The following is a 144179-nucleotide window of genomic DNA, read 5'->3' as shown; positions in this document are numbered from 1 at the left end:
TTATAATAACATTAAAAACACAACATCACTTAAGTTACGATGTTTCACGCGTGTTAAACACTTTTCAATGTGAATACATTACTCGTTACTTTGAATTTACGATGCGTATTATTTGAGTCCATTATTATTTACGAATTCTTTTGAATCATGTACCAATGATATGCAATATTATATTTATATATTTACATTGAAAACGAAATCAAAACTAACTTTTCTATCTGTTTTGATCTCGTTCTTTGGATGGGCTTTATGCATTGTGATTTACTTTGTTTTTTAATGATAACAACTCTAACATGAATGCAAAATTTATAGGAAATCCAAGAAGACGTATGCGAGATGTTTTGCAATGACTATCAGTGGAAAGTAGGGGAATGGAGTGAGTGTCGTGTTTTGTACTCCGACAGAAAATGTGGTTCCGGATCTAAAAATAGATCAGTTAGGTAATAAATATTTTAAAAATTATTTATTAAAGATAATCAACGATTCATAGACGAAGTTTTTCATTCAGATTTTATTGCATGAAGTTGTAGGAAGAACAAAGGTGCTGAAGTATCCATTAAAGTAGATGATATATTTTGTCATACTTCCACTCGTCCTCCGGAGACGGTTAAATGTTATCTTCCCTGTCCCGACGATTGCATCGTTTCTGCTTGGTCTCCATGGTCCGAGTGCAGACAGGTAAAATAAATTAATAATTGTAAACGCTCGTATACGAAATTAATGTTTATAAGACATATAAAGTTTATATAAAGTAATATATTTATCAACTTTATAGCCGTGTAACAACAATTACTCCAGATATAGAAACAGAACAGTGCTGAGAATTGCTCTTCCTTCTTCTGGTAGAAAATGTCCTTCTTTGGTACAGGAAGAACCTTGTAACGTAGGATACAATTGTTTCCATTACAAATGGTTTATCGGAGGTTGGGGCTCGTGTATACTTCCCGAAGGAACCATTTGTGGTAAAGGAGTCAGTTCCAGAACAGTAACGTGCATCAAGAGTAAAGGAGAATCAGTTTCTTCCGACTACTGTCAAAAGGTAAGTTTCTTAATTTGATACTTTTTATACAAAGTTACGAAGCTTGTAAATTATTATAAAAGGTATAAACAATCCAAAGGTATCCAAAAATATCCATTAAACTCTTGTATTCTGCTAAGTTAAGGCAAATTTATTTTATTTTTAAAATATTTAACAAACCTTTGTTGAAGATACAATTTAATTTTCATACTTTAAAAATTACAATATTTAGAATTTTATCTGATGAAGTTTGTAATTTCCGATACGAATTATTATATCATTGTTGGGTGAGTGTCTGACATAAATTTACGTTAAAATTTTCCTGTTTAAACAATATCAAAAATAAATTATGAATGTATATAACAATAAAGAAAAACGATAGTGCAACCATCAATATTGAATGAGAAAATTTTATATGAATGTGCGCGCTTTTCTGCTAAATTTATCAAATGTTAAGTAAATTGACGAAGATTGAAAGGAGATAAATTGTCTTATCATATCTATATTGATAAGAATAGAATTATAGAAGAACGTTCAACGTTTCCCGGACACTGAATGACTGAATTTCTCTGATAAATTTAACTGAATTCACAAAGTTATACGATCGATACTAGAAATAATAACTTGTCTAGTCACAGGTACAGTCTTTTTCTTCTTCTTCTTCTTCATTTTCTCTTTTTTTTCGACTTCTAGGTGAGTAAAGAATATATTAAAATAAAGAGAATTAGACTATTAATATGGATAATAATTATGAAATATAGTTGGACAGAGAATCGATATGTGCTTTATTTTTAAAAGCATCATTCAGTGCATAGATTCGTTTCTTTTTATAAATTGATCGATCATTAATCAACGAAGACTAATTTTCTATATTAAAGAGACTTCTCTACCATTGATTGATCAGCATCAATAATATTATTTTTCAGTATGTTTTATTTTAAAAAAGTAATAATTATTATTTATTTATTTCGAAGATTTTCAGAAATTTTCGTTTACTGAAAGATAAGAATCGAAAACGTATTGTTTAGCACGTAATCTAGCATTCCTATGACATGTAAGCGACAAAATTTAATATTGAAACCGAATGTTTAGATGGAAAATAGCTTCAAAATCTTTGAAAAATCGAGATGCTTGAAAGAAGAATTTTCAAAGCATAGTTAATACGGGCCAATCGAAATACATCCTTTCGAGTGTTTTTGATTCGTTCTTCAAAACAACAGAAATAATGAATTGTTGTTAACTATCACTCTCTGTAAAATATATTAAAATAGGCAAAGTTTCTTTATGATTGACACTAGTTTTTCTTTTTCTGTATTATCCGCAAAAGATATATATTTTTTCTGTATTCCCTTCATACATATTCGATTTATTGGGCTGTAATTTGATAAAAACTGTGGACCTATAAATTACCACTGTCATCCGTTGTCTGCCCTTTCTTAATCCGAGAACGAAGATAGATATGGAAAGCTTAGGGGCTGGAGGTCCCAATTAACTGTATACAAACTTCCGACAGAAAAGTATGATGTGATGTTCACTACTACTAAATCACTATTAATTTGAGGTGGAGAGCATATATTTTAAATTAAATAAATTAAAAATATGATTAGACATCATCCTTTTATACATCATCTTATTCTTCTTTCAACTCTTAAATTTACCTGAAGGTCGTATAAAACATTATCCGATTACATAAATCTGTGTTCATAAATTTCATTAAAGCGAACGATTTGTTACATGATTTGTTTCTAATATCAATACATTTAATTTCAAATTTAAGTCTTGAATAAAATTATAAAATTATTGGGCACTAAAGTTAATTAAGGTATGTATTACATCCACTGAGAATCTTGATCATGGATCTATCCTTTTTTTTAGATTTCGAATTGGTGGACCTCCTCAGTGCCTTCAATTGTGTCATTTAGATAGGATCAGCCTATAGCGCATCGACCATCTAAACAGAACGAAACTATTCAAAATCTACGAGAACACATTACGTCGATCAAAACTTGAATCCTATTCCCTAAACAAGCAAGTGAAATTTCGGAAAATTTAATAAAATCGAATAATTAGTGAAATAATTCAATTAAATTTTAAAATACAATCGATCCAAAACGCTGTATTAATTACAGATTGCATTCATTATCAATGTGTTTTGCTTTATTGGCCATAAGTTAGCCCCATAAAAATTGAAAAAAAAATATATATATATATATATATATATATATATAATATTAAAACGTTTCATTCTGAGGCAATCGATCCTATTTACATTTACAAATACAGTAGAGAACCGAAAATCGGAATCAATTGGGGACTGCGGTTGTTCAGATTAGTGATTTGTTCCGATTACCGATTATGTAGGAAACTGTCCGATGTTCAAATTTTTCTCCGTTGCGTGTCGCTTCGTGCTGAATTTTTCTCCGTTGCGTGTCGCTTCGTGCTGAATTTTCGTCGATTTTAAGCCTAACGAAAATTTTTATAATAATAATCGAGGCTATCGTATCGTTAAAAATTATTTCTGCATTTTGTACAAACAAAATAAATATATTGAAGAATATAAAAACTTAAAAATTATACTTTAGAAGTAAATCTAGTATCAAAAACGTTCGATTCAGCACGACACAGTCCGACTGAAAATCGTTCCAATTACCGGGGTTCCGATTAACGAGTCTCTACTGTAATTATTTTTAGAATTCGTTTCTTTCCAAAACTGGTAAAATTACATTTTAGAAACTTGAACAGTACGTAGTTTAGGCAGTACAAAGGTTTAACGAGTTCGATCAATTGTACAATAAACGATAACTAACTAAATGCAAATTATATACATTTCGTGTCTGGTTTATTTAGGATATCAATATTTAACACTAAATATGCCACCTTCTGTAAACTTAACGTGATATTCATGACGTGAGACGATAATTATCACGTAATTATACGCGAAGATAAATTATAATATTGTTACACGATAATATAATTCATCGTGTAACGTTTTAATTCATAGACCTATGTCTTCTCCATAACAATAACAGGCGAAGAAACGTACAAATTTTAATAAATTTTTAAATCTTATAAATTTTAAATTATAAAATATTATTTTAGTATGTAGGATATAGAAGACATTTAAAAGCGAAATGGAATCTTATGTATTTGATAGCTACCAATTATGATGTTTCTCAGTAATTCATTAAATGAAAAAGGGTAAAAATCAATTGCATCATTTCTACTTCTTCCTATTAAGTTATTCTATTAATAATTAAAAAAAATTATAATTTGAAAAAAAAAACTATAATTACAATTCAATTTTCTTTTATTACTCACATTATCTCAAAGAACATTTTGATAGCGACTATGATATTTTCATATATGAATGACCTGATGGCCCAGGCAGTAAAAGCTTCAACTTGCCATTCTGAGGGATTCGGAATCAAATCCGGGTGAGGAACCCCATGAATTTCTCATAAGCCCATTCTTCTCCATCGTGGGATCTGGCCAAACCCTTAATGGATATGTAAAGAACACCCCCCAGAGCCCAAGGAACTGAGTTAAGAATATATATATAGCACGCATTTCAAATCAAATATTTATATACGTACAGTACAGTACAGTTGTATTACCACGATTAAAATTAAATTAATTTAAATTTTCGCTTCACGTACAAATGTATTTTGTTTTATCCTCTTTAAATTTACATCTTAATTACTTTTTATCCAATGTCGTTTTTTTTAATAATTCAATAGATTAAATTAAAATTAAATTACAGTAATTAAATCGATCAGATATTAATAAACGTTCTGTAATAAATATAGTATATTGAGTTATATCATTTAATCAATCGTTAAAAATGTTTTGCTTATATATCGTTTTATTTATTTTCAAGCTTTTGTACATTGGATTTTCAATCATCTCAGTCTACTGCTGATTCAACACTAATGCAATTTATTAACCTATTTACAACATCTCGGAACAGAATCTGCACTTGTTATTTTTATTTATTGACATAATCGTACATTTACAGTGATCTAATTTGGTAGCAAATATCACAAAATGTAATCGCACTTACCGTTTTGCAGAGTCATGATTTTTAGAAGAAAACTACTTCAAAAAGATTAATAGATTTATTTAAAGAAATTTCTAGCAGATTTTCATCTGGATAGTTTATAATTTAGATATACACTGTATATATTTCGCATAATAAAGCTACACTGAGGCTGACCACTCATTTACTGACACGAAGTGAATAGAAGCACCGAAAAAACGAAATAGTACAATTAAAAGAAAAGGCCCAGTACGTTACCAGAAAAGCCCCCAAAAAGCAAAATATTTTAGGCTTTAAAATGTTTATTATTATTAATATCATTTCGTGTGGTTAACATAGACTAACCTTTACATGGAAATGATAATAAAACAAAGCTATTCTTTTTGGAATTTCTAAAATTGCATTTGCAGTACAATATTTGAATTATTTCGGGTAATTATCCCGAATAAAGTAAAAAAAAAAAATGATATGAATAACGATAAGAATCAGTCTAATAGATGTTATAAATAAAATCATTTTTAAAATGTTGAATTTCTTGAATATTAAAAAATGCTGGAAATGTCGGAAAGTAAGAAATATTTATTTTAAAAAATACTTTAATAAATGTAATAATATAGAATTTACTTATTTTAAAAATTTCATTTTTATTTCTTGAAAAAATCACTTTTTATTTTTAACTTTTATTATTATTATTTTTTTTTTTTTTATTAAATAAAAGTTTTAAAAATACTACAATAAACTGATCTAGACTGATGATTTTTCAGTTTTATTCTTTTATTCTAAAGATATAAAGAATAGAAAATATACTTATTAGTCGAGTATACTAGTGAACTTTGAACAAGTTTCCATTACTTTTTCGAAAAATAAGAATCTATATATGTGATTTTATAGAGATTTTTTTATTTCTTAAAAGCCAATTAATTAATTAATTTTTATATGATAAAATAGGAACGAAATTTTCGATACTCGAAACAATTGAATGACACGTATTAATTGTACTGGTACAATTAATATTTGTCATTCGATCGATAGAAACAATTTTTCGTTTCTTAAGTTTATAACTTTGAAATGAACTCGATTAATTCGATATAAATAATGAGACAAACGATATTTATTTTGGAAAGGTGCCCTTACCCCCTCTAAGTGAGTCGTGTAACGTGGAATGCCCCATCGATTGTCAACTGTCCGAATGGTCAGAATGGAATAACGAGCAATGCAAACCATGCAACCATAAAGGTATATTTTCGATTTGTTTTCTCTTATGAAGTCTTTGTTCTTACGATTGTAATTAAATCCAGGAGAGAAGTGGAGAATTCGTAGGATTATTCAGGAATCTAGCGAAACGGGTCGACCCTGCTCCTACGATTTGATTCAGAAAATTCCCTGTTCTTACATTCCCTGTTACCATTGGTTGATAGGAGAGTGGTCCGACTGTTTTCTGCAGGTAATTGTTGTTTATCCTAGATTTTAAGGATATATTTAGCTTGAATTCTAACGAATGATTTCCGATAGGGAGCAGAATGTGGCCAAGGTTATAGGAAAAGACAAGTGGAGTGTTTTAGAACGGATGGTGTTAGAGTAGATAAGAAGAGCTGCCTGAGGATCAACGTGACGGCAGAAGTAGAAGGATGGCTCGATCCTAGATGGTTGGAAATTGTTAAAGATGTCGAAGTAATAAATTTATATATATATATATATATATATTATTTCTAAACGTAGCCATTAAATTATAAAAGAAACAAACCTTGAAAAAATAAAAACATTTTGCCACAAAGAATGAATCGATACGTGGTTGTTTGTTAAAAGATAAAAGATAAATCGTAAATATAATATTTATAAAAATAGCTGTGATTTTTTCTTCGTTTCATATAATAATTTTTTGGCTGAATTATACATTTGGCTATGACTAAACATGACAAATATATAAATTTATTTATAACATGTTTATTACATGACAATTTTCATCAAAAATTGAATGTCGGAAATAAATTACATATAGGTCTATATAAATTTATAAAAATAACACACGAACAGTTATTTATTCTTTGTAAACAATACTCTACTCCTTTATTTATTGTAAATTTTAAAAACATTAGTAATTAAATCTAAACTTGAAATTATCATATGTTTCTATTTAAACAAGCTGGTACATTCTTGTTAAAATGATTAAAGTGATGCTGCTTAGTGGATTTTCTCCGTTTAATTATTAGAGTAATTTCATTATCATCCCAAAATTGAATTCAGAAACCAATTACTTAAAGTTGTTTTAGTTGTTTTTTTTTAAATCTTTTTCCAATAAAAAATTCTTAATATATATATAAGTTATTTTTCCAGTAAAAATAAACTAAGAAATTAACCTTTTTCTTTAATATACAGGAAGTACAAATTTGTGAAAAATCTTGTCCAGGTGATTGTTCTCTCACATCTTGGTCTTCTTGGAGCGATTGTCAAAGGAATTGCATAGAAAATCAAGTCGGTAAGATGTATTTTATTTTATGAATGAGTCATATTTTGTATTATTTGTAATTTAAAATAAACAACGAATAAACTTTCAACAATCAGTCGGATATCAGACAAGATCTAGAGCAGTAATCGAAGGAAAGAAATGTAATGTTACGCTATGGGAAACGAGACCCTGTTTCAGTAAGTTTATATAAAACTTAAAGAATTTTTGCGATAGATTCTATTCTCATAATTTTTAAATATATTTCTAGCTGATGTCTGCCTAATTTATAAATGGAAAGTAATAGGTGATGCGGTGGAGTGTGTGAGATCGGATGGTAGAATCGTTTACGGTGAGTTATGGTTAGTTTTCATCTTTCCAAAATAAATATTTTAAGCTAAAACATTATTTATAACGCTAATTTACAAGCTCTGCATCTAGCTTTCGTTCTATACTTATTACTTAAATTTAAAACACTTTTACAGAGAATTTAATTAGAGTTTATTTGGCGTTAATTTTTACTTTTATCGTAAATATTTATTAAGTTCGTTACATTAATAACTTTCGGGAGATGATAATAAAACGTGAATACCTGTTTAATGAATGCTTGGAAAGTAAAGGGAAAAGGTAATGATAATAATAATAACGAAAATCGAGTTCTCTTTATTCCAATCAGGTGGCTGCGAGAACCAGCAACGTCCTTGCTACCCAGAATGCATCGCTCAGCATGCTCACTGCGATCATGTGCTTGGCCAATGTGTGTGTGATGCAGGCACTTTGCCAGTTCATCGTACGTCGACTGTGGCCAGAAATGACTTACTTTCACTCGTTAAATGCGTCAACGTGAGCATTATGGACGTCGATTACCTCACTAATCACACTACTAAAGAAGAAATTATCCTCCGCTACTCCCCAAGTAAGTTCCTGTATACGTAATTTTCCTTCGAATATTATAATAGCAATCGTCTCTACGACTGTCGAGTGATATTTTGTATAGTATATAACTTATTTAAAAAAAAAAAAATCAAAATAATTAATTAAAATACTCTTCTACTGTATATATACATATATATCTGTAAGCCTCTACAATAGAATAGAATAAATTAATTTTAAATCCTCTCAGAATATTCGAGTGAAATATTTATTACAAATTAATATTTACAGCGTGTAAATTATCATCATTATATTGTAATAATCTATGTTTAAGTATTCATTCTGTAATTATAAGGTAATTAAAAAAATATTATTGAATATTAAATATGTTAGGAAATTATATTTAGCAAAAATAAAATGTCGAGTTTGTTTAACTTTAAACTCAATTAAATATTAGATTCCAATTCTAATGGAAATTTTAATAGAAAGAATTATACATTCCTGTTGAAATAATTAAATAATATATAATATAAAAACCGGAAAAAAAATTAATTAAAAATGATTTTCTAGGCCTATCAAAAATATCGGGGAATCTGCATTAAAATTTACAAAGAAAATCAAAATATCAAAGAGTATAACTAAAATAGAACAATGGAGGAAAAGTTTCTATAGATTTTTCCGTAAAAACTCATTAATTTTCTTTACAATTAAGTATTTATTGATTTTATAATCTGTTGGACCTCTTTCTTTTTCACGCGTGAAACATTAAAAAATAAATAAAAAATTACTTTAAAAAAATAATATAAATTTTCATAATAAATCTTTTAAAAATTTTAAAACACGATAATTCATTTTAATCACTTTAAAACGGAATGTATTTTAAATGATAATAAATATTCATTTTATATCCCAAAGCTTTAAAGATTTTTTTAATCAATTCAACTTTCGTAACTTTACGTAATAAATTAAAAATACTTATATAAAATGTTATTAAATTATTATTTTTTTTAATTTTTTAATACATTTTCTTAATAAAATTAATATTAATAAGATATTAAGAAGACACGAATTTTACAATTGTATCGTTATAAAAATTCAACTTCGTGTAATTATTTTTCCTATAAAATGCTTATTTTTATAGTTAAATGAAGTAAAAAGATACTTAATAATAATAATAATAATAATAATTTTTTCTTAATTTTTCTATTTAATAAGATTTAAGTTATGTTAGATTATAAATAATTAAATGTTAAAGTTAAATTTTAAAAGATTTATTCGAAGTTATAACGCTTTAATGAGAATTGATCTAACGGAAACCTGTTAGAGTACAGATTTAATAGATGTTGACATTACTTTGGCAATGACCACTTCCTCCTCCAGTTAACATTGAATATCCCGGAGCGAAATTTTCCATTTCCGGATGAGCATTTGACCGGAATTTATTGAAAAATTTATTGCAAAATAAATTAACTATAGCATCGTCCGGAAAATAATCTTTTTTGCCACTTTCTAGTTATTTATAACTTTCGTTTCTTTAAAGAAACGTAAATTTTAATTAATAATAATAATAATAATAATGAAAAAAAATCGATAGGCCTTGTGTATATAATGGTTACATCATACATTTTCCGGAATAATGGATTATATTTTATTATTCTATCTAACAACTAATATAATAATTAATGAGATCGGTCGGTTCTATGGATCTTCGTATACAAATATTTTATGATTTTTTTCTTGTTGGTACTTATATTTTTGTAATGAAATGAGTTTTTCTGCAGGTAATTTCGAAGAAGATACTTTTAAATTCGATTATTAACGGTCTGCGGAGTTAAAAATAATTTTCAAATTTAAAAATTTAAAAATGATCGCTATCCAATTACGATATACAAAAACGAAATTTACATCTTTAACGGCCAATCGCAGTGCAATTGATAAGAAAAAACGGTTTTCTTAACGAATCGAATATTAAAAGAGATTATTTATTTATTACTTTAAATTTAAGTTAGTATATAATATAAACAATTAAATGACAATATCAAATTTTGAAGGCTAATTATACTTAGATTAACTGTGACATAAATTACAGATGATAACGAAGTGAGTTTTTGGATGTACGCCATGATTTGCGTGGGATGTGCTTTTGTAATATTCGTGGCTGTAACTGTCTATCTTATGTGGTAAGTGAGATTCGTTTAACAAAAAAGAAAAAAATGAAGTAGAATGTCCTTCAAGTGATCTAGTTATCTTTCAGTACCCAAAAGTCTTCGGCTAGAGACCAGCAAGAAGTACGCGGCCTTCGGATGAAAGCCTACCCTCCGTGAACGGTGCCATCTTACCTGGCGCCTCCGCTTTCGTTCCACACCTTTCTTTGTTAAGTCTCGTCTCAGTTGATGTTTCACGTGCCTTTTTTCGATCCACCGAAAACGTCGTTGGCCATAGGAAGACGTTAAAGCTAAAGGGTAGTCTTCTGTAAATAACATTCATACATTTTCATACGGAAGATAAATTATGTTACCTGTTTACAGCTTCTTTCGTACGCCACGTGTCAAATATTTCTCATTCGTTGAAGATTAATATATAAAATGTATATCAGAATATAATTAATAAACTATATTTATCGAGATGATAATGGCTTAACAGTTTATTTCTTTAAAAAAAAAAAAAAATGTAATGTTTAATGAATTTGTCTTAACACAGTGGTTTCTAGTACCTTTATTTATTATTATATAAATAATGAGAATATACTTCTTTTCTACAGATATTTTTCTTGTGCAGAATTGAATGTAAAGATAAATTTGTTAGATACTTTATACGTTTTTAAATTTAATATATAGGTCTATATATATATATATATGAAATAATATTTTTATATTTTATATACAAGACATTTTGTATTTATAAACAACGTAAAAATTCTCATAAATTTTTTATATTATACAAGTCATTTTTTTCATAACAAAACAATATTTTTTTCATTATAAAAACTATTTAATCGCTGGATATTGACTCTTCTTCGCCGCATAACTCTTTTATGGATAAGGGAGAAGGCAATTTTGTCGGCTCTTCTAAAAATAAATATATTTATTAAAGTTCCGAGATGATAGAATATAGTGAGAGGCATATTGATCCGAGTATTTTCTCGATAACAATATACAAATTAATCATTTTATTGATTGGTTACGCATATTGTTCCATTTACCAGTTACGTTATAAAAAGGGAAGCGAAAGCAATTAACAATTCATCAAACTTCCTTAAGGTAAATATATATTAAAAATTGGAAAATTTTAGCATATAAACGTGTGAAAAACATCACAAATTACCTCTTAAATATGCTAAAATACGAAAGATTTAACCAAAATATTCGTCAACGTGTATAAAATTTGTTCGATTCGCTTGACCTGGATTTAGGACATGTTGACGTTTGTTTAAATGTAATAATTTAACGTTTTTGTTTGTAGAAAAAAAAAATCGGCACCGACGTTTACTCTTATAGAAAATGAGAATCCATTACGAAAGGTGGTCTTTTCATACATTAAAAAAACATAATTAATTACAATAAAAATGAAGCTACAGTTTTAAAAATTAACATAACGAGTGAATAATTCATTCGCGTAAGAGAAAGTTAATTACTTATCGGTATCTGTAATGCAGTTAAGAGTCATCCTACGAGATCAACAAAGATTAGATGCAGTAGTTGTTTCGATATTAATTACGCGTAGAGCTACTCGCGAAGAAGAAACAAGAGAGTAGTCGACTACGAATTTATTAAAGGAAACGATGATAAGTTTATCTCATCGCTTTTAAATTTTATAATTAAGTATTAGATGTTTGAAGAGTGTAAGATTTCCTTCTTTACAAAATAAAATTTCCTAGTTAATACGTAGGCGGCTTGTCCTAACGTCTCACTCAATCCGGAAGGTAACGATATCTTTGGCCATTCCTAAACAGAAAAGACAATTTAAATTATTAAAATATATATATATATGAAAGTTATTTAAATGTAAATGATAAAGACAAATCTCATTTTTTTGTATATGTATTTAGAGATTTTTAAAATAAAGTAGAAGTGAACATCGGGCATTAGATAGGCGATGATTTATAGAGAATTTATCGAATGTCGATACCTGTATCGTGTATCCAAATGGGATGAACGAAAATGCATTTTCTATCAAATATATTTTATACAGTGTAATAATACGAAAAGATAATTTCGACTGAATTGCGTTTGAAATAAAATTCGATTATTTAAGGCAATGATAAAGGATAAAATAATGATTCGTAGATCCTTTACCATTTTAAGAATTACTAGTTTAATATTACGATTTTCTAAGAAAATAAATATTTTGTATAAAAATATATTATAAAATAAACTATCTATTCGTACGTAAATTATTACAAATTTATATTTTAGAAAACATTACTAAGATATAGTTGTGTTCATTCGATTAAATGGCACGTTTAAATACGTCTTTTTTTTAAAAAAATTAATTAATACTTAAAGTTAAAATGCGATGCAAATATTATTTTAAAATACTATTTTCTCGGATATAAACATAATTAAATTATTACTCGGATTGAAAATCTCGTTATTTCATGATAAATGAAGGTTAACAACATCTTCCATGTTAAAACTCGTTCGACTCATTTAATTCGAAACGATTTTCTTATTTTCTCTTTATAAAATGATAAATGACGTTCTTGTTGTATAAACGTTGCATTTTTTTAAATAAAAATACGAGTTCTTTTCATCATATTTTACAGTTTTTCGCGGTTGATTAAGTTAAAGTTCGAACAGATATCATTCCGCAAAGAAGGAAGTGCGCCATTTTTTCTCTTTCTTTAACGGATAAAAGCTTAATTTATCAAATAAGCGTTAATTAGGGGCATGAGAGGAATCAACAGTCGTTACGTTACCCGTCGTGCAACGGGAATTTTGGCCTGATGCCACTTGGCACGCCACTCGAGCATGAATTCTGCTATTATATTCTTTGAAATATGGATAACGTCGATTCTACTTCCACACCAGACATAAATTTCGTCTATCAACCCGGTAAGTAACGACAGTCTTGAATTAATTTATCTTTTGTAATACTTTAATTTCTACTTATTTAAAATTTTTTTTTGTTTTATTAAAGTTACGGGCCTCAAAATTTATATTTAATTGTTGTTATCTTATACAAGTTAACGCCTTGTCGTCGGAAGTAGTAGATTATAATTATAGTTTTAAACAAAACGGAAACTTTAAATTGTTTTCAAGAATTTTATTCGCGTTTATTGTTGTAAGTATATTAAAATTAGCTTTATGTAATTGCATTCTTTTTGTAATTAAATAAGATACGAATCAACGAGATGCGAAAATTGCATATTTTTGATATTACGCTTATCTTATTTGTTGTTCGACGAAGGGAGGATGATTTAATTGTTTACTTAAATGTCGGAATGTTCGAGATGTTTGCTTGAAATGTTGTTATTTTAAACCGATCCGTAAAGAATAAAAATGAAGTTTTCTCGGTGTTAGAGACGATATCAAACGAGAAAGAAGGTTAATGATGTTTTCCAACTTGGCACGAATTAATGGAGGAAGAGGATGCGAGAGACATTTTTTCCGAATCTTGGAAAGGAATCTCTCGGTATCGACTTGTTGATTTATCGACTTCTCTCCTTTATCTGTTTATCTAGCTCTTAGATATAGATCGATAAGTTACGCTTTTTTTTTTTTGCCTTTATCAGTTTCGATATTCACTCGTGCTGCGTGACTTCTACATCCGCCATAGATACGCACTCGCGTAATTAAATCCCGATATTATGTAATTAAATTCCGTCCGGTTTAAGTTTAATCAATTGTTCCGAAATAAATTTTAATATATATAATGACTCGTAAAAAGCATTTGTTATATAATCTTTATACTTACAGAAGAGGTTACATTTTGGATGTTTGCAATTATCTTTGTTGGTTTATCATTTGTTATATACGTCATATTCATTATCTACTTCATGTGGTAAGTAATTTGTAAGATAGACGATCTAATTTTATATAACTTTTAAAACGTCGTTTAATTTACAGCACTCGGAAAGATTAGAGATAAGAATGTTTTCACAGAGTGTAAGAAATGTGTCCAACACAAATAATGCCGTATCAAATTAAGGTTAACATCTAACAGTTTTCAAGTATCGCATGGAAAGTCTACCTCGTTACGATTTAAAATATAAATTTACGATACGATATCCAGATTCTTACAGCTTCACTCGTAGCGAAAATAATTAGAGTTTAGGAAGGATTAGTCTATTTACAAAGGGAGTTATGCGAAGAGCCAAAAGGCACATTCCATCAGCCGTTCGACTGCAAAAGTGATAAATGAATTTCGAGTCGTCTTCCGACGGATTATATCGATAAACATTCTTGTTTCTAGACATTTTCATGCCACGGTGTTGGCCTCCGAGAAATCGGAACAACACCTATCTGCGTAAGTCTTCATTCGAAGGATGCGATCTTCTCGATCCCTCAGGAACGAATGTTGCTTACTAGAAAAGAAAAGAAAAAAAAACGAAGACGTTAATTGATTACCGCGTAAAATTCTACTGATTTCAATTGAAACAGGAAATTACTCACAAGGCTATGTTCTATCTGGCATGCTAACCAAGGAAAAACATGATCACATCGAACACTCATGAACACGAAAAGCTTTTAAAACGATACTTACCACATGAGGTACACAGTTACTGCTACGAAAATGACGAAACCACATCCGATGCAGATCATGGCGTACATCCACAGGCTGATTTCGTTATCATCTTTAAAGAAATTTAAATAAATATATATAATATCCGTTTTACAATACGAGAGATAAAATAGATATTTGAACAAACGTTGGAATTTAATTAAGTTTCGGAGTAAATGAGTGTATGGCGATGAATTGTTTAAAGTAAATGGTCTAGAAAGTTAACTACGTTTAATTAATATTATAGCAATCGTGTAATTAAAGAGTTATTACGCGAATAACGTGCATTATACACAATTCTATATAATAGATACGAGTATCGCTTCCGTCTAATTTAAACAGGTTACAACATAAACTTCTAGGGAATAAGTTATTCTACATTTCTGTAACTGTACACGTTTGCCAGATAAAGCAACGAAACGTCTATTAAGAAAACGCTTCGTCTACAGTAAAGATATCGTAAAAACCGGTAATAAAATTGGCCACGATTGAAAATTTCAAGTTACGACACTCGAGGGATCTTCGAGTTTTTCCCGACGTTAATGAAGAACTTCCGTTTTTTTAATGCTATTACCTACTTCTGACGGTAAAAATGCTTTTTGTACATTCGGGGTTAATATACGCACGTAATAAAGTAACAGTTTTATCCGTTTGCTTAAGCTAAAGTTTCGAGCTGTAAAAGTTACAGGCGTGAGAGTTACGCTCCGATTAAGAGTAGTAAACGCCCAAATGATACTCTGTTGGATGTGCCCGAACGTCATTAATGAGATGGGACAATCGGGATTCCCGAAATTCCGGAAAATCCTCGAAACGATCGAAGAGTTTCGATTCTCTCGTTTCGAATATTCCACATTTTCGTGAAGTGACAGATGGATTCGATTCTTCGCCAATCGATTCAGCTCAAATATTCACTTTTTGAAAATTTTCGCTTGTATATTTTTTTACATAGAGCCAAAATTCGGAATACATTTACTAGAAGTGGGCTTACATCACTCTTCTCGAATTCGAATATTCGAACACCTCGAATTTAACGATTTCTAGGTATAATAAATGAGTTTTATTTTATTAATTTATTAATATATTAAAATAAATAAAACAAAGTAAATTATCTTATAAAGTTCACTAAGTATTCTAGGTGTTAAAATATTCGAATCCGAGAAAAGTCATATCCTCCTATCTGTAGTATTTACCATAGTGTCATATATATTTTTGCTACATAATATATCGATTCCTATTCTCATCACGATTCCTTAGTCGCGAGTTTGTCTGAATGGATCTACATACGGCTTAATTTTTTGCTAGACTACTCGGTACTACTTGAATTTTAGAATTGTTAACCAAACTATGGCAAAATACGAGCACTTCTCCTATTCAGTGGATTGATTTCTACTGATTTGCGAAGAGGATACGAACCCGACTTCCAATAAATCGTTCGTAGATCGAGTCTCTGAAATTGTATTTTTCTGAGTTTCGAATATTTTTTCCTGTTTAAAGTTCGTTTCTCTCTTTACAACATAAAACAGTTTGTTTTCTTTCTATTTTTGAACTATTTTCTTCATTAGTTTGTTAGTTTTGTAATAAATTTAAAAATAATTTTGATTTCGGTTAATGTTACAGGTATACAAAATGGCGGCTCGTCTCTGATTCCAGCAAGGAGATAGTGGGACACACGTTGTAACCTAACCTAACCTAACCTATTTTAATAAATTAACATAATTATTAGCAACCAAATTATTAGAATAGGTTAGGTTAGAACGTGCGTCCCACTGTTTCCTTGCTGGAATCAGAGACGAGCCGCCATTTTGTATACCTAGGGTAACATTAACCTTGAAGACTTTCGGAGTTCGATTTTTATTTACGCTGAATTTTTAACAAATAATTTTCCTATCAAACTTACATTGATGTTTAATTTACACGCTCTTTGGCCTCTATCATGAATTCTTCATAAATTTAATATTTATTGAAGACTATTTGATAAGTGAAGAGACGTTGTTACTTACTCAACTTTTATACTAAGTCGTCGTTCGACCAGTTGTAGAAAAAGTGAACTTTCCAACAGATATCGGCATAATTGTACAAATTATGTCGATATTCGCAGGAAATGCCAATACCAGGAAAGTGTTGATGACCGTCGAGACATTTTCGAAAATAAACGTGGAAAAAAATCATATAATATAAATTATTATAATTGAATTAATGGTTCTAAGAAGGACGACAAACTTTAATTATAAACTATCTGTATACAATAATTTAAGCATTAATTAAGAGTATGGAAAACAACTAAGTAAAATTAGTAACGTGTTTGAATCTTATTGATTTTAAATATGTATGATCCGATTATATGAAGGAGTTCAAAGAAATATTTATATTAAATGTTCGTTATATTAAAAGTGTGTAACGAATTTTAATGAAACTTTCACTTCGTATCGAGAATACATCAATAAAAAGTGAGGGAATTTTTATTATTTGTTTCTGTCGATGTGTTTCTGTATAAAATTACGTCAAAATTGGAAAAGAAAATTATTGATTTTCCGAGAAAGTAGTATCGAATTAATTTTAAAAACTTTGTTTTTCTTAACCAAAATTATATTCAATTTGTCTTCTTCAACGGATTTATGCAAGGAGAATTAACTTATCTGAGAACTAATTAAAATTTACTTTGATCTTGTTATGTAATATAACTGCTAATTATAATAATTAGCCTATATAACCGAATATCTGTAGCGATAGTGATACAGGTCTATTGTTTTATAGATGTTAATTTATCCTCCTGTTTATCATTCTTCCAGCAGAAATGTTTAATTCTATACCATAAAGTGTTAGGTAAACGTGAATATTTTCTTAATAAATTCGATAAAATATTTAAGTAAATTCTCCGTGGTCTCTTCTTGTCAATAATTCAAATGAAACATTTTGTTTAAAACGCGATCCGATTACAAAAACAGAAGTTTCGGATATTTTCCTTAATTAATTCAAGAGTTCTTTACATCTTCCTACGTCGACCACTTCTCAATCCTCGTATTACTTAACGAGAAAAAATTCGGAACATTTGTGTATATTTGAATATTTTAAGCATTTCTAAATTTATACCACACCATCGATTAAATATTATATTATAGTTTAACAAATATATTAAATGATTATATAAAAGAACATTTCCTTCTGAAAGTCTCTATTTTAGGAAGGAGACAAAATGTTTCAGAACAAAATCATCCGCAATAAATTTTAATGCGGGTTTGAAAAAAATCCTCGTATCTATATCAAAATTTAGAAGGGTTTTTCGGGTAAAAAGCTTTGACCGAGTCGTTTTTTATAGTCGTCGAATACAGATACGGTGCCATATTTCCCAAAGGATATATTTTTGTTTAGTTTTGAAAATGTCTCTTCGATAACCCCTACAAACAACATCTTCAGGGAAGAAAGAAAAACTTCTCCTTCCTATTCCAAACAAGTTGAGTTTATATACACACAAAGTATATAAATTTTTATTTAAGAAAGAATAAACTTATTTATTTATAGCTGGAATTTTCTTTGGGTTTGATATAGTGTTGCTTAGGAATAAAAGATTTACCTGGAAAATATTTAAGAGTAATCTCCGGATGCGTCGTGGTGTCGACTGTCCAGGGATTAACTTCGGTGACGTTTGAGACGCATTTGGATAATTTTGGGTGCTCCTTGTCGCTTTCGTCGTAAACAGGTAAGGAGTTGGATACGCAGATGCATTCTCCGGAAGTGTGATCGCATTCGGAATTGTTAATGCTGCACCGGGGATGACAAGGGAGAAGCTTGTCGTTGCAACCACCTGGCACGTTAAAATTTAAACGTGAATGAGTTTTCTACTTCGTAATGTTATCGATTAAAGTGTTTGAGGAAGTTTTTATTCTGTAAAATTATTCGATCCTTAAAATATAAAAGAAAAACCATTCACCGTATACGAGAACTCCGTCTGATCTCATGCACTGAACCACTCCGTTCTTTAATTCCCAGTTGTAAGTGAGACAAGGACCGTCTTCGAAAATAAACAAGGAGATTAAAAATAAACATTTATTATTTCTTTATTTTATATTTATTGATGAAAGTCTACCCCAGCAAGGTCTCTTCTCTACATTTTCTTCTGAACACTTCTCCGAATTGGAAGCTTTTGTTAGGAGCACTCGAGATCTCGTTTGATATCCAACTAGAAAACAAAAAATATATTTATACACAGTACATATATATATATATATATACGTAGTAAGTAGTCGACTAACACTTAGTCGCCGTTTCATCTATTTAAATTAATACAAAAGACGAATCTTGTTCGGAATAAATAAACCTTAAAATTAATTAAATTTTCGTGCTTCATTATGCGATCGTGTTGATATTTCCTCAATTATTAATTTACATTCGATACTTAGTTTATATTAATAGATTTAAATTAGAATAATTCACTAATGTTAATTATTTTCCGAGACATAAAATATGTAAGATTAATGAAGAAAACAATTATGTCGTAAGACGTCGTCGAAACTCTCTAAATTAAATTTAGTAAACTTTTCTTTCGATCGATGAAAATTACCGACTTGTCCTTCTCTACATCTTCGATGACAATGGCTCCAAGACGACCAAGTCGTCATCAGACAACTGCCCGCACAGGGTACTTGACACTCCTCTCTTTCCTATTGTAAACACACGTATCAACGTTTTGTAAAACGTTTCGGATATCGTTAAAGAAATTAATCACCTGAACTCCTTTAACCTCTTCCAACCATCTGGGATCCAGTCGACCTCCGACCTCTCCACTTACGTTAATTTTTAGGCAATTTTCTTTGTTTACTTCGACTCCGTCTGTCCTGCGACATTCTACCTTCCTTTCCTTGTAACCGTAACCGCATTCTGCATCCTGTTGGATACATTTAGAATAAATTAATACAGTTAGTTATTAGAAAAGTGCCGTGTCTTCGAATCTCCGTACAACTATTTACTTGTAAAAAGCAATCGGACCACTCTCCCATCAACCAATGGTAACAAGGAATGTAAGAACATGGAATTTTCTGAATCAAATCGTAGGCGCAGGGTCGTCCCGTTTCGCTAGATTCTTGAATAATCCTACGAATTCTCCATATTTCTCCTAGGTGAGTAGATAAATGTATGTTGTATATAGATACATAAAATAAGCGTAATTCAAAACTTGAAACGGTAAATATTCTGTCATTTTAGTATTTCTGGGTCAGGTTATTTTAACAAAGCTTTAATATAATAAAAACTTTAGCAAAGGAATAAAAATAAGTACATTTTATACTTTAGTATTTCTATCGATAGAATAGTAACTATAGTATATCATAGAATAAGAATGAAGCCTATGTGCTAGATCTTGAATGTGGGTTAATGTTACCTACGGTTCCAAAATGGCGGCTCGTCTCTGATTCCAGCAAATAGAAGAAAGGAAACGGTGGGGAAGCACGTTCTAACCTAACCTAACCTATTCTAATAATTTTGTTGGTAATAATTATCGTAATTTATTAGAATAGGTTAGGTTAGGTTAGAACGTGCTTCCCCACCGTTTCCTTTCTTCTATTTGCTGGAATCAGAGACGAGCCGCCATTTTGTCCACCATAGGTAACATTAACCTGACTTTGTAAGGAACATGTAAACTGGCTTCATACATATTCAGAGAAAGCTATAGAAGACTGTCGAATGGATATAATTTAAATATGTAGACTTTTTTTTAATCATTATCAACCCAAATCTTCGGATATTACTTAATAACATTGTACTGAGCAAATGCAGTTATTACAGGGAGTAAGTCTGATTTAAGTCAAATCTTTCTGCAAATAATAAATCTTTATGTAGTTTACACAGAGATTATTTAAATCTGTTCACAGCAAATTATTGTTGATCCTAGCAGATCCAGTTTCTCTCTTAAAAATTTTATTCACAATAAAAATATTAAAGTTAAGAATATTTATTACTTTAAAGCGAGAAAATTGTATAATAAAATTAAACTAGATTAAACTGTAATTATTATGGCATACTTTCTATACAAAAGAAGCTGTTTAATTAAAATTTATATGTAATTAGCATTTATTATAATTATTGCAATTATAAGTAAGAAAAAAATAAGGGAAAGAACCTTTATGATTGCAAGGTTTGCATTGTTCTTCATTCCATTCAGTCCATTCGGATAATTGACAATCGATGGGACAATCCACGTTACACGGTTTGCTAAGTGCAGGAATGGGTACCTGATAAACATTTACGATTCACTTAAGAATTGTCAAATTAATGGTTTTATTCTTAAAATAAAATGAATATTTCCATTAATTTATCTCTATCTACAGATTGTAAAATGTCATAAAGTTTAAGCAGAATTAATTATCATATCATCTGTACATTTTTACTAGAAAATTTTAACTAACCTTTTGACAGTAATCGGAAGAAACTGATTCTCCTTTACTCCTGATGCACGTTGCTGTTCTGGAACTGACTCCTTTACCACAAATGGTTCCTTCGGGAAGTATACACGAGCCCCAACCCCCGATAAACCATTTGTAATGGAAACAATTGTATCCTACGTTACAAGGTTCTTCCTGTACCAAAGAAGGACATTTTCTACCGGAAGAAGGGAGAGCCATTCGCAATACAGTTCTGTTCCTGTACCTAGAGTAGTTACTGTTACATGGCTGAAAAGTTTATAAACAAAGAATCTCACATAATTAAAGTACAGATTTTATTCGTTATTTATGAACTGTAGTTTAATTATATTAACCTGTTTGCATTCGGACCATTGGGACCAGGTAGAAACGATACAGTCGTCGGGACAATAAAAGTAACATTTCGCTATTTCAGAAGGACGAATTGAAGAATCGCAAAATACTTCGTCTACCTGCACAGGTTTTCCGAGTGTGTTACTCCGTCTACAGCTTCACGTAACGGGTAAAAGTTAACAAGTTCGTGAGATGAATATTTCTAATTAATTATTTTTATTACCTGATGGTTCTGTTTTTAATTCCGGAACCGCATTTTTTCTTAGAAACGATAGAAATTCTGCACTCACTCCATTCTTCCGTAAACCATTGATAATAATCACAAGAAATTTGGCAGACGTCTTCTTGAACCTCCTATATTTTCAAGAAATATTTATTACTTAGATTATTTCATTTTAACGTTAATAATAATTATTTTCTTTGTAATTAAATACAAACACATAATGGAAATAAATTTGTGCATTAAATATTTACAGACTAAGGCAATGCTTTATCCCATCAATCCAATTGTTGGCAATCTCTCTTGTACAATATGTCAAAAAAAGTTCTCTCTAATGTGGACTTTCTATGGGAAACTGGACCCTATTTAAGTGTTTGATACGTGAAGAAAACCCAGAAAACTTCACGTGGTCAGTCCGTTGGTCAAGCGCGAACCTCCAACTACTAGTGTTTGGTGGTTTTATTCATTGGACTATTGATGTGCCTCCTCACATTTCATATTTGTATTTAACTTTAAATAATAACAAACAGAAAATAATACAAATGTTCGAGTTTGCTTTATTTAACTTATTCATTACAGAAAGCGTTAGCAAATTTTCTACAATTTTTATTAATATGAAATTTATTAAATTAAATTTGAATGATGTATTAAATCATGTATATTACATATAATACGTGATAAATACTATAAAATATTTTGAAAGAATAAGAATGAAGGGTTGTAACGATTGTAAGCATTTGAAAGAAATTGCTCTAATTTAAGTCATTAGAAAGAAACTTATACTACACAAGAAATGTTTCAGATATCAAAATGAGAACAATAAAGCATCAGAGTTAAAACTCTATTAACTTTTCGGTTAATGTAACCCTTGGTGCCAAGATGGCGGCTCGTCTCTGATTCCAGCAAGGAAACAGTGGGACGCACGTTCTAACCTATTCTAATAATTTGGTTGCTAATAATTATAGTAATTTATTAGAATAGGTTAGGTTAGAACGAGCGTTTCACTGTTTCCTTGCTGGAATCAGAGACGAGCCGCCATCTTGGCACCAAGGGTTACGTTAACCAATTTTTTTATAAGTTATCTAATTGTCTACTTTTTCCGTCCGATGGCGAGATTATTATTAATCAGATTGGAGACAAGTCTGCCCAAGAGGGACCACCATTTATTTTGCGTTTCAGACTAAAAACATACACATATTACTACAAAAACAAACACATATACTTTTTTACTACTGGCGACATGAAGCCTAAAAAGGAAGGCCTGTCGCCATATGTGTATGTTTTTAGTCTGAAACGCAAAATAAATGGTGGTCCCTCTTGGGCAGACTTGTCTCCAATCTGATTAAGTTATCTAATGTTAAATAACGAGTCCAATTTGAAATCACTTGTTTAGATATTGAATTCTTAGAATAAAACGATCATTAAAAAACAATTAAGCGCTCAATGTATTGATACAAGTATATGAACGAGCAAAGTACAGTATATTTTTATTACAATGAAAACACATCCAATTTATTAGGAATAATCTCAGAATATCACTGAAAGTTCTATTCTACGTTCTTGTTTTTGAACATTTATAAATTAAACGAAACATTTCATCAATATTCAATTGCTCAATCATGTACTGTACATCACTGATTGAATTGATCGGAAGAAATGATCGATTGCAATTATACTACTTGACCATAAAATATATTTATTCGTTGCCGTTTTCGACACAGCTTTATTTTTCATTTATAAAATTCTTTTAAAGCTCGTAAAACGAATTCTTGCTTATCTAGAACCCATTTTCGGTGAGGAAAGTGAATTATTGTTATGACTGTTAAGTACGCACTTTGGTCGGAAATGTCAGTGGCACCGCAGAATGCTGCCATTAGATTAATGTTCAGATGCATAAAAATATAATAAATAATTATATATATATTTATTTATATGATATAATTAATAAAAACGTAAAATAAATTATCAAAGAATTAAAAAAAACTCTATTATTTTTTTTTTTTCTGACAGCGTAAGCTATCTTAAGTAAGGTATATATTTTCAAAAGTAAGAACTCGAAGTTAGTTTAATCAACTTAATCGTGTTAATTATTAACTATTAATAAATTTAAGTTAATCTATCAAAAATTTAGTAAAGAATTCTACGATGAAAACTGTATATTTTCACGGCATTGATTGATATCACCACAGGCATTTTTCTCTCGATGAATATTTTTATTTTACTACTTTTCAATTAAATTCTGTATAAATATTAATAAAATATGCATGAATATTTTAATTTTTAAAGCATATACGAAGTATTTCAGTTTATTTCTATCCATCGTAAGAAATATAAATAGTTTTGATCTCCTTTATATAATTGCTTTTAAAAATTTAATGTAAGAAGTTTTATAAAATGTATTACTTTTAATTAAATATAGTAAATATGTTTTTATTATATTTTAAGAAATTTGAAAAAAAAATAAAATAAAATACGCTTTACTCCAAATGTAATAAGAACATAAAGTAGAAGATAAATTACATCCTTGATTAAACCCGATAGCATATTTTATGAAAATCTTGATAAAATTTATTCTGAACGTTTTTTATAATTTTAAAACTCTTTTATTTAATATTTTTAAAATTAAATTATATCATGAACTCAATAAGAGTATTAAATAACTCGAAACAAAAATAATTAAAAAGGACGTAGGTAAAGAAGAAGGACGAAATAAACACGAATTTAATTTTCATTTATGAACTAAAGAAAAATAAATTATTTCTCAATTCTTAACAATAACAAATAAGAAATCAAAAATAATAATTGAATGGAATAAAATGGAAATTTTTCGAGTAAATTGTCTAGTAATAACAAAAATAAAGAACGAAAAGAAGATTTCCTACAAAACAAATCATTTGTATTTGAAGATAAATGCAGTATGTAGCAATTTCTATTAAAATTTAGACTAAAATTGAAGTAACGTCCTTTAAATTCTTAAATTATATTCTACGACTTTCCTACATTTATTTAATTATTTAATATAATAGCTAAATTACGATGCAATTGACCCAATTAGAGCGTGACGTTTCGTAAAAAACAAAATAAATAAAATGTTTTGTAATCTTATTTGGAGGAATGCCAAATAATACTAAATAATAGAAATTATGAAAACCTTGGTCCTATTTCTCCATTTAAGATGTATTGAAACGATAGGAATGTTAAAAATCTCTCTTTCTATTCATAATATAATCATTCTATAAATATTTAATTTCGGAGAAGTATCTAAATATTTTTATATGATTACATATAAACGTTATGGCTGACTTTAAAGCACACGATTACTTTTAGAATATAGTATCACATAAATCGTATAATAATTAAGTCTACAAATTAAACTTCATTACAGTTTGAGAAGAACGAGGATAATAATTTATCATTAAATTTTTATGGGTGATTTAATTAAGTTAATGGAAATTCTTGACTTTAAAAAATAGAAAAAAAATATACAGAAAATCTAAATATATTTATCACGAATTCGTATTTCTACGGATTTCTTTATTTGGCATACATGAACAAGATAACTGCCTATGTTTTATTTTACGAGAGAAAATTCTCCGATATTTACATTGAGTTTAAAGCGATACGTAAACATTAAAAAATCCTTCCTACAAACTTAGCCGTTATCCAATATTTTATATACAGAAGATATATGTTGAAAGTTGAACAAATTTCTTAATTTCCTCTTATAACATTTTCATTATATTCTCTTTCTTTAAAAAGGAGTTAGATAGATGACCGGCATGACACTATTGTTTTCAGGAAAAGTATGATTTACAGGCGCAAGACACTACTAATTTGAGGTGGAGAGCATATATTTTAAATTAAATAAATTAAAAATATGATTAAAAATTGCAACCCGCCATTGTGACGATGTCACAATAAAATAATTACTCGTTTTATTTGCCTGTTTTGAAAAATTATATTTTGTAGACGGGCGCGTATGCAGTGTTTGCAAATTCAAGTGAATGAAGTTTAACTCGGAAACGGTCGTGACAGAACACATTTTTTAAACAAATAATGTAAATAAAACTCGATTATTTATAAAATTCGGTGGTGTTTTTCTTTGTCTCTTTTAGTATATTTTCGAATAAGAAGCATTTATGAGAGCTAGAAGCGAAACAAATCGGAAAATTACCTTTTCCAGCCAATGCAAAATATAATAACGTGCTGTAATAAAATCGTATCAAATTAAATGTTAGAAAATAAAGTGTTTCTTGTAATCATTATCATCGAGAAAATCTTTTTCAATAGAAAAATAACTTTTCAGAACAGTATTACAGCACGAGGAAACAAACTTTTCGGCGCTTTCCTAGAATACAACGTAAAAATTTTTATTCGAAACATTTGAGACGGATTTCCGATTCGTTACTTGCTGTCCACCTAGCTTACACTTGTGGAATTTTCTATAGGCCTACTGTTCATGCTAAATTTCGGCATTCAGCATTCTCGAGAACACCCAAAACATTGCGGATTATTTCACACGAAAGGTTATTCCGTGGTAATAATTTATAAGAAAATTCGGCAGCCATCATAAATGATTACAAGGAGGTTAGCTTAAAATATAATTTTATTTTAACTAATATGTATAAGTAACCTTACGTGGAGCAACTTCTTAACCATATTTGCTAACTCAATATTCATTCCGTAAGTATAGCCGAAATCATTTAGGTAATCGCAATCCTTATGATATTGCAGGATCTTAGTTTTCGGCCTATAATACTTAACTGAGAATTTCACATTTTGGGAATTTCCTCGACAATATATCGACTCTTTCGTGTTCTGATCTCTCTGTTCAGTCATATTGCTATCTTATCTGACAAACTAGAGAATTATATCTCTAGTTTGACGGACTCGATAACAATATCGGCACAGACAGATGTCTAGAATTATGTGGTTATAAAATAGGTGAACCGCTACATTCGTCTCCCGATGAATATAATAAAATCGGGAAACGAATGGAAGATAAAATCGAGAAGAAAATTTCTTATCTTGGTTCGGTCGAGTCAGATTTATATATAAAAATAGAAACAATGATTAGAATATGTGACATCGATTTGTTTCTAAAATTGTCATAACCTGATCTAATTAGACGTAGAGAATTTAACAAAGTATAATTAATTAATTAATTGGGCGAAGATAAACTGTAATTAAATCATTCGTTGTTCAAATGGAAACAATTTGGTCTATTTGACTGGATAAATTATTTAAAAATTTTCAATTTTTTGAAAATTCGTCTGTGTCTTCATTCTCTAACAACGATATTTACGGAATAACTGACAGACTCTTGCAGCAATATTTTGGTTTTGTGTTTTGTTCGTGTAGAAGAAAATACCTCACTGCTTTTATTATAGTTCATTGCTTGTTACTTAATGCTTTACTATTTTTTATTTTAGTTGTTCAATAATATAGAAGTTTTACATTTAGATACAACAATGTTTGCATTTCACTTTTCCGGTAATTATACATAACATGGGAAAGTATTGGAGTCGTGTCAAATTTGAATCTGTAAATCTCCACGTTTTGACACATCTAAATCCGAAAAAGTAAAAAAACAAAAACAACGGGGAAAAATTCCGTGGATATATACTGTACGTATACATGTGTGTGTCTTTGATGTATACAAGAAGCATTGATGCTATTAGATTTTGTTGGTTTAAGGTCGAGAGAGTGGGAAGATAGAGGGGGGTCATATGTCATATCTAAAAGGTCGGACTTAGTGATGGTTTTATTTGTTCTTGGCATTTGCAATTTCTTTTCTTTTCTTTTTTCTTTTTTTTATAAAACTCATTTCTACCCTCAAAATTAAGCATTTTGCCATTTTATAATAATTTAATATTGAAAAAAGTTTTTCTTAACAAAATCTCATAACAGATGGCACCACACACAATTTTATTTATTATGATTAATAATATAAAAGTTATTTTTAAGTAAAATCTTGTAATAGCCGGGAAAGTTACGCAACTCGTTGCTGGATCTCGCGGTTATCTGTAACACAAACTTTTCTACATTTTGTACTTTATATATTTACTTTCATCGAAAACACGACAATTTTGTATAGAAAACAATTGAATTTGAAATTTGAATAACGAATCTTACAATTAAAATAACGTGAAATAATTTATATAAGTATTATTTTCGCAGATTTGTATTGAATTTGTCGCTGAAAAGATATTAAAAGAAAGGCTCGTTTTCGATACTTTTCTTTTGGAGGCATTCTTCTATTGGCTAGGCAAGAAAAAGAAAAGCGTAAAGCTCATCGACAAGCTAATAAAATACTTTGACAAGAAATTTTTATTTTTACATAATGGAGATATTTACTTTTACATGTTATTAAACACTTCTATTTGTAGTATAATAATAATAAGAATTCTCGGAGCAAATAATAACGTGATAATAATATGAACAGATATAAGTCAACTGAAACACAGTACAACGCAAAAAATATCAATTTTGTTAAAACAAATATACGCAGAGGATTATATTTAAAGTACGCTTTCTGGCCTTAAGTATTTTTCATTTTCAGTATGCGCGAAATATATTTAGATAACAGGCCTAATGTAAATTTAGATTACGTAAAATTCTTTACACAACCTTTCATTTAAATGAAGGAACTGCCCCATGTGAAATGAATTATGAATTCGAAATCTTTCATATAATATATTGAACAGTATCAGGTTCATTGCAAATGGGGTAAAGCAAAGATGGTTGCAATTTATGGTAGAAATTTGTATTTAGTTCTTTCATATTGATGTTTCATTTAAATAATGCATCTTTATATAGCATAGATTTACAAAGATCAATTGGTTTCTCGTGTAATGAATGTAATGCAATATAATAAATTATTCATTAAATACTACACCGAACTAATTTATCTATTTAATCATTCTCGATTATATAAGATTGAAATGAGATGATGATAATGTTAAATTAATTAATGAATAGAATTTAAATTCGTGATATTTAGAATTTCGTTGATTATGGGATTGCCGAGAATATTCTTGTTTGGAGTTTCAAATAGCCCACTAAATAAAGGAAATATTCAAATACTAAATGTTTCATTGTATATTCTGTAGTGTCCTCTATTAAGAAACTTGTTGATCATTGAAGTGTCAAACAGCTCAGCTGATCGCCGCCATCTTAGCACAAAGGGTAACATTAACCGATATTAGTTATGTCTTACAACTATGCAAAACTATGGACAATTTCCTAAGTTTTGATGCAAAGTGAAATTAATCCCTACATTGAAAATTATCTATGTTCATTATAATTGTACATCTGTATAATTGTACTGTACATCTATCAGATTTCTTCTTAAGAAAAAAAAAATATATTACCACTTCATAAAAGTATTCTCAAGATAATCCTCATAATCTGTTAACAGTTCTCTTTGACTACATAGAACTCTAACCTTTTGACTTTAGTTACTTCCGTTGTAAAACAATGTTCATCCATATAAGATGAGATATATTAAATATAAAAAACTTAGATTTATAATCTTATAATAAAAATGTATATTTACTCAACTTCAAAGAATATGTTATAAACTTTACAACGAAAAGAAATGAGAGAACTTCCTATTGAAAAATATTTCTTAAGAAATCATCGAAAGAATTATTTCTTGCCGGGACTCAGTTAAAACATATATTAACTAAATAACAGCATAATAGTTTCTTCCAAAAACATATATTTGTTTAAAAATACCTTAGCAACATACAGTATTTTCATATTGGAAAATTAACATTTTAAAAATCTGACTTACAGAGTTTCCAAAAGAAATAGAACAGGGACGTCCATTTCTATTTCCATATTTAATGACACGCCTCTCTCTTTTCCTATATCCATGACCACATGAAACGTTGCAAACGCTCCACTCCGTCCATTCCGACATTCGACATGAATCTGCACATTCCACTAAACACATGTCTGATACCAAACCTGTTACGAGAACAATTAAACCTACGTATTTTTAGAGAAGAAAGTACTCTGGACTCTAAATTCATACTCAACTGTTCCTGACCCTTCTGTTCGCAAGATTCAATCTTATTTCCTCTAATGTATCGTTTTCCCACGCCACATTCGCCGATACTTTCGTTTTTGTTTCTCTTAAATGATAAACTATCGTCATCCACGATGCAATCAGACCAATGACCCTCGGGAGTTGCCAAGACCTCTGCCAAAGGAAACGGTTTTGTTTCTTCTAAACGTATCCAATCACATGACTTTCCTAAAAATTAAAAAAAGTTTTTAAATGGATTTGCCTCTTCACTTCAAATAAGTAAAGTAATGCAACTGACCCAATCTTTCCCTAGTCCTCTTCAAAACCGAAGGACAACCTTTCACTTCTTCGGCAGACCAAGAAGTCCATTCTGTCGCGATGCAAGAAGCGTTGCAAAATACAAAACAAGGATCACTCGACTTCGGAACAGATTCTTCATCTAACGCAACACAGTTCCGAATCGGGACTTCTACTCCGTTTTCCTTCACACACGAAATTTCTGGAGGATAAATTCGGAGACTTCGCTCAAGATTTAAACACTCAGGAATGAATTGTTTTTGGAAAACTTACTTCTCACTCGAAAGCCCTTTCCGCAATGAAGATTTTCGGCTAAGATACAATTGCTCCAAGTCGACACGTTCCAGAAAAAAGAAGAGGGCGAATAACTGTTTAAATTCGGCAAACATTCTTTACCCACGTTGCATTTTCTCGTTTCCTCTAACGTTGAAGGACAGGAACGTCCTCCGTGCGCAGAAGATTGTAATACAAATCTCTCTCGACGCTGCACTATTCAACATAGGTAAGAACCAGTTGCATGAACACTCAAAAAAGAACACTTTCAGCGAAGAATATATTGATTGAAATTATGAGAATTGTCAAAACCTGAAAGACAGTCGTCTGAACAAGGAGTCCACTCGGTGAAGTTTGTAACTGCGCAGTCCACAGGACAAGGGTAGTCGCAGGATCGAAGATTCATCGGCTTTGGTTCGGGAGAACATCTGGCAAATATCATTCGTTACATCAACTTGTTATTGCCACATTAGACATTTTCGGATGCTTACCTGTCATCGGGAACGGTCTGATGCAAAGCAGTGACGCATTGCACGCTTCTAACTTGTACGGATTTACCACAAGTCCCGTTCTTGGGTTTTTGACACGACGACCAATTCGACTTAATCCAATGATAACCAGAGCAGATTTCGTAATCGCATGCCTCCGATTCTGTTAATGTGTCTTTGGCTGGACAAGGTTTTCCTCCTGAAAATGATTATGTTCTTAATTATTAATTCTAGACAAATTAGACGACTTAACAATTTTACGAAAGCCAGTTCTCTTTAATTATCAGAGCGATCTAATACCGATATATCGACGTATCTGAATGTTTCTGCTATCTATCGGTTCATTTACACATATTAAGTACCCATAAAGAATATTAAAATTATTTTCAATTTGATTTATTTTTCTAAAATTTTACATTAATAAAGAACGTTGTAACTAATAAAATTGTTTCTAGATTAAAACATATTTTAAATAAATCTATATTTATTTATTTTATATTTGTATAATTTATTTTCTGTAGATCTTAATGAGTCATCAGGAAAGTGAAGAAAAATAAAAATAAACAATTCAATAAAGAGTGAAAGTTTTGAAATACAGGTTGTCCCTAAAAATGACACACTTTAAAAGCTTAAAAAATCACATAATTTTCTCTCCTGTTTATGTGTAATCGATTTGAAATAATGGATGATGTCAGACCAAGCTTCGAACGAAGTAAATTTACCTAAAGTGATACTGGAAGTTTGAAAACGAAGTTGAAGTGTAAAGACAGTTTAGGAGAGAGTTTCAAACAGATCCCCTAGGCGACTTACCATCACTCAAATTAGAGATAAGTTTAAAGCAGATGTAACTGTTCAGAATGTCCACAAGAAATGTTCCGAAAAACCGCAGACGTCGACAAACCGTCACAAAACAAGAAAAGTTTATGGAAACGTATCGCCAGAGTTTAAGAAAATCTGCGGCAAGTGGGTGGTGAGATAGGAACTTGAAAATCAAGTGTCCATCGTATTTTGTAGCGCTGGCATTAGAAGAAGATTTCATGCAATGAATGAAGATGATGAGAACCGGAGAATGCAGTTTTTCAAGTGTTGCTTGGCTTCATTTCGTTGCTTTCGCGTTATCAGCAGTGCCTGGACTGGAATGGTCATCTGTTTAAAAGCAGGTGTTGACAAAAAATTACTCGTGTCTGTAAGTTACTTTAAATTTCGAAAACGAACTGTATGCCAATAAACACCGAGTTTATATTCATGCAAACTGTGTATTTGTTATTGACTAACTATTTAATACGGGAGCTATGAATAATGACAAACAAAATCGTATTATGATAAAACAGGTATTTTTATCATAATTTATCAGATTGAACGGTCGTTGTAAATACTGCTATCACCTGGTCGGAAAAACTGATATCTTGAAGAGTGATCAAATTTTAAACTCATACGGCCAATAGTTCATCTTGTGCGACATATACATGTGAGCACTATGTTGGCCTTTCTTTATTGCTAGACTCATTACACACGGTGTAATAAGTCTAGCAATAAAGAAAGGCTAGCATAGTGCTAACAAGTATATACGAAAACTAGAGAAGAAGCGTATAGTACTTGTGCGACATTTTAATTTTACTTTTGCCTCTTAAAATAGTGTTTTCTTTCTTGAAGAAGGACGATCATAAAGCAATCATTAAGTAAATAATGAATAACCGCTTCAACACCGATTAAACGAGTTAATAACAGCAAAAGACCAGAACAGTCAAATTTTTACAAAATCAGCGTACTGTATTTGACAATGATACAAAAAGTGAAAATCAAAAGTTCAGTGACTTCAAAATTACCGGAAGAATATCAGCGTTTACGTAGATATGACATTGTATCTATCGGGGGGGGGAATTAATTGTGCCTGTAAAAGAAGATAATTTGATTAAATATTACGTTCACTCTGAAGAAATATTTCAGAAATTGCATGATGACCGTCTTGCTATAGCCATGACGGCAGAAATCGTATGGAAAAAGAATTAAGTACGAAATATAAAAAATATTACAAGGGAGATGATCATAATTTACTTGAACTGATGTGAAATCTGTCAGAAAAATAGAATGTTCCTAAGAAAGGCTCGATAGTTAAACCAAATTTAAGTAATGAAATGAACTCAAGATGTCAGGTCGATCTTATGGATATGCAGTCACAAGCCGATTGGCAAAATAAAGTTATACTCACGTACCCAAACCACCTGACTAAAATCGTTCGACTACGACCGTTGAAAACCAAAAGAGCTGAAAATGTAGCCTATGTTCTTTTACACGTTTTTACAAAGCGATAACTGCAGAGAATTCTCCAAAAATGTTATCAAAGAACTGTGTAGTATGTGGCCTGAGTTAAAAATGGTGCACGGAAAGCACTCACAAAGTCAGGGTTCGGTAGAAAGATCGTTAGTTCTTGGTTGGAGACTAACAACACTAACAAATGATCGAAGAATTACGTTTTGTAAAGCTGATGAAAAATTGAACGCATAATACTGGTATAAACTGAAGCCCCTATGAGGCCATGTTTGGAGCAAAAAAAAAATGGCTTTGTCTAATCTTAAAAAATAAGCATAAAAAAAATGATTGATACGTCGAATTCCAAATGCCTAGCGGCTAACATTGGTGACACAGTAAGGATTCGTATACCAGATGAAAATCGAGCCCTCTGTGATGGAGAAAATATTTTACGTGTCGTTGTTGCAGTTGAACCGGGTACCAAACAGGGTATATTGAACCTATTATATTCTAGAAACCAATTTACTGTTTGTAAAGAAAACTTCATTTCTGTTGGCGATGAACCGGGCGCAGAAATTTCGCTTAAAGAATGTGCAAGAATGCCATCAATTTCTAGAGACCAAGGCTATAATCAATTCTGCTGCAAAATTGGTTGCAAATCTAATAGATGCAAATGCTACAAAGAAAAAGAAATTATGTAGATAATAATACTTTTCGTTAACATTAGTTTAAATAACACAGTTAATAATATTTACTTTTAAAAAATCGCATGTTGTTTTTAAAATACTTTGAAATAATTCACAAAAAAATAAATAATTCTTAAATTAATGAAAAAAGTGGAGTTAATTTTTGAAAATCAAATTGCCAAAGGAAATGTAGCTGTATTCAAAACGTCTGGTCAACTTAATAAATTAATCAATATTTATTAGGCTGCGCGGCCATTTCAGTCATTATTCACAATGACTGGGCATTATAAATAATGCTCTATTAATCACTTGGTTCATAACATATACAGTCTGTGGAAGCAAAATAAGCAAAATTTTCTCTAGAAATCAATGGGAGAAAATGCACAAGATAAAGATATTTACTATATTACAATATACAATCTTTTCTTAATGGTATAAAGAAGAGAGTTCAATTGCATATAGGGAGAAATAGTAATGGAATTAAATAAAACAGGTTCCAAAAATAATAAAAGCGAGAAGGAAATATATTGAGGTTATGTACAAAAAATTAGAAAAAATTTCTTAGTATTTGTTGTGGAAAGAGAGTCTTTTAATGACAATTACGCATTTCAGGATTTGACCTGACACGTTTATTATTCTTTTTTGAAAATGGCTGATTTATCGAATACTTCAACTATTCACCTGAACCGTGTTCCGCGATGACCCTTCTTCGTCTCGTCCTGACTTCTTCCTTTTCTTCCGAATTGCATTCGGCTTTGCAGGACGACCATTCGGTCCATTCGGCTAAAACACAATCTCTAGGACAAGGAACGTAACACGGTGCCAACAGTTTTGGAGGTAGCACGTGCATCTGGCACAGAGACGAAGACACGTGCTTCTATAAAAATCAATTTTTATTACATACAAAGTAAGATTTTAAAATTACTTTTTAATTTTTAAGTATTTACCCCTTTGGGATTGATGCAAATCGCTTCCCTTTTCATTACTCCTTGGCCACAGGGTTGTGTGACGTCATGCAAGCGACACGAACTCCAATTTCCCGTCACCCATCTGACCACTTCTGGTTCCCGACAGGACTTCACTTCCACTAACCAGGGACACTCGTGAATGCCGCTGGGTTTTCGTAGGATTTCTCTGGTCCTCTTCCGATAACCTAATTAACGAATAGCTGATTAATTGGATCGTCGAAGCTAAATAGGACACCGAACACCTCACCTGTAGTTGATTTTAACGGATCCCGAACATTTACAGGTAGACAGGTACTCCAAAGAGACCATTCGGAGACTGTGCATTTCTTGGCGCATTCCACGTTGCATTGTTGCATGGATGGTGGTCTGATTTCTTTACAATTTCTTGCTTCCACCGGAATTAGATCTAAAAAGATATATATAACATCGATATCGACCGCTTAGAAATAGATTCAATTAAAATAATGTGTTCTATAAAACTGACAGCGAATTATTTATGCGAACATAAATAATTTCGTAGTTTATTTAAATTTTTTAAAGAATTCTATTTTGTAATGGCAGTCGTAATAGCAGCTTTTCCTGAAATTCGATATTAGAGATCTCATCATTTCAATTTATTAAAAATATATCTGTACAACAAATAAAAGATACGTATGCATTCTTTTTCTTCCTAATAATATTAATAGAGATTTTTATTGTTTTATTGCCGGTTTTTTGAATGTTTGATCGAAACAATTCATTAAATTCTAATTTACTTCTAAACTGCATAGAGGAAATAAATAATGTACGACTATTATTATCTTTGAACATTTAGTTCTCTGATGATGCTTATACACCAGAGAACTTAATGTGGATATTATATTTTATAATGCATTAATACTTTTTCTATAAATTGCAACAAGTTTTCTATATATTTATAAATATGCTGTGTTGTTTGGGCTAATCTCCAATGGTTTTCTTTGAAACATTTGAATAGTTTTATTTTCATATAATTTAAACCCGGCCTACTGATAACTGATAGAAATAGCCTACTTTTAGTATATATTCTATATATAAAGTATTTGTGGCCAGTCAATTATTTGCCAGTTCTACCTGCAACTTATGCACAATTTTTCCCACCAATCGAAAAGTTTAGACGTTACTGTTGTAGATTAAGGCCAATCAAATCATAAAATTATACGAAATGCATGGTGATTAACAATTGATAAAATATTAAAATTTTAATCTTTTTGTTGAAATTTAATTACGAAACAGTAAAGATATACTTTATAAATATAATGGAAAACACAGTAAACATTTATCAACTGGGGTCCGGATTTACCAACGTCTCGTAAGATACGACGTAGTATCTCTCCAATATCGTAAAGTTGTCAAAAGCTAACAATATTTTACATTCGCAAAACACTTTGTAGTATTTACGACTAAACATAAGAAATTGGTAACGAGAGTGTGACTTACGACATCAATAACGATCGTTTTCGTTTTTAATAGAACCAATAGGAAGGCATTTCTTACTTGTTAGTGACATATTTTCAGAATTTTCTCGCGTCGTGTGTTTTGCAATGTCTTAGAAAAAATAACATTTTATTTCAGTAGTATTAAAATGGGTAGGAATTACTTTTAAATACATTTTTAATCTGTGAAATAGATAACACTTAAGATTCGCTTCTATCGAAAACAGTAATCGACAAAGACAATTACTGAGCATCGTCGTAAATCTTTACGTACAGTAGATGGTTAAAACGTATGGTTGCCTCCTGCACGCAACCATTCGGCATAACGATTGCTTACGCCTATTATAATGTTATTTATTAGCTCTGTTGAGAGCAACTTGAACCTTATGGAGGCTGATGAGATGCAACTCGTCTTCCTATAACATTCCTGATATGTTCTATGGAATTTCAGTCCGAAGATCTTGCTTGTCATTGCATTCGAATGAATACCATCACTATCAAGAGTGCAGATCCGTATATCGTCGAAGAAAATGAAGTATACGCTCACAACGCTTGGAAAAGTCTCACATGGTGTTCCAAAACCGTCTCTTTACAGTGGCGTAGCTAACATAACTGGCGCCCGGGGCATAACACTTTATTGGTGCTCCCTCCCCACTCCAGAAACACATATAGTTTGTCTTGGAGACCATTTGGGCGCCCCCTCTGCGAGTGGCGCCCGGTGCATGATAGACCCCCTTGCACCCACTCGCTACGCCACTGTCTCTTTACCTCCTTGCAATAATGACACCCCATGCAAAAATGTAGAATTTAGTATGGTATTAAGCACAATTTAATCGCTCCAGACAATCATATTATCACCTACAAATTAGTCTCTTTCCACAATATTCATGGGACTGTATCGGGTTCCCCTCTCTCTTCAGAACCTAATCCGATGTGAATTCTGTATCTGGATTTCAGGGAATATAACATTGGCTCTATTCTTTCAAAAAACAAAAAAAGCTCTTCTGTGCAAAGAGATCAACTGAACACAGCGTAATGGACGTTAAGTGCCGTTTTGTGCTCTTACCAAAGTTAAAGTATGAGGCTCATCCTTTTTCCGTGAGAGAACAATGGGCGATGTTGTGTATCTAGATATGCCAAAAAATTTTCTAATTTTAGTATTTTACGGTTAACAATGATACAGAAATATGCATGTACTTTTAGCAAAAAAACATTATCGTTCAGATATCTGGAATTTCTCCAATAAACGTTTCCCAAATCGATGGATGGGTTGAGTACAGCCAACAGCATGGCCACATCTTTCCCAGGTTTAACAGCTCTTAACTTTTTCTTCTTAGACTTTACATAGGTCTAGTGCTTATTACGTCTTTGTCTACAAATCTCACTGAACTCAAAACTCGAATATCTGTCTCACTTAACGAAGTGATAACAGATATGCTTCAATAAATATGGCAAGAAATTAAGTTCAGGTGAGATGTTTGCCCTATCAACAATGGCACTCGCATCGAACCAAAATGACTGTTCGAGGCAAAACTTGATGTGTTTTGTTGTAAATTAACGTCTCAATCGATTCTGTTTGTCTTTTGATTTAATATGCTCTTAGATTTTTAAAGTTATTTTTGAATCACTGTATTATCGAGTTCAATCAAATAAATCACGGTAGCTGCAAAAGACATAAAAATCAGATTCGACCTGGATTCTCCACAGAGACATTTACGAAGTTTCATAAAAATAAAAGTGAGAGAGCATAAAAATATGGGATTTTTTTAGAATATTGTATATTAAACTGAAGAGAAAACAATAAACAATACTACCTTTGTTTCTCATACAAAGGACTATCCTTGTCTGGAGTCCTCCTCCACACGTTTTACCTTCAGGAATGCAACGGCTCCAGGCGGAACGAACCCATTTAAATCTGCAAATTATGGAAATTCTCTGAAATATAATTAAACCCGTAAATATCCTTCTGCGCAGACGGAAAACGAGAGCAAACTTTACTCACTCGCTATCGCACGATGCCAATCCGTCGCGGACGGACTTTCTCTCCACCAGGGGAGGACACGGCGCTCCCTCTCCTTCTGGAAGTTTTTCTATCCTTCTACGTCTACGTCTGTGTTCCGGATACACGTGTCCGTCGGAAGTGATGCAACCTTCTCCGACGGTGGTCCATTGGCTCCATTCGGACACCCGACAGTCCCGAGGAATTATACAGCTTTCGATCAGTGGTATCCGCAATGGAAAGTGATTCTCACACCAGCTGACGGAAAAATAAGTACTTTAAATATAGAAAAGATAATATAAAAATTTTATAGTAATAAACATAAGGGGTCAGCCTGTCTCTCTGAGTTCTCCAGAGAGACAGGCTGACCCTTTTATTATGTCAAAATCCCGCCAAATATATAATTTAATATATTATTGAACGTACAGCACACGTTGATATTTGTACGTAACATAAAAATATTTTAAACTGTAGCCTACTTAATATTTCGATTCGTTTTAGTAAAATAATACACTTTTCTAAATTCCTGTAATTAGTTTGCATTGTCTTATATACTAAGACTCTAATAATTAGTGAAATTTATCAGTAGCATATCAATAACGTAATTAATATAGTAAAACAACGAATTAGTCATTCGTTGTAAGTGAATTTCAGTTAGATAAATGTATGTAGATATCATAGAATATATAAAATATAAATTGATTAAATACAGCTGTTTTACAGCATATCAATATTCGATATTTCATTATTATAACTATAATTGCTGTTAATTAATACAAGATTCACGCGATTTGTATTTGTAGATATTGCATGAATTTCTAATTATTAAGAATTATAACGTCGACAATGCAGTCATATTAGTTTAATTAATTTCTTGAAAGACAATATTTACAGAAACACCGAACTCTACGATTCTATCAATGTAAAGTGAATGTAAACTTGATTCTGAATATCTGTAAACCTGTCTAGATCAGTTATGAGCAACCTGCTGCCCAAGAGGTCCCGTGGTCAGCGGGACTTGGCAACGTAATTTTACTTTCTTGTCTTCTGTCTCGTGCCATTATTCAACCCTAAATAAGCCGACATTCGTGACGAATAACATTCAAATTAAAAAGTCAACCAGTGAAAAGATTATTGCCTTCGTTACTGGTCTAGATTATGGCAAACACGACAAGCTTGGCACGCAAAGATCAATCCAGGCTCCACGTATTGCGTGGTCTTATACCATCAATTCAATCCTATTTGGAACAACAATGATAAAACTCTTGTCGTTATAAATTGCTCTGCATGATATTATTATAATTAAGTAAACCGGTGTTGTTTATAAAATTCTTGCAAATATTAATTAATGAAAATGCATACCTTTTCCGACGAAATTGAACATAAAAACTTCCCTCGTAATTAATTATTCTCAGAAAAATAAAATGATTTCTAATAAATGAAAGAAATAACAATGAATTAAGAACAAATAAAATTTTGCAATGGTACAACATATTTTATAACGTAAATATTTAATTATATGAAATTTAAAAGTAAATAACAAAACTGCTATTGTAGAGAAAACAAGTACAAAAATCCAACTGTATCTACCTTCAAATAATTTTAATTTTTAACGGTTTTATATAAATTCCGTCGAATAGATTCTAACCGACCAGATTAATTAATATAAAATGTAGCATTAATGACTATTCTAGCGATTGGAATAATTTCTTATTTTTTCGGTAAAAGAGAGAGTTTATTAGAATCTAATTCTCTGCCCTCGTGCAAACCGGTCGAGGTACAGTTGTAAAATCTTATTTTTTGCCCCAATGTGTGTTCTATTTTGTCTTATATTTTATTTCTATTCATATAGACCTGTATTTACTTTTATTGATATTGAAATTCGTACGTTTCTACATTTCAAGAAGCAATTCAGATCGTGAAGCGAAAGAAATTTATACTACGATGGCAACATGATTCTCGACGTTTATCAATGAAATGCAGACTTTAGTATTAATAGAGACTAAAATATATACTAAACATCATTTTCTGTGTTAATTTTTCATATTTATTTGCTATGTTAGCACATCAAATCAATAACGTATTTTTAAATAAAATCAAGATAACGCGTTTATAAACTGTGAGTAATAAGTTCTTATCAATAAGCTCTTAGTGTCTACCTTGTTATAATCGCAACTCATTCTCGTATCTACACACAGAAACGATAGTATACATTTCTCGAAAACGTAAAAATTAAAATTACAATATATTCAAATAGGCCGGAGAAAAAATGCTATAAGAAAAGCTGCACTCTCGGCAGTTTATAAAGTGATTTAAACTAACTCGTTCAATTGGATTAGAGAAGAGAAATGTCTGACTTCTCGTAAGTTAAGAATCTAAATTCGAATCTGACCAATAACAGAACAGAAAATTTATTCTGCTGATTGGTAGTATTATTTCTATAACCAACAGTGCTTTAATCAAGCAAAGTTACCTTTACATAATACATCAATTTTAATCTCGTGTGTATTTTGTTTTCTTCATTGAAACTTTTCGCAGTTTCCGTTGATCTTTGTCTCGTTTGTTGATAGAAATGCAAGATTTCTGCTCATGTGTGAAAGCATTCTCTAGATAACCGCACACATTTCCTTAATTGACACTAACATTATCTGGATTGTAGCTATCTCGTCGCTACAACCAGGTAATATTTATTTTATTTATGCTTATTTATGCATATAGTTTATCTCTCTTTACAATTTCTCTCCGTTAATTCACTTTCAGATACTGTTAACAACAGAATTATTTATAAAGCAAAAGAAAACATGGTTAATGTAATTCTTGGTGCCAAGATGGCGGCTCGTCTCTGATTCCAGCAAGGAAACAGTGGGACGTACGTTCTAACCTAACCTAACCTATTCTAATAAATTACCATAATTATTAGCAACCAAATTATTAGAATAGGTTAGGTTAGGTTAGAACGTGCGTCCCACTGTTTCCTTGCTGGAATTAGAGACGAGCCGCCATCTTGGCACCAAGGGTTACATTAACCGAAAAGATCATCCTTCCGTAATGAAATTACTCACATCACAATGCTAATATCGAATACACATTTATATTAAGCATTATATACTGTGTATGAATTTTTGTAATTTTTTTATAGATTAAAAAATTTCTAAATTTGAATCGAAAAATTATAATAATAGCACAGATTTAATTACATCATTACATTGATAAAAATGCGGAAATTTTTTCTCAATGTCCAATATCGAATTTAGGATCAAGCCGAATCTATATACAGATAATTCAATGAAGAAAGTAGAGAATATCGATGTCAACATCGATCGCGATGCCATCTGTTTGTGTATTCGCTAAGTTCATTATTAGGATTGTGGCGAATATTTATTGACCAATGCTCTTTCAATACGTCATTGATTGACTATTGTCATCCAAATGACTTAATCACTATTTTATATAATACTATATAATAGCTCTCGACATTAAATTACTACTTTTTATACGAATTTAATACATATATAATTATATATTTTTACTAAACTGGAAAGGAATGAGATGACTGGAAAAACTGAAAGCCGGTTGTAAATGTATAATTAATACTTCTCAAACAGGTATTAAAATCGAAATAACTCAAATTTTCATATAAATATAATCAGAATAAGTATGAGAAATAAAGATAAGAAATAGAAAATATAATAAGTGTTATTGAAATTCCTGTTTAATCTACATTCAAATTAAACAGGAATTTCAATAACTCTTCAGTCTGTAAATTGAATAGCAGACCTCAAAATTTTATTCGAGGTCATTCGTTCGACTCCATTTTTTTTTTTCAAATATTCAATGCTTTTGAATATTGATAGTTTTATTGGATTTGTTTTTATTAATCCTTACATTGTCGAGTATTGAATTATCCAAAAATTTCAGTCCAACACAATAATGTTGCAATTTTTAAAAAAAAATTAAATATAAGACTGTTTCATTGTTTAAAAAATTTCGATATAAAAAGACACCTTTAAATATCGACATTTAGTAACTACGTGGATTTATTTTCTACATTAACAATGAAATATTTCTATAAATAAAGAACAAAATCGAAACGCCATATTGTAATTTAAATCGAAATTACAATATAATGAAATTAAATTAAAAACATAGTCGTTAAAACAGCGAAATAAATTAAATGATACAACCATTTCGTTGATAGTTATAGCATTTAAATAACATTATCTATCACACAAATGTTTTACATAAAATTGGTCTGAATAATTACGATTATCCTTAAGTAAGTACGAATATTGTAATTATATATACGTCGCTTAGATCTATAAGAATAGCTGTATCCGTATGTGTATATATTTCAGGAGTTATTAAGCTGATAAATCAAACCATCGAGGTAATTATCGTCCAGCGAAAAATCATGTTAATTGTTACTGAAATGAATCGATAGAGGATAAAGCAGGGCCTTGAAAGAAGGAAAACACACAAACAGACACACAAACACGCAATTGCCCGACTTAGGAATTATCTGACTTCATTGTAATTAGAATTTCTAAAAGTGAAATATTGTAATTTCTTTTTTGTTTTCGTTCTTGCAAACTAAAATACATTGTCCAAAATTAAAATAAATAAATAAAACGACATGCCATATTTTTGAAAGTAACTTTAATATTACAACTAAATTTATGATTACATTTAATTAAATTTATATAAAAAAAAAATTAAAAAAAATCTGGAAAGCATTCTCAAAAAATTATTATTAATAATATTATAATTAGATTTTTAAGATATTTTCAAAATATTTATAATAATTTTTTAAAATTTTATTCAGCATAAGCGAGGTTGAGGCCGAAGTTATAAACGCGAAAACGTGTACGTCGGACGTTCAGCGCCGTTTTCCTGTAAGACTAGAAGTTTGACAATGGCGTATGGAAAGTCAGTGGAATCATGCTCGACGTTCCAAACGCCATCGTTAAACTACTAGACTTACAGGAAAGTGGCGCTGAACGTCCGACGTACACGTTTTCGCGTTTAAAACTCGGCCTCAACCTCGCTATAATACCGATGTCGTTTTAATTAAATGAGATTTATAAAGGTTTTCTGTTGAATATATCGTTCAAAAATATGTGAAATTGAGTGCGATATTCGTCAAAGTAAGCCATATAATTTACATTTTAAATAATAATAATAATAATAATAAACTTAAGTTTAATTTAGATATTTATATATCGTATACTCTACGCGATTAACTTATTGTTTACTTTTAACAGAATATAGTACTTCCTAATTAATAAACTGCTGATAGCAGCATCGACTCTCTTGCACCTAAACTAATTTTACGAGTTAAATGAATTTTGTCGAGAAGGGAAACGTGAATCTGTGTTCATGAATCAATAATTACATTATAAGGAAAACGTCTAAATATTTAATTACCATTACCTCTACGGGTTAACGAAGAAAAGGCGTATTGGTTTACATAATTTCCGATCGGATAGTAATTGCTTATCTGTTTTTACAATGCTACGACCGTTTGTTCAATTATAAAATTCGTAAATTCGTAAAAAATTCTTGCTTTTGACTATTGGCTAACTTCGTTTTAATACATTTATTACCATTACTATCGAGGAGATTATTTTAAATCATTATTGACTGAATAGCCAGAGCATTAGTATAAGATTCAGAGTCGTAACTGCGTTTAGGGGAAACTTTTTGAATTAAAATCATGTAACTTTTGGTCTAAATCGGAAGTTCGTATATAGTTAATTGGGACCTCTTTCCCTAAGCTTTTCATATCTGATCTTCGCTTTCACCTGTGTAACACCGAGATTAAGAAAGGACGGCAGACAGAGAGACGGACAACTGGGAATTTATAGGTCTACAGTCTTTTTTGAGAAAGTCATTTCTATACTAGAAAAGTTCACTTTCAATTCTACAAATATATTCAATTAAAATGATTAATAAGAATTTACCTCAAATGGACGTCTTGTCCAAAGCCATCGATACAAGATACGTTTCTGGTTCTAAATCCTACCCTTGGCACATTCGAAGAAGAGTTTCTGTTTTCACTTGTCTTGGAAAGGCAGGAACTCCATCTGCCTAATTTTAGAGAATATTCTCGATCGGAACCTACTTGTTTCAAGCATTCTCTTCGATGTTCGCATGGTTCCGATTGAATCAGAGGGGGACAAAATCGGCCTCCTTCTTCTGGAGCCACCAACACGGTCCTGATTCTAGTGCGATTGACCGAACCACACACTTTGCATTCTGACCATTCTCCGAAGGCCGAAACAACACAGTTCTGGGGGCATCTCGTGATGCATCTTTTTTCTACCACAGGCTTTATATAGAAAGAAGAACAAACTTCGTCTGGTAGAGTTCCTACGTACTTTCCTTCGTGTCTACTCTTGTGAATGCAAACCACTTTTCTAGTCTTTCTCCCTGGACCCTCTTCGCAATATCTAGAGCTGTTAGACGACAGACAATCGCTCCACTTTCCAATCTTCCACCTAAAAATGAATTCTTCGAATTTATAACTAATTCTAATTATTAATTATTCTAAGTAATTTGTAAGTTAACTTATGATACATTTTACTCTTCATTTTAGTCGAATTTAAATCATTTTCTTTCAGTTTATGAATGACTCAGTTTGACTCCAAAGCAATATCTTTGTTCATTATAAATACTAACAATAATAATAATCGTATAAATTTTGTCATTAATACCGATTTCAATATCAATGTCCATAAAACAATTATTCGATATATAAATTAATAATGCATAAGACAAAGAATCTAACTCTTATATTTTCCTGAGAGTTTATTCTTTAAATTTCTCTGGTCAGCTTTCAAAGTTATCTTAAAAGTTTAAAATCAGTAAAATACAGTTTTAAAGATTTTATATTTCCGTTAATAAAAATAACATTGATTTTATAGGGGTAGGAACCACTAATGAACCCTACGTTTTCTCCTCAGTTTAGAGGGGAGAAGCGAAGAAAAATCCACCGTTTTCCCCTTTAAACGGCCATGCAAATTCAGTTATTTTCTAAACTATAAGACCCGAAAATGAACGTATATTACACTGAAACGAACCAGAATTATATTTATTGGTTTTATGTTACGAAAACTTGTTCCTGTTTCCTATAATCTTTCCCATAAAAGTTGAGGTAAAAGTTATATTAACAGGAGCAGGTTTTCATATTTATATATCTATTAAACGAAAGTATTCTTCCTTAATTAGAATTTAGTTTTAATGATTAACAGTTTTAGCTTTCATTCTATCTCATTGTATCTTTTCTAAAGTATAGGCCTATATATTTGGTCTATAACAGTTTAAATTTGTTATAAAATTACTTGATTACAATCTCAAATCTTCACAATTACTATTTTATTTTGTGGATGGTTCTTTCTAATTGCAGATTACTGAATACAGATAAATTTAAATCAATTGATACAGACTGGAGAGATAAAATCAAATTGTAAGCAAAGTAGGGAAGTAAATCATTTTACAAAATGGTCAAATAAATGCGTGATTTCTAGTCAATAATTTAAAATTTTACAGTGTAATATTTAGTTTAAAAACCAGTGTTCTAACCCGTTCTAACCTAACCTATTCTAATAATTTGGTTGCTAATAATTATGCTAATTTATTAGAATAGTTTAGGTTAGGTTAGAACGTGCGTCCCCACTGTTTCCTTTCTTCTGTTTGCTGGAATCAGAGACGAGCCGCCATTTTGTCCACCATAGGTAAATTTAACCAAATTAAGATATTAAATGTTGACTGACAAAAGGAAAATCTCAAATGCACTTGGAATTCATAACTTTTCTCGTATAGATGTGTATAAGAGACTTACCTGACGGAATTTTTATATTTTTGGCAAACTTTGAAACAAAGTTCTCTTTCCACAGGTTTTTTATCGTTGTCACATTTTCTTTCTAGAGATTGATAACCATTAACTTCTACGCACCAGACGTTTCTCTTTCTTTCTCCGTATCCACAGTTCGTTTCGCTATAACATTCCTCCCAGGGACCTAAACGAAAGTATCAAGTTCTTATTCTTTCCTTAAAAATTAACTGTACTTTAAAAAACTATTGAAATTATCAAATACCGGTTGTCCATAAATACTCCCGAAAATGCTCGGAAACATTCTTTAACTCGACGTTCTGTACTTGATGCAGCAACACGAAAGCTACCAACAAGAATTTAATGCGTAAAGTCATCTGTAATAAATAATTTAGCAACCATAAAATTCTCGATAAATAAGTTTATATTAAAAATGCCTCAAAAAAAAAAAACTTGTAAAAAATAAAACTAAAATTATTTTACGATACTTTGGTGTAAAATGATAAAAATATGAACATTTTTATGGTTTTAATTTAAAAATTTTAACGCGAATTTACCGTGTTTTACTTTATGTGCTACACTAACTCTTGCGGTCGATCTTCACTTCGTCACATTCCATAGGAAGTAACGGTAACTCTGGTGATACCATTAGGAATTTGTTCTGTCCTCTTTATTAATTCTCCCTCCCGTCTTTACGTAACAGATAATAGTTATCGGACTCTCGGTTGCTAAGCGACTAAAAACCAATTTTTGTTTACCAGAAAATAAACCCTCGAGAATGTAACATTCTAAGATAAATTCTTTAAAGAAAACTTTAAAATTGTTAAAGAATTAAAGTGATATAAGAAAAGTAAACATCTTGTTCGGCGTATCGATATTTTTACAACGTTTTATTATTGGCCAGGATTTTTCTTTACAGAAAAATCGACACTTATTTTAAGAAGGTGGCTCTCGATCTACCGGTTGAAAAATTCTAATCTGCCTATTATAAATTATTAAAATGTCAATAGTGATTTTTACCTGAATTATCATATCTGAGTTTTAAGTTACGTTTAAATTTCCACGTAATAGATGAAGTGGTCAAAGGAAGGGATCTAAAAGTGACTTTCTAATGCCACGAAATAGGAATCACATTTCGAAATTCGAAACGGAAACTTCCCAACGTTAGTCATAACATTTATAGGAGAAACAAAGATAAAGTGAAGCGTGAAAGGAAAGAATGGCATTTATATAGGTCTATTTCAGTTAAATTTATTGTAAATATCAAAACAAGGATTTTTTTTTATGTATCAACAGTTAAATTTATACGGTAATAAAATATAAGTATATCAGAAGAGAAGAAAGTTTACACTGGAAGAAACAAAGATGGTTTGTTACGTCACTGACAGCTAACTATAATAGCAGTAGTTTGGTAAATGATGGGAATGTAACACAGTTTCTACAGAAAGCGAAAGAATGAAAGGACCTATATAGTAAAGCCCGGAGGAAGAAGACATTTATACGGGTGAGTTGCTCTGGATAAGAAGAAATAACTCATCTCTGCCATGCCAGTTACGTCGTAGGAAACGACGTCGACACACCCTTAGTGGAGAGAACATTGTCGAGTATATCCGAACAAGGTGATATTTTCCCAGAATTACGTTCGTCACCTCGCTGCAAATTTTATTGCCAACGTAACTACATTCGCTGTTGCTTCACGATAAAAACTCGGCACAAATTCTTATTTAGATACGACTTTTCTAATTTATTTCTTAAAAAAACTTTCGCTGCGACAAGAAAGTTTGCAAAGAAACTTTCGTAAGCGATTCATCTGTTCTAATTTGGTCGTCGTTACGATTCTCTCGACACGTTTACTAATTCATTTTTAATTATGGAATTTAATTTCGTCTCAATCGTAACAGCATTAAATTCGTTTCAAATATCGTAACATTCGAACGTAATTAACGAATAATTATTTTAGAATTCGTCATTATTTCCAAGATACTTCTGTATTAGAAATAAGGAAATCTTTATATTTATTTATTTTCTATGAATAAATCATATAAATTTAGTATACGAAGGATATAAATATATATATACATTCGGTTTAAACTTTATTTCTGTTTATACGTAATCAATAAATGTATAGTGAAATAAATATTCTTTAATAGAATTTCTAGCAAAATATATTTGATTAAAACCACCTCAAAATATTGAATTTTCGGCTCTTTTTGGTTTAAAAAAGTAAATAAATAAACTCTGATTTTTAAAACGTGACAATACGAATACGTTAATTTTAGAATAAATTCTGAAAATTTTGAACAAATCTTTTTTTTATTTAAAAAAAAAAATCTGATTTGAGATTATTTCTGTTAATTATGAAACGAAGCTATCAATAATCGGGTCGAGTATGGCCTAAGCCAAAGTCATCAAAGAAGCTGTCAACTGCAGTTCTAGCGAGTGATTTGATAATTAGCGCAAAGCAAAGATCTTCAGTAATTAATCTTCTGTACCGATGTCCACAAAACTGAATCGGGATTAATTATTCACTTTACTCGAATTTTGTATCTCCAACACTTGTAGGAATCTTCATTCATTTTCTGATGAACGACGTCTAAACGATGTTCCTGGAAATCCCGCTTTCTGTGTAAAATAGCTTAAAAAACGTATTTATAACTTAGATTTATTTAAATATTTCTAATTAAAACAACGTCTAAACGATGGTCCTGATGAACGACGTCTAAACGATGTTCCTGGAAATCCCGCTTTCTGTGTAAAATAGCTTAAAAAACGTATTTATAACTTAGATTTCTTTAAATATTTCTAATTAAAAGAATAATTTTGCGTATAAAACAATTTTATAAGAATTTATTCCGTATATTTTTATCTGATTTTAAAGTTAAATTGATCCCAAAGAAAATATGATTCTGATGCATTTTAATGAAGAAAAAAATCATTTTCAAGTGAGAGTAATTTATATTCCAATCTTAAAAATGAAATTGCAAGTTCATTTTTACATAAATAAATGCATTTTAGGAGAATAATATATATATATATATTTTTTTTTTAATGTAAAGATGCCTTTGTTAAGAGATTTAAAAGACGAATTAAGAAATAAAATTTCTAATTACTTCGAATAAAAAGCCAGAAAGATTAAATAGCATCATCTTAATTATATATTTATCTATTGTTTGGTTTGAATGAAAACCTTCCATTATCTCTTATTATGCAAAAACAAAAATTGAGAAAGAAAAATTGCTTTTTTTATATATATAAATTTCAAAGATTGTCATCAGATGTTGTCAAGGCAACAAAAATCGTCTTCCATTTTCTATTTGTGTGACTGTCAGATGTCTCCGAGGATCATCTGTTCCACAATTTCCTACCGAAAAAGATGGAATATTGTAAAAAGAATCCCGAAATATAAAAAAAAAATCGAGACAAAATATTTCCAAATATGTATAGTCCTATATATATTATATATATATATATAAAATTAGTTTGGCAACAACTTACTTTCTTTTCTTAAAATATGGAACTTTATTCCGGATACGGAATAAATTTAAAGGGATTTGAGTAAAATATATGCGAGACACGGAAACTAAATGCTATTTTTAAAGAGAAGTTTAGGAATTATCGAGCAAGAAAGTCCATATTGTTGTAAGTTAGAAAGAGCACTTTATGAAGGGAAATATTAAGTAACAGTTTGAATACCATCTGGTGGCAACGGTCACTAAAATGATCGTTTGTCATTCTTTGTGAAAGTATCGGTAGAAGGGCTTTCTTTAAATGCCATTTTACAATAACCTAATCTGTTATTGATGATGCTCTTCTTATCTGTCAAAAATGGAGGAGATACCTTTCATTTTTTCCCCTTCTTTTAAGCTTTTTTTCCTCTCTTTAGATTTTCATAAATATATTCCTTATCTTCTAAAAATATTTCTAAATATATTCACTATTTTACCTTTTCCATATCTGGAGAGAATATTTATTTATTATTATTTTTTTTTTTTAAAGCCAAAAGTGTAGTGAAACTCATTTTAATGCTCTTCGCCATCTTTTCTCTAAAATTATTGTTAGTACAGTAAATTTTGTTGCGCTTTAAATGATTTAGAATATCAATTTTTATGATCAATGATAATTTTCCGGAACGTAATTCAATTTAATGAAGAATTTTCAAATTTATTACGTTTTGAAAGTCGTCAAATATGAAATATCGCTCCTCGTAATTAGAAATACTGTGTTTTCATTTGGATAAATCGCCATTATTTTTAACTTTTAAATACGCGAATTTTGTGAATTATTCTCATTGATTTCTTTTCTCTTCGACTGAAAGAAAGAAAAATCATTAAGATTTATCAAAAGATAAGTTTAAAAAAAAAAAAAAGAAGAATACTTTATCTCAAATAACCAGAACGATTGTCATTTTTGTAATCCCGTTTCGCTTCAAAAATTGATAAAAATATATTTTATTAGAGGAATAATTTAAGATTTAGAACTGTGAAATTTTAGGTAAAGATATCTTATTCGAAAATATTTTACATAAACGACAATTCACTTTTATCTTTTCTACCAACTGATGCGGAAAAGAATTTGGCACAAACATTTGCGGGTTGACGATACAAAGAATGGAAATAAACGAAAACGGTAGGCCATAATGACGAGAGGAAACTTTAAAATAATTCATTTTTTTTTTCTTTTTTTGAAAAAGAAAGACATTGACTTATATATAAAAATATTAACGTAAATGTATTAGGAGCGCTTCCGTAATTTCGTTACGTTGTATGGCGTAATGTTTTCTTCCCACTTTTCGGTATCTAGAGTAAGAATATTCTACAATCGTACGCGAATACGCCTTTTATAAAAGCACTTACCATTGGAAGCTGCGATGACACTCGCTACGGATGCGAATGTGTGACGTCTGAGGAAAATAGCAGAATCCCATCTCGTCCACTCCGGAAACAATGAGAGCATGCGCCGAGGTGTGTCCGCATCTTTCCATCCAAAAATTAAAATTAATCGCTAAATTACGTCATTGTTACGTCTTTTGTAACGTCTACCACACTCGAAAAAGTCACGTAAGTTGAGGTTTTTCCGACATTAAAAAATATATTACGTTTTATTCTCTTAGAAATCGATATTATCGAATGGGAATTTCACTCTCGTAAACAATAAATATTCACACAGAGATAAAATTATTATTCGAGATTTATTTATCTATCATTTTGAGGTCGTTTACCATTTATCTTCTCGCTCCGTAAATAAGAAAAGGTCATCATTTTTCATTCACAAATCTTTTTTTTTTATATTTTCTTTCTTTTTTTAAGTGAGAGCGTGGAGTTGTAGCGTGACGAACGAAGAATAATGTCACGAAATCACTCCGAACGTGTTATATAAACGGAAAGAAACAAGAGAAGAAATGTAAATAATATTTCAATGCTACTCAAACAATTGAAATCGTAAAACGTGATTGCTAATCTAATATCTGGAGTGTGCTGCAAAACCCTGAGGGCATTCTCTTCACTTTCTCTCATTGAAGAGATAACAAAGTTGGACTTCTCAGAACAAACTTCCGAAGCACAATAAACAGAAAAAAAAAGGAGGAAAAATAGCGACGTCGTCGTTATCTCTTAGTATAAGGCCTTATGGAAACAGAAGTAATCTTCCAATGATAACGATACCATTTTAATTATCGTCGATTGAAATAATCTTAAGATCATTTTATTAATTAGCAAATGTGAGTTGTCTTTTTTTTTTCTATCTTTACGTCGTAACTCACCTGATTCTTTTTCAAATTGCGAACATTTGGAGCAAAATAATTCGGGATTTATTATTTGTCCGCTCGTTCAATTGATTAGTTTTAATTATCGCTAATTACCGAGTGTAAGCACCTTACAGATTATTGTTATTTGTCTTACTCTTTCTCTCTTCGCTGTAATTAATCACATTACTCTATCATACGGCTTAAATTCACTTTAATTACTTTCAAAATGAATATTTAGAAATTATTTTAAAGTAATTTCTTTTCATTTTTTATGGTATTTTATCAACGTTTATCGACTGCAATTCTACAATGACGTAACTGCGGGGTATACTTTTCAAAAGATGTTTTCGACAACTTAGTGGCACCAGTTTAGAAATAATAATAATAATAATAAGTTAAAGCAGTCGCTATCTTTTGAATTTCCATGTATTTTTTTTTTCTTTTTTTCCCTTAGTTATTCTGTAATTTTATCGCATAATTTAATCGTACTCAGTACGTCTCGACTATAACTCGACGAATTTCTCTCCTGATCGCTTTAAAAAAATCTCTCAATACATTAATAATGCCGGCACTTTCGGTGTAATACCTAAATTAACACGAATAATTAGCTTTTAATCCATAAATTTAACGTATTTCAACCTCTCTAGACTTCAAAATCTCCTTATTAAAAGTTTGAAAGATCTCAAAAAGTTGTCAAAATAATTTTTATTGAAATTTTGAATAGATTTTTATATAAAAATCCTTATAGAAAAGGTCGATATATTTTCAAAACACGTTTTTTACATTTACTTTTCCAAAGAAATTCGATTTTATATACCATACATATATATATATAGCTTTTTATAGATAATATATACTACGAAAGACTTTACAGCTTAATTGATTATTCACGAAAAATAGGAAAAAAATCTCATTAAATTTAGAGACGAAAATACAGCGGAGGAGGGGGGAACTATACCTTGAAGGTTGTTAGATTTTTAGTGTTTTAAAATGTGTTTATGTTCCGCGAAAAAATGTTTAATAGCTTGTAACAACTTTCGAAGCAATATTTTTCTTAACTGTTTTCGTTAAAATCATTATTTTAACGAAAACTTTCTTTCTTTTTTCTAAAAGTGTAATTTACATCTGGAAGTAAAATTTGCATTTATTATAAAATCTTAATATTTTAAGATTAAAACAAATTTATTTCCACTTTCTAAAATATTAAACGTCGTGAAAAAAAAATCCCCTTAAAAAAACACACACACATTTATCATTAATAAACGTGACATAAAATGAAATTAATTAATTTGTATTAAATAAATTAGAAAACGCATTTTTAAAAAATAATTATTCGCTTATTTTTTGTTTATTGTATAATTTACCTTTAAAATAACTTAAATTTATAAGTTATTTAATAAGTTACGGGTTTTAATTATAATTAATTTAATAAAAATACTTTATACTAAAAAGTAATTACAGTTTTTCTACATTTATGACAGAATATAAAAATTATTTTATAAGTCTTACTATTGTTATAAATTATATTTACATTCACCTCAGCAGATATTAAAATGGATAATAAACTTCACTAAGAGTAATATATTTTGTAATGATCTTTCGCTTAGTTTTAATACGTTTAATTTTATATTACAAAATTTGTATTGCGTATTATTATTATTATTATTATTATCTTCACTCGTAATTCCTTTTTATTCCATCTAATATATTAAATTTTATGCTATTTTTATTTAATTCCATGCCCTAATTATGTTTGGATTGTTTCTACGTTGTCTCGCATCCCAGAAATTGCTTGTAAATCATAAAAATACAAGAATTGTTTTATTATTATTATTATTATTAATATGAGAAATGAGAATTTATAGATTTAGTCTTGAATTTACGTAAGTGTAAGCGTGTAAGTCCTATTCTATCAGTCTATGGCGGGTGTAAGTCCTATTCTATGTCTATGGCGGGTGTAAGTCTATCGGTTTGTGCAAAAGTTTACTTTAGAAGACTGTCATATTCTAAAAATAGAGATAATACTCTTGGTATCAGTGTAAGTAGCAAGTTTTCAGTTTTTCATACAAATATTGTCCTAAACTTTTGGGAACAATTAACGTTAATGTTCCCAAAGTTACAGTAAATGATCCTATGCAGAGATAGGGTGAATGTGTCTCAGTAGCATAGATGTAATTGACTCTAAGAAATGCGAGATTAGTCAATTTTTGATGGCACTTTTCTGTATAGGTCTACTTTAAAAATACAAACAAATTCTCAATATTGTAAAATTAAACTTAAGAAGATTTGAATCGACTGTAGTAATAGTAGTTTGTAAATGAAAGAACTGTTATTAAATCTTTCTAGGCCTTAGGCTTTTAATATATGTAGAAACTAGAAGATTAATTAAAGGCTACTTTCATTAAATCAGAGTTTGATTTGATTTCTAAGATTTGTATGGGCTATAGAAGTGACAATCTATAGATATTTATAGCAATCGAAACAAATATTTTCTTACCACGCATTCGAACTTAGTCGAAACTGAATTTTAACGGAGGAAAACTTGTAGAAGAGATTCTTTTCTTTAATTTCTGCATCTAATATTATTTGGAATTTGCATTCTACGCTTAAGAAGACCATAAATTGTCCTAGTCTAGCGGTAATGCCGTTTAGCTAGATAATTTATTGCAGTAATTATCTCGGAGAGTTTGGCGAGTGCCCCATTAGCTGCAGCACAATTTGTCCTCTCACCTGATATCACAACAGATGTTCTTTACTAAGCTACATCGGTATCGGGAGCTAAAAACAGAAAAGAAAAACAAGAAAATTTTAATGATTTCCGACGATTCACAGTTTGTAAGTTACGCAACCGTTACGGGAGAAGTTACGCCGACGGTAATTATTAATATAGCAATGTTTCTTTAATCCGTCTTTCTCTAGCCGTTCTCATAATTCATAAGACGATTGTTACTAAAGCAGCTGTCGGTGACGTAGCAAAATCTCTCTCCCGACCTCGGCACTTCTACTTGTTTCGCCAACGTAGGCGTTTAAAATACCCCATTCATCAACGTGTCGTATGGCATCTGCCTTTTTACTATAAAGACAAAATTGAAAGTATTATGGGCTCGTCTATACTCGAACGACGTTTATGCGAAATATTGGCAAAGTTTTAACGTATAATAAGATCACACGAGAAAGCACTTTCCGCGTCAAAAACGAATATTCTAGTCGAAAGGTGGCCGTAATCAAATTTTTATGCCGCCAACGTCGCTTATTTTATAACCGGAAGGTGAACGAACATAAAAAAATTACACCAAACGCATTACCCTACCTTTCCACTTTCACTTTTTACGACCTTTATAATCACGTTTAAAATGATTTCACGAGCCAGATATCGCGATAAGAACGTGACGGTAGGCTCGGCATCTCTTACGTCATTCAATTTTTAGGCCATCGACGACGGATAACGTAAAAACCGATCTACTGGGAACTTTTAGTAATCAAGACAATCGAAATTGTGCCTAATTCTCATTGTTTAGAGACACAAATGATAAATTATAGACAATAGGAATGTTTATTGCCAACGACGTCGAGTATTAATTAAATTTCCCGTTCGGTGACAGACACCAAATATCCAAACCTTCTCCGAATGTCGATAAAGGTTCCACTTCTACGATTCGCATCCTTTTTCTCCTATCGATTACCACCTTCCACAAATACTTTCCGCGTTTATCGCTTCCTCTTTTTCTTCCTCTTTCGAAAACAAAGTTTTCTTCTTCAATCTCACTCAAATATTACGTATTTCAATCGATCCATATCTACCGGTTGACATTCTGCTGTATAATCCGCAAATTATAAGGCTTACAGAACCTTTTATAGAAGAAATTTTTCAATTAATGCTAAATCTTAATATTTATCCACCTCGCAGTAACTCCTCTGGTGTCAAATAGAGGACCGCATCTTAGATGATACGGATGGAAAGAGTTAGAGTTTGGATATCCGCGGAATCTAAGCAATTCGGTTTTAGTCGACACGCTTTAACCCAACCAATTAATGTCCCATTAATCGAAAATACTATTTTGTAGGCCATAAAGTTTTAAAGAGCGTTTGGACTTCCCGCAATATAAATCGAGAGTAGTAACTGCAATGACATCCGTTTGATGTCAGCGATTTTATCAATCGATCCTGTTAAGAACCATAAATAAAAATCACGTCGTTAATCGTTCTTATCGCACATCTAAAATAATTAAATTTAATTTAATCAAGGCTGCTTCCGTTATTGAACTGAAAATGAATCATAAAGACGTTTGAATATATTAAAAAATTAAGTCAAATATTTGGTCATTTCTCATCCATTTCTCTTCCGCATCTTTCGTGTATCTTTTTATAAAAGCCACAAATACTTACGTTACAGAAATTAAATTATAATATTTTGTTAAAATCACAATAAATTCTTTAGATTATCTTTTATAGGATGTATGATTATTGTTTTTTAAGATTGTTTCCTTCGGCTTCGTTTGATACTATCCACTGAGAAATTTAATATAAATTATAACTTAATACTAATCAAATTAATCCTTCAGTAGTTTCTTCTTTAATTTTAGAAAATATAAAGCAAGTAATGGAAGAATCGTATCTGAAGAATGATTCAAACAAAATATAAAGAATTTATTTATAGCTACAAGCATTTTTCCCTAAATTCTTCCATTCTTAAAAAAGTAAAAATACTTTTAAAATTAAAGCAACTCCAGATTAATATCTTTCAAGGAATTTAAAGCAGACATTTACTACTATCAATTTAATCCTTTTATAATTGATTTAACTTTCAATAAGTTTTTTTTTTTTTTTATTCTTTTAAACTTGCATAAAAGGCTTTGTTGGTCTGACATTTTTAATTCTCAGAAATCTTGTTTACTAATTTTCTCACCTAATAATATTTCTTTCTTTTGGAGTTTCATCAGCTCTTAAGACTTCAACCATTTTCATTTGAATAAGAGTTTTAGTAACTTCGACTAGAATTTGATCCATCATTCCTGTATTTGTGTGGACTTTCTGGAGTATTTCCCTCGGGAACTGCTCATCCAATAGGTTATTTATATACTACTGCAAATCCTATACTATTATCGCTTATTTTATCGCTTATTAGAACTTCTTCATCATCATCTTTCGCGCATCTTACACGATCTATGTCTCTATTTCCTTACTTTAGGCTAAACTATAAACTACCTTTCTTCTTCTTTTCTTTTCCTAATGTTTCATAAAGGTAGTCATTATCTTTGTACTTTATTTTCTTCATCATCTTAGGTTTTTTTTTTAGTTCTTTTTTATACATTTATTTTCTCGTATTTTCCTTATCATTTCTCTTTTATATCTTTCCTGCTGTTATCCTCAGTTTTCCTATTTTTCTATAAGCTTTTTACTTAAGTAGGCCTATGAAATAAACCACTCTGTAGGTCTACTTAACTCCGTAGTAGAGTTCGTTTACACATCACAGTTAATCACTATTCGGCCTAAAAATACTTTTGTTTTTAGGCTTTTAAAGATTCCATTATCTTATTTTATAAGTGTAGAATATGTTTTTATATTCTTATATAGACCTACTTTACTCTGTGCGGAATACAGTTTGAATACCATTAATCTATACCCCATTATATACATTTTCTTTTCTCATTAATATGCATATTGGTTACCGCGAAATCGCGTGCATTCGCAAACTTTGGATTGTTTCTTCGTAACACTTGTAAATACCTCTGTATTATTAAAGTATCTTGTCGTTTATTATATAAATGTATATATATATAGGCTACACGTTTTATTAAGCTAAATGTTCGTTAGAGTCTTAATATAATTATTCTACTCCATTTCTTCTTTTGTATTTACTTAAAAAGACTGCATCATCAATTTCCTTTCCACCTTATTTCTCCTCACACCGTCTACCAGTTTTTTGTTAAAATGCTTAAGTTGTTAGAGTAATTGTTAAAATCTTTCTCTAATCTCCTTTCTCCTTATTGTCCCATGTAATGGCTTTTGATCATTTTTCACAATAATCGGGCAATATTAATACAAGTTACTTTTTGCAGAGTTTTCGACCATTTAATGTATAATAATCATATAACAGTTAAACTGCTCTGACTTCTCATTCTTTAACTGAAAACAAAAACGATTCTTTATTCAAAAAAAGACCCACAAAAGAATTTAAAATTTAAAACATAAATTATAAAAACATTTTAAAAGTTCTGCTCATCAGAATTAAGATTTTAAATACTTTTATTTATTTCTAATATCATCCTATTTCATCCGACAAAACAGAAATAGTTTTATCTTTATATTGAGGGTAAAGTATACTTTGGAATGATACGATTCCTAAATTCCTACACTCCTATGTCTGAAAACATGATTAAATTATACATTTGGTCACGTTTATCGGGTTTTAGAACGGGAGGATTCTGTGGAAAACCTATAAAATGTAAAAAAAAGTATTTCAATAAGCTACCAACCAGGTTAATGTAACCCATGGTGCCAAGATGGCGGCTCGTCTCTGATTCCAGCAAGGAAACAGTGGAACGCACGTTCTAACCTAACCTATTCTAATAAATTACCATAATTATTAGCAACCAATATTATTAGAATAGGTTAGGTTAGGTTAGAACGTGCGTCCCACTGTTTCCTTGCTGGAATCAGAGACGAGCCGCCATCTTGGCACCAAGGGTTACATTAACCACAAACCATTTTCATTACTTTCGGAATTAACAATCTTAAATTCAATAAAATATTGATAATAACAGTAATAGTAAAGCCGGTTGGACTAGTGTTCTACAGAATGAATTCTTAAAAGTTATTTTTTACGTTTAACATGAGTTCTTGAATATGTCTTAAATGGTACCTTTATAAAAGAGAAAAAAAAAATAAGTGGTTGATTTGTTTTATGAAACCGTGTCTCTTTCTATAATTTAGACTTAGTAAACACTAGTGTTGTGTTGTGTTACAAAGACACTTGGCAAATTTTTCATCAGATTTCTTTATTCAGTTTAGTCGAGTCGTCTTTAATATATCAATCGCATTATAACATCATTTTCGTAAATTGATACAACTACTGGATATTAAGTCATTGGAGTCATTGGAGATGATATTCAAGACATAACACGAATAGTCAAATCTATAAATAAACAATTATGACAATTATTTTATCCGTAACAACTCTCTTTCTCGTGTTACTAGTGAGGTTATGTAGGAGTAATTCACTCAGAAGGCTATGAACCAGTTTTCTTGTTAAAAATGTCACTGGCTTTACGTCACTACCTTCAGGATAGACTTTCATATTATCATTTTATGCAGAAAAATCACATCCACATACTCATTTATCCATCTATGGGCATATACAACGTGCCCATATACACGCATCAAATGGATAAAGCTACTGAACACTGATGATTTGCGGGTTTGTGCCTGCAGGAATTTTTCTAATTCTATGCCTAATCGCATTAGGAAGGTTTTAAAGTCCAAAGGAGGCTATACTGATACTTTTTCTACAAATATGATAGCGATTTTTGTCTGCATCAAAATCCTCCCAATACACACATTCTTTGTATGATACTATTATTAATAAAATAATTACGTTGTTCAGATTATTATATTATAATTATATAGGTAAACATATAAGTATGCAAATAAATATAAAGTTTTTCAAGTGCTTTGCAACATTTTCCAATTCTTTAAAATAGTCCCCTGCGTTCAATGAGAGGATCTTGACGCTTACTGTATATTAATATACTTATATTACAGCAATGGTTCCCAAGCTTTTCGATTATCGAGCCAATTGCCCATAAGTAGGCAGGCCACAAATATTTTATATATTCCAAATATACAAGAAGTAGGCCTATTTCTATCACTTATAATGGGCCGTCCAAGTATTACATCAGCAAAAATTCGTCATTTTTGATGCCCTCTTCCAAATCAAAACTAGTCATCAGAAATCGCTCTCCTTAAGATGTCAGCCTACCGCTTTGAGGAATCCCAGAACGAATCTGGACGAGTCGAAAAACCACATGCAAAGAGAGGACATTTATGGGAAACTGGCCCCTATTTAAGTGTTACAAACATGAAGAAAAACCCGGAAAACTCCACTGGCCAGTCATTGGCGAGGTGCGAAATCTCGACCAACTTCCGGTGTTCAGTGGATTGTCCATTAGGTTACTGGTGACCACGAATTTTTCACGGACGGTCCATCCGGATATATTCAACCCCGTCCTTTGCCGCCATTGTGGGCCTGGAGGCAATAAATATAATTAAAACAGGTCCTCTTAGTGTCCACAAGGCGAAAAGAGGAAAAACTAGAAAAAATAAAAAAACTCAAACTTATGAAAATGAAAATAATTAAGATAATGGGAATTCAGATTATGCCAACTTCTTATGAAGAAAAAAAAGGACAATTAAACACCCACACACAAATACATCTCCTTATCCATGAAGACACGAGATAACATAAATAGAAAAATTAATTTTAATTGAGAAAAGATTTTTGGAAAATTTTCTAGTGTTGTTTTCCTTTTTTGGATGTGCTAGGGCCCTTGACTCCCTCTGGTTGACCTATACCTGGAGACCTCAGTTTTGGCACCATTGTATTACAGCATAAATTAATAAGACGGCCGGATGGCCGAGTAGCTAAGGTGGCAGTCTACCGCCTTGGAGACTCAGGATCGAAGCCAAACGGGTCTAACAAACCTGAGAAATTTTTGGACTAGTCTTTCGCATATGTCGGGCCTCGTTCCTGGTTATCCAGTTATCCCATTGTGGGCCTGGCTGAACTCATAATGGTCCTGCTGAAAAGGATCTCTTAATGCCCTTTAATTGATCTCTTAATTGCCAAGTTAAACGCCTTATGCTTAAAATTTTAAATAAGTGGAGGTCCACAAGGTTACGTATAACAAGAAAAAGGTTGTCGTAAACAAAAAGTTATCTAAAGAAAGATTTCAAGAGTGTGCTTAAATGCTTGTTTCACAAAATCTTTAAGGAATTTAGCTCAAGAGACTAGATCATCTTACAGCTACAAAAATAATTAAATTTCGGCCTTATAAAAGAAGAGTGGTATACATTATTCATTTATTTATTTTGCATTTTGAATGTCGTTCCTCTATTCCGTAGTAGGTAAATATTTAAGATATAAATGCTTAATCATGATACATAGCAGAGCAATAACAAGCATAGTCTGTTCGCAACGTCGTCAAATTCCTCGCTCTAGTGGCGAATAAACTTTTCGTTTGCTCATCTAGTATATGTACTGTGCTACATATGTTGCTCTTTAAAAATTTATATTCTCTATACGAATTTAGGAGCGCGAATCAAAACAAATTGAAATTGATCTTTTCCCCTACATGATAATCACTTGGGCATAGTAACTATGGTTTTTTTTTTCCCCAAGTATTCCCTTGGAATTCAGTGCACTTCAATTGCGCGACGGGTGCTGTTCGCCGTAGCGGCATAATTCAGAACTGAGATTTTCCAGGGCCCTAGACCTATGTACAAGGATGATGAAGCATGTTGTCCAATTTGTAACCAAACTCTGAATATTGCTTATAAAGGGAAGACATCATCTGGAAACAGATCGACATAAGAAAAATATTACATCAACTGGAAGCAATGTTCGAATTGAGAAATGTATTGCACCACACTATTCCAAATTAAAAGAGAAGGTTTCTGCTACTGAATTAGAACACAGCCATACACCATTTCAGCTTTAAATCTGTAGATTGCACAAATAAATTGAACTTCAAAATTTTCAATGACTCGATGGTATTAACACGAACTTCTTTTGCCGGAACCACGACAGAAGCTTCGATTAAAGGTGTTTGGCACCCTATTCATTAGAAAAGACATTACAGGTAGAAGAGTTATAAAATATTCCGTTCATAGGAATTGCGACTTATAGAAGCAATCACAAAGATGAAAAGATATATCCAGTTATAATTCTGACAAAACCATTGAAATTGAATATAAACTTGTCCAGATGACATCAGTCTCAAACAAAAAAGCAGCTACCATTAAGGACTTGTTAACAAATACACCGAGAAAAATTAATTGTTTTCAAAAATATGTTGCTTTTGAAGGAGACAACTGTGGGTTATGTGGACATGTCGGAAAAAATAATGTGTTTGCATTGCTAAGACAAGACATTAAGCATTTAGAAGGTAGCGGATGTACAGTGCATATTGTATTCAACATGCTGTAGATTCTTTACCCATTGGTATTGAGAGCATTCTTGTAAAAATTTTTGAACATTTTTCTATTTATACTGTCCGGTTGAAAACTTAAATATTATACTTAGGCCCCCCAATATGTATGATGGAAACACCATGTATTGTATATATTGTGTTTGAAAGGCTTTATTTTAAATTAAGGATTTCCTTTGTTGTTGGAATTTAAATACTTTTAATTTCATTAACTTTCTTCTTTGAAAAATAAACTAGCAACGAGTTGCTCAATTTCTCGGCTACATTAAAAAGTTTGGTGGCGCCATCTGTTATCATATTTTATTAAAATATTTGTTATATACTGTATTTAACTATTATAAAATGGCAGAAAGGTTAATTTTGGGGGTACAGACGAATAAAAAAAAAACAACAAATTGTAAATGCTAATAACGAGTAAAATCGTAACTAAGTCACCCTACCTGAGATTCACACGACCCCCATTATCTTTCCACCCCCTCGACCTTTAACCGCCAAAATTTAATATCATCGATTACATTAATAATCAAACCACCCTGCAAAATTTCAGAAATTTTGTTCATCAACTTTGAAGCTTAAGCATCTTTTGTCGAAAATTCTGAAATTTGTGAATTAAGACATTCTGGTAGCATTATCTGGGGTGCAAAGGGCGGCTACCATTACAAATTCCTCTTTGGATTTTCAAAAATACAGATAACATTACTTTAGAATAAATGAATGATTCGGCATTTCTATAATTTTATTTACAGTGTTGAAAAAAAAACCATTATTTTAACTTAAAAAACTGAAAGTGATCCTGTTTCTAATCAATATTATTTTCTGAAATATTTCAAACCGATTAATGTTTTTACGTAACAAGTGACGTAAAAATATGACTGGATCGTAATACGTCACGCGTTCTTAACAATATATTTTAATAATACGTAACGAATTGTTAGAATGTATTATTGGCTTTTTTTTTTATTGAAAGTGGTTATTGTTAAGCGTAAATTTGTTCGAAAGTTCCGCGTTTCTTTGAGATTTCGCGAAAAAATTGCGATTAAGTAAACTTCGGTAATGTGCGGGAGGCAGAAAGGGCTCTCTGTGTCGCCTTTCTCTTAAGCCTGCTCGAATAAAGAGCCTTTTTACTGAGTTACTTTTTACTCAAATTTACTTTTTGTGTCCTGCATCTTTAAGGCCTGCTCGACGAAGACAGGAGACACCGACGAAAGGCGGAGAAGACTCCATGTGTCCCGCATCTTTAAGGCTCGCTCGGACGAACACAGTTGTCCGAACAGGCCTTAAAGATGCGGAACAGGGGGGCCTCTCCGCCTCCGGTCAAATCTTCTGTCGTCGTTCGAGCGCGCCTTAAAGATGCGGGACATAGGGTTTTAAATGACATCTTATCGCTCTCAAGTCGGAGAGTCAAAGAAATAAATGTAGTTGCTCTTTCTCAAACGACATTGAGGTTGCCGCTTTTTACTTCTGCAAGCATAAAACAGAGCGCAGAGTTGAAAAAAGTTTTATGGGATAATGTAATCGCCGCCATCTCACGCCACTGGCCTCTAGAAACTCGCAAGTTAAATCAAACCTTTAGAAGACTTTCTGCCGTCTTCAAAAATGTCTTATTACTGTTTAAACATCCTCAATATAAGACACGGCATTTCCTTTAACTGCCGTGTCCAAGTGTTTACAACTAGCACTATCTTTTCAAATGACTTTTCATAGAAATTTTTTCGATACTGTTATTTTATTTTCGAGAATAATTTTATAACAAAATGCAGAAGCACTACTTTACAATGAAACTTATTTCTAAGCATAAATATCTAAATCCCTAAATATAACAAGTGTTTTCTATAAGTTATCCGAATTCTGGATTCTCGGTAACTTTGTTTTTCTTTTTGTAACATACTCATAATTTCCTGTTTATAGTTTTTAAAATAATTTCCGTTTTAAGTGTTTTTGTGTAGCTAACTAAATATTGATTGTTCGGCATTATCGACGACAGTTTGTTCAAAGGAAATACTGTACTACAAGCATGTTTTCGTCTGTTAAATAACTTCGTTTTTTAAAGAAAATTACTATTTTAATTCTATTATATTTATTTTTTATTATTATTTTATATTATTTGTTTAATTTTAACTTTGTCCGCCAGTTTTTTAGTTTTCTGGCAAAGAATAATCGTTCAATAATGCTCGGAAGATTCTTAGTTCCGCCCAGCGAGCCGCTCAGAATTCTGACTGTGTTTTTCGTTATTTCAGTGAATGCAACGAAGAATGCTACGTAAGAAATCTAATTGACTAGGAGGGTGGAACTAAGAAGTTTCTGAATATCCTTAAATGGTGTGCTGACTTAGTTAGTATAGAGGTGTTGCTTGGACGGCCGGATGGCCGAGCGGTTAAGGTGGCAGCCTACCGCTCTGGGGGACCCGGGATCGAATCCGAACGGGTTGAATAATCCCCAGGAATTTTTCAGGGGTGGTCCGTTCGGATATGTCGGGCCCCGTCCCTCACCACCCGGTCGCCCCATTGTGGGCCTGGCCGAACCCATAATGAGCCTACTAAATGAGGCCCTCTTAGTGCTCACAGGGCAGAAAGAGTTGGAAAAAAAGAGGTATTGCTTGATAACGCGGCTTTAAAATACAGACGGTCAAGCGAACCAATGACGTTCCAAATGAAACAGGCTGTCATTGGATTGCTTACCCAGGTATATTAAAGCCGCCGTATCATAATTTTATCATAAATTTATGATAAACTAAATTATTGAATATTATAATTATAATAATAATTTTATGACCATTATAAAAAATATATTTAGTCCAGCACTATTAGCCATCTTGCAAATCGTACGACGAGACAAAGCAATGTCGTCACTAGTAGAAGTTAGCATAGACAAAACAAACTGACTGAACTACTGTAGTTAGAATTACAATTAGAATTCTATGGCCAAGCGATTCCGTTTTCTGAACATTGGTAGTTCGGTTGTGGTTTCGCGCCTCACTAGGACGGACTGACCACGTGAGTTTTCTGGGTTTTCTCCATGTCTCTAACGCCTAAATAGGGGCCAGTTACCCTTAAAAGACCTCCCGGAAGGCATTTTCCCAGTTCTTCGCGAATAATTTCGTATGGTCAAGCAATAGAAGTTTCGGCCGACTCTTCAGAGGATAAGCGATCACGCAATAACCCCCATATTAACCCCGATACGAGATAGAAGTAAGAAACAAGAAGTGTTTAGAAACGACTTCAACATCGCAGCATAACTAGACCATAGACTAATTATGGCAAGACTGGCAAGTTCTATGGGCGAACTTGTTCTGCGCATTAACGCTTACGCAGATACTTGCTGCTAGCGCCACTCTGTGAACGCCGCGTGAAAACTACTTAAATTTAACTTCGTTTATGCTGTGAATACGTGTGGTAGAAGTAGAAAATGAATTCAAGATCTTGGAAGACTGCAGGAGTTAATTATTGTTCAGCTGTTAATTGCTCAAATGCTCCAGGGAAACAACATCATCTGTCCTTCTTTAGATTTTCTAAAGAAAAAGACCGGTAAGATCATGTTTTTGTTCATGAATGACGTTAGGCTTAAGGTTTAAGTTTATTTAGGTAGTTTCAATGTCGGCGCTTTGGTTAGGTTAGGTTAACTACATTTTTAGTAGATGTTTCCATTTTTTTTTTAGTTCAAGAACTAGCGTGAATCAATAACAAGTGATGTTAATTAATCTTCGGCCCGAGTTTGTCAAGAGCACGAACAGTCGGAAGCGCAAGCCATTGGGACTATTTAGGTAAACTTTAACCAGGCTTAAGGTACTGTCACTCGTAGAAAGAAACCAGTATACCTTCTAAATTGCCTGCAATTAATTAAAAGTGTCATACTATCCATTCATATGCAGCTCCATTTTATTTATTTTTCAGATGCCGCTTTTGGGTCCAAAACACTCGACACCTAGATCTTCTAAATAAAACAGCAGAAGTGCTATATAAAAATAATTACAGTAGAGCGTCGATAAGTGGAACGTCGGTAAGTGGAATGGCCGGAAAGTGGAACGATTTTCAGTCGGACTGTGTCGTGCTGAATCGAATGTTTTTGATACTAAATTTACTTCTAAAGTATAATTTTCATGTTTTTTATATTCTTTAATATATTTATTTTGTTTGTACAAAATGCAGAAATAATTTTTAACGATACGATAGCCGACGGCCGGATGGCCGAGCGGTAAAGGTGGCAGCCTACTGCTCTGGGGGACCCGGGATCGAATCCGAACGGGTCGAATAATCCCCAGGAATTTTTCGGGGGGTGGTCCGTTCGAATATGTCGGGCCCCGTCCCTCACCACCCGGTCGCCCCATTGTGGGCCTGGCCGAACCCATAATGGGCCTACTAAAAGAGGCCCTCTTAGTGCCCACAGGGCGGAAAGAGTTAAAAAAAAAAACGATACGATAGCCTTGATGATTATTATAAAAATTTTCGTTAGGCTTAAAATCGACGAAAATTCAACACGAAGCGACACGCAACGGAGGAAAATTTGAACATCGGACAGGTTAATGTATTTTTTCGTACAAAGTCGGAAACTGGAACAAATCATTAACTGGAAGGACCCCAGTCCCCAATTGGTTCCACTTTTCGACGCTCTACTCTATCTTTGTGTTGAGCATTTTGAAAAAAACCAATTTATGAATTCGGCAAAGAAGAAATTAGTTTGGAATGCAGTCCCAACAATTTTCAATATACCAAACTCTCCAAAATTACTGACTGGAAAAAGAAAACCACCGACACCTCGTTCTGATTTGCTAAAGAAACCAAAATTTGCACAAAAAAACAACTGGGCAAATTCTCCCTCAGTTTAAAGAATGTTGTTTTAAAGTAGAAGCTGAGGATTCAGGAGACCTAAATATCCCTATAAATTCAGAAACTGTTACTCTACCTATTAATTTAGAAGCTCAGGAACTTTCTGCAAAAATTGGAGTAATACAATGTAACAATTCCTTGCTGTTGCCAGCTTCTTCTCAAGACGAAGATTTACCTGAGAAATGTGTTTTGTCTTACATTACAGGGTGTGTTTTGAGAAAAGCTTACAAGATTCACATGTGTAGCTTTTGTTTAACAGGTTCACAAAACCCTATGCTGTCTTCTTCTCATCAGATATTTACCCATTTTAAATCATATACGTATGAAAAAGGAGATTTTGGAAGTTTAATTTCACCTCGCGATGAAGTCTTACAGTTCATGTCACATTGTGAAACTACTTTTGTGCAAGAGTTTAATGCGAATATGCATAAGAAAGGAATTGTGTCACATTTTAAGGACAATAGAACTAAACAACTTTTCTATGAAAATAAACGTCTGCGAAGACTTTCAAGATTTACTGGTAAAATTGTATATACGAATGCGTTTATATTATGCTACAAAATTTCTACATCAGACAATATCTACTACAACAAAGGTCACTTCAATTTCCACCAGTTCCAATTACTCAAAACTTTGTAAAGTTTTGCATTTGCCTTGTTAATTACAATGTCATTACAATCGTAATACAGAAAAGAATCTGCCTATCATTTCAATATAATTATTTAAGTTTTAAAATATTTTTGCATTTGTATAATCTGTACAATATTAAGTAAAACATTTTTTAAGACGAGTATTTTATTCACAAGTTTTTTTTTACAAGTTTTCAGTTTACTTGAGAACTGCAAATACATTAAAACTTCTATAGTATTTAAAAAAAAATACAATATGAATAAATCCGGCATCGTTTTGCTTACGAACCATTATCGTAGTTCTAACACGCCATGTTCGTGGCGGTAGTTTTCACGCAGCATCCGCTTGAGGACGCAATGGTCGGTTCAGTCAACCTTTCCGTTCTATTAGCTTGCCAGTCTTCCTAGCTTTGCTAGGTAATTAGTCTATGACTAGACTGCAAGAATTCTACGATACTGAACACGACTCAGTATTTCGTTGGCTACATGAAAACAATCCGTAAATGACTTCACTGGTAGTTTCACTGGCGTTCGGTGACATTTGATAATAGGGAAACTGTGTTTCCAAAAAAAAAAAAAAATTATAAACAAAATACTGGATATGACAAAAATAGACAGTTTATTTATTTTAATTTTAAAATAGATACATTAGCACGAAACAAAGATATAAGAACTTGTTTATGAAAATAATCGCACAATATGTATTTATATTTTAGAAAATACAAGGAAAGCGACACTTCCACAGCTTCCATACAAAAAATTTAAAAAAAAAACCCGCTAAAATTTGAAACTTGCAATCGACCTCTATCGGATGTTAATTTTTTTATTCTTTCGTTAAAATTTTTGTAAAATTAATAAAATTTTCATAAAGACTAGTAGAAATCAGTTTTAATAATTAATACGCAATTTATGAATTTTAACGATTTAAAATATAAACATCATTTAAAAATTTAATTAAAATTTATGGACAGGTAGCGCTCGTTAGTATCCAAGATGGCGGATATGGTTTTGTGATTTGATTGAATATATTTGTATTTAAATCAAAAAACAATATTTTACTCGGTTATATTTAATATTATTAAAATGACGGACAGACGAGCGGAATTAGAAAGGAAACGAATTAAGTTGGCTTTGATGAGAGAAGAGAAAGAGAGGAGAAGACGAGAAAAAGAGAAAGAAATTAAGGAGGTAACTCCCATATGATATGTGAAATTGAATTATATTTAACTTGAAAATTGTCATTTTTGCGTACGATAAAGCACGTTTTTCTTACATAAGGATGACAATTCGATAATGTGAAGAATTTCTGAATTTTTAGATTTAAATTTTTTCCCATTTTTTTAAAACAGTCCAAATATTTTATTACAATACCAAAAAAAATATTTGGATAAAAGCAAGTATTAAGTATTATTTAAAATACATCTCATTAGAACAATAACTTTGCTCCATGTTTAAACTAGTCATAATTGATACATTACTGTCATCTTTGTTGCTATATTGGGTTTTCAAAGTTAAGTAATTAGTGAACCACTTAAACAGAGTCACATACATTACAGATCATCAATGTCAGTGGTACTGATCAAAATTCTCATTGTCAAAGTAAATGTAAGAATGCATGGAAAGACTATAATGGGTTAATGTTTCTTGGCTAAAAGTCAAGGGAGACTAAGAAGTGCTCATTAGGGATAGGAAGACTAAGTGCTCATTGTGGATGAGGATTATTTTTTTAAAGACTACTCATTATTCACTCACTTTGCCAATACAGCACAGTCATTACTATTTATTTACATTGCTCCACTTGTACTGAGCAGTAGATCTTATCTTAAATTCATTAACTTCTCCAAACTAGAACTGCAATTCTCCCAAATAGTGAGTATTTTTCTGTTGATTTTTCTAGTATAAGTAAGACACCGACTAATTATTTTCTCAGTGCCATAGTGGATACTTTGGCATACTCAAAGAACAGAATTCTGTACTTTAGCTGATCTATTCTCACACTAATATTATAAGAGCACAATTAAACATACTGTTATTCATGTTATCTTGATACTATGTAGAATACAAAATAAACCCCAAAACTAAATTTTAATGAAACCTGGATTTCCTTATAGCTCCTTGTAATCAAAGTTGAATGTGTAATAAGTTTAGATGCCACCCAACAGATGAACATTAGTTTGTGTTTAAATATGGTAAAGTATATGTTTAGAAATAAATATAATCTAACTTCATAATATGACCAATCTCATATTACCTTTCTGCTTGAACCATAGTTCATCAAAAACAAAATCATCAAAGTGACTAAGAGCTTTTGGACTTTTATCCAACTTCAGAGTTTCTGTGGATGTCTGAGTTGTCCAAAATGTTCTTTTCAAACACCTATTCCAAAAAGTCTGAAAGCACTTAGTCACTTTGGTGATTTTGTTTTTTATGAACTATAGTTCAAGCAGAAAAGTAATGTAAAATTTAGAAAGTACATTGACAAAGCAAAAAGATATCCTGGACATCAGATATTATTATTTTTACATAGCAAATTAGATTCAATACACCTCTGGAGTGGCCTTTGTGATCCAACCATTCAACAAACAATACCAGGAGCAGATTTACATAGGGACTAATAGGGCTTAAGCCCTGGACCCCCAACTGTCAAGGGCCCATAAAGATTGAATTATCATCGTAAATTTTTAATACTTTTTCATTAGCAATGAGCACTTACCGTATAGTAAAAATAGTTAATATTAATAATATAATAACAATAATAAATAAATATAATTATTATTCAATTTAAAAGCTGAACAAATGTCTGACAAATCTTCAGAGTTATGCCCAGATGTCTTGACCAATTGCATGAACACAGTTATGGAATTGATGATAAATAAACATAAAACATAAATTATATGATATTTAAAACAGCATGTTGTTATTTCCATTAAAGGAAAGCTTCCAAAACTACAGATGTACAGTACTTTAGAGCAACATTTCACCTGAAAGACCATTCATAGGATTGAATCATAGTTATCTCTTGACTGCATAACTCTATATCAGCAGTTGCCAACTGGTGGTCCGTGAGAAATTTTGGTGGTTTGTGGGGAAATTTAGACATTGATCAACTCAAGGTTTCATTACAAAAGAAATGCAAAATGCTTGGTTGCTTTTTCTCACTCATTGGGGATTTTTTATATGAATGTAAAACCAAAAACAAAATGACTGTTATCAATAAATAATGTTGTGAGTGTTGTTGTCATCCTTCATGGAAAAGAGCCAAGAATTCATAAACTTATTTCAAACAAGAAGCAACAAACTTCACACTAATTTGTTTAATTATAACAAGTGAATTTTGTATTAATAAAGTAAAATGGAACTTTTGTGATCATTATTTTATGGATGTTGGTATGGTTTTAAAAACATTGTTAGTGGTCTGCAGGATTCAAAATTGTGAGTTTAGGATCCATGAGGTCAGAAAGGTTAGTACCACTGCTCTATATTACTAATCTGACCTATATAACATTTCCAGATTCACCATCTACATTAATGAGACTTTCCAGACAATAGCATATCCTTTTACAAATTGCTTAACATGTTCACTGCCAGTATAAAAACCTGTTTCTGTACTAATATGCCAAAAAAGTTTTTTTTCATTTAATTATAATATATGTATTAAAAGTGTCAAAGAAATAATAATACAAAACTAATGGATGAAATATAGTTTTTGAAATGTACAATAAATGATAAAAATAAATTTTCTTATAAACAGCAGATAAAATTTTAGGTGATAATGTAAACAAACTATCAGGTAACCAAGATAGTTATATTGTTTTTTCATAACTACAAATTGAAAGAGTATTTATGCATATCATTTGATAGATGGAGTTATAATTTTAGTGACGTAGAAAATAAGAAGTATTGAAGTGTCTATTGATGTGCAAAAAAGTTGAGATGATGTGCCTGAATAGTTTATCAAGTGCCTTGAAAATGAGTACTCTAACCTCTATTATTATTTGTTGTTGTATGTTGTATGAGTTTAAATTAAGAACAGATAAATGTGCCTCCAAAAAATGCCAGGCTTTTGTAGAAAGTTTCGCTAGTGTTTACAGTACTCAACAATAGTTTAAATGATTTTCATCTGCATGAGTCACTTAAAGATGTTACATCTGAGGGGCGACAGTCTATCATTGATGATGATGAATTGACAGCTGCAATTGATTCAGCTCAGCCAGGCATTGGCACAAAGATTCAAAGTTTGTGACAAAACTATTCATGTACATTTGCCTTGTCTTGGTGTACAAACTCAGAAATTGATACCACATCAACTGACACCTGCCAATAAGCATCATCAATTGACTGTTTTCATGGGATTGCTTACTCGTTACCAAACAAACTTATTTCTGAACTGCCTCTTAACATATGATGAAAAGTGGATCTTATACAGTAATCTTAAGAGATACATCATTTGATATCATCTACAGATGCTATGTTACAGATCTCCAAACCCAGTACCTATTAGCAGGTGTTGTTGTATATATGGTGGGCAGTAGAGGAAATTATTCACTATGAATTGTTACTATCTGATTAGACCATTACTGCAGATGGCTACTGTAAAAAAAACAGCCAATGAGAATGAACCACAAAGGCTTTCTTTTCTTACAGAATAATGCAAGAGCATATGTTGCATGTATAACCCGTGACAAGATTCAGTGTCTTGGATGGGAACTTCTTATGTATTCATCTTATTCTCCTGACATTAGTTCTTCAGACTACAACCTCTTTTTAAGCCTAGACTCTTTATCTATGGAACCAACAGTTCAGAAACAGAGAAGCTACAGAAGAGCAGTGGAGATTTTTTTTTTGCCTTTAGAAATAGTGATTTTTACAAAATTGGTATTTACAAACATGTTTCCCATTGGGAAAAGGTTATTGCATATGGGATAACTATTATGATGAATACTTTGTTTCTTTCTACATGTTTTTACATTTCTTTTCCATGTTAGAAAAATGACAAAACTTTCTTGGTTACCTGATACTTTGAGGATGCACATGAACATCCTCGGCATACTGGACAAGGCATATAGAATGCTCCAAGGCATATCTTCAGCACTGAATGTGTTAATTAAGCATAATAGTCAAATATATTCAATTTTTGTATTTCTACTACATTAACATTTATCCTAGACTAGCAATGGCCTCTTCTGTGGATGGGTCAAAATTATACAGTAGACCCTCCTATAACATGGGTTCATATAACACGGATTTGTATAACACGGCAAAAAAATTGCGATCATATTTGTATAACATGCTAAAAGAGACTCGTAAATGTCATCGCCGACTCGTGTCGCGACAGGATTGGTCGAATCTGGACCAATAGCGGATATTGTACAAACTGTTGAGTTTAAACGAGCATTGGACCTACTAAAAAAACATTTATTATTCAAGGGCCATAAAAATTATATTTTATTAATGATGTCTCCAAAGTTAAGTTATTTTTCTGTGAAAAATTTGCTGATCAGGAAACACTCGTCCACCGTTTGATGAGCTGCTTTGCGACAAAAACAAGCTTAAGCAATGGCGTCGTTGAATGGTACACACTCAGTAAGTATTCCTACAATTTTTTGTTTACAGCATAGTTTATATGGATTATTCCCAAAAATTATACGTGATTTGGAAATGTTGGACCAAATTAGTCTAGAATCAATTAATTTTATGGAAGAAAACCTTTCAAAAGCTGTAGCCCCTAAACTGTACATGTGCCGGGCTGTGATTGGCTCATGTATTTAAGTGACTCGTACAACACGGATTCATATAACACAGAACATATCTACTGTGTTATAGGGGGTCTACTGTATTTAAAATTTAGTAACTCCAAATTGTGTGTCAAATATTTAAAAAAAAAATCATGCTTACAAATTTTATATAACCTCAATATTTTTTGCCTTTATTTTTTACTAATTTTTTAATTTTTATTTGATCTTTTAATCCATATCACAAAAATTAACTCTAAGTAAGTAAAAAGAAAATGTGATTATAACGAATAAATATTTTGTTCAATGAGAAATTTTCCATTGTTTATTTAGTGATAAATTTTCTATTTGATGTTCATGATTAGTTGACTTTAAGACTTTTCAAAACAGCTTTAGGATCCTACTTTCATACTATATATAAAAAATTCTGAAATGGTCAAATACTCTAAAATTTATAAATCTAATACTTTTTATAAACATTCCATATGAGTACATTGCCCACAGTTTCACCATCACTGTCCTAGTCTATAGTGGTATCATTAAAAAATCTTCTCAATGTTATCTGAGTACACTAGTACATCTCATTATTTATTCATATGGTTAATGTTTTGATATTTTTCTAGCCTCTCAGAATTCTTATAGCAGAATATACCAAACTAACCAACCAGTTGAGTGGATAATTTTACAAATGTTCTGAAGCATATAAGAATGAAGAATCAGTCATATTAAATAGAATAAATATAGATAAGTCAAGCATAATCTAAGAAATAATGCAAAGGTTAATTAAAAAAAAAATTAAAAAAATAATAAAGCACCTGGAATTGATGGGTGGTTAGTGGGACAATGCAATTTGAGGACAATTTGCCAAGGGGATGCCTTTCAAGAGGACTTTCTATAGGAAACTAGTTACTATTCAAGTGTTATTCATGTGAAGTAAACCCAGAAAACTCAACATGATCAACCCATTTGTCAGGTATGAATCTGAAAAAACAACTACTGTTGTGATTTTACCTATTCTATTACATGCCACTACTAGATCACCTGAAATTGATCTATAACATTTAGAATGCTGAAATGTAACGATAAAAAGACTGCTGAATTCTTATAGTCATTATTGGAAAAAATTTATAATAAATATTCAGTTTTCTGAGATTGGAGAAGTATTATTATAATCATTACTGCTAAGGGTGTTATTTTGGAGAAAGTATCATAATCTTTCAAATAAAGAATTTAACAGTTTTTAACTGAAGAGGAATTACTGTTTTTCTCTGTACTTCGAAAAATTTTAGTGCTTTTACACTTAGAAGAATCAGAAATGTAATTGATAAAATTACATGCAAGAAACAGAATTTAAAACTAGCAGATCAGTGTGAATTGTATTTTTTTACTTATTAAGAGAAACCTGATGAAATATACCTGCTACTATCAACTAGCCTACCATGAAAAGAGATCATAGTGAAAGTGGATCAGTCATACTGTAATGTATTTTTATTTAACTGGACAGAATATAGACACTAAACTGCTTTTTGTCAAAATTAACGAAAACAAAAATTTACACATAAGCCAATCTTTGAATTCCAAACTTTTAAATCAATTTATGCGTCATCACTTATCCTGTGACTTTGGGCACTATTCACACATACACAGACAAGATAATGATGACATTGTAAAACAGGTGTTGCGTTAAAGCACAAAGTGAAACAGAAAAAGTGGATGTTTAAGATCAGGAGATCAATCAAAGAATGATTATTATGCCTTTGTGTCCTCTATCTTAATTTAAAATTTATCTTGTATACTAGTATTTTATTTATCAATTAACAGGACTTATTATATTGGAATTATGGATGCAGATATTTAGTCTTACAGATCAGAAATAATATATTTTTTTTTAATATAGTATTTAAAGAAATGTAAAATAGAAGCCATAATATTACCAACTTAGAGCTTACCAGTGAATATCAGCAAAAATTTACAAAGACATGATGTAGAAAAAAATAAACAAATTAATAATACATTCTAATATAAATTATAAAAAGTACAAATTAAAGAAATTACAAAAGAAATAAAGAAGAAACAAAAAGTGAAAATTCTTGGAACAGAACAGAAACACAAAAACAAGAACAGAAGGACAATTCCGGTAAGTTTTTCTTAAATAAATATAATAAATTGGTTAAAAAAATAGGATACCCGACTTTAAAAGAAAAAGAAGAATACGAAAGAAAACTAATTTTAAACATGACAGATGTAGAAATACCAGAACCTATCAGAAAAAAAACAGGTGAACTAAATAAAAAATATTATTTCTGATCTGTAAGACTAAATATCTGCATCCATAATTCCAATATAATAAGTCCTGTTAATTGATAAAAAAAAAGTACTAGTATACAAGATAAATTTTAAATGATTATTGGAGTTTAGGGAAAAATTGAAGAGAGGTTAAGCAAATGGCACAGAACAGAAATTGGATGATTGAGATAATCAGAGCCCTCCAATTTTATTCTCTACATGGGACAAAAAGGATTGATCATGATGATAAAGATAGCCTCTTTTTAAAATTTTATTGATTTTTTTTTCTTTGAAGGTTTGTTTAATTTAATCAGCTATTACTTATTTACTCACTGTCAAATTTTATTCATTCCAAAATGTACGAAGTTTGAAATTAAATTTTAAGATTTTATGTACAGAAGGAAAAATTTTTTAATGATCAATTTTAACAAATTTTATTAATTATTGCTTTGGACACAATAAAGTGCTATAATTCACACACTTGGCAGTTTTTCTCATCTTTTATTTAGTTGATACGTGTTAAAATGTACACATTGTGGGCTCCTAAGCCCCTCTTCAGTCAACTAAAATATTAAAAGAACATACAACACATATATAAAAAATTCATAAGTTTTTAAAAATTTATAAAAATATTTTGATTTAAAACATACCTATGCATATACAAGTTTTACAAATTAAAGTTACATTATAAACAGCATATTCTCAAGTTTCTTCTAAAAATCTCCAAGGCTTTATATGTCAGTGACATCGCAAATGAACTTGACAATTAAGCATACTGACCATTGATGTTCATTCATCCTTTACATAATATAATACAAATTTGCATATCGTATAATGCCTATGACAATTTTACAGTTGTATATTTTTTGTTAAGTTACTTAACAGTTTAATATCTATTATTATAAATTATTACATGAACTATAATAATAAAAATAAAAAATGGTGAACATGATTAATAATTAATATAAAATTTTTAGCCAGTTTTTACTTATTGCAATGCTAGGATTTTTGTTTATACGATTTTGAGCTTTGATGATTTCTACACTTTCTTTAAATTTTCTTTTATATGTATCTTTTTCTCTGTGTAAAATATCTATATTAGTTTTATCTATATTACAGTTATTTAAAAGATAGTGTTCATGAAAGGCAGAATTTAGTCTTTGATATTTTAAGTCGGCTATATGTTCTTTCAATCTTACTTTAACTTTATGTTTAGTTTCTCCTATATAAAAACTAGTATTTTTACGTGCATGGAATTTTATAAACGACATTTTTGCTTTCTTCTTTCTTTGCTATGCTTGTGTTTCTAAGTTGTTTTGCAGTTAATCTAGAGTGTAACTTTTCATATGTCGGGACCAGTTTTACATTAATTTTTTCGACTTCTTTATTAACTTTCTCATACAAGCCTTTTATGTATGGGAACCGAATATATTTTATGTCTGTTTGTTTAGGGTCTATTCTTATTTCTTTATCTATTTTTTTTGGCTATTTCTTTTTCCCAAGCGCTAAGAGTTGTATCCCGAGAGAATAAATTTTTTCTTGAGTGCATTTAAATGTTCAATTTGTTTGGTATGTATACTAGTTCTGTTTTTAATCTTAGTGTATTCCATATTAAATATGTTTCGTTTTATATGAAGTAGTATGTTAGAATTGTAGTTGATGGTAGTGTTTATTGAACACAGCTTTTTAAATGATTCAAATTCAAGATTTGTATTATTTCTTTTAATTGTAATATCTAAATAATTTATACTGGTGGTAGTTTTATTCTCTTCTTCTATTTTGAATTGGATATTTTTATGGATATTATTTATTATATTGTGGATTTCATTAATGTTAATCTCGATGTCATCTACATATCTTCTGTAGAATTTTATATCATATATTTCATTTATTTGTCTATCTATATCTATCATTATAATCTCTGCTAGTTTTGGTCCAATTATAGATCCCATACTAATTCCACTATTCTGTGTATAATATTTACTGTTTATTTCAAAGTAGTTGCTTCTATAGGTAAATTCGATTAGGTCAATTATTTCGGGTTCAGTTTTGAGTTGTATCAGTTTAGGTTCAATTATTTCCCATATTATGGAATGGTACATATCAATTATATTTTGGCTTGCAACTCTGAACGTTTCTTTTATATCTATTTGTAGGTGTGAATTATAGCACCTTATTGTGTCCGAAGCAATAACAAAGTCTACAGCATGGTTTCAGATTACTAAAAGAAATTTTATTAAGTAATAAATTAGAAAAACAGTATGAATGTCAAGAAACAGATAATGTTTGATAATTCTATTTCTATGTTCTTCTATTACAACATTAAAATGAATAATTATTCAATTTAATACTGAATTATATTAAATTAATGTTATCTTGAAGACATTTTAAATGCCAAAAAGGAGTTTAATTTAAACACTCATTACAATCAAAAACATCTATTATTGGTGTTTGACCAAATAATAGGGTATAATAATTAGCAATACTTGCTGATTATTCTTTTGGACTGCAAATGTCATAAATTAATTATTTTTTAATTACATTAGGTTTCTCACATCAATTAGTATTAAAGATGTTTTCTCATTTTGGATATTATCTGTTAAAACTCATTAGGGTCTTAGGTCTGGTCTTACAGAAGGGTACAGAAAGGCATTCAGATCTTTTATCTTGGCTTTATCATCATAAAACATTATTTAGATCATACGTTTGGTTCATATTGAAAAGGAATAAATGGAAATACAGTATATGGACATATCAGATGGTCTATTCACTTACTTGATTTAACATCAATGGATTTTTTCTGTGAGAATCATCTTATAGATAAGATATATGAATGTAGTAGTGAAATCACATGTTTGGAAGCATTGAAAAAGCATATTATAATGTCATGTTCAAATTCCACATCAAGTTCTTTGTAATGTTATGTATAAAGAAATATTGAACTGTGTCTGCTGATACATGAAGGATGCTTTGAACAATTTTTGTAAATAAAAATGTTTTCATGTACAGTGTTGGATTATTCTTGAAAACTACAAATTTCTGCCCATATTGGGCTGTACTTTTGATAGCACAGCTGATTTTAAAAATGTTTGCATTATCATACAGAGAGGGTCATACTTTTTTTAATTATATGAATAACAGTATAGGTACCATTTAAAACAAAAAGTTTCAACACTGGTAAACGTGCTGTGATGGACAGAGCAGAAAATTTGTGTATCATAAGCACATAGGTTTTGTCTTTTTACAAGATATACTTTCAGAGAAAAACAGCTGATTTGTCCTAGCTGGACCACCCTATTTATAGTTTTTGTAGTTTAGATATTTAATAGTTTGTATATATATTTATGTATGTATGTTTGTTTGTTTTAAATACAAGGTGTGTCTGAAAAGTTCGGTGAATGGTCTCATAAAATAAAGGAAACAAGAGATACAAACAAAATACTTTTACTGGCATTCAAAGTAATTGCCATTAGCGACAACACACATTTGACATCGGTTGTACAGTTGCTGGAAGCTGTGAGCAAATGCTTCTTTTGGTATTGCACAAAGCACTGTTGTCACACGTTGTTGGATCTGCGCAATGTTGGAAAAGCGTTGGCCTTTTGGGACTCCTTTGAGGCAGGGAAACAAGAAGAAATCTGCAGGTGTCAGATCTGGAGAATATGGAGAGTGTTGAAAAACTGTCACCTGCCATGTAGCGAGGAAGTGCCGTACGTTGCTCGCAGTGTGCGGACGGGCGTTATCGCGGAGCAGAGTCCACTGTCCACTCTGGTACAACTGTGGCCAAAGTCACCGGATGTGTTTCAGCAGTCATTTCAAAACTCTTTCGTAGAATTCTGCGTTGATGGTTGTATCATTGGGTAAAAATTCATGATGGATCAAGCCCTTGCTGTCGAAAAAGGCAATCAACATCTTCCTTTCCATCTCTGATGCATTTAAACCATTCAAAAAAAACACTTTTTACTCACTTTCACTAATATTTCATGTGTCTCTGTTGCCATTTTGCCTAATTTGAAGCAAAACTTAATGTTCATGCGTTGCTCCATTTTGCAGTGACACTCCTTCTTACACTGACTGCGTTGCATTGTTTGTTGTGTGCACTTTCATTTAACTGTCGTGATTTTGATGCTAGGGGGCATTAGTTGGAAAGTCTCTCACTACGTCTGCATGAGCACAACTTCCTAACCAGCACAGTTATTAAACTATGGGACCATTCACCGAACTTTTCAGATGCACCTTGTATTAAGTTAGTATTATTATTATTTGTTTATTTTTAGTTTTCAGATGTTAAATATTTTTATTATAATTAAATACATTTGATTTATAAATAATGCATTAGGTTCATAAAATATAGACTCTTAATCAAGAGAAACATTTCTCTGAAGGGAAAAAATATCTGTGATATATACACAATCTTACTTTTAATGGGAATTTCTAAGCATAAATATAGTAACGTATTTAATTAATGATGATTTTATCTTGAAGTTGTAGATTTTTAATTGAATGATGGAATAGTTGTTTTATCATATAGCCAATAAAATTATTTTTATTTCAATAAAGTTAAGAAAAAAAAATATTCTTGTTGTTTTATTTATTTTTAGTTTTTGCCTATAAAATACATGAAAACTGATTTAGAGCAATACGAAATATTTTGCTTATAGATATCAATCATGTCTATGAAGACATGAGCAAAAGATTTTGAAAATTTTACTTAGTGTTTAAAAGTTTTTTTCTAAAGATACTAAAATATAATTTATGTAAGTAGTATAATATGTTATAATACTATATACTGTACTAATTATAATATTATATTTAAACTGGAATTGATACGGAGATATTTCTCACTACAGGTAACACGAAATTTCCAGCACCCTTGTTCCAAAGCCTTGTGAGATTAACCATGTTGCTAGACCAACTGTGGTCTTGTATAATAATTCAACATACCTCTAACCCATTAATTTTACACCTCCCATGTGTCTAGAGTATACAATGGACTGCTAGAAGCTTAAATTAAATAAATGTGTAAATGTAAATAAAATAAACAAATAAATGAAATACAGACACAATTGATGAACCAAAAGCATAGATGTTACACAGCTTAAACACTGAAACACCAGAGTTCATTTTTTTTTAATTACTTCATCTTGGATCAATATAGACTGGTACATTTGACACCACCACTGACACTATCATCTCTCTTAAAAGCCATAACTAGGCTTAAATTTAAGTAAAACAAGCTAAGAATATCACAGAATTGCAGTAACACCACCAACAAATGCAGTGTAAATAATGTAAAGAATGCACCTTGCACAGTTTCTGGGGCTGCTCAGTAAACTAGTCTTGTGGCCATGGAAATTTCAAGTTTCTTCTCATAATTTTGTCCAGATTAAAGGAGGGACCAGACCATTAGTAGTGGACCTTTACTAGGATTTTATTTCTTTATTAAAATTGAAAAATTTAAATAACTATAAAAGTATTAATTATATATCTTATTAAATTGATACTACATATTTCATAAATTTAAAACCTACAGTTTAAAAATTTAGAGTTTTAATTAAAAAAATCTAACTTGTAATACAAAGTAATAACTTTATTCTAATTAAATCAATTTAATTATTAAATTAGTTTTTTAATAGCTTGATAATTTGGCAGATTGGTTGTGAAAAAGTTTTTTCAGATAACAAGTTTTTATGATATTCTCTTTTCAAGTTACTCAAAATATTAAAATGCGAAATTTGTTAAAAGAATAGCTAACGTTGCTATAATATATGTCTATTGCTGTTATGTAACATTGATAAAAAAATTATTTTAATTCAATCATTTAGTGTTGATAATTGTCTAATTATAAAATATAACATAAATCAAAATATTAGTATATTGTATTCAAATGAATTTTGAAATTTATACTATAGCTCTTTATCTGATATACTAATAAATTTAAATGTAGATTTATAAAACTTTTTAAGAATATTTATTTTTCATTTACAGACTGAAGACACATTTAAGTCATCAAAAACAGATATTAGAGATGAAACAGAAAAAATATTGTCATCCCTTGGTATTCCTTTAAATGGTAAATATTCAAATTATTAGTATCATATTAACTTACTTTCTAGCTTCGTTTTCTTTTTATAATTATAAGATTTAATTATGCATTTTTCAAAATTATATATTAGACAGTAAAGTATTAATTTTCAAAGTACAATCATATATTAAATTGTATGTCAGTTTTTAATTTAATATTAATTAAGTCACATGTGAAATATGAAATTAAAGGGAAATAAATAAATTATATAAGTATAATTATTTGAATAAATTTATTTTGGAAAATTGATTTTTCAGACATAACAAAATTTACTTAAACTAATTTATGTACAGTAATTGGTAATATTTAATTTTACAATCTTTAAATTTTTATAATTTTTCAATTAGCCTATTTACATTTCAGTGATATTTTGCAATTATTTATCTGTGTAGATTGATAAATTATTCTGTATAGTTAAAAATGTTTTCAAAACTAACTATTAAATAAGAAACTTTATTCTATAATTATTAGATTCACCAGGTGGGAAATTTATTGGTGTTCCTGAAGCACGTTTATCACCTGTTCCTGATCACAATTCAATTCCTGCTGGTCAACAGTCAGTTGGAAAACCTTCAAAGTAAGAGAATATAATTTTTATGAAGACACAATTTTAAATTTAATATATAAATTTTTAAAAAAGAAATTACATAAACACACACACACACACACACGGACATACAGGACCCAACAGAACACAGTTGAATAGAAATAAGTAATAACCAAGTGTAGTAATGAGATGACTCTAGTTTTGGCATCACACTTTTCAAGCCCTGTTTTGTGTTGCACTACAATCAAATTAGTTTGGTTTTTCACTATAAAACTTTTATTTCTTAGTCCTGAATGTCTATTGTTCTTACAAATTTATATTAAACAGTAATTTTTTGTAACTTATTGCCACTTGATAGAATATTGGTTGGCAATTTTGTTCCTGAGATCAGTGTTATTAATATATCACGTCCAAAATATATGCATGCATATATATCAATCACAAATTATAAAATCAGTATTTACACTGTAATATTCTATGATTTTATCAGTTTATTTTTCTGTTATACTATTATATTTGGTATTTAGATATCAGGAAGGAAATTTTGAGGTGATATAGTTTGTATGTATGTGTATTACCGTATTAGCCCGAATATAACGCGACCCCGAATTTAACGCGACTTCAAAATTTTCATAAAGATATTTAGAAAAAAAAATAATACTCATAAAAGAATTTCAAAGAAAGTAAAATTCAATCAGATAAGCATTTATTTAGGTATTTATAGCTAATAACACAGGTTACATTTATGTCAACGATCGAGTTAGGCCTAACACACGACTATATCACATAAAAAATTAAAAATAAAAATTCATGTGTAAAAATGTAAAGAAAATATCTGTTAAATCTTAAACACAAGATTTTTCTGAGTAAAACAAAATAAAAACTTAGTCAATTGGTCGATTTACAACTCAGAAAAAAGCATTTGAAAATAGGGTTATAAAACAATTAGCCTTTATTGACTTTCGCGTTAGGGGGTAAAGCGGGTCTATTGACAAATTTTCTCGCAATAGTATGAAATTTCTACTGACTTAACTTGAATGAGTCATATTTCTTCCCCATTTACAAACAAACCCGATGGCAATCGGTAAAACATGAGATAAATTACAGCGAGTTGAAATTTGATATGTTTATTTTTTGCGTTTTACGTATAAAATTACATTAAATTCGACACAAATAAAGCATTTTTGTCAATATAGAAATATTTTACATTGTTTAAAAGTAGAGAAAATAAAGATGCAATAATAATTTTTTGAGCGAAGCCAAAAATTTTACAATTTTAAGATAAAAAATGGCGTCTGTGAGAGCCCACGTGACTAAAAGGCGGTCGAAAAATCACGTGACTAATGAACTTCGAACAAGCAGAGACATTGCCTTACTATAGTAGCGCTATGCAAACAAAAGCGCAGGCCTACTAACTAGATCACATGGTTGTTTTGAAGTGGTCGGTCGAGCTAGGTCTGACGTTCAGTCGTGTTTCAATCTCTGTAGGAAAATGTCCTTGTTTATATTACATTCCATTACTTAAACCCCGAATTTAGCGCGAGTCGATTTTTTAACGGAAAATAAATGGTCGAAAAATATCGCGTTATATTCGGGCTAATACGGTAATTTTTCAGGATGTAATAATTACATCTGCATATCTTTATTTTTATTACAATTTAATCTAGATTTATTTATTTCACTATTAAACATTAATATTGTTAAATAAAAATGAAATATTGATTTCTCTCCCGAACTGTGTGGAGCTTCTTTTCTATGTTTGAGAAACACTTACAGAATTCTTGGTTAGCCATTCATAGTGCAGATATTATGTCAAAATATTATTAAACTTAGCAATATACTGTGTTTTCTGGCATATAAGATGACTTTTTAACCCAGGAAAATCTTCTCAAAAGTCGGGGGTCGTCTTATACATGGGTGTCGTCTTATAGGGCACTGTAAAAGTCGGGGGTCGTCTTATATGTCAGAAAATACGATATTTGTAACTAACAATGAACACTTTGCAGTTTTTGATTTTGAAAATATGTTTTTATTAATTAAGCTTCTGCTGTGTTTTTGTGTACTCAAAACTTTTGTTATTCCCAACCTTCTTAAATGCTGTTTAGATATTTTAGACTTCATTTGTTATTTATCCTTCTTCTTTAATGATATTTGTTACATGTAGAATGTGGATGTTTTATGAGCAGTCCCATAGCAGTATTGCTATGCAAACTATTGGTTAGAAAACTGGAAGCATCATTCATTTAGCTTTTTTCAACATTATCTCTTACATTCATTTTGTTGTCATACTCATCTGGAAGAAACTTGACATACAGAAATCTTTTTTTGTCATCTAAGCAGTCTCCTTTTATTACTAAAGATGGATTAAGAGTGCTTTACCCATGAACACTTACTAGACAAAACTATCATCTTGAAAGGAAGGAAGTACATACTGATGTATACTGGAAATTGTCCTATCACCATCTTTTCATTCTGAACAATTGAGAAGATTTGCTCAATTATAATTTGTCTGCCTTCAGATATCTAAAAAGAAGAGCCTTTGCTCATTGTTCTAGCATCCATTTAAGAACAAGGAATTTAGGTTTACTAGGAGAATGGTAATTTCTCATTGGTATTCATTTTGTTCCATTAATAACAATTGTGAAAATCCAGGGTTAATAATTTAATTTATTAAATGATGCAACAAATTTTTATTATAATAATTGATAGAATTTTATTTATTTTGTAAAATTGTATGAAGTTGAAAAAGGAACTTCCTTTCTGTTAGAGAAAGATAACATCACTTCCCCTGAAAATGATAGCTTAGCGTGGGATTTCTCACACTATCTGCAAAACCGCCTAACCTCCGTTACATGTTGGAAGTGTGGAGGTCTAATTTTAAACAATTTGATTGGACAAGATTTCTTATAGAAAGTGATGGATCACTTCTAAGCATTAGCTAGCTAATTAGTTTAGATGCAACTTACGTTTTGCATAGCCCACTGTTCATCATCAGGCTTGTATCCTTGGCCTTTCACGAGGCACGAAAGACTTATCATTTACTCTCAAGACATCAGCTCATCTCTCACATGGAAGACTGAATGTCATCAAGATAATTATATTATCTTGATGACATTGAAATTAAAAACATAATATGTATATATATGTATCTGTAACTTATATACATTAGAAGTACTGCAACCTAAAAAAGGAATTTTTGATTAAAATTAAACATTTTTAAAATGACGAAATACAGTCAAACCTGTTTTTATGCGGTGGATAGGGACCGCATAAAAAAAATCGTACGAAACTTCACGAGTGGCTATAAAAAATAGTTTTCGCAACACAATTAAAAAAATATTTTTTTATGCGGTTAATAGGGACCGCATAAAAAAAGTCTCACATAGAAAATAACTCAAAACCTTACGAAATAACTAGGAATTGCTTTTTTAAACGAAATCATGACGAGGCTTGGCAGCTACTTGGAATCTCGCCAAACCTTTTGGAATCTGATTTAGAAAATACGTAAATAATACATTACCTTCAATTTACGCTTTGAAATGAATCTTATCTTAATGGTGCAGGAATGTGAAAGCACTTTGAAGGTTTAATTAACGTAATTAAAACAGATGTAGAATTTATTGACAACAGATGTCAGCACTTGACTGCATCGTCTCGTCTATCGTCTATTTTACATATTTTTGTCCAGGTGGTGTTTTGTTGACTTAAAAAATAAATTATTTCATTTTTTGCATATTCATGCAATAATATTACTATAGTAAGTTCATTTATGCTATAATAAGTTTATTTAGCTATAATAAGTCAACGTGAGACATGACAAATCGCACGAGACTAGTCGCCAACTATATCGCACAAAAAAAAACCGCACAAATAAAAAATCGCATAAAAAATATCACACAAATAAAAAATTGCACAAAAAAAGACCGCATAAAAACAGGTTTGACTGTATTGTCATGTCTTATGTTTCAGCTGAAGCTGAACTGGCAATATATTGTCAGATCATTGTAGAAGGGTTAAATTCCAGAAGCTTAATTAATTAAATGTTCACTTGCACCTTAGTTTGCATAATTGACTAAGTGGTGTCAGGAATCCTGATTTGAGAGATTTAACCAATCTCTTCAAATATAAATGGTCATCACAAATGTGACAGGGCCATCCAAGGCCCCAAATATCTCATAACAATGGAGTAATATTTTTTTCCTATGACTGAAGATCTGAGTGGTAAGAAAATTCCATACGAAAAACTATCCAGTTATGTAAAAAAGTTACTTCTAAAAATACAACATCAGAATGACACACAAAACTCTGTTAATTTATTCACCCCTCTGGATTGAAAGATTCATGGACAAAAGCAATGAACTAGACATAACACAACATTGTGTAATGCTGATGGCATTTTAACATTGATTGTTGTTATGTAAGTTATACTTCCAGATTGCTGTCATCACACATCAGAAAGCAGAAAAAATTTTTATCATGTTACCATCATTTTCCTCTGTTCAAGAAAATTTTGTAGAATAATGCTAAAATTATTAAATATGTCAGGTATCTTAATTTGACCAAGATAAAGAAAAAAAATAGAGAATTTAAAACATAAGACAGACTATATATCAAAAATAAGAGATACAGATATACTGTACATTCCAATGTCTGGAGATTTGTTTTGAAATAATTTTGAATATTTCTGATACTTAATCTTAGTTTTTAATTATTCTTTTTATTTATTTGTTATTAATGTTTGTATTTATTTTATTATTTTTATTTTATGTATTAGCTAATTTTCACATTTATGTAATAGTCAAATATTTATCTTTGTTTTAATATAAGTTGTGACTATGCACAATAACACAGAAATGGATGAGACTAAGAACAATACACTTTACTGTTCGTTCGGAAACGGATACACAATTAACGGTGAAACATCAGTACGAGAAAAATGGTCCAACCACTCTCTGGTCGTGTGACACACTCGCTGCCCTTTTCACTGTTGAGGGGAGCCCTCGTCGTCGCATCCCTCACATCCTCCCCACCTTGGTCCAGAACTCTCTGATAAGCAGATTGCCTGCTACTCTGCTCACCATGGCATCACTTGGGTCTTCAATGTTGAGAAGGCGGCTTGGTGGAGAGGATGGTGGGGAGCGTGAAGAGATGCCTCTGCAAGATACTGGGGAAAAGCCTAGTAAATGCAGAACAGATGTCTGCTATACTCATCGGGGTAGAAGCCGCCCTCAACAGAAGACCCCTGGTACACAACTATGACACCGAAGAGCCAGAGGCCCTCACACCCTCTCACTTCTTGATAGGGAAAAGAACTACTGACCTTCCAGAGCCTAACAACCATCCCCCACTTCATGACCTCATGAGACAGTGGCATCACCAACAACTTCTGGAGATGATGGTAGAAAGAATATCTGCTTGACTTACAAAGCTTTCATCATGTTTGCAGGGTCAGGAAGAAACTGCCACCACCCCATAAAGGAGCTCTTGTTCTTCTCAAGGAGGATTCACTGCCCTTTTTGCTGTTGAGGGGCACCCTCGCCATTGTATCCCTCACAATATATGCATATATGGCTTTGAATTTTAAACTATTTTTGTTGTAGAACCTGAAAGGGACCACTTAGAATGATTGAAAATGTTTATAAATAAACAATAATTTTTAATGAACAAAGGTTTTTCTTGTTTTGAAATGTTTGAAGTTTATCTAGTTTGATTGCTTATTTAATGTAAAATATCTTTGAAACTATTAGAACAAGTTTTTTGTATCTAACACCTCCGTGTTATAAAAAGTATTAAGCTCTTTTGAAACTAGCTTTACTTATTATTTAATTCATTGTGATAAATTATATTTAAGTCACTATTTAATTTACATTGTATCTGTATTCAAAAATAATTAAAGAGATGTTAAATATTCTAGATACAGTTTTAAAATGAAATAATTTTCTCGGGTTATAATCATGAAAATAAGTTTTATTTTATAAGAGAACATTAACTTAACTTATAATAATTTAAATAATTCTGACATTTGTATTGTACAATCCTGTAAATATGGATTAAATTTTACAGATGAGAATAAATTTGTTTCTCTTCCAGGAAACTGAATTTGACAGTTGTAAATGTACATCAAACAAATATACCACCTAAAGAAAATGTGTCTTATAATAAACAAACACAAACATCATCATCATCTGTCAATGATAGAGATGGTAAGTATTAATGTTAAATATATCAAGATGATAATTTATTATTTTAAGAATTGTAAGATGAATATATTTATTATACGTAGCAATTTTGTTTTATGTATTAAAATATAAATATTGTTTCCTTTATAAATTATAGATTTATTTTTTAAAAAGCAAAGCATTTCATTGTATTTTAAATATTATTTATTTCTCACTAAGTAATGTTTAAATATTTCAAAATTTATTTTAATATTTTGAAACATGTTCAGGAAAATTGATAAAAATGCATAATTATTATTACTAATTAATTAGTAATGTAAAAACTCATAATAATAATAACAAGTTTAAATCATATTTTTTGTGATTAAAAGAATGTGAGATTTAAAATTATATCTGTAGATAAAATTAAAAGGAAAACATTGCATAATGTACTTTTAATATCATGTATTTTTAAAACAATTATGGATGTATAAGTCATATGATTCAGTAACTTGAAAATTCAAATGCTTGTGAATCTGAATAAATATAAATTATTAAATGATGGTCTATTTAGATCATTATATGAAATATTTATATACTTCATTAATTTAAAGACCAATTAAATACTTCCAAAAGTATTAAGTAAATTAACTAGTTGAAATTTTTTAAGTTTCAGTTGATTATGAAAAATTCCTATGCTAAAAATTTAAACACATTTCATTAAAAATTTCATAATTCAGATTTAAAAAAAGAAAAAAATGTGTGTCAAAGTTAAAGAATGTATAGTAGAAAATTAAAATACAAAAATGTATTTTATAAATTTAATTTTATACTAAAATCAACTAATTTAATTGAAAAAGTCTTTTTACTCTATATGATGAACTTTTTAAGGATAACGTAAATAAATTCTCTGTTATAATCTGGATTTGATTATATAAATAGTCTCACTATTTAATGATTATTAGTCAATCTTAATAATTTCTATCTTCAGATAAGAATAATTATTAAAACAATAATTAATTTCTTTTGTTATTTTCTTATAAATTTCAAATTACAGAAATTTCAAGATGTTAATTTTGTAATTTTTACTTTATATTTAGTAAATTTGAACTTAAATAAATAAATAGTAACAATTACATAAACTTTATTTGTGTTTTTAAAATATTGGTATAAAAAAAATTATTGTGAACTTCTTTTAATTTGTAATTCCTAAAGAAGAAAAGCAGTTACTAAAATTGCTTGAATATTGATTGTTTTGGATAAGAAATATTTATGCTACATTAAACAAAGCGTGTTTGGTGTGTAGTACATACACAATCTCGTATATCCAAAAAGTAACTACATCTTCCTACAAGCAGTGAGAGACTACCTGAGGTTTGCTGAGAGAAAATATGTTATTTAAAACACGTTTTTGACCTATTACCATATACTATCTTCAGGTTTTGAACAAATCTTTTCATGTTATGTACAGTACTTAAAGAAACAAATAATTTTTGATATTTTTATTGATTTTTGATATATATTATTTGTCAGTGAATGATACTGAAATGCACTTGTTAGATGACAGATTCAAATTATTATCCTTTGGGAAATCCTATGGCAATGTTGTTAATGATCTAGCAGTTGATTATATACAATAGAATCTGCTTATTGTAATCATTCAGTCAGTTTTAGTTACTATTTATAACAATAACTTACTAATAACATTATGTAAGGTAGTAAATAAAGACTACAATCAGTAGAAATTCTAGTTTTATTTATTTTAACATTAAAATGATATGTTAAAAACATTATAAATTTTAAAACTTGTAAGATTTATTAATTTATTTATTCAATATTGTTTACTCCCTATTATCTGTAATAACAGCTAGCAAATCATTAAACTAAGAAATGCCAACAATTTAAACTATTCTATTGCAAGCAAGTAACGATTAAAATGACAAATATTTAACATTTAGAGCACTGATTTAAGACTGGTAATAATTGTTATCAGCTACATGTATAAAAAGACAGTTTAAAAATGCCTATTTAACCAAAGATAATGATAACTAAACTGAAACACTGATTATAATAACAAAGTTTTGTAAATATGGTTGTGTTGGTACATTGGAACATGTTAACTTCAATAACATTAAAATAATTGATAATGAGCAATTATTTTATTGTGACATCATCACAATGTCATGTTGCAATTTTTAACCATATTTTTAATTTATTTAATTTAAAATATATGCTTTCCATCTTCAAATTAGCCCTGTACATCATACTTTTCCTTTAGCAATCGAGTCATGCCAGTCATCTAACTCTTTTCAGGGAAAATTTTTGAATTGAAATAACATGACTTCTGGTTTGCATTGGAAGATCACATATAGTTAATTGGGACCTCCTGTCCCTAAACTGTCCATGTCTGGTTGTCTTTTATCTATCTAAGTCTGTTCTTGAGATTAAGGAAAGATGGACAGATGACAGGGAATTTATAGGTCTACAATTTTTTCAAATTGCAACCCAACAATATCCATTATTACAACAAGTGAATTCTATATGTAAAAAATTATTTAAAACAATGAAACAATAAGTGAATTCTACTGTATTTACAATCATCCGTAAATCTAAATTTCATTATTTTCTTGTGTGTGCATGTGGTGTGTGTGTGTGTGTGTGTGTGTGTGTGTGTGTGTGTGTGTGTGTGTGTGTGTGTGTGTGTGTATGTGTATATATATATATATATATATATAAAAGAAAATATTGAAACTTAGATTTTTAAACTATTTCTTGATAATTATTAATTGGTACAATTAACAAAGCTGTAGACTGAAATCTTAGAAGATTGCAATTCAAATCATTTATTATACCTATATATATAATTTGAGTCATATATATATGTATGTCGATGATCAGTAATGTAAATTATGTTAAATTTAATTGGATTTCTATTTTATTTTTAACTTTCTTAGTTTAATATAAATTTTTTAATTAAAATTCAAAATTAGTTTGGACTCTTGAATATTTTTTTGTATATACTGTATTAATTTAATTTCACAGTCATTCTTTGATATATTTGTAAGTCTCTGTATCTTAGGTAAAAATGCAGATTGAAATCATATGATTATTGTGTAATTTATCATCCTAAAATGTTTTATAGTAATTGCTGGTTAACAATTTCTGTGACAGAGCAATATATTAATATACATTAATGCAAGAATACTTTATTTTATATTATTTATAAAAATTTAAACTGTAGAAATTAAAATATCAAAAATATATTTTGAAATATGTTGTTTGAATGTAAGAATATTTTGTATAACCTAATGAAGAAACTCTTTTTATATTTCCATCCTTTGATAAAACAACAAACAATAATTATTGAAGAACATTTAAAAAGTTTTATAACTATTTATTTTTCAATTGCAACAAAATTTGTGGCTGAGTAACTGTTTATAAGTTAAATATTGATCATTGAATACTAATTAACATAACATTATAAAGCTCTAAGTACAACAAAAGAAATCTATCAAAAATGGAATCATTTTTCTATGATCCGACGGAAATTGTTTCAAACAAAAATTCAGTGCATTAATCTCAGTATTTAAAATAATTTAAGATCTCAAAATTTTCTGTAGTTTTTATTTAACAATTTTATTACAACCACCTGTAACTTTTGAAATATTTATTATTAATTTTTTTTATTTATTAGTATCGTAAAAATATTTGTCATAAAATTTGAAAAAAAGAAACATTACTTAGTATTTTAAATAATATTTTATTTAATTTAAATATGAAATCATATGATGTGGAGAAAATTAAAATTTGTGAATTATATAAAATTAGTATTTCAGAGAAATATTTGGTTGCTATTTTGCATTTTCACACAGTCAACATCTGTTTGGAATTGGCATGAGTAGGTGGTGGATTTTATTTCTGTTGAACTGTCACCCTTCTTTTTAGTCATTTGTTATGTTTTAGAAGTACATCTTAATAATATATTCTCATTTTCATTTCTTATTTGCATGAACTGATAATGACAATCATTTTTTTCATTTTTACTGCTGTTATTTCAATATTGCTTTTTTGCTAATGCTTGACTTTTAAGTTTCTTAAATGTATTTTTTATATATTTTAAGTTTTGTTTATTATTATTATTATTATTAAAATTGCAAATAGATTGTTTTGCCATGCTAAAATATATGTAGTTAAAAAGAAAGCACTGGAAGAATTTGATTCCATTAAAACTTTTTTATCACATTTTTATTTATTTGCTGTTTTGAAAAGATCATTTATATCATTTGTTTGTATTGCACAAAAAATTTTATTTAGCATGAATGTTCAAATTTAATTGAAGGAATATTAAGTCTTACATTTAAATAAAGTAATAATTACTTTTTTGCATACATTCTTCTAAATTTTAAATGCAATATAATATTTTTGTATAATAGAAAAATATTGTCTCGTTTCTTCAACCTTCATTAAAATATAAGATTTTAAAATAATTTTAAATTTAAATATTTTGCACATTTTATTATCGTTAATAAATTATCAATACTATATTAGTTTAAAATCTATCTAACTTATAATCAAAGCGTTTTTTAAATTATAAAACAAAGTAACTAATTTCTTAGTTTCTTTTTAACTGATTAAGAATAAACAGGATTGGAAGAATTCTATAATAATTTCATAAAACAATATTTAAACAAAATGTTTTTATGGGATAACTTCTATCGGATTTAATAGAAATGGTAAGTAAAATAACTTAAGAAATTGCACACTAAAAAAATTATTATAGATATGATTGATATTGATAAATAAAATTGATGACTAACAGAATCTTGTCAAAAATGAGTGAAATTCTTAAAAAATACAATTTTAATTACATTCTTAAATACACATGTTGGATGATACTAAATATATTGTAAGTAGTTAGTTTATGACAGTAGACAGTTAAGATTTTGAAAATTTAAAAAAAAAAAAAAATCAACAAATTTACTCTCTTGTAAAATAATCATTGTTAAAGGAAAAAGAATTAATTACTATTTATTTAATATTTATGAAAGAATACAAGCTGTTTTAGACAAAGTGAAACAAATAACTAGTATCAGTAAATTTTTACCAAATCGTGTTTTAGCTAATTATACAAATTTATTAACATTAATGTTATCACTTTAGAAATTTAGAATTACAGTGGTGCCTCATACTTCAAATTTAATTTATGCCAGGAGACTGTTCAAACTCCAAATCATTTCGAATCAATTTTTTCCTTAGGAATAATGGAAAGTGAATTAATCTATTCCCAGGCCGTAAACAGTACTCATTTCAACATACTTAAAACAGCAAATATATGTAATTTAAGGAAAAAGTGACATAATTAAATGCCCTAATAATAAGTTGAAATATAATAAAAACAAGTAAACTATGTAAGTGCTGTATAATAAAATGAAAATTTCACTTACTGATTGCACACTGTGAACTTCGGCATCTTAAACGCAGCTGCCGGATCCACCATATATGTACCATTTTCATGCTTCACAACAAATTCCATTTCAATCATCAATATTACAGCCTTTCTCTTACCTGCTAGACTTCATTCCTTTCACACACTTCTTGGATGTCATAGTTAATAAATAAAGGTTATATTTATTGGGCTAAACAAAAAGTTTTTGAGTATTTTTAAAGGTCTCATTACTTAACATAGATGTGTGATTTAATTATAACAGTTGTGAAATTTAACACATTATTGCTAATTTGAAATTGTATTCTTTGTTTAGAAGTTTATTTGACACTTTGAGTGCTTTTTTACTGCTTGCGCAGTTTGAATTCCAAAGCAAATTTTTGTGTAATTTAGCATTCAAACTATGATATGTTCAAAGTTAGAGTTGTTTAAGTGCAGGTACCACTGAATTATTTTGTGATAATTTTAATTAGGTTGTGACTTTTAATTTAATAAATTTTGAAATATCCATTAAAAAAAACTTGGCTTTGAGAGTTACAAATTTACTCTGCATCAGCTTTTTTATGTAGGTATTTCAAAATTTATTAATTAAGAGATGGTAAACACTATCTCACAGAAAATTCACTTATAATTAATTATAATTAGGTAAAATATTTCAGAAAGAATTTGACGATTTTTCATTGTTTGATATTAAATAGAACTTTAAAATATATTAAAATATATATATTAATGATCCAATTAGTGTTGCCACCTTTACAAAATCGCTGACCCGGACGGTAGGTAAGGTTTGTTTGAACCGAACTTCCTGTCGCGTGTGCAATGTCGTTTTACAATGAGAAGAATAATGTGTGTGCTGGTTCTAAATCAGTTACAGTTAGGGACTAGGGACTTGTGTAGGAGTAACATACAAGCAAAAAAAAATTAAAAATAAAACAAAAAAAATAAGGTCGAGAGGCAGGTTGCGCGTCACATGTCAGCATAAACAGAGTAACATGGCAGAATGGCAGATAAGTTTCAGTGAGTGTGAGGTCTTTCGTTGTTCAAATGGTGTAAATTTATAACAATATTTGCAAGAACTTTGTTTCGTTGTAATTTCACAATTTCTACGAAATTCCCGGGCAAAATTAATAGTTCACCCAGACAGTGAGTCAATTTTCGGACTGTCCGGGTGAAAACTGGACAGGTGGTAACACTAGATCTAATATACTAATAATTATATTGAATATATTGAATTACATAATAATTTAAATTACTTTTAAATACAAGATGTATCCTAGTGATGCAAACTGAACCATCTTATTCAATGAAAATAAAGAACCTTTAGTATTATCCAGCATAAAAATTTTTTATAGAAAACTATAGCTAATCAAGTTCAAGGAATCTTAATTTATTTTTATTTATTAAATTTTTGTTTTATTTTTGGCTTTTTCTCTCCTGTGGACACTAAGAGGACCTTTTTTAACAGATCCATTGTGGATTTTGTCTACAATGGAGCAGCCAGGCGGTGAAGAATGGGGCCCAACATATTCAGGATGAACCTTCCCCAAAAAACATATTCCAGGGGTCCTCCAGAATGATAGATTAATGCCTTACTGTCTCAGCCACCCAGTCAATTACACATTTTTTAAAATCATTTTCATGTTATCATTAGATCTGATCTTAAAATCTACTCTAAACCAAATGGAATAATTACCATTTTGATGTTTCTACTATTTTATCATAGTCTTTAAGGATTGATTTGATGATGAAATATAACTTGACATTTAAAAATTAAAATAGTATATTTGGACTTCTTAAACTTTATTAGCTTCGGTGTTATATGTGAAGTCAAATATTAATGTTTTTCTTAGCAGTGAAAATAAGAAGTAATGAAAAATTATAGAATTATTTAAAACTTCAACAGAAAATATTTCATTCGAATCTATATACAAATTTTAATAAAATTAATGGTTGTAATAATTTTTAAAATGCTAATCAACTTTTGTCTCATAGTTTTTTTTTTAATGAAGGTTGAGAAATGGACAGTAATATAATTAAGTGAGAAAGCAGTATAATTGTTTAATATTACTTTTTCAGTACTGTAAATAGGATAATTTTAAAATTATTTATAGTTTTGTAATAATGTTATAAAAAAAATTATTGCAACTGATCAATTAATCTCTTTTCCTGAATACAAGGCTCTCTAAACTCATCCCCTTTTAAGGATAATGGGCTTTACTGGAGAACACGTAAAGGTTTGTGTTAATATGAGCCCAGTCTAACATTTTTTTTCCTCTTACTATTTTTTCAGTTTATTAAAAATGACTTTGATATTTTAAGATAGAATGTAAATTCATAGAAACAAATTACTATTTGCTACTTGTTGTTATATATTAAGAATTTACAAATTCACTTAAATTGTTGAAGAATTTACAATAGACAATAGATATTTATTCCAAATCTTATTAAAATATTTTAAATTTAATAATTGTTACTTTAATTTTCTAAATTATCAAAAAGTATAAAATAGAAACAATTTCATTAAGTTCATTGTGACTAAATTTTAACTCTATGAACATAATTCATTATTACATGCACACTATAGTAGGTTTGCTTAGGAAGAGGCCTTATAAGCTAATATACACTTTTAGTTGTCAATTATTTACACATATTTCTAAGAAATATGTCATAATTATAAACAAATAAAATCTACATTATAATTCTAAAAGTTAAATTATACATTATTCTTATGGACAGAAAGCAAAGATAGCAATTAAAATTTCTTCACGAGTAATTAAGCCATGAATAAGCTATAAACAGGTAACATTAAATGAGCTAAAATAAAGGTTATAAATGAAGCAGAACTTGTGCATTATTTTTGGATTTGTAACTCTGTTATCATGAAATTACTAATGAAACTGTTTCTGTTTTCTATTTAAAAAATGATAAAAAATAATTTTCTCGTTGGATAAAACTTTGACTTATAAGCAAATTAAAAAGAAACCAAAACTCTTTCATTATTTTCCATCTTATTTTAAACATAGTTCTCTAAAGTTGATAGTTTCAAAAACCTTTGTCCTTTTAAAATTATGTGAAAAAACTTTCTATTAAATTATACCAGTATGATAACATTTATGAGGATTATAGCATGAAATTAATGTTTATATTACACATTTAGGATAACAAACTTATGACTTTTTCAGTTATAGTGCTTGAGAAAATATTTTTTATCTGTAAATAATGTTAATTCATTAATTAGAATTTTTTAATTATACATGAAATTCTGTTTTAGTAATGTGTTCAATATATTTTTTTTTTATTGCATGTTTTATAGTTGAATAGAAGAGAGTCTAGTTAGAATTGAAACACATATTTTAAAATAAAATTGTTTATTTACAAATAGAAGCTTCAAAATGACGTTTAAATAAACAGATAATAATCACCTTATTAAACATTAAAGAAAACAGGAAACTATTTAATTTTAAACAAATTTAATATATTATTTAGTTATTGTAATGCAATTGAATTTAACATTAAGAGTAATTGTTGTCTCTTAAACACTGTAAAGTTCAGACACTCGGACACCTGACAATCTTCATCTTAAGTTTATTTCTTAAGATGAAGATTGCCAGGTGTCCGAGTGTCTGAACTTTACAGTGTTTAAGAGACAACAATTACTCTTAATGTTAAATTCAATTGCATTACAGTGTAATCTTGATTTATGAACATACCTTATTCCCAAAAATTTGTTGTAAATTGAAGTATTGTAAATAGAGATGAGTTTTTCCATTATTTTTTAGTGTGGAAATTTGTACCTTGTTTCAATATGACCCAGAGTCTCTATCCAAGTAACATTGAAGTGCTTCAGAACACTTATTTACCTATCAATTAATGATTCTATATGAAATGAAGCAATCAGTATTTTTATTTATTTTAATTTATTCATCAATCAAATGAGAAAAGATACAAAACAGAAAAAAAATGAATGCAACATAAGTAACTATGTGTTATCTATCAGACATTACTTTATTTAATGGTAAGAAAACAAAGTTAAGACAATAATCAAGCAGAAAACAAGTAAAATAATAATGTTTTTTAATTAATTAATTATAATTACCACTAGAAGAATCTATAATGTAGAGATAAAGTTTACTAAACTGCACAACTGCATTAGAATGAATGGTACATCAAATGCACAGTGGGAATGAAACAAAACCAAAAAAAAAAAATGGAGATTGGGATTTACAAATCATTAATCAGAGTATGCAAGAATTTTAATCTTGTCGAATGTGTAAAGGAATAAAATATAGCCCTTCATATATTATTCCTCATATATTGTGACCACAATTTATAAATACTCAATGCATATAAATTCATCGCTGAATTATATAATTAAATTTCATACATAAAAACAGTCAATTTCGTGCAAAAAGGTTTTTAGCAATACAAATTTAATTAAATCTGAAATAAGGTCTACATTATAGCATTATAGTTTCTTTAAATAGAGTAGCTGTATTCTTATTAATTTAACTCTATAATGCTTTATGTCAGGTACAGTATTTCCTACAGCAAACAAATATCCAATGGTTTAATCCAATTTTCTCTTCTTCAGTAGAAAATTGAATAATAAATTGTGTATGATTAAACCATTGGATATTTGTTTGTTGTAGAAAATACTATACCTGATATAAAGGATTATAGAGTTTAACCAAACTATAATGCTATTAGTTTATCTGTCAACAATATCAATTAATGAACTGATATTTTTTTTCTTAAAACCCTTTTCACTTGTTGACACTAAAGGCAGAGTGACAGTAGTTGTTATTGGTAAATAGTATTTCATATAAAGGATCTAAAAACTAGCAGAAATTAAAAATACATGGCACGAGTATTAGAGAAATTTTATATATATGTTACCGGCAAAACCCAATTTTATGCCAAACTAGTTTGGCATAAGCGTGTCAGGCCAAACTAGTTTAGAATTATTATTCAAGTATGTTAATAGTTAAAATAAAATTAAAAGGCAATCAATTAGGTGAACAATATTTATTTATAGTCTACTTAATTATAAAAAACCGGGGTTGACGTTACCCTAGATATTGAAGGTGGCGGCTCGTCTCCAATTTCAGCAATCAGAATAGGTTAGGTTAGGTTAGAACGTGCGTCCCCACTGTTCCCTGTCTTCTGATCGCTGGAATCAGAGACGATCCGTCAAATTCAATACCTAGGGTAAAATTAACCAAAAACGGTATTGATTAGAAGTCGCACAACACTTGTACAAAACTATAAAATAAAAATAAGCTAATCAGTACTTATCAATTTGTATATTTTTATTAAGCCATGCACTTTTAAAAGTAATTAACTTTCGAAAATATTTTCAAAAATTCAAACGAAATAATAATAATAACTTTTAAAATCAAACTAAAATTAAAAATAAACTTATTTGTGTTTTATGATGAACTTAAAATTAACCATTAATATACTTGAATAATAATTCTAAACTAGTTTGGCCTGACACGCTTACACCAAACTAGTTTGGCGTAAAATTGGGTTTTGCCGGTAACATATATAATAAACTATGTTATCTAAAAAAAAAAAGGAGGGTTTTGGGAGTTATACATATTTGATTTTTTTCACTGTTTAACTGAAAAATCACAAAAACTTCAGTAAATAGTTCCAAACATTCTAGAGAAGATTTAAAAAACATAATCATTTTGTAATATGACTGTTTCTAATGTAACACTTTAATGATTTTTATGTTTTTATGAGTAAACCAATTAACATATAATTTACAGACTATTGAATTATTTACTGTTGCTCTTCACATTCAGAATATTTATACAAAATAAACACACTTAGTTTCTAGTTATGTAAGCTTGAACATAAATGAAACAGAAGGCCCTAAAAATATTAAGAACATTTTAGATAAATTTTTTTTAAATTTCTTTTCTGAGGAAAAAGATCACTTCTGTCTTGGAAATGTACTCTATTATATAATTTATTATTGATCATTTTAATATTTTAATATATTTTCTAAACATTTTGAAAATAAGCCTTGAAAGATTTTTATTATATTGATATAAAGAATAATAAAAGAAACTTAATTAGTGATTATGCATTTTAAAATTTATTTAGTTTTATAATTTGAACTATTTATATAAACTACATAAATAGCATGGCATATCAATCTATGTTTATTAATTTTTAAATAGTAATCATTAATGAGCTTTCTCTTTTATTTATAGCATTAAAAAAAATTATTTTAAAATTTTATAGTGTTAATTATATCTTTTATAAAAATTTTTTATTATTTTTTTACATATAATTCAAAAATAAAAAGCATTATATGCTTTATAACTTTTTATTGAGTAACTTCAAATAAAATATGAATTTCAAATATTTCATATCTAATTATCATCATCTTTAAATTTGATATTATTTTGCTTAAATTCTTTTTAACAAATATTGTATTTATGAAGAAATACATATTATAAAAAGCCCTTGAAAATCAAATATTTATCTTATAATGTATAAATGTATTTTAGTATACAAAAAGCAAATCTCAACAATGACTTTAAAGGGTATTGTTATTCGAATAATAATAATTTACTGTTTGAAAATTTCAAATGCAAGATATTTCTTCAATTTCACTCATTGAAAGTTTAGATATAAATGCTAGAATTAACCAGTTAAGGCTAATTTTATCCAAGTTTTTTGTTGTTCTATTAATTTTGAACTTTTTATATATAAAACTACCTACTACACACTATCAGTGTCACAAGCAGAGTAAACTGACAATAGCCAAAAACAGATGAAGAAAAGCAAGAACTAAACTTAAAACTTTGGCCTTTTCCAGATAATGTGGAGTCTGTCTGTCATTATTTAGATACAGCTGAACGTAGATGTGTTTTTATAAGCATGAATTTTTTATTTATTTATTTTTTATTAGCCTCTACATGGGAACAGAATGATGTTGCCCAGTATGGAAATTTATCATCAGATTGCAAGCCAAATGACATTATGGTGGTGGTTTTTTTTCATCTTGTAATAAACTTCTTTAAAAAATACTTGTAAATTCCAAGACGACATTATATTAATATATACAATTTAAGACAGACACAAAAATAAGTGTCTTAAAAGTCCTTTCAAACACATATGTGATCATATAAAAGCACACTGTCACACTTCCATTCATCTGAGGCTGCCACAAAAAATGCCAGCGGGACTTTTATTTATATTTTCAATTGTATTTATTACTATGAAAAATCTTTTGCATAAGCAATTTAAGAGATTATATATACAGGGTGGACCAACGAAAACGAAACGGCAGAGTGTTCGTGTTCGTCCAAGCAAATCGCTCGGACAGGTCAATTTTATTCTTGAGGGGACATCTTTTGCAATAAAATTTTTGCGAATCTGAATATTAACTAAACAAACATTTTTTTCGAAATAAACATTTGTTTAGTTAATACAAAATAAATGAGCTTTTAAAATTTTTTGTTGTCTGTTGTATTCAGAATCGCAAAAACTTTATTGCAAAAGATGTCCCCTCGAGAATAAAATCGACCTGTCCGAGCGATTTGCTTGGACGAACACGAACACTTTGTCGTTTCGTTTTCGTTGGCCCACCCTGTATATACATAAGTATTCTGTAAATCAAAGTACTTCTTTTTGTTAGTTTAATTTAAAGCTAGATACAATATTTAGCTTTAATTAAACAGTTTATTAACTTCAGCGCCAGCGCAAATAAAACGATTATAATTGCTTTATATAATGGCGATTATAAATCAGGTTTACCTTAAAAGTATTTTTAAATGTTCTCTCAGATTATTATAATTTGTGAATTACATTTTTATTTCTGCTAGGTTAGGCTAGGTTATTGCAAATGAATTAGACACAAAAATTATTAACTTTATTTTCAAATTAATTATTTAGTTAAAGATTACTTAAATTGGAAAAATGTTTTAATGCATTTCTCATATAGAATGAAGTTGCAAATTTTATTTGAAGTTGCTGTACATTTATGACTATTTCTATATTTAATTAAAATAAATTCATTACTATTTGTGAAATGAAAAATTTGCTGTTATTACTGTTATTAATAAACTTTTAAAGTTAAAAATATAATTTTTTTAAAATATAGATTTTAAAATGTTAAAATTATAGGAATTTTTAATTTTAAGAGAAAACTTATTAATGATCTTTCTTCTATAAATACTTCTGCAATTTTTTTACAATCAATAATTACTGATTTTATTTATACTTTTCTAAATTCCATCAATAAAGCACAACCACTGGACTATTATGGTAAGTCTTTGCTTTCTTTATTTATTTTTTTTTTATGCTTAAAAGTAAAATATTTTAAAAGAATTAGATTGACGTATTTAACAAAAGTAATAAATATGAATCAAAAATTGTTACTAATAAAGAATTAATCTATCAATATTAATTCATTTATAATTAACAGTCGTTTTGACATATTAGCATAAAACAAAATTTTTTCGCTTGAATATTTATTAATTTTTTTAGAAGAGTGATATGAAGCTATCATTGCACTTTAAAATGTCCAAAATAAATTTTATTATATTTTTATATTTTGAAAACCTTGTTTTATTATTAGAAAAAGTATTAAATAACTGTTTTTCACTTAAATGATTTAGCCTTGAAAAGTAACATTGACATATTAGCTAGGTTGAGGCCGACGTTTTAAACGCGGAAACGTGTACGTCGGACGTTCGGCGCCGCTTTCCTGTAAGCCTAGAAGTTTGACAATGGCATTTGGAATGTCGAGTATGATTCCACTGACTTTCCAAACATTATTGTCAAACTTCTAGGCTTACAGGAAAGCTGTGCCGAACGTCCGACTTATAAGTTTTCACGTTTAAAACTTCAGCCTCAACTTCGCTATTTTAAACAAGAAAAGAACCGATATTGTTTAAAAAATGTGTTAGAGTTTAAAAAGTTTTCGTCAGTTAGATTAATATGATTTTTTAATTATTTTAGTTATCATTAAAAGGTTATTAAGTCTATTATTTACCATAATATTAGGATAACTTAGATCTTAACTCAAAATTGTTTATTTAAATTATTTCTTGAATCTACTTTTTGTCAGTAGTTTGAGTTTTTCAAAAGAATACTCAAAAATATTAAGCTTTCATTATATAAAGTGCAATGTTGTGATTTCGGTAATTTAAACTGGAGTAAGAAGAAATAAATAATATATCAATTAGAAAGAAACATCAACTAACTGAGGCTCAAAAAATTGAATTAAAATGTAAAAGTTGCGAATAATCTCTGAAAGCATTTCATTTTAAGAAATGATTTTAAGTTTTGTAATTTTACTCGACATTTTGATCGTTAATTAGTTACTTTTAATAAAATCATATGAAGAAAAGTATTTAATTTCCAAAATTTGCAAAAAAAGTAAAGAAATATTGTTTTATATACAATAAAAGATTACAGTGTCTGTGTTTGCTACCAATCTATTAAAAATAAAATGATTTTACAAAACTGCATTTACGTTAAAACCATTTTATTTTTTGTCTAAAAACTTCAGTTTTAAATGGTGAAATATTATAACATGTCAATTAAAATTTAATATTATATTTAAAATATAATAATAAATTTTAACTTTAATTTTTTATATTTATTAGAGAGGTTGAGGCCGAAGTTTTAAACGCATCTACGTCAGATGTTTGGTGCTACTTTCCTGTAAGCCTAGAAGTTTGACAGTGGTGTTCGGAAAGTCAGTGGGATCATGCTAGACATTCCAAATGCCATTATCGAACTTCTAGGTTTACAGGAAAGTGGTGCCGAATGTCCGACGTACACGTTTTCGCATCGAAAACTTTGGCCTCAACCTCGCTATTGTTATGATTCTTAACTTGGGTAGAGCTGATATTGAAAAATAACTTTTAAATGCTTAAATTTAATAAATATTTACTTTTCTGCAAGACAATAATTTTACAAGTAACTAAAGATGTATATAAATATGTTATTAATATAAAAAAATCTTTGAATTTAGATATTGTTTCTTAAAATATTTTAATGAAAGATTTATTTCTATTTATTAAAAATAGAATATTAATAAAAATTTATAAAGTTTGCTTACTTCTGCTTTTAATCTTATATATAATAATACTGATGCTTAGCTAACAGCAGATGCCATCAAAAGAAACGATGAAGGGTGACAGTTGTATGCAAATATAAATTGATGTTTTTTGTAACTAGATGTACTGTACATATAGTAAATATTATATATGTATATATATGCTTTTTATCTAAAATATGAATTTCTTTTGAATCAAAATTATTAAATTTTTAAATCTTATGTAAAAATAAAAAAGTAATTAATAAACAATTTAATTTACAGTACTTTAATATTTGATATACATGATAGTTGTCTAGTTTACATGGGAAAAAATCCAAATATTATATAATGTAATTAGAGAAAAGGAAAATTTTCTTATAATGCATTGTTTATTACATGAAAAGGGATAATCTATGAAAAATTATATAATATGTTAAATTATTAGATATATACTGAATCATTTATTTAAAATTTACTTAAATGGATTAAGTAATTATGATTAATTTATTGCATGTGACAAATTATAATTTTGAAAAGTGAGTTGCTTTTAGCGTCCTTTTTAATTTAAAAATAGCGAGGTTGAGGCCAAAGTTTTAAACGCAAAAACATGTACGTCGGATATTTGGCATCGCTTTCCTGTAAGCCTAGAAGTTTGACAATGGCATTTGGAATGTCGAGCGTGATTCCACTGACTTTCCAAACACCATTGTCAAACTTCTAGGCTTACAGGAAAGTGGCGCCGAACGTCTGACATACACGTTTTTGCGTTTAAAACTTCGGCCTCAACCTTGCTAATATTTATTAAAAATTTGTTATGTTAGAAGTTTAATTTTTTTCTTTAGTGAATTTAATTGTATTACCTTTTATTATCAAGATTAATTTGAATTTATATTGCTGATATTGAACTTAAATCTAATAAACATTTTGTAACAAAATTTTCAGAAATTATATCAAATCATTTTAAACTGTTCTTAAAACATTATTTTCAAAATCTTATAAAAGAAATTTTTCTTTAGATTAAAATACTTTTGTCAGCATAAAGAATTTCATAAAATATGTTAATTTACAAAAACAATATTCACTTTACGCCAGGAATGTTACATGGGAGAGAAATTACAACCAACGTTAAAAAACATGTATTTCTTAAAAATTGCAAGTACTTTCAAAGACACAGCCTTTGTCATCAGGCAAAAATCAAACACAAATTTCAAACATAAGAATAGAATATAAATGTAACATTCCTTTTTTTAAATTCAGTAAGGCATGAGATTGGAATATTAAATATTCAATAAAAATTAGTACAGTACAATCTAATAAAATGCGATGTATGCAAAATTATCGACAAAAATATAACTCCCAAGTGTAAAAATCTTTAGAACATCTACAAAGTGAATTGCTTAAATAATTCTATTCATAATTGTGGAATATCGATGTTAGCAGTATTACAGAGTAAAACTGACATGATATAAAGATTTTTCCATAAGAATAATGGTTTTTTTCTCCTAGCACTGTCTCAGTAATCTAGTATTAGCCCAAAGGGGCATGTTGCCATGCTGTAATACTCTTTTTGAAAGCTCACTTGTGAGTTTATTATTGGCAATATCCTCCTGATGTTTTGCTACTCTGCTAATCTTGCTTTTATTTAAAAATTTAAATAAAATATCTGAGAATCGTCTTCTGAGTAATTCTTGAACTCAGGTAAGCGATGGATTCGAAGGACATAACATTTCTGTTTATTTGTCCAAAAAACCCTTTTAAGTGGTTATTTAAGTTTACCAACGTATTGGACAGTGTAGATCAAGAAATTCATTACAAAAAGCAATAACTACATATTAATATTACAACAAGTAGAATTACATTAAGAATTAATAATTTTTAAATTGGTATTATACAAACACAACATGATATATTAAATTTTGTAAAATATGAAAGTTATTGCTAGTTACAGTAGTAATATTTTATTTTAATATTTCTCATAATGCTAAATAAATTAAAAAGTAATTTATTATAAATAGAATAAAAATTTAAAGATCTAAAAATCCGATTATATGTTTATGTCATAAACAAATAATTGTTGGACAATAATTTTGAGATCTTTATAGGGATTCTGTTCTCTAGAAAAAGATTTGAAATGAATTTGGAAATCAACTTGTTTTATAATAATTTAATTGTTAAAGGTTCAGAACCTTATGGTAGTAATATTTTATTTTAACATTTTATATAACCATCAATATATTTATTATTTAAAGTTCTGTTTGGATAACATAATTTTTAAAATTTCAAATTTCGAATTCTTTATATAACTCTGCTTGTTCTACTAACAATGGTTCTACAGTTATCGCTCCTTGTTTTGAATGTTTTGTTTCACACTGTTTAATATATTGGTCAGAATAATGGTCATAAACACTTCCGATTAAATATTTTTTTTTATTTAAGGAAGCAAAAATAATCATAATAAATTATTTATCAAAACTAAGTACTTAACATAAGGAACATAAAGTTTTAATATTTTAGACTGGGGGAGGATTGTTAAACTAGCGAGGATATGAACCGTATATTTTTGTTGAATTGGTTGGAACAAACTTAATTATTTTTATCAGTTGTAATTTTAAGTAAACAATTTGGTAACACAAAGATTGATGAAATGAAAAATATTGGTAGTACTAAGAAATTTTTAGTAAAATATATCACTAATAGTATTGTAAATATCCATAAATATTAAAAGGATGGTATTTATTATGTTAAAATATATTTTTAAAATTTTTTTTTCAAATATCAACATGTATTAAATAATTATTTTAAAATAATTATATGCATAAAATTATCTTTAAAGTCATTCATTGGGATGAAGGTAGGTTGCTTAATGAAATAACCTTTTTTTAAATGGTAAAAATAAAAAATGTGCAATTATAAAACTAATTTATTTACTTTTAGCTTTTTTGTAAATATAATTATTAAAAAAATTTATATTAAAATATGTTTTTATTAATTTCGAAACTAGAAAATATTAAGATATTTGTAAATAAAATTTTTAATTATCATGTCAAAAATTGCTAATTAAAATAACAAATTCTCTACTTGTTTTTCTCTAATCAAATAGGATGAAAGAACAATTTTCATGACACACAAACTTACATATAATAAATTGAATATGAAAAATTTCTTATAGGATTTGCTTCTTTTTACATATTAAAGTGTAAAATGTATTACAATATATAGCTTCTTAGTCAGTGCAGTTTACCAGCAAACCCACTTCGTACCCATTATTGTAGTTTATAGAAAGTTCAAGTTTTAAATTATATTTGAAAAGTTTAGTTTATATCAGAATAAATGTAAACCATTAATGAGTATTAAAAATTTAGATCAGAAAAAGATTGCTCTATTTTTACAATTTTTTGTCTCGTGAAATTCTTTTGGCATTATGCTAGTGTATTTTGTTAATTTTATATTATTTTATGAATGATATTAATTCTATATAATTTTTTTATTATGATTTTATAAAAACAAATGCATTTATAATTTTCTTATCATTCATTTATAATTCAAAATAACATTCTTACTGAAGTTGTCATTCTTTGTAAAAGTAATGAACTATAAAAAAAAATTATATTATTATAAAGTTTTTAAATTATTTGATTTTGAAATTTATCTCAATTATTTTTTATTAATAATAATAAAACTTTTAATTAAATTTTATATAAAATACAGTAGAACCCCTCTAGTCCACCCTCGGCTAGTCCGTCGCTCCGGTTAATCCGACCCATGGTCGGAGTCGAGAAACTTGCCCCGACTCGTCGGTGACTCGCGCTCGTCGCGTTCTTCTGTGTTCGTTACGGTGTACAGTATGTAGTAAATACATACAGTATTGCTCTTTTTTATTAATAATAACAGCTTTTGTGCGATTTATTGCAATGCTTTTACTGTAGAGAACAATACAGTTCAGTTGAAAGATTGTTTATTTTACTTTTTTCTAACAATCCGACCTTTTTTGCGTTCTGACCATACCCCCCGGTCCCAAAGGTGACGGATTAGGGGGGTTCTACTGTAGATAAGTTGTTTATATCTTGTTAATCTGAAATATATTCGTCAAAACAATATATTTTTTTTTCATTGAAATATATTTAAAATTTATAAAATAAAACATTATAGGAATTCACTTATTATCATATTTAAACTTTTTAATAATTCACTCATAGAATCATATATTTTAGTATACATTTTTGATCAAATTTCTAAAACTTTTGACACTCAGTTTTTTTTTTCAAATTCATTGATTTTTTAAATAGTTAATGTTAAATGAAACAGATACTTCATTATGGAAAAATTATTAATTAATTAATTTATTATGGCAATTCATTTTATAATTTGCTGAAATCATGGTGCTTTCTTTTTCCCTATTGATGTAGAATGGGATGATGAATTTCAAGGTATGTTAAATAATACTAGGGCAATGATCATCTTAATGAGAATATATATAAATGATTTATCTTGTACTTTTGTGTGCTGCATGATTAGTAAACATAGAAGTTTTGTTGCATGATTATTTAAAGTTGTTATTTTGTTGCATGATCAGTTTGTTATAGTCCGTAACATGTTAGAAATGTAATATGGATTAACAAATAACCAGTCCAAGAAAAACTGATAACCATAATTAATTTATATGATTCTTAGGGTAATTAAGATCATTATTGCATTTGAATTGCATGTGGTTTTGATTATATACAATTTAAATGCAACCTAATTTAGTTTTAGATCTAATGATATAATTTACAATTGTTTTATTATGTGAGATAAATGTCTTTCATTTTTAAATAATGATTTATTTATAAAATTAATTTAAAAATAACTATATTATGAAAAGGATATTATTATTTACTTAAATTTAATGTCTTTTAATCAATTTTACATTAGATGTTTATGTAGCAGCTTTTTAAAGTTTGGCATAATAATAATAATAATAATACCGCATAAGTCGTCACCCGGATAACTCAATACCATAGGTTAAGCAGTCAGTTTTGTGTGGTCCCCCTGAAAAATGAGTTTACACCGTACAGTAAGCTGTGTGGTGTGAACTCATTTTTCAGGGGAGAGTTGACTTATCAGACATCTAAAAAGTGTGAAACAGAAAAAGTACATTGATTTATCCAGTGGTGACGAGTTAAATGATGTCGAGTAAACCGAGTTTTTGAACATTAATAACATTAATGCCTATGTAAGTTGGCTGGGACCACACAAAACTGACTACTTAACCTACGGTGTCGAGTTATCCAGGTGACAAATTATGCAGACTCGACTACAATTAAAAATTGAAATTTCTGATTACAATTAATGATTGACTTTTAATTATTTGCTTAAAACTGAAGAAACTTTATTAATTTTTTGGCCAGTAATTAGATGATAAATTGTCTAATTGATAATGTTCAAAAAAGAGAAGTAAAAAATAAATTGAAGAAATGATGCGCTTTACACCAACATTTTTATTAAAAATAACAATAAAATGACATACTCTGTCTTGTAGAGTTAAAATCAACACTTTATTCACACTTTGCAAATGCCTTCAATAGTTTATGACTATCCTCCTCAGGCTGATTTGTTTTATATTCAAATTGAACGAGATTTTTTATATTTAAATGAAATTGGAACAAAATGTGCAAATTTAAAAAAAAACGGGTTCAGCTGCATGCTTGTGGAATGTAATGAAGTTGTTTTTTTCTTTTAAATTTGCCCATTATGTTCCGATTTCATTTAAATATAAAAAATCTTGTACAATTCGAATATAAAACAAATCAGCCTGAGGAGGATATTCATAAACTATCGAAAGTACTTGCAAAGTGTGAATAGTGTCGATTTTAACTCCACAAGACAGAGTATGTTATTTTCATTGTTGTTCTAAAAATAAATAAAATGATTTATATAATACATAAATCAATACTTCTGTATGAATAATACAATGCTAATAATTATTTACAATTCGTACATTTTAAAATAATTCAGTATTAAACAGAATTAAGGGAAAAATGTGATTTTAGTAAATACAGTTTGACTGTAGATAAAAAGATACATCAGTTATTATGTAATTTTTTTCTGCTATAAATTTCAAAGGAATATTTTTTTTTTTATAGGAGCTATATATTTATAGAAACATTTTTTAAATTGTTGTATCTGTCTTTTATTTAATTTTATAATGCCTTCAATTAAAATCTTTATCTAAAATTAAAAGTTTGTGATAATGGTGTAAAGTTATGTTTTGAAAAGGCAAATAGAAAAATGAAATTTATGCAATTAATTAATATGATAATAAAAGTTTTGAAAATTAGATTATCGAAAAATATTAAAAATATTAATGCATGTTGTGAATAAAAGAGATGTGGAATTGATTATATTAAAAATATGATTATAGACATATTGGAGATATTAGCGAGGTTGAGGCCGAAGTTTTAAACGCGAAAACGTGTACGTCGGACGTTCGGCGCAGCTTTCCTGTAAGCCTAGAAGTTTGACAATGGCATTTGGAATGTTGAGCATGATTCCTCTGACTTTTCAAACGCCATTGTCAAACTTCTAGGCTTACAGGAAAGCTGCGCCGAACGTCCGACTTACACGTTTTCGCGTTTAAAACTTCGGCCTCAACCTCGCTATTAACTTAAAAGAAAAAAAAAAAAAAACAATTTTAAAAAGATTATTAACAACTTAAGAAATATTTAGTTGAATTTGCAAAATCTTTTACGACAGATTATTATTAAAACAGACTCTTTTTGATTGAATGCAAACAATATCATAAAATTTGAACATTATTCTGAGTGTCCAATCAACAAATTTTTAATCTTGTAATTTGTTTTTGTCTATCAAATGTATCCTGAAAATGAAACTTTTTGAAGACTTGAAAAAATTTGATATTTGAAACTTTTAAAAATTAGTATAAACTTGTAAATAAAAAAAAAATATATATATATATATATAATGTAAAATGGAGGCTTTTGAGGAATTTTAAATGGTTTTACATAAGCTAAAATGTAAAATGGCATCTTAAAGAAGTATTCTGTAATATTTTTCAGTTGCAGTAATATATCTAATGAGGACTACAGCATAAAACATAAGTTAAGAAAAGTGAATAAAGTTAATTTTCTACAGTTGACTAACTGTGATTTCTTTTGGCTGGATGCTTCTTACAAAACCAAGAATTTGAGTCTTTGACTTCTGGTATATAAATATATACAAATATTTTTTGATTTCTGTAACTAAATATGAAATTCTACATCAATTGGATCAACAATTATGCCATAAAATTAAACATTTTTAATTGGACCTAACTGATACCAATGCAATTGGTTAAATAACATTTCATTAATATTGCATCAATGGCACTTATATAGTAAATACTTGTATAAATACATTAGAGAATGTTTAGTTAATGTTCAATGAACTTTTTTTTTCGGTTAATTAATTAATGATTAAGATATTTTTATAAATTGTTTTTTAAAGTTATTAATTATTCTGTATAAGTACTAAAAATAATTGGAATTAAATGCAAGAGAAGTTAAGAAAGATGAATAGGCTAGAAAAAGAATTTTAATTTGTTAGTATTTCATTTATTTCAAGTTAAGTAGGTAATTAAGATGTTTCGAAGAAGCCAAAAGCATTAACCTAATATATTTATTGGATGTGAATGTTAGTTTTATCGTTATAAAGAAGAATGAGTAAAGTTGTTAAAAATGAATTATAACCCCATTCTATGAAAACTTCATTAATAATAAATAACATAAAATCTGTCTTAATTCCATCGATAAATGATTTGGATTCTATTAATACTTAAATGGCATATTCTTTTATAAATAATGAAAGCTGTAATGTGTATACATTACATCTTTCATTATCTATAAAAGAACATTATATCTTGCACAAAAAAACATGTTAAAGCTTTGAGACAAAACTGTAATATGTAATTGATAGGAACGATTTTATTAATTCATACAACTATGCTTGAATGACTGTGAAGTGTGAGTATAGTTGGAATGCTTATGAATATAAAATATCAAAATTATTAGTGCATGTAAATTGTATTGATATTAGTAATATCAATAGAAATGCATTTAGCAAGATACTGTGTTTTAAAATATTTTATTGTAATTATGATTATTTATATTTCTATTTTTAATAAAACAGTTTTTTTAAATTACATTACTAATCTTTATTATTGATAATAATATTGTATTACTGATATTATAATCAGAACTCAACATATAAATAGTTTCATTATATATGATGTTAAAAAATGAAACTGTTGTTTACAAAAAGTTTATTTTCTCTTATATGAGGTCAGTTCATAAATTTGTGTGCATTTGTAGTTCATTTAAAATAAAAAAATAAATGAAATTCATACAGTTCTTGTAATTCTTCTTCTTTTTTAGTTTTCTGCTAGTTATAACAGGTCCGGTGAGCACCATCACCTTTTCCATGTAACTCTATTCTGCACTCTTGTCTTTAGCTCCTTATAACTATCCTCTTTTAAGTCATCTACCATGTTAATTCTCCTTCTCCCTCGTTTTTTTTTGCCTGCAACCATTCCTTTCATAACATCATTCCATAATCCTTCCTCTCAAATCATGTATCCCATCCAATTAGCTTTTTGCCTTTTTATTTTCCAATATGCTCCTTTTTCACCCACTCTTTGTAGGACTTCTTCATTTCCCACCTTATTGTTCCATCTGACTTTCTCTATTCTACTCCACAGCCAGAGTACTGGTAATATTAAAATTTATTTTAATCCAAAATGTGCAGTACTCACCATCAATTTTTACATCTTGCCATCTTGAAAGCAACTTTTTAATTCTACTTTCGTAAAAACTTTTTGGTTTAGACTCAAAATATTTTGCAACCGCATTTTCAACATTATTTTTTTTTTCTTTTTAAAAAATTCTGTAAACCCTGGAATAAATGATAATCACTCTTGATGTCAAGTCTGGTGAATGGAACAAGTGCAGTAAAATATTCCAGTTGTGTTCTAGTTTATTGAGGGTTGGTTTTGCAGTCTGGCATTGCCATGTTGCAACAAAACATTCTTTCTATTGATTAGGAGTGGCTGTTTTTCATATAAATGTTCTAAATGCTCACAATGTATTGCAGATGTAATTGTTTGGTTTGTTTCCAAAAACTCAAAGCGGATTACACCCAACATTTCTCACCAAACAGACAAAAGAATCATTTTTGGATATAACTGATCTTTTCCTGTCAGTTTTGGCTGTTGATTCCGATCTGTCCATTGTCTTTTTCTTGTTACATTATTGTAAATGATTCACTTCTCATCTCCGATAACAAGCTGATAAAAGAAGAGTTTCAAAACGAAATAATATGAAATTAGAGAAAAGCACATATTGATTAACCAGCAGTAATTCAAGCGGCACTCATTTTTCCAACTTGGACACTTTTCCAATATGTTTTAAATGTAGTTGGTTCCATGGAATAAATTTTAATGGTCTGCAAGTTCATATACAGTTAAATTTGCTGCCAGTAGTGCTGACAGAGCATTATTAAAGTTTGCTGGTTTTCCTGAACGAACTTAATCTTCTAAACTAAATTCTTCTTCTTAAACCTTTCAAATTACTGCTAACACTAATATTATTTTGATTATGCATAGTGTTAATTTCCTTTGTTGCACTTGTAGCATTTTTTTCCACTTAAGAACAAAAAATATAAAATATATCTTTTGCGTTCATTTATAATCTCCATTATAAAAGGAGTTAAATAATAATTTTAAAAACACACAACATTACTAAACTCAGCAACTATTCAATCGTATTTAAGATTAATTTGAACTTGATTGGAATTTATATGCACCAAAATAATGTGTCTAAACTTGTGTGAACAAAATGAACACATAATTATGGACTGATCTGATAATTTCAGTTTATGGAATATAAAAAGGATCATATGAATTAATTAGGTTACACGGTGCTTAACGGCTTTCTGTACACTTGTTTTATTTCCGTTTCAAGCCTCATATTTTATAAATATTTTCAGCAATACAGTTTTCATTGTTATAGAGCTCAGAATGGAATTAATTATTAGTGCATAGTTACTTTTTTGATTACAAGTTACTAAAATTGCTTTTTCAGAGATTTGTTTGCTAAAATTAGTTTTTTCATTAAATTTTTGGAATTTTTTAGTGCTAGGACACTACTTTAGTATTAATTTTATGTTTTTTATTAGCTGTTTGTGATGTGCAATCCAGTTAGTTTGCTACTTTATTGAAAACAAAAAAATATATTTTTCCTTATTTGTAAGATCGTCAAAAGCTCAAATTTTGAAACTAATAAAACATCTTTAAAAATATTTTGTGGCATAATACCACAATGTAAATAAAAGTTTTCCTTAGTTGTAAGATTCTGTCATATTCTTTATCTGGAAATTAATTGTAATTAAAATATACATTAAGAAAAACATTGATCCTCTTTATTTCAAGATTAAAAAGTACAAAAAAAAAAGAAAGCGAATCATGCAAGCATTTCAAATTTAAAAAAAAGTTGATTATTTTTTTTATCCACACGAACCTATTACTAGTCTTGATGAAAGTTCTGATTGTTTAATAGATTCTAATTGTCAGTTAGCATTTGTATTGCTTTTCTGCTATTTAGTGAAAAGATGTCCTTTGCTTGGGAATGGTTGATAAACAAGCTTAAGAGGGTTTAATTGTCTCATTTAAGGCATTTTTAGTTATACAATGATTCAAACTTTAAGTTATTGTTTATAAAAAAAAAAAATTTAATTATTGTAGTTCATTATGAATGACTTGAGAAGAAATAAAACTGGTCAGTAATTTCTTTTACAGAAACTTAATGATTAAAAAACCAATCAAAAATGATAACAAGACACAATAAAGATCCATTTTTACCTAAAACTAAGCAAGCTTTATTGAACTAAAAATTTCTTTTTATTACATTTTTCATAGACTTATCTCACGATAAGTTTCCTTTGTTGCCCCAAATCCGGAATATATTAATTTTTAAATTCTTGTTGTTGCAAGGAACATAATCTTAACTTACCCAGTTTTTGTTAGCCTTTGAATTTGATCACGCACCATTTGGCAGAATTAATATATATAACTTGTGGAAAATGTTATTCATCGTAGATAACATTATTGAATGAATTTTGTCAATATAGTATTCAAGATAAAATTTTAAATTTTATAATAATTTTTGAGTTTAGCTTTACTTACGTTCAAGAAAATCAGTTATAGTCAATGCTGTGGCTCAGCTGAAAACTAGCTAAAGTACACTGCAAAATGTAATACACTATTAAGATTTATCAAACAACAATGAGAAAATCTAAGATGATTTTCTTTGGTGGCACATGCATTTCTATTTCAATTACAGTGGATGATCAGTTAACAAACATAATTCGTTCGAAGATGATGTTCACTATCTGAATTGTTAGTTAACCGATTATCGATTTACCATAGATTTTTATGGGAATCTGAGTAATTCATTCTGGAGATCCAAAAAATAAATAAATAAATGATATAATTTCTTATTATGTTTATTTATATGTAATAACAATAATACATATATACACAATCTTGCATTTTCATCAGTCATGTTTTTTTTTCCATTTGTGGGGTGTTAAAGAATCTGTCCAATGTTGAATGCTTTTTTCTCTTCAATATTTTTCAGAAGTCATTAATAGCATTGTCTTTGTAGAGATCCCCAAGCCTACTGATCTCAACCTTGTTTGGGTGCCATTCTAAGACTGTTGTTCTGACATCCTCCCATTTCTTCAAAAGATCTTTAATAGCAGATATCAGCATTGGTCCTCTCTTGTCTTTCTCTTTTTCAGAAGAAAATACATCTTGCTGATTTTCTTGGTGTTCTTCATTCAAGAATTATTGGAGTTTTTCTGTCATCTTCATTCACCTCCAATTCCAAATCTCTAGCAGTTGTCACAATTTCATCCATAATTTCAGGGACATCATACATCATCTCCATCTCCCTGAATATAGGATGGTCACAGCTTTTGCCAAGCTGAATTCAACTGTCATTGAGTGACTTCTGACCATGCCTTTTGAATGAACCAGATAGCTTCATGAATATCAAATTTTTCTTTCCAAAATGTTTTTAATGTCATTGTTGAGGAGAACTGGCATGCTTCAAAACACCAACAAAGCAGCATGCAAATGCACAATTTCTTGAAACCCGCAATAACCTACTGATCCATTGGCTGAATCAATGGAGTAGTATTTGGAGGCAAAAACTAAACTGTCAGTCAAAAAAAGTCTTCCAGCAAATTATCTTCCAGACCTTTTGGGTGTCCTTGTGCATTGTCCAAAATCAACAGTCCTTTCAATAGCAATTCATTGGCCTGAAGGTAATCCTTGATGCTTGGGGCACAAACTTTAAATAGTCATTCTTTGAAAAGAACCTATGTGACCCATGCCCTTTCATTCAATCTCCACATCACTAGCAGTCTTTCTCTAATTATGGAATTTTTTTGAATGCTGTAGGGTTTCCAGAGTGATAGACAAGAAGCGGGTTTAGCTTCATATCACCATTAGTGTTAGCTTCCAAAAGTAATGTCAGTCGGTCTTTCATGGGTTTATGCCCAGGAATATTTTTCTCATCTTTTGTGATATAGGTGCAGTTCAGCATGAGCTGCACCTATATAAATCAGTTTCATCACAAGTTCAAGTTCAAGTTCTTTATTGCCGTACAAAGGTACAAGCCCGGTACCGCGTAAACACAACCGGTTCAGTTTCATCACAATTGAAAATTTGTTGTGGACAATATCTTTCTTTTCTAATGAAATCTTGAAATTTGAGACATACTTCTCAGCTTTTTCTTTATCTGCACTAGCAGATTCACCATAAATTATCACATTTAATGCCAGATCTCCTCCTAAACTTTGCAAATTATCCAGTGGTAGCCTTGAATTCTATCTCCTCATGTGACAAATGTGGAGTTTGTTTCTTTAATTTTTCAAAAATTTTTCTAGCCTTCTCTTGAATGATAGTTATACTAGTTACATCTCTTTTCACATCCCTTTCTTTTATTCAAACTAAAAGCAATCACTCCATTTTTTCATGGATGGCAAATCTTTGTTTCTCAGAAGCAATTTTCATTATTCCTTTAGCTGCTTGAATCTTCTTAATTATATCTTTCTTAGCTAAGATTGTTCCTACTGTAAACCTGTTCAAGCCATAGTGCCTAGCAACATCAGGCATCGTCTGCCCACTCTACCTTAGATGTTATCTTGTTTGGTTTCTATGGTTTAGTTCTTGATACTCCATTCATTTTACGTCCCATAATATTATCAGTTTTTTTTTTAAATAAAAAGCTCAGAAAAGCACTTACAAAAATTCAGAGAACAGAAATCAACTAGCACAAAAAAAGGTTATGTATACAATTGTCAAAGTCTCATTCCAGAAATTGTTCATAGATAGCAGTAAAATACAGTTCTACAAATCTCGCACACCTGTGTCGCTTCTTCTTATGTTTGTTCTGAGGTGTTTGTTGTCCAAACATAGAAAGCTTTTACAAAAGAGTTCATTGTTTGATTTGTTCACAGTCAGAACTGTTTGTTAACTGATAACCCCATGTATACTCAAATTTTCTTAAAACAATCTTTTAGATTTATGGTTTAGAACTGCTGATATACAAACATAACTTTGGAAGAAATAACTAATATAATTTGAAAAATTACTTATGAAGAAAGTGGAAATATGGTAATACTACATTCGCACACAATCCACGACTCACTTCGATCTCGATCTGGATTGTAACTGTTGCCAGTTGAACGTCGTGCTGTGCGCACAGACAGTCTGCTTGAGAAGAACCTGGCTATTACACGCAATGATAAAACAGACATAACTATGTGGTTAGTCACGAACATCAACAAACAAAATGTAAGTTTTGGTTAGAAATAAATACAGTACTTTTTCTTGCTATATATCTAATAATAGACAGATGTCATCGTTTCTCCAAATACAATATCTTTTTTATTTCTTTGTCGATATCCCGACGCAAGATCCGCAGCCATCTTGTATTTTCTCACACGCATGGGATTGTGGGATCTCTCTTATGACTGTATCTATTAGGTTGTTCAGAAAGTAATTTCGTCTTTTTATTACTAGAGGAATTAGATGTATTTTTATCAGCCAATTTTATTTTAAACTACATTTTCATTATATACTTCGACAGCTGACATTTTAAGGCTTATTTGTAAAAAATTTTGTTTGATTCGTACAATTGTTTTTTTTTTTTTTTTTTCGGTGACCCATCAAATATGGAAAATCGAAAGCATCATTTTCAGCATATTTTGCTATTTTATAACTAAAAAATCAAAATGCTGTTCAAACAAGAAAAAAATTCTGGTACATGTTTGGAGAAGATGTGGTGAGAGAAAGACAGTGCCAAAACTGGTTTACAAAATTGCAATATTGAAGATACACCACATTCTGGATGGCCATTCGAAGCCAATGAAAACAAAATAAGGTACTGATTGAAGCAATCTGCCATATAACAACACGTGAAATTACTACGAGATTAAATCTATTAAATTGAACCGTTTATTACTACTTAAAATGAATTGGTTTCGTTTCAAAGCTCGATATATGGGTTCCGCATGTTATAAACGAGAGATGCTCTCTATGGTTGGATTTTAAAGAAATTTTTTTTTGAGCTTTTACCAGACAATTTAACAATTGATTCGAAAGTGTACTGCCATCGAGTAAACAAATTGAGTAATATCATCAAATAGAAAAGGCCAGAATTGATCAACAAACAAAGTGTAGTGTTTTACCATGATAATGCCAAATTTCACGCAAGTTTGGTAACTCGTCAGAAACTGTTATAGCTTAGATGGGATGTGTTATCACACCAACCATATTTGCCAGATCGGGCACACTCAGATTATTACTTGTTCCGGTCTATACAATTTTTTTTAACTGTAAGACATTTACTTGAAATGACAATGTCAAAAATCACTTGGATCAGTTTTTTGTAAACAACGATCAAAATTTATATGAATGTGAAATCATGCTACTACCAGAAACAATGACAACAGATATTTGACCAAAATGGTCAATATATAATTCAATGAAATATTTATTTATTATAAGAATATTGCGTTTATTTTTCTATGGAAAAAACGAAATTACTTTCCGAACAACCCAATAGTTTCAAGAACTCTCTCGAGTCGATCGCGATTGAACGTCATTTCAATCGAGATTGAAACGGTTGAGGGAGGTCGCACCAAGGCATAGTCGCCGGCCTTGGTCACAATCTAGATTGAAATGCTCGGTGCAAACGGGGTATAAGCCTGTACATTGAAATGAGAGAAGAAATGAAACCTGTTAGTTTTAAACATTTTTGAATATATATAAAGTGAAAAAATTATAATAAATTTAACAATTAATTACTTAACTTAGGATGACCATGTTTTACTCATACCTATCTTAGATATAAAATTTTCTGATATAAGTAAGATAATATTGCTGCCAATACATGATGATTGTTTAATTCAAAGGACAAATTTTTATTTATATGAGAAACATTATAAGTGAAAACGACTTCTTTCATTTATTGGCCTCATAAATTTGCTGCTAATGGTAGTCCCTTGATTTAATGGACTAATTGGGAGGAAGGAATGTGTATTGCTACTGCCGAAAGTCCATTAAATTGAATGTATTTTAAAAACACAGATTTAATAATGAAACGGATGTATTAAAATGTTATAGCATATAAGTATGAATAAAATATTATTTCAGTGAACATTGAATAATTTATACGTGTCTCTAAAACATTTGTTAAAAATATATAAATGTATGGAAAGAAACCAAACTTGTCATTTCATATAAATGTATGGAAGAAACCAAACTTTATTTTAATTAAAAACTTCAAAAACTATGCAATGTATCTAATGGACTGCTTCCACTAATAATGCTGATTCATTGACCCAATGTTTTAGTGTTCTCTTCTGCAAATAAAACAGATTCTAAATTTTTTATCTGTTAAATCAAGAGCATGTTGTACTTCTGTATAATATCAAGAAGAAAATTTTGTTTTGGTAGTTATATTTTGCTGCAAATTTTTCTTTTACTCGATATTTCTTTTCCGTAAAGAAAAATGTAAAAATATTTGTATCTAAATGTTCGCGTTTCATTTTTTCCTGTATTGTGAATTTCAACTGTGTTGTTTTCATTTGTTAATATAAATTTGTTAAACAAAAATTATATAACAAAAAAATACATTTAGTATTACATTTATGAAATTATTTGTTTAATTATTGATACTTACAATATAATATATTTACTTAGTATGTATATTTAGTTTCTTTCTTAATTTTATTTTAAAATTATACTTATTTACTGATTTTATTTCTGATATTTTGTTTTTAAGATCTGCAACATGCTAACCTTTCTTTACTCGTTACATTATTACGATTTAATTTACATGTTCAAAATCTGCCTACCTTTAATCCGAATTATGCGTATCTATAATTAATTAGCCATTTTATGGCCAAATTAAAATCCAACAGTAATTTTTATTTATTACTCTACGTTGGGGTTGGTTTATATATAATTAATTTGTTAAATTAGTATTAATTATTTAAGGCAAAAATAAGTATATAATCCAGTAAAAGTGAACGAAATTAAGCTTTAGTCATCAAATGTAATCATCGTGGTTATTAATAATATGTGTACTGATAGTAAAATAGTTTAAATTTAAAAAGAAATTTGGTGATTTTCAGTTGATTTCAGTGAAAATTTAGTTTTTGGCATTTGTTGACAATCAGTCATTTGAAAATATCTCCGAAAAAAATTCAATGAATCTAGAAAATCTATTACTTAAGTAAATACAGAATGTGATTAAAAAGAATTTGTATTAAATAGCTTTGATATGATGTGATTAGAAGAATAATCCATGGTTTGTATGTCGAAGAGAAGCAAGTCCTGTCGGTTCCTAAATTATTGTCTGGCTTAAAAAAAAAAAGATGAATTTTCTTTGAAAGAAAGTGACATGCTGCTTAAAATTATTTTTTGTCTTTTGAAAACAGTCTTCGTATATGTATAGATTCCCTTCCATATCAGAAAAAGCATCATCCTATTTTACAGTTTACTTTGTACATGCTTACTTGCATCAGTGCTCTCAACTAAGTTGTCTGGACAATAGTTTAGTCTCCTTGGTGCTTAAACACCTACTTTTTTATACCAAATTACATAATATTAATATAATTTGAGCTTGGTTTTTTTTATAAATATTTAAATTTTTTCAATTGGTAAGTAGGATACATTTTCCTGAAAGAAATAATTAATTTTTCATGCCAGATTCTTTATTAGATAAAAGCTGTTATTAAATTTATACTAGATAAAAGTTTTATCCAGTATCAATTCGCCAAATATTCAGCAAAAGTAATTTAACAACAATTTCGTGCTTATTTTAATCTGTAGGTTATTGCTAGCTGCTATTTAATTGTATAATTTATAACTCAGTCCAGAATAAAAGATGAATAATTTTCATTAATTAAATGGATTCATGTAGATAGTGATAAATATAGATAACACAGTTCTCTCATTGTGCAGTTATGAAGAAGTTTAATGAAGAGACTTATCTAACCAAATAACTCCAATCATACGGAAGTGGAAACAAACTGTTTTAAAGGAGATAAAATTAATTTAAATAAATAATAAAATAATATTGACATGTTATGAATTTCTGTATACAACGTGGAAATGGCTCATGAATATTTTAAAGATGTAACTGAAGAAACTGAATCTCTTCAATTAATAATGTTCTTCAGACTTCTTTGATAGATCCATATTGCTTCTCTACTATACCATGATTTCTTTTCTGATTTTAAGTTCTCTATCAAGAACATCTTGTACTAGGGGAAGTATTATTTTTACTTAGTCTTATGTTCTTTATTTTGTGTAAATTGTGTGGAAAATTTGATTTATATACCTCTATTGTATAAAATATGCTGTTTTGTCAGCAATTTTCGATTAATTATTAGTTATTAAGACAAGAAATAAAAAAATACCATTATAGATTTTTCTCATGTTAATTTCAACAGGATCATATATATTTGAAAATGATTTAAATATTTTTCTTAGTAATTGATCTCGTAGCATTTAAATGTAATTGTTTCATTTTTCTTTTTTTAAATGTAAAATTTTTAAAATAATAACTTCTCTATTATTTCTTAATTATATAAATTATGGAAAAATATTTCATAAAATTTTTTATGGGTCTATTATTGATCGCTAGTGGATTCTTCTTCTTTGATGATCTTTTAAAAACAGCTTATTGACCAATAATTATAATTCTCGTCTGATTAATATATCAATAAAATCATTATCGATGCATTTCTATCAATTTATTTTGAAATTATATTTGAGAAATTCTATTGTTATAAACAAGTTTTGAATCGATACTTAAGCTTAGTAATTCAAACAGAGGGAGAAGTCATTAGCGTATTGGGAACTAGTTTGTTTAATTGTGAAAGCTTTATGTTAAAAAAGATATTATAATAATTATTTTTATTGTGTTTTTAATATATTAATAAAATTTTAATATTACTCTTACGTCATCCATTGTCTCTTTAAATAGTAATTAATATTAATATCAAAAAGCCTTAAATCTAGTAAAAATAGAACATTTATTAATGGAACAAATGTTTTCGGCCACGTACGATGGCTGTCTTCAGGCTCTAAAATGAAATTAATGAATAGAACAAGAAGCACATTTGAAAATTACAAATTTACATAGTGAGTCACATGCGCAAGAGCATAAATATATTAAATAAAATATAGAAAATAGTAATTCAATAATTTGATTAATAATAATAAGTCACGATGTCATTTGATGATTAAAATAAATATATTAAAAGATGTCATCTTTACTATTTGCTTTTATTATTATATTTAACTAGGAGGGAAACAAAATTTTTTCAGTTTAATTATAATAATTATTAAATAATGCATTTAATTCGAAATGGTTAGCAATGTTGCTGTGTTTTATTTTATTAAAATATACCAAAATGTCAGGCATGACTTATTCACCACCTAGTTCTCACTTACGCTGACATGTCAGTCGAAGAAGACGGGGAAGGGTCTTCCCTTCCCTCTCACGATTTGGAATCTTTTGCTCATCCACCACACAAGGTGACTGGATTACCTCATGTAGAAATGGTACGTCCTGCTCATACACCCGATACAGAAAGTGCCATTCCACCCGGAGAAATTGTAAAAGAAGAAAAGAAGAAAGGTTTGTTTTAAATACATTATTTAGTAATTAAAATTATTTGAATGAATTTATTCTATGAATGTATTTGAAAGTAATTTCAATTTTTTACATATTTACAAAAAGCAAGGGAATTCAGTGAAGAAGAAAAGAAACAAATCATGATGAGAGAAGATTTTCAAAATTTCTTTGATCGAGCCACACGAATAATAGAACGTGTTTTATATGAAGATGTCGACATTTGTGTAGACTATACTGGTGGTGGGGAGGAACAGGAAGGGTAAAAAATATTCTATTTTATTTGTTTTTCTTTTTATCGTGTGTAAACTTTTCAAATAAAAGAGTTTTGAAAACAATTATTTATTCCTAAAAATTTTGATAAAATATGATTTGAAATTGAAGATGAATTAGAATTTCCAATTAACATTATTGAGTGTCTAATTAAATTTAATATAGTTTAATATCTTAAGATTTTGAAAAGTGATTATTGATAGTACAAGAGGGTTTAATCAGAAATTAGTATAATTACAACTAGCAACACTACAGTTAGGAATGTGTGTGATGCCATCTGTCTTGCCTAACCAGTACACAAAAGTATGCCATTTAGTCCGGAAGTCCATGTCTGAGCTATGGATGACTGCATAGGAACAGTGTTATAGCCCGCAGCATGACTTGTATCATGGAAAAGGCTACCATTGCCATGTTCCAAACATAAGGACGTTAGCAAGGTTGATGAAATAGTGCAACAGTATCACTGAAAAAAGCATGGCCCAAAAATTTAGTTCATATGCCTGACAATGTCCAAAGAGTCCGTGTGGCTCTGTAGCAAAAATCCGAATCAGTTGTTGCATTCAAGAATACTGCACATATCACACTTTCCACCTCAGATTGTGAAGTTTGATTTAAAGTTCCATCTATACAAGTTGCAAGAGCTGTAACTAGCAGTTAGTGAGCAGACAAGACTCCTGCACAACATTCCTTGAAAGATGAGTGAGATGAATTAATTTTAACTGCTCTGGTAATGTCTGATGAAGCATATTTTCTTCTTAATGGTTTTGTGAATAAGCAAAACTTCCCTCATTGGGCAGAAAGTAACCCACAATTTTTTCATGATAAACCTTAACATAGATTAAAGGTGATGACAACCTTTCCTTAAACTATTTTGGGGGGATATCTCAAGGACAGTTTTCTTCTGGTGGCTACAAAGTATTGGGGGATTTGAAAATGGCAATCTGAGAAGAGATTGAGGCCATTACCCTGCAAATTCAGGATATCGTGAGGAGCTTTTATATGTGCTTGCAACAATGCATTAATATTTTTGGAGATCATTTGAATGATGCTACATTTAAGGCATAGACACAGTTTTTGTTGTCTCAGTAATCACAATTTGTGTAAATCTGATAGCCACAAATAAAATTTTGTGCACCTGTACATCAGTTTTCACTGTCACTTCTTTCTTTTGTGCTAATTTCCAAGGCCCACTCAACCTGTAGTTTTAATGTCATTGTACACATTCAATTTGATTGAAGTAAGAAAAACTAAATTTCTGAAATATGTAAACTAAAACAGCAAACTTCTTTAATTTAAATAGATCAAAACCTTTCAGAAGTTTTAGATTTTAACTGAAAAAGAAAATTGAATATATTCACTATTTGTTCTTAATGCTTCATTTAACTTTCATCATTATGACTTAAAAAACATACATTATTATTCCGATAAAAACTTTTCCTAACAAAAATTTTAATGTTGCTATAACTAGTAACTGGCAAAATTAAGCTAAATTTGAGTTTGTTGAAAATAAAGTTTTTCATAAAATTGCCATACGAATGAGAAGTTCAAGTAGGAAAAGTTCTCTTTTTATTGCAAATTTTCAGTTATTTATTCTAAAAAATAAAATAAACCATTATAATATTTACAAAGTATTTTTTTGTACATTTGGTTTGATGTTTTCAGGATTCATCAGATCTTAAAATAATTATTAAATTGTTTTTGATAAATGTTATAAAAGTTATTACTGAAAATGAATCGCTAAAACAATATAAAATCATTTTCATAATTCGCTGACAATTATTTTATGTAATAATTAAAAGATTATTTTTATTGACATTTGTATAATAATTACTTTTTATGTAAAGTGATTTTAAATTTTCATAATCTTAAAATTTTTATAGGGATGATAAAACTGGAATTAAATTATCACTTAATCGCTACTTTGTTGATGATCACTGGTCAAAAAATCGTACGGTTACAAGTTTCGATTGGTCCTCTCAGGTAAACATTTCTTTTACTTAAAATGTATTTAGAGTGAAAAAATTATTAAATGAAATTAAAGAATTATTGAATTAATTAAATACAGTATAAACAACAACTCTGTAATGCAATTTTTTAATTAATCACAACCAGATCTGCTAAATTTATCAGGCTATTAAAAGGCTAATTTAATAATATTATTATTTAATTAAATTGATTATTTAATAGCCCAATAATTCAGCAGAACATCTGGTTGTGATTAATTTGTTCCTTAATTTTATTTAATTTGAATTAGCAGAAAAAGAATTTGAGAAAAAAAATTATAAACAATTGAGATTTAAATGAAATCAAATGAAATTGGATAAGATTTTATGGACAAATTACAAAATTGTATAAACAAAAAGTAAATATTTGCTTTAGTTGAATACAGTCAAGTTAGCCGGAATAAGTTTTATTTTAGATCAGAAAATGTATTAAGACTTCAAAGAGTAAATAAAATTATGAATTAAGTAGAAAAATTAAAATGGAGTTTTATCAAAATCACTAGCAATATGTGAAGAATTTTATTTAAAAAAATTCTTGTAATTGTTCTGAATGTTTAATTTGAATTTTGTTTTAATATGAGAATGTTTCACTTCTATGTCATTCTAAAATATCAAATAAATGTTTCTATTATTTCAATTTAGAATAAATTTGCTTTTACTATGAACTTACCATACATCATAGATGTTTCTAAGTTGAAGTTTGTCAGATTTTTGACCAAAAACATTTCTTTTGTTTAATAAAATGTTGCCTTCCTAAAATAAGCAATGGATTAGAAAACAGATTACATAATATAATGGTTGATTGATAAATAAAGTTTCTTATGTTCCAAGAAGTGCAAGAATAGAAACATTCAGTAATGATGAGTGTCGTAGTGTCTAGTCTATAAGTTCAATGTTTTAGTTACATTGTTCTTTACATAGTAGTCAAGGTTAAACATGAATTTGTCTTTTTCATTTCATACATAACAATGATCACTGATTGAATTTTTATCATTGGAAGATTGCATGCAAAGGAAGAAACAATCAGTTTTGGTAAAATATTGTAAAATCTTATGAATATTCTAGGAATGTATTCACAAAGTAATACATTGCAGTAAGGAAACAATAAAGATGCTTAATTCTTCACTATGTGAAACAATAGACACTCTCAGGTACCAAATTTTATTCCAAAGTTGCAGAATTATTGGCATTGCATCAGAAACTTCAATTATATCTTTTATCTCCATATTTTGTCTTCTAATAAAGATAATTTGTGGATTGATGAAAATGCAAATTTTATGTTTATTTTATTGCAATTTGATCAGAAAAAGCATAAAAATAAATGTATCAAATTTCACTTCTCTAAATTATCTCAGGTTTCATGGATTGACATCAGGTTTGTTTGTAATTGGAGAGAGAGAGGTTATCTTTCAAAGTCAGAGTAGGAAAATTTTATTACTTTAAAGGGAGATTAGCAGCAAAGCCAGTGTCAAACCACCATTCCGAATGCAAACAACAACTTTCATCACTATTGTAAATGGTTCAAGCGACAACATTTTTGTCGGAACTGATTATTTCAATTTAATTTTTCATGTGATGTAATCTCACAGTTATCAAAAATCAATATCTTCAATTCAAAAATTAATATCACTTGAAATATTACAAAAATTTTGGTGGAATGTTTTCTCTGAGAAACAATGCCTAGATTATCAAAAATTTGGCAAGGGATCACATGACTTTAACTGCATAAATTACTAGATTTATAATTTAAAAAATAATGAGAATTTTATCAAATAAAGGCATTTGTCATGATGTGTCAATAACTCTGTTACAAATTGAACAAAAATGTCTCAATTTTAATAGTTTGCATTATCAAAGTTAATATTTTTTTTAAGTTTTGTTATGTTGCATTGCATGTGACAATGTTATACAGTAGGCATCATATTGTTGCACACAATGCATTACTCTCATTTAAAAATATTTGGTGTGTTGTTGTTTTTTCTCTTTTGTTATGCAGTGATGAAAAATAGCAGAAAATACAAGGAATGGAAGAATTTATGTAAGAATAAATTTATTTTAAATTGCTTTTGTGTTGAGTTGCACTCATTCATAGTGACCATTGCTGTGTCGACACCTATGCATTTTTCGTAAGTTTTTACCAAACACAAATTCCTGTATGGTGTCTCTCAGAAGTCAGCTTTTTTTCTTTCTCAAAAAGTATTTGCACACTAAAAAAGTGTCAACTGCATGTCATTCAGATTGAAAAGTACAGAGAACAGAAATTTCGATGTATATATTTATGATTATTATTATTATTATTATTATTAAATAACAAATTTGTTTTTATATATATTTTGTTTGTTGAACAATATTGAATTTATTATTTATGATAGTTTCCAGAATTACTTGTTGCTTCATACAATAACAATGAAGATTCACCTCATGATCCCGATGGTGTTTGTTTGGTTTGGAATATGAAATTTAAAAAGACCACTCCTGAATATGTATTTCATTGTCAGGTACAATATGATTTAATTTCAATTATATTATAAATACTAACCATAAATTATTAATCTTTAAAAATAATTTTAGTATAAATTAATAAATATCTAAAAAAAAAAATATTTTTTACATTTTTAATTGTCTTTTTGGAAATAATAAAAGTATTCACTGTTCATTACATTGTAATCATTTTACTGTTAAGTATGTTATAAATTTTAGTAAAAATCCTTTTTATATAATTAAAGACGTTTGAGTTGCATTTTAAACATGAAAAAACAAAAAACAGATATGATAGACAGAGGGAGAACACTTAATTCTTTAAAATTATGTTTGAGAATAATGATTTGTAATTAAACAAAATAAAACAAAAATCTATGTTTATAAAATGAAAATTCATTGTTTTTGCTATATAAGACATAACTAAAAACATGTTTTAGACCAATGATCGGCAACCGGTTGTCCGTGGACCATCAATAGTCCGCAAGAAAATTTGGGTGATCCGTGGAGAAATTTGGACATTGATCAACAGAAGGTTACGCCAAGTATTACGAAAGAAATGCAAAATGCTTAGTTACTTTTTTCAGTTATTGGGGATTTTTTATTCAAATCTAAAACCAAATACGAAGTGACTGCTATCAATAAATATTGTGAGTGCAATTGTCGTCCTTTGTGGAAAAGCGCTAAGAATCCATAAACTTGTTTCAAACAAGCAGCAGTGAACTTTAGGCTTGCATTAATTTGTTATAATTAAACACACGAATTTCATATTAATATAGTAAAATTGAACTTTTATGATCATTATTCTACAGATTTTGTATTGTTTAAAAAAATTCACGATAGTGGTCCGCAGGATTCAAAATTGTGAGTTTAGTGGTCGTGAGGTCAGAAAGGTTGCCGACCGCTGTTTTAGACTATATATTTTGATGTTGTTGCATAAACAAGAATGAATTTTAAGATTGATTTTAGCATACATTTTTGTCTGAAAACAAAATTATTAAAAACGTATCAGTGAAAGTTGCTGGATGTAGTTTAATAATTTGATATCCAAATGAAGACTTTGATTCCAAATTTGATATCCAAGGATGCTTTAAATCAAGTGTGGTCAACTGTTTTATATTAAAAGGTCAAAAGACATTGTTTTGAAGATATGTGAGATCAGATCAAAAACACTAAAAAACAGCAGATTTTTAATATAAACAATAAAATTATTATAATAAAAATGCACTGTCTATAACTTTTTTCGGCTTGCAGCTGTGGTGTTTATTAGGAGCGACTGTTATTTCTATTTGTTTTGGAATTAGGTGTGATTATTATTCAAGAATGACAATTAATGAAATAAATCTCGTAACTTTTACACTTTATTATTATTTGAACAATGCAATACTTAACATATATACATTGCCACTCTTTCCTTAAGATAAAATGAAATGCTGAGTAGAATGTGAAATTTTAAGTTTACAATAAACTTTATCTTCCTCCAATAAACAACACACTAGTAGAGGGTACTGTCTCTAGCTTTTCCATCTTTTTGCTGTACTGTTTATTAGAATAATTATTGTAATTTCTATTCATTTAAAATTGTAGATGAATAATTTAAGAATGAAATATTAGTATTTTATATATAATTTTAGTTAAAACTTTAAGGTTGCAACTTTTTGATCAGTTTTTCAATATTTAGGGGAATCTTAGATGTTTCAGCTTACTGCAATTCATTTCTTGTTTCAATCTGTTAAGAAGCATTATAAACAGTTTTCCAGATTACAAAAGTTTCAGCTTAATTAATTAAACTTGTTAATTAAAATTAGTATTTCTCACTTTGTAAAGGAATCATAAATCGTATGGTAACTGTTCTTCAAATTTATTGTTCAGAGCTTTATAACTCGTCTATTGTATGACATAAAGCAATTCATGACTTTCTTAGGCTTAAATACTCTCAAGATCCTTAAATTTATTTATGTGGTAAGGGTCGTCCGTGCATCGGTGGTGCATTGTTCTATGGGCAAAAAGAGCAATTGACTTTGAACCATCAACAAAAAACCCCAAATCAATTTTTTATAAACTCATTACTGTAGTAAAAATATCAAAATTTAAATTTGGCAACCATATCTGGGGATCCTAGATAGCCAGTGTAGCTCAGGTGCAGCACAACACAAAACAATTTTCAAAATAGTCTAGTTGTTAGTGACAAGAGACAAAGATTGATAGCAGCTAATGCAGAAATCTTCATTATTGTTGCATTTGGTAAAATATGTTTTAAAAATAATTTATCAAATCAGATTTTTTTTTTATGTAACTTAAAATAATCTTTTCAAAACTTTAAGTTAAAAAAGGATTTTCTTAAAATTGTATATAAGAATAATTTAAAATGTTATTTTGAATTTTATTGATGATAATGATAATTTTATGGCTAAAAAATATATTTAAATTTAATGTATATTCTATTAATATGCTGAATTTGTTCTATTGTAATAGTAATGAACTTAAAATTCTCTTACCGTCAATACTATATTAATAAATAATGAAAAATTATTGTGTATATTTTTATATCTCTGTTTTGTATATTATTATTTAAAGATAGTATTGAAGTTGATTTTATGAAATATTTTATTAAATATTAATAGTTTTAAATAAATTTCAGTCAGCAGTTATGTCTTCATGTTTTGCCAAATTTCATCCTAACCTTGTAATTGGTGGGACTTATTCTGGCCAAATAGTTCTTTGGGATAATAGAAGTAATAAAAGAACACCAGTTCAAAGAAGTCCTTTATCGGCAGCTGCTCATACTGTAAGTTATTTACAGTGGAACTTTGCTTAACGAGCACCTCGCATAACGAGCAAATCAAATTTTTTAAAAATGACACGCTTAATGAGCAACGTTTTGCATAACGAGTGACGAAGAGAGGGGAAGTCCCAGATTGTGCGCATGTTCCATCATGCTATTAGCTGTGATTTTTTTTTTTTTTTTTTTTTTTTGATTTCTGGCAAATTGAATTTGCATTTCAAGTTGGTTCATTTCATGCTAGAAAGAAAAGATGATGATTCATGCTCCTTAAACAATGTATATTGTATAATTTTCTTTGAATAAACATTATACATAAAATACCGTATTTACAGTAGAGCGTCGTTTATCTGAAAGCCGGTCAACCAAAATGTCAGTTAACTGAAAGCTTTCCAGTCGGACTGTGTCGTGCCGAATCGAATGTTTTTGATACTAGATTAACTTCTAAAGTATAATTTTTTTGTTTTTATATTTTTCAATGTATTTATTTTGTTTGTACAAAATAAAGAAATAATTTTTAACGATACAATAGCCTCGATTATTATTATAAAAATTTGCGTTAGGCTTAAAATCGACGAAAATTCAACACGAAGCAACACGCAACGGAGAAAAATTTCAACATGGGCTAGGTTAATATATTTTTTCGTACATAATCGATTATCTGAACAACCCCAGTCCCCAATTGATCCGGATAAACGACGCTCTACTGTACTTGTGTATAAGATGATCTCGCATATAGGACGAGGTGTGACTTTAAAGATCAAAATAAAGAAAATTAGATTTATTAATACAATTCTAATTTTATTTCGTTTAATCACAAATAAATTATCATCAAATGCACATATTAAGACAAACAACCATGTTTTCTTGATGCTATCACCTTTTTTCTACTCGGACTCCCCCTCCGAAGCTTTGTTACAATTCTCCTCTTTATCACTCTTACTCCACAAAGCATCATCCTCTGATCCATCGAGTGAATTTAAAATGCAGTATTTCCTGAATGACTGCTATCAGCTTTTGAAGAATGCTTTTTCACCATGATACCCATGTAACAAAACCAAAAGATTATAATGCACATGACATGAAAAAGATTATTTTTAATAATTCAGAATGTACAAATATTCATTAAAAATACCAGTTTAAACAAATATGAAATAACTACATTTATAATCATTGCTAAAAGTGACCAGCTTTTTTTTGATCATCTCTTTAAAAGTGACATTCACCTTGACCTCAAATAGCACTCTGATATAAATGGCAGCATGAACTATACACTGTTCACAAAAATTATTACAAAAATGCAAAGGATCCTTTGCTCGCTGCATACAGGAACGACCTAGGCTTTTGAAGCAATGAAAAATGAATATAAACTTTGTCTTATATGCAAGTAAATACAGTATTTGAGTATTTTTGTTGGCATGGAATGCATTATCGTATTTTACATTAATTTCTATGGGAAAAATTGTTTCGCTTAACTAGCGTTTTGCATTACGAGTAAGGTTCTGGAAGGAATTATGCTCATTAAGCGAGGTCCACTGTACTAATTTTTGCATTAAATAAATTAAAAATTTTATTTATTTTATAAACTTAAAATATATTAACTTTGAAATTATTTGTGAAATCAAAACAATGTGTCAAAAATATTTTGCTAAAGTAGAAAAATGCCAAATTTGTTAATTTATTCATTTTAAATTATAGTAATTGTATTATAATTTCTGAAGATAGTTCAGTTTACAAACTAGTTTTTCTTAAACTGGATATTAATGTACAATAAAGAAAAAATATATTTCTCTTACAGACAATAATATATAAAATGTGTCTCTACACTATACGTCCTTTCTCATGCTGTTGAGGTATAAGACAATTCCACGGCGGAGTCGACCTTTTATTTGAGGCTTCTCGTTTGCCTTCAAAGGTAAAATAGTCCAATTCTTCAGGAAGAATTGGACTATTTTACATATTACATACAAAACTATAATCAATAATCTTTAAGTTGTCAGAATTATTCTCAGCAAAATATACTCTGGAAAAATAGATAATAGCTTCACATACATTTTCTATAGACATTTTACAAGTATTATCTGCAATATACAAAAAATTGTTTAATTTATATAACTTTTTTGAAATTACTTTCAATAAATTTCCTTTAAAATTTCAAACTTCAATAATTTGAGATTTTATCCACTTATTTTTATGTTTTGGATATATATTGTATTATACATTATGGAAAAATAATGTGTGTAAAATAGTCCAATAATATCAGTTAGTGTTTATGGTGAATAAAAGATATTTATTTTGTTTCATTTCATTAAAGCTTTTTTTATCATTAGTTTTGCAAATCTTTTTCTCATATCAAAAAAGTTATTTGAGATTCTTTCCTATTGTAGTTAAAGAAATAATTTAAACTGAATATAGTTAAATTTATTGTTTCCTGTAATATAAAACAGAAACATGAACAGTTTTTCAAGTAAAAGTAAAAGGAAACAAGATTATGAAAATTTTATGTTACAAATTGGTTGTCTTCAATCAAATGATATAACCAAATTAAAACAATTCGGCTAGAACTCGACTAATTAATTATATAAATATTAAATAATTTGTTGCTATCTTGTATTAAATTTAATAATAAAAAGTAAATTAATTAGCACAAATTATGCAATATCTATATAATTAATTAGTTAAGTTCTAGTCGAATAGTTAATTTAGTTATATTATTTGATTATTAGTATAATTTGGGCTTGATTTCCTAAATAATCATACATATACCATGCTGAAGTTTTCTTAAATGTAAATATTGTTTTGATGTTATTAATTTCTTAGTATGGTAGTAAAGTTACATAATAAATTTATTGTTTTAATCATTATAAACATTATTGTGGATGAGTCAAGCTAATCTTTTTATAACATCAGGACAACTGACAAACTCAGGCCATACATATAGGTACTTTTACTTTTTTGTGGGCAAATGCAAGATCATTTCAGAAAGGAGGAGACGGGAGACTTCTTTTCTTCAAACTAAATGTAATTTATGTTGCATAAGAATAACACTGTAAATATATACTGGCTATGAATTCTTATATAAACAAAACATAAAATATGCGCTTTAAATATATTTCATTGTACTGTACATATCTATTGCATAAATTTAAAATCAGTTTTTTCAATTTATAACTTATTTTAAAACTTTTAAACTACTATATTGTAAATATAATTAAAAGATATAGTTTAGAAATTTTTTCTAACAATAGATTTAATTTAATTTTTTCACATCAAATTATCATCATTATTTTACAATCAACAATAAATAATATTTTTCTTAGCATCCAGTATATTGTGTGCAAGTAGTAGGAACTCAGAATGCACATAATTTAGTTAGCATATCAACCGATGGAAAATTTTGTTCTTGGAGTCTGGACATGCTTTCTGCTCCACAGGTTTTTATTTAATTTTATTATACGTTATATATATTTTTTTTAATAGTTTTCATGATAAAATTTGAATAAAATAATTTATTCAGGATTCAATGGAATTGAGTCAGCAAAAACAATCAAGACCAGTAGCAGTAACTTGTTTGACATTTCCGTATGGTGATTTCAATAACTTTGTAGTTGGAAGTGAGGAAGGTGCTATATATACAGGTAATTCTCTTGTGTATATTTTTGTAATTGTAATATATTTTTTTAAAATATGGCTTGGAAATGGATAAAATTATTTACTCTATATGAAGCATGCAATGCCATAAGGTTGTAAATGCCATTTTTCTCAAATACATTTGTATTTTAAAATTCATTTCTTCAATAAATGTTTTTTCCTACAAAAAAATAAATTGTGGCAATAGTGGCACTCTAAGTGGCTATATTTTGAAGGATGAATTTATGTGCAAGCCACGTGACTTTTGTGCGTAAAGCGTAAAATGTTACGGTTTACATTTACATCATTTTGTTATTCCAATTTGTAATGCAGTGAGTTTTTTATGCAGAACCAGTTTGAATGCCAGTTTATTAATAGTTAACCCGTATCACCTTATTATTTGATATTTCAAAATGATATTCGGACTTCCATTAATCTTTCAAATTTAATAAAAGTTAAAATGTATTAATTTAGTGTGTTTATATTTTCTTTTTATTTATCATAATTATATTACAATTGATAAAGATTACAGCCCAGTTCAAGTACCAAAACTGTGGGCCCAACATTGTTGAAGCCAGGAAGCAGTCACTAATAGATTATCGCCAGTTTTTAATGTTAAAATTGATATTGAATTTGTAAATTGTGTTTAATAATTTAAATGTAAGTTTTTGGTATTCAAAACTGTTTTTCAGCTGTAGAAACATTAATTTTATGATTGCAATTGTTTTTGGCATTTACAACGTTATGGCTCTAACCCTGTTTTTAAACTTTTTTTGTTTCCTTACTATCATACTTAGGTGTTTGAAATTAAACCCAATGTTTTATTTCAAAGTGTAAATTGTTAAAATAATTTTTATAGCATTTGATTAAAGTTTGTTCATTAGAAAAAAGTGTTTTTTCTCTCTCCTGAAAAGTTTGTTTTTTGGCATTTACAACATTATGGCATTGCACGCTTCGTATAATGATCATCATCATATCCACACAGTAATCACTAAAATCTAGCAGAAACTCTCTTTACTAAAACAAATGTTGTTTTTTGACAATTTTAATGTGAAAGATAGAATACAATTTCAGAATAAAGAACATAACCTCATTGGTTGAAATGTGACATATTATATTTGAATTCATTGCATCTAAGTGATGTAAAAATGCATATTGAACTAAATAGTTTAATTGTTATTGTGTATTACATTTAGTTCTAACTGATAAAGTGGTGATGATCATATTAAAAATATATAGCAATTACTTGATTTAAAAAGTATCTTATTGCAATGACAACTAATATTTGAAATTCACTTGAAAGTTTCAGATAGGTAAATATCAAAGTAAATGTGTAGAATTATCATTTGAAAACATATCAAAAATTAAAGGGAGAACTATATGTAGATAATAAAGATATAAATTAGACTGTAATAGTTACTCCAATCTTAATGACAAATGGTCTTTTAGTTTTACTGACTCTTCACACCGATAAGGTTGTAACTTATTTCTAATATTTGATTCTATTTAATTAACTTGTCTTTATTTTACTTATTTATTTTCTGTAGTATAGATTGAAAATTTATATAACATTAAATATTTTCAATAAAAAATTTGTGTCAAAAACAAAAACATATTATCTATAATTAATACTGTGTTTTCGTGGAAGACCAGCATGCTAGTTTATTCAGGGAGACCACAAAAGCAGATATTTCCGTATGGTAAAAAATGGCTTGCTAATTTACCCGGGGAATGCCCAGCGTGCTGGTTTAAGTGAGGTTATATATTCCTCTCCAGAGGGTGCATTAAAAAAACGAATGAGTTTTTATTATAAAACTGTGAAACTCTCAGCATTACATCAAAAACTATGATTATATGTTTAGTTTCTTCATTTTGTCTTCTTTCTAACATAAAATACGTGAGGAATTCTGAAAGTGATTTATGTGCTTTTTTGGGTGTGTATTTTATTATTTGATTTAAAAATGAAAAAATAAACACATTAAATTATCTCAACTTACACCATTAAAATCAGATTTGTGCGAAATTTGAGAGAAAGGTGTTATTTTTAAGGTCAGGGAAAGAAGGTCAGTGTAGTCCACACTGACTAACTACTACTAATGCTATTAATGTCAGTAAGTTGCCAATTGTTTTATTGTCTTGTAAAAGAAAACTTTCTTCCTGATTTAAAATCAGTCAAATTACAATGTTGTTATTTTATTGTACTCCAAAAATGTTTTCTTTAACACTTGATTAACAACCAATTTGTTAGATCTAATTAATTTTATATTTTAAGTCATAGTTTAAGCGGCAGTAACCCCAAGGTTTCCGGCATGCTGGTCATTTCGTGAAAATACAGTAGTAATGGTTATTTTTTGGATAATTTCATATACTATGCATGAACTGATGAAATTCCATCCTTCTTTACAGAAGTGTACCTAGAAATATGTTCTTTAACATTGTCAGAATGTTTATAAATTCCATAGTAGAAAAGCATACACATTTTAACTTAAATGCAGTAAAAATTAACTTTAAATATTTTATTCACTTAAATATTCATACAATATTTTATTTTTATAAAGGTAATTAACTGATTTATTAACCAGATTATCTTTATTTGTAATAATGGATAAATAACATAAAAATGTGCTTTCTAATGACACCAAACTTAGATCTTTCCAGAAAGGTATTAGAATAATTTTACATCTTTATGGCTGAAGCTTTCCTCTTTAAGTAATATTTAAAGCACATAACAACCAAGTAAACAACTTTAATGCCGAAAGATAATCTGTTTTATTCTTATTTCTGTTTTATTGTTATTAAAAAATAAGTAGAACAAAAGTGAGTTAAATTGTTTAATGAATTAAATTATTATTATTTGTTTATTAAATAACAAACAATGTGTGAAATTATGTAAATGTGAAAAAAATTATTTTTAAACAATGATTGAAAAATTTCAATTTTCTTTTAACTGATCAATTTACAGCATGTCGACATGGTAGCAAAGCTGGAATTTTGGATATGTTCGAAGGTCATCAGGGTCCTGTAACAGGAATTGATGCTCACACTGCTCAGGGACAAATAGATTTTTCACATTTGTTTTTGACATCATCATTTGATTGGACAGTTAAACTATGGAGCTTAAAGGTATAATTAATCTTAGTTTATTTATACACGAGTTAATCTATATTTTATAAATACCGGAAGAAAAATTGATTTTCTGTGTACAGCTCGGTTCAGCGGCAATTGACGAGATTTCCGATAGATTTTTCTTTCTTTTTAGAAACTTTTATTGGATCTTACAAATCAAACTAGTAATTTTTGTTTAAATACAAATACAACATATTTTATTGATTTTCATATTTCGAAAATCATTGTTAGTATCTTGACGAAAGGCTTTATTACACACTTCCATTATATGTATATTATACTATATAGTAGCCACATTTCAGTTCTAATTTATTTCATATTTGGGGATATACTTATACAGTAAATATAGATCTAAGCCAAAAGTCTGAACTAAAAATCTTGAGCTTAGCTTGTGTTGCATACTATTTTTGTTTACTGTTATAGGAATACAATTAAAAAAAAATATGCTTTTGCTTTTATTAATTTTTTTTAATGTTACAATTTCAGGAAAACAAGCCACTGTATTCTTTTGAAGATAATGGTGATTATGTATATGATCTGGCTTGGTCCCCTATTCATCCTGCACTATTCGCATGTGTAGACGGAATGGGAAGATTAGATATTTGGAATTTAAATAATGACACTGAAGTAAGTCACTTGTTAAATAATTACTTATAGAACTGATAGTTAAATGATGATTATACAGTACAATTTTTAAAATGCAATCAGCAATAAAGCTTAGAAATTAGTATAATAATTTGATAAGAAGGAAATGATGTAAGTTGGCTTATTCAAATTTTTTAATCATCTCTACATGTTACGTTTGAAAAGAATCGGTCCGGAACGAGACTCGAATCTGCAACTGCCAAACAAATGTATTGGGTTTTTGTAGAGTTGTTTGGTTTATATACGTGCCTTGCCGGGGTATACGATGGCTGGTTGAATGCCTTGTGTGGGAGTTTATAGGACGAGGGCGCTCGATGCGTCTCCAGCTGGCACCGTAGTAACTGACGATGGTTATAGCGTAATGTTATGTTACCGGAAGAGAGATCGGACCGGGTAGCATGTTATGTTTGTTTCGTAATTTTGTTTTTAGTTTGTAAGTTGTTGTTGTGATATCACGGGGATATGATTGATTTTTGGGAGAAGCTAAATAGCCACTTGATGGTGTTGCTTATAATTAAAAATTAAAATAAATAAATTTTTTGCTATATTGTTTAATTTGCAATTTACTTTCTTCTGAAATATTTTGAAAAGGTAATTTATTTATATTTTTTAGCTTCCAACAATAAGCATAGCCACGGAAGGTAATCCTGCTCTTAATAGAGTTATATGGACGCCTTCTGGACATCAAGTGACCATAGGAGACGATATGGGCAAGATTTGGATTTATGATGTTGGTGAAGTAAGTTCTTTTCTTTTTATGTCTCGCATTATTATTTAGAGAATATTTCTGAAAAATTACATTAAAATTTGTTCTGCAGCAATTGGCAACACCTAAAATTGATGAATGGTCAAGATTTGTTCATACACTTCAAGAAATAAAAAATAATCAAGCAGATCAAGATATGGATGCATTTAATCCGCTCTCATCTTCTCCATTCTCGTCGTCTCCGATTCGTTAAGATTCACAATTTCATAATTTGTGATTTTATAATTAAAATCACAAATTTGTGATTTTATTGGAACATGGAATGGAAATTAAATCCATTTAATTATAAATTGGGCCTTTATTGATATGTAAAAATTATACTTATTTCAGTATTGTTGTTGTAATGGGGCAACATTTCAACAATATTAGTTATAAAAATATTGCAATTTAAAGACTTCTTATTAAACTGCAGTTTTGTTTAAACTTATTCTATGCAATATTATTAGTTAAAAAATTAATTTATAATATCAAAAATACTTTGCGGAAGGAATAGTAATGTATATTCTATATTTGTCAAGCTAATTTTCTATAATATTGTATACATATAAGTTTGAGAGAAGTTAAATGAAAATGATGATGTTTTTATATTTAGTAATTTTCTAAATATAAACAAAATTATTTGCGAATTGTAAGTATTCACAAAGCTGCTGGCTTAATTAATAAATTAAAACTTTGATACAGCTATGTGAATTCTCCAAACAGTTGAGGTTCAGAAAAAAATTCAAAAAATTATATTTGAAAATTGAGCATTGTATTTATATGTAAGAAAATACTATTGCTGATTATGTTGGTTTTCTAATGTGGTTTGGTAAAAGTTCTATAAAAATGTCTATTGATATGTTGGATATTTTATAAAATATCTATCATTGGCTGCAAATAAAAGTATTATGGATATCTTTCAGAAATTTTTTCACTTATAATACATATTTATTTCAAAAAATTGTTGTTTCGTACCCACATAACAATAATCAAGATAAATAAAGTGGGGTCAGAAATATCTGGGCTGGTGGCATAAGTCTAAAATTAAGGAACACAGTAGGAAGCAGCATGCAGAAAACTACTGGTGCGTGTGCTATGGGTCATGTATTATTAATTTATAACAATGCAATATTCGGTTAATGTTACGCGTGGTGCCAAGATGGCAGCTCGTCTCTGATTCCACCAAATGGAAGAAAGGAAAGTGGGGATGCACGTTCTAACCTAACCTAACTTATTCTAATAAATTACCATAATTATTAGCAACCAAATTATTAGAATAGGTTAGGTTAGGTTAGGTTAGAATGTGCGTCCCACTGTTTCCTTGCTGGAATCAGAGACGAGCCGCCATCTTGGCACCAAGGGTAGCATTAACCCAATATTCTTACATGTGCTAGTCTGTTCATTGCATTTGTAATGTCAAAAAAACTTGATCAACAGATTTACATCAGATTTTATCAAAAACTTGTTCTCCAAGAAGTATTATATTCAAGTTTTATGGCATTTCAGGGACTTAATCTGTCACAAAAGGCTGATATTTTATCAGAGTGGAAAGTAACAACTTTGCCATGATAAATGCGGCTGCCCATGCATCACATTTTGGTTTCTTATAAAATATCACATCCCCAAATCCGATAATCACTGTATTTTCCATGGGAGTGAGATTGGCATATACAATGGCTTTAGTGGTACTTTTTTGTCTTCCCAATACTTGTAAGCCATTTGAAATGAAAAGCTTTCAGAATGTTGTGGAAATACAATCAAATGTGAAAAGGCAGCTTTCAGAAAATTATTTTAAAATACTGTATGTTTCAAGCAGTGTAATTAGTTTAAACCAAAGATATGATTTTGGAAGGAGACTACTTTGAAGACAATTAAGTTACAAATCTATAATTAGCTTTGAATTGTTTGGTCTTGATCCTGTCTCCAACTCCACAGATTCAGCTTCCCAACCATTTTTATAAACTTTTTGCTTCAGTTGGTACCAAAATCTCTCAATTGGTTTCAATTGCAGAATGTTGGATTTATGGGAGAGGTATTGAATTTTGTAATGGTCCAACTTGGCAATTGGGGTGTGAGCATAATTGACAGTGGCCATGTCTGGCCGAAGACACAGACAGAGTAGTCTTGCTTTAGGAAAGGTACTACTACTACTGAATGCATTTGTTGCCGTATACTTCTTTGCCGACGGAGAGCCATGGCGGGGCAACAAAAGCTTGTAAATATTCCTTTAGGCTGATTGCCAGTCGATTCTGAAGCTTCGGCAAAAGCTTTGAGTGTCGTGTTTGAATTTGACTTCAAGTTCTACATCTAGTTATTATTATTATTTTTTTGATGAAATAGTGATTGTAACCAGCACATTCACTTCTGTCAAAAGTGAAATAGAATTTTTTGTTATTAGCATAATTGCATCAAGATTGATGCATTCAAGACCATTAAATCAGCTTCCACCAAATGGATTTTTTGAATAGCAAGTTGCTTCACTATGTATTTTGGAGCAGATTTTCACTTTTTGAGAGTCACTTGGCATTCCTTCAGAATCCAGTAAACATACCCGTGTGAAATTTTGAACTTTTTAATTTTCTAATCACTTGTCCAACTTTTTTAACCAATTTCCTCCTCTTTCAATCACTTCCTCTTCTTACTGTAGCTTTCTCTTGCTCTATCCTAGAAATGATGCTATGAACTGTATGCCATTTAACTCCCACTACAGAGAAATGTTTTAATTGTATAAGATTTTAATTAATGACTTGAAACCGTGTCGCGCTTGATTCTTGTTGACTATGAACACAATATAGTGCTTACGACGATCACTTGGCTTTTCTTCTCCCTGTTATTTAGCTGATCCAGGATTGAAGCCGTGGATCAACTAAATAACAGGGAGAAGAAAAGCCAAGTGATCGTCATAAGCACTATATTGTGTTCATAGTCAACATGTATAACATTTCCCATTTTCACGATTATCGGTATAAGATCTACCAGTTACATTTCTTTCGTAAATTCATTTAATCCTTCCATTTTTAAGTGGAATGTTATTTACATAAACAGAAATACAATAAATGGAATCAAGAACATTCTAAAAAAAAAAAAAATGTATGCTGTCTCGTGAATGTACAATTATTCAAAATTACCAAAAAAAAAAAACTATTGAAATTTGTGCAGATTTTTAGGATACACATCTATATGCAGTATCATATATTAAAGGGAATATTTGAAATTTATTATAAGATTTTTAGTTTTTAATCAGGCAATAAATAAATGTAATAATGAAAATCACTCTTAGTAATTACATTTACAAGAAAAAATGAAAACAAATTTATTCTTTAAACAGTATATTCTAATAGACTTGTCAGTGTTAGTACTTGAGAGTATTTTCTTTTATTGTATAAAGATACATAATATTGCTAATCCAAACTCCTTAAAATAATTAGTTTGGATTAGCAAAAAAGTGTATAATTTTGCCATCATATAATAGTCACCATTAACATGCTCCACAAGCAAAATTAAAATCATTAGCCTTACAGACTAATGATTTTAATTCAAATGATATTAAACAAAAAAACACAATGATAAACATAAATTACACTACACTTAGACATAGGATAATATATGATGTCTAATTGTAGTGTAATTATTAATAAAACTGCTTTCTTGTCAAAAAAAATAGTGACAAATGACTTTCTAATTAGGATAAAGCAGTTCAACTAAAAAAATTTAGAAATTGCAGCATTATTATTAAAATTAATCCATTTTTGTCGTCATTTTCTAAATCCAGCTTTTAATTGATAGGTAATTTCAAAAAAAAAAAAATGTAAATCTAAAATTAAGAAATTGAATACTTTATTAAATTATTCAATGACATTATGTGACTTTATTGATAGACAGAACAATTAATTAATATTGTAAATTAAACCAAGATATTGAAACAGTTTATTAAAAGAAAAATTTCTATTAAGATGATAACACAAATAAAATGGAACCATTTTTTATAAATGTGAGAAATGGATTTATAAAAATTGCAAAAAAATAATGATGAATAAAAGTTTCTGCCTCTAATAAGACTGATCTTTATCATGTCTTTCTTATGTATATGCAATAAATGAAAGTTGAGGTAAATCAGTAGAACAATCACAGCCTAACATTAAGACAAATTGTAACTTGACTACTATTAGAAAACAAAATCCATTAAACATTTTATCCAAAACTACACGGGCATGCAGAACACAGATATAAAATTTTACGGCAGCATAATACAACGTTACTGGAATAAAAACATAACTAACGTTATTGAAAAAACTAACAATCAAATAAGATTCAGAAAGTTAATCTTATTTTTAATCCAGAGTTTTCTGTCACGAATAATTTACATATAGTAATTAAGTAATTTATCGCTAATGAATATGATACCGGTTTCAACTTTTATCATATTCGTTACCAATACTAATTGTATATTCCATAAAATACAGACAGAAAATTAGAAATTAAACATTAATCAGGTATTGTCGGTGCTATGGAATTTAATTGTCTCGATAACTGATTGATCAACTTATTTTTATTATTAATTAAAGTCAGTAGATGTAGTGATTACATCTTTGCCTGACGGACTGTATTTGATGAAGTGTACGTTCAGCCCATGTTTTTAATGTACAATTCTGATACGTAACCGTCCTTCTTCCAAAGGCTTTGTAGATTTATAACCTTTCGTGTTGTTTCCGTGGAGGCACCATTTTCTCTCAATTGCGTCTTTTTTTTTATTTCTAAGGAGTGAGGAAATTGTAGGGTTTAACAAGAACCCTACAATTTTCTTACTCCTTAGCTCGATGTAGTAAGCACAGAATTTATCTCCTTGTAGATGGAACACAGAGCCTTGTTGTATGTGATTACCACACCGGGTGATAGAACTGCCTCAGCTGAAAATATTCAGAAAGGATAGATATCTACAAACTGTTCAGGATAAGGACGACATAAATATAGATAGTCCGTTTGGTTAATGTTACCTATGGTTCCAAAATGGCGGCTCGTCTCTGATTCAAGGAAACAAGAAAGAAAACAGTGGGGATGCTGTTCTAACCTAACCTAACCTAACCTAACCTATATTAGAATAGGTTAGGTTAGAACGGCATCCCCACTGTTAGAGCCGCTATTTTGGAACCATAGGTAACATTAACCGTTTGTTTATATGTTACTGTAGGC

The 144179-nt window shown here is 29.3% G+C and overlaps 4 protein-coding genes and 1 long non-coding RNA gene across 12 annotated transcripts in view; 3 read left to right on the top strand and 2 right to left on the bottom strand.

Moving 5' to 3' along the window:
* The window catches only part of LOC136980415 (thrombospondin type-1 domain-containing protein 7A-like), a 22005-nt gene extending 11003 nt beyond the window's left edge, over positions 1-11002 (top strand). Inside the window, exons 8-19 of the mRNA XM_067276522.1 lie at positions 313-440; positions 525-678; positions 776-1039; positions 6179-6290; positions 6353-6498; positions 6567-6725; positions 7431-7530; positions 7617-7697; positions 7769-7849; positions 8174-8413; positions 10460-10550; positions 10625-11002. Coding sequence (XP_067132623.1) covers positions 313-440; positions 525-678; positions 776-1039; positions 6179-6290; positions 6353-6498; positions 6567-6725; positions 7431-7530; positions 7617-7697; positions 7769-7849; positions 8174-8413; positions 10460-10550; positions 10625-10694 — 1626 coding nt within the window. The 3' untranslated portion in view covers positions 10695-11002. The remainder of the gene's footprint in view (positions 1-312; positions 441-524; positions 679-775; positions 1040-6178; positions 6291-6352; positions 6499-6566; positions 6726-7430; positions 7531-7616; positions 7698-7768; positions 7850-8173; positions 8414-10459; positions 10551-10624) is intronic.
* Positions 11003-13335: 2333 nt separating this feature from the next.
* On the top strand, positions 13336-22204 carry LOC136980509 (uncharacterized). The gene is made up of 3 exons (XR_010881566.1): positions 13336-13424; positions 21922-22026; positions 22106-22204. It is a non-coding gene; the product is annotated as an uncharacterized lncRNA (long non-coding RNA).
* LOC136980504 (thrombospondin type-1 domain-containing protein 7A-like) lies at positions 14472-19983 on the bottom strand. Its single transcript, XM_067276644.1, has 7 exons — positions 19817-19983; positions 19652-19751; positions 19178-19270; positions 19022-19102; positions 18665-18895; positions 15076-15166; positions 14472-14896 (listed from the first exon to the last, which is right to left on the bottom strand). Exons 2-7 carry the CDS (start codon positions 19707-19709, stop codon positions 14791-14793), a joined length of 660 nt encoding a protein of 219 aa, XP_067132745.1. The 5' UTR covers positions 19710-19751; positions 19817-19983; the 3' UTR covers positions 14472-14790.
* Positions 22068-46945, bottom strand: LOC136980494 (thrombospondin type-1 domain-containing protein 7B-like). Its single transcript, XM_067276624.1, has 16 exons — positions 46898-46945; positions 46606-46717; positions 46350-46527; positions 44470-45006; positions 38513-38767; positions 38325-38425; positions 35304-35462; positions 35036-35241; positions 34770-34965; positions 31156-31351; positions 30977-31092; positions 30665-30880; positions 30393-30593; positions 30106-30322; positions 29858-30033; positions 22068-22193 (listed from the first exon to the last, which is right to left on the bottom strand). The coding sequence occupies exons 2-15, from the start codon at positions 46715-46717 to the stop codon at positions 29931-29933; spliced, it is 2793 nt and encodes a 930-aa protein (XP_067132725.1). The 5' UTR covers positions 46898-46945; the 3' UTR covers positions 22068-22193; positions 29858-29930.
* A 21776-nt stretch (positions 46946-68721) lies between these two features.
* On the top strand, positions 68722-139904 carry LOC136980497 (cytoplasmic dynein 1 intermediate chain 2-like). 8 transcript variants are annotated; one of them, XM_067276627.1, is made up of 19 exons: positions 68722-68928; positions 81747-81831; positions 82315-82420; positions 88481-88593; positions 96169-96225; positions 102257-102277; positions 106894-106911; positions 108467-108487; positions 123116-123313; positions 123416-123569; positions 125461-125560; positions 127956-128081; positions 130703-130849; positions 134164-134277; positions 134361-134481; positions 137436-137596; positions 138086-138226; positions 138858-138983; positions 139063-139904. In XM_067276627.1, the coding sequence occupies exons 1-19, from the start codon at positions 68824-68826 to the stop codon at positions 139201-139203; spliced, it is 2055 nt and encodes a 684-aa protein (XP_067132728.1). In that variant the 5' UTR covers positions 68722-68823; the 3' UTR covers positions 139204-139904. The 8 variants fall into 8 exon arrangements, with proteins under 8 accessions (XP_067132728.1, XP_067132732.1, XP_067132729.1 ...); XM_067276631.1 differs by lacking the exon at positions 96169-96225; XM_067276628.1 differs by lacking the exon at positions 108467-108487.
* The last annotated feature ends 4275 nt before the right edge of the window (positions 139905-144179 follow it).

The sequence above is a fragment of the Centruroides vittatus genome, unplaced genomic scaffold, assembly GCF_030686945.1.
Source record: "Centruroides vittatus isolate TY-2023 unplaced genomic scaffold, ASM3068694v2 contig_7, whole genome shotgun sequence".
NCBI lineage: Eukaryota > Metazoa > Arthropoda > Arachnida > Scorpiones > Buthidae > Centruroides > Centruroides vittatus.
Note: the sequence above shows the minus strand (reverse complement) of the source record. Positions and strands in the feature narration are given on the sequence as shown.

Coding starts and splice junctions, on each gene's coding strand:
- LOC136980494 (XM_067276624.1), bottom strand. CDS start 46,717: ATGACTTTACGCATTAAATTCTTGTTGGTAGCTTTCGTGTTGCTGCAT. Junction 45,007..46,349: donor AAATATAAAAATTCCGTCAG/GTAAGTCTCTTA, acceptor ATTCATTTTTAG/GTGGAAGATTGGAAAGTGGA. Junction 30,881..30,976: donor TTCAGACGACTGTCTTTCAG/GTTTTGACAATT, acceptor TATGTTGAATAG/TGCAGCGTCGAGAGAGATTT.
- LOC136980497 (XM_067276627.1), top strand. CDS start 68,824: ATGACGGACAGACGAGCGGAATTAGAAAGGAAACGAATTAAGTTGGCT. Junction 81,832..82,314: donor CCTTGGTATTCCTTTAAATG/GTAAATATTCAA, acceptor TATAATTATTAG/ATTCACCAGGTGGGAAATTT. Junction 82,421..88,480: donor TCAGTTGGAAAACCTTCAAA/GTAAGAGAATAT, acceptor TTTCTCTTCCAG/GAAACTGAATTTGACAGTTG.
- LOC136980504 (XM_067276644.1), bottom strand. CDS start 19,709: ATGACGACTTGGTCGTCTTGGAGCCATTGTCATCGAAGATGTAGAGAA. Junction 19,271..19,651: donor ATGTAGAGAAGGACAAGTCG/GTAATTTTCATC, acceptor TTTGTTTTCTAG/TTGGATATCAAACGAGATCT. Junction 14,897..15,075: donor GTAACTGTGTACCTCATGTG/GTAAGTATCGTT, acceptor TTTCTTTTCTAG/TAAGCAACATTCGTTCCTGA.